At 46.8% G+C, this 144,179-nt stretch overlaps 2 protein-coding genes across 6 annotated transcripts in view; both read right to left on the bottom strand.

Annotated features, from left to right (window-relative positions):
- The window catches only part of LOC141117135 (prostaglandin reductase 2-like), a 33,274-nt gene extending 9,993 nt beyond the window's left edge, over window positions 1–23,281 (bottom strand). For 2 of the 4 annotated variants that reach the window (XR_012237109.1, XM_073609774.1), the window contains exons 1-6: window positions 23,058–23,279; window positions 20,614–20,690; window positions 16,619–16,737; window positions 15,249–15,440; window positions 12,776–12,946; window positions 925–1,134 (exon numbers count right to left, since the gene is read on the bottom strand). Coding sequence is in view for 3 of the 4 variants with exons in the window: in XM_073609774.1 (XP_073465875.1) it covers window positions 925–1,134; window positions 12,776–12,946; window positions 15,249–15,440; window positions 16,619–16,737; window positions 20,614–20,650 (729 nt within the window). In the remaining variant the exon portion in view is untranslated. Of the gene's footprint in view, window positions 1–924; window positions 1,135–12,775; window positions 12,947–15,248; window positions 15,441–16,618; window positions 16,738–20,613; window positions 20,691–23,057 lie in introns of those variants that run through there. The other 2 variants (XM_073609775.1, XM_073609776.1) reach the window with 2 other exon arrangements.
- Window positions 23,282–38,594: 15,313 nt separating this feature from the next.
- LOC141117664 (prostaglandin reductase 2-like) lies at window positions 38,595–96,439 on the bottom strand. Of its 2 annotated transcripts, none has more exons than XM_073610629.1 (10): window positions 96,346–96,439; window positions 88,125–88,197; window positions 70,339–70,457; window positions 68,785–68,976; window positions 66,591–66,761; window positions 66,130–66,339; window positions 60,047–60,162; window positions 48,600–48,687; window positions 46,918–46,957; window positions 38,595–38,986 (listed from the first exon to the last, which is right to left on the bottom strand). In XM_073610629.1, exons 2-10 carry the CDS (start codon window positions 88,159–88,161, stop codon window positions 38,919–38,921), a joined length of 1,041 nt encoding a protein of 346 aa, XP_073466730.1. In that variant the 5' UTR covers window positions 88,162–88,197; window positions 96,346–96,439; the 3' UTR covers window positions 38,595–38,918. The 2 variants fall into 2 exon arrangements, with proteins under 2 accessions (XP_073466730.1, XP_073466731.1); XM_073610630.1 differs by having other exon boundaries at window positions 96,244–96,388.
- Window positions 96,440–144,179: the final 47,740 nt, after the last annotated feature.

Genomic DNA, 144,179 nt, shown 5'->3' with positions numbered 1-144,179 from the left:
AATGGCAACAGTCCAGCCCCCCTAAAGGAAGCTCGGAGACCCCTGGTTTAGAAAATGCTAGTTGCCTGGATGTCATATATAATCAAGGGCTTCAAAAATATAAGTCTATTAACTTGACAAGTACACAGATGCATAATTCTGCATGCTTGTGCCAGGTCAATGGCACCATGTATTGTAGCTATAAGCAGCTACCATTTCCAGAAGGGGGTCATTCATTGTGTTATTATATAAGATAATTTGTCTGAAAAAAAATGTGGCCCACGTTTCACATTTTCTTGCAAAGCTGAGGTTTCAAAATGTTAATAAAAAATATACACATTTTCTACACATGCATGCACAGCTATAAGAGGACAATCCAATCTGTAGGTAAAACAGTGCTATCTAAAGGCAAGGAAGAGTTAAGACTTGTTGTCTATGACCCCAATGGGGAGATCTTTCATTACCTCCTGTCCCTGTGACACCTGTAAAAGCAATCAGGTGAGGGTTGGGTCTGTAAATGGTTAGCCAGACAGCAATAAAAAGATTGTCAGGAATTATATCCCTATTCTCACAAATCTGAACACCCTTTATAAACACTGATCAAATGGTCAATTTTTGGCACCAGTGTTGATGATGATGCAGTGTGCTTGGTATGCCCTGTGTACTTAGGTGATTTTTGTTGCCATATGTTGCATGCCACAATGGTTAAGCACTGGCCACTTGAACATGTATATGTATCCATTGACCTGGAAAGGTTTTACATAAAGACAGGATATAGTTTCTGATAACACAAAAGTGGGGAGGTCTGTCCACTGTCCTGTGTTTGAAATACAAGGCCAATATCATTATGAACTTTAAAAATGCAGTTGCCACGTGCATGGTCACAACCATGGCACTGTATAAAATTCACACACTCCTATACAGTACATAAGCAATCCTATTTACCTGACTGATAACAATGTCGCTGATCTCTCCTCCAACATTGTCAAAGTAGACATCCACACCATCAGGACAGCAGACTCTTAACTTTTCTTCAAGTCCTGGCTCCTTGTAGTTTAAAGCCTCATCAAAACCCAACTCTGAGGTCAAAATGGCACATTTTTCATTTGTTCCACAGATACCTACAATATGGGAGCAGCCGAGGAGGTGGCCGATCTAGGGTCAAGCATTGATATTAGAGATGGCATTGCTGTCACAGCAACAATTTTATTAAACACAGATGAAAACTATCCCATATATAGTGACAGAGCAGCAGACTTACAGTACTGGAAGCATGCACTGATTATATGCTTTTGGCCTCATGCACATGGGCATAAAAAAAAAAAAACTGCTTTACAGATATACAGCCCATTTTTATTTATGCCTTTAAATGCAATTCTATGTTAGCCTATGTGGCCTTGTACATTAAAGTGGTTGTAAAGGTTTTTTTTTTAACCTTTATGCATTCTTTGCATTCCCACCACAGCGCCCCTAAAACTTACCTGAGCTCCCTCTCAATCCAGCAATGTGCATGAGAGCCTTGACTGTCTCAGGACTCCCTCTCCTTATTGGCTGAAAGAGCAGTGGAAGCCATTGACTCCCAATGCTATCCATCACAGCTAGTGAGCCAATGAGGAGGGAGCGGGGGGCTGGGCCGAGCCGCGGCTCTATGAGTCTTATGGATGCATAGAGCAGGGCTCGGGAGCGAGCACGCATCAGTGACACCATAGCAAGCGGTTTACTATTGGAGGCACTGGTCATGGGGAAGGAGCCAGGAGCGCCAGTGGGGGACCCGAGAAGAAGAGGATCAGGGCTGCTCTGTGCAAAACCATTGCACAGAGCAGGTAAATAAAACATTTTTGTTTAAAAAAAAAAGCTAAACCTTTAATACCACCTTAAGCGTTTAGATCAGTATTTTAACCACTTGCCGACCAGCTACTGTATATATACAGTGGCAGGTCGGTTCAATTGCACCAGGGATCCGCGTTCGCAATACACAGAGGCAGAAGGCGGATCCCAGTTCTGAAAGGAGACATTATGGAGATCTGCTGTTCCCAGTGATCGGGACCAGCGATCTCTGTGGTGTTCCAGTGAGCCAATACAGTTAGAACACACTGGGTGAACGCAGTTAACCCCTCGATCGCCCTTTAGTGTTAACCCCTTCCCTGCCAGCTCATTTATACATTGATCAGTGCATTTCTTTTTAGCACTGATCAATGTAATAAATGTCATTGGTCCCCAAAAAGTGTCACTTAGGGTCAGATTTGTCCGCCGCAACGTCTCAGTCCCGCAAAAAAATAAATAAATAAAAAAAATAAAAATAAAAATCGCAGCCATTACCAGTAAAAACATAAAAATGTTTTTTTTAACGTCCATAAATCTTTCCCATAGTTTCTAATAATGTCACGGTCTGCCGCAATCCTGCTAAAAATCGCTGATCACCGCCAATCAATATACGCTTATTGCGTTTTTTGTTTTTTTTTAATTTGTAAAAGAATATATATTGACCTAAATTTGTTTTTTTTTACTTTTTTTTTCTGCATATAGCAGAAAGTAAAGTTAGGATTTTTCCGTCATACTTACCTGTAAAATCCTTTTCTTGGAGTACATCATGGAACACAGAGTAACCATAATAATTACTTTGGTGGTATTTGATCACCTCTGCGGTTTTTATTTTTTGTGCTATAAATAAAAAAAAATTTAAATTTTGAAAAAAAAAAAGGTAAGTATGAAGAAAAATCCTAATTTCTTTATCGTACATCACGGGTCACAGAGCAACCATAATAATGACTATATGGGATGTCCTAAAGCAATGCACTTGAGGGGAGCGAGACACAATCACAGAAACTGCCACCTGAGAAGGATTCCTTCTGCAGCTCAAAACATACTGTGGCCCAGCAGTATCCTCCATGGCTTTGATATCCATCTGGTAAAATTCTGTGAATGTATGAACAAAAGACCATGTAATTGCCTTATATCCTGAGCAACTGACACCTGATGGCGGATGGTCCAAGATGCCCCCACACATCTGGTAGCGAGTGCTTTTACCAAAAAAAGGGGTGGGGGTGGGGGAAGTCACTGTGAAAATAGTTAACTTGGATGCCTCCTGCCCATCCTGGGCTCTACTGGCAGCACAAACCAGGATTCCTGACCTGTACCGACAAATCAAGCAATTCTGACCACCAGAAGTACCTCCAGAGTATGCAGTGATCCAACTCCTGCCAACTGAAGATCAGAAAAGAAGGCAAGACATTGTCTTGATTCAAGTGAAAACCAGACACCATACTAGGCAAAAAATGGATGAGGGCGCAACATCACCCTAATATGATGCGAGACCAAAAACATCTCCTTGCATGAAAGAGCCGCCAACTCTAATGCCGCGTACACACGGTCGGACTTTTCGTCTACAAAAGTCCAACGGACGCCGACGGACTAAAGCTGGCTGGTAATCCGATCGTGTGTGGGCTTCTCCGGACTTTCAGCAGACTTTTTCAGCCTCAAATCCGACGGACTTTAGATTTGAAACATGCTTCAAATCTTTACGTCGTAACTACGACGGACCCCGAAATCCGCTCGTCTGTGTGCTAGTCCGACGGACAAAAACCCATGCTAGGGCAGCTATTGGCTACTGGCTATGAACTTCCTTATTTTAGTCCGGTGTACGTCATCACGTACGAATCCGTCGGACTTTTGTGTGGTCGTGTGTAGGCAAGTCCGTTCGTTAGAAAGTCTGCTGCAAGTCCGCCGAAAGTCCGCCGGAAGTCTGTCGGACAGGCTGTCGGACTTTTGTAGACGAAAAGTCCGACCGTGTGTACGCGGCATAACACTCCACTTAGTGAAGTGATAGCAACCAAAGAAACCACCTTCCGAGTTAAAAGACTAACAGAATCTCTCGATTGGTTCAAAAAGTGGCCTCTGCAAGGACAGTCAAGATCAAATTCAAGTCCCAAGGACACAAGAATTGCCTGACAGGCGAGACTGTCTACGTTACACGCTGTATAAAGTATGAATCAAGGCTTGAGAAACAACAGACCCTGGGAAAAAAAATGTATAGGGATGAACCCTGACCGTTAACGGTACTTAAGGCCAATCTCCTTTCCCCTACCGATTGGAGAAAGAAAGAGAAAATCTCCCACTCACATATTTCGGTGGGTGCCACTTCCTGGCACCCCAGGCAAAAAAATATTTCCAAGTCCTGTAAACGAAATTCTCCGAAGCTGGTTTCCAGGGGCTCAACAGTGCTGAGATACAGGATTCAAGACAATTAGGTTCCACTAGACTGGGAGTGTTCAAGAAGCGACCCCCGCAAGACTCACTATGTCGGTGTACCAAGTCCTCCTGGGCTAATACAGTTAACACTATTAACACTGTTTTCACCTGCCAGATTCTTCTCAAAAGATCTGGGAGAAGTTGAAACAGAGGGAAGCATCAAATAAGGGAGAACTGGTCCCTAAGGTGTTACCAGTGCATCTACCCCTATTGCCAGTGGGACCCTCGTCCCAGACAAAACCTGTCCCAAATTGTTGTAGAACTTGGAATCTAGTAGATTGACCTGCAGAGTTCCTTTTGCCACTATTCTATACCTGGAATATGCACGGATGATAGACACAGTCCTTGTGCCGTCTCAGACAGAAAGTGGTTCACCCTCCTGAGCCGTATGACTCCTGGTGCCGCCCTGATGGTTGATATATATGTCCCTGCAGAGGCTTTCCTGGATAGAACCTACAACTGGTTTGTACCATAATCCAGAGCAAGGCGTACTGGCCAAAAAGCTCCAAGATATTTATGGGCAGTATACTCTCCTGTGGAGACCAAGTCCACTGAACTGTAGCCACCCTCAAAGCAAAGGGAGAAACTGGCATCAGTGGTTATTATCTTCCAATACCCGAAAGGAAAAATTCAACCTTTCTAGATTCCGAATTATCGACCACCAATCTTTAGCTGTACAACACCCCGGGAACAGAGCCCCCCGGCAATCCAATGTCTGGATCTTCAAGTTCCAGACAGAGAGAATGATCCTCTCCAAGACCCGGAGTAGGACTGTACATAAGGAATGTGCTTCGACCTAGATACAGCTTCCTACGGCAAAAATGGACCAACTGCTTCCTGAGCAAAGGTTATTGAGGTATTCTGACTGAGATTGACACCCCCTGAGTCTTTAACAAGTCCAGCGCCAGAGCTAGGATCTTTGTGAACCTCAGAAGCTGTGGCCAGTCCGAAGGATGGTCACAAAAAAGAAAACAGACGACTTTCCACTGCAGTTACAGAAATCTTTGGTGAGGCTGGAAACAACCCGGCACATGAAGCTTTGTGTTTCCTGATGATTATGGGCCCCGCAATCTACCTCTTGCAGAGAGGTCATCACTGAACAGACCAAGCCTATCTGAAGCAGAAGGATGCCCAGCGGATTGAGATCTAAAGATAGACCTCATGTCCCTATTCAGTTTTGAATCTGCTACCATTTAATTGTTTTACAATAATGAGCCCATAACTTTTCCTCCAAGACCCAACACAAGGCAAAGACTGACCCGGCTAAGATAGGAGCACCCACCTCAGAGGCTGCTCTAAAATCTTATGGTCTGAGATACTCTCAAACACAGCAACCTCAGATGTCTTCTTCACTTAGGAGGGAAACCTGGGCAGTCTCCCATCCAAGTACTAACTAGGCTTGATCTGAGATCAAGCGCCACAGTGACTCAGATCACCCTGATGCCATTGGTCCATCAGGAGACGTGAACATTGCCAGACCAGTGAACCTGAGGGCAGTAGCACCCTTCTAAGTCATTTAGCTAGTCTAACAGATACATAATAAAGTGACTGTATAAGAAAACTAATATGCAGTTCCACAAGGATGCAGGGCTAGACAATGTTGGTCTACCGCTATACAACCCCATAAGTATGCAGGTACCCAGGTATGCAAACATGCAGGTATACAAGTATTCTTGCCATTCATGCATCTATGTATGCAGCTCAAGGCAATAAGCACATTTGTATGTAGTCCTAGGCAAAAAAAAAACTGATATGTATGTAGTCCTAAGCAAAAAAGCACATATGTATACAGTTTAACCACTTAAGCCCCGGACCATTTCGCTGGCCAAAGACCAGAGCACTTTTTGTGCGATTCGGCACTGCATCACTTTAACTGACAATTGCGCGGTTGTGTGACATGGCTCCCAAACAAAATTGACGTCCTTTTTTTCCCACAAATAGGAGTTTTCTTTTGGTGGTATTTGATCACCTCTGCGTTTTTTATTTTTTGCACTACAAACAAAAAAAATAGCGACAATTTTGAAAAAAAACGCATTATTTTTAAATTTTTGCTATAATAAATATCCCCCAAAAGTATATAAAAAAACATTTTTTTTCCTCAGTTTAGGCCGATACGTATTCTACATATTTTTGGTAAAAAAAAAAAAAAAAAAAAAAAAAAAAAAAAAAAAAAAAAAAAATCGCAATAAGCGGTTATTGATTGGTTTATGCAAGATATCGCATCTACAAAATAGGGCGGGGGGATAGTTTTATGGCATTTTTATTTTTTTACTAGATCTGCGATTTTTATCGTGACTGCGACATTATGACGGATATATCGGACAATTTTGACACATTTTTGAACCATTGTCATTTTTACAGCGTTCAGTGCTATAAAATTGCACTTATTACTGTAAAAATGACACTGGCAGTGAAGGGGTTAACCACTAGGGGGCTATTAAAGGGTTAAGTGTGTCGTAGGGAGTGTAGGGAGTGATTCTAACTGTTAGGGGGCGTGGCTACGAGTGACACGTCACTGATCACAGCTCCCGATCACAGGGAGCTGTGATCAGTGACAGTGTCACTAGGCAGAATGGGGAGATGCTTGTTTACATTAGCATCTCCCTGTTCTTCCTCTCTGTGAGACGATCGTGAGTATCAAGTCTGCGGGACCCACGATCCGACTCACGGAGCTCCCGGCAGGGCATGCACAAGCGTGTGCCCGCAAGCCGCCTCTTAAAGGGCCACGTACAGGTACGTGATTCTGCCTGTACGTGCCCTTCCGCTGCAGTATATCTGCGTGAGGCGATCGGGAAGCGGTATTGCAACTAAGCACATATGTATATAACTTAATGTAAATAAGCACATTTGTATACAGTTCTAAGCATATGCAGTATAAATGAAAACATGCCAGCTTGCATTTAAGCAACATGCATTTATGGAGGCATGCGTTTATGGAAGCATGTAGGTATGTGCTTAAGCAAATATGCGTTTAGGCAAAACATGAAAGCGTATCCATGCACTTACATAATACGTGTCCATGGAAGCACGCATTTACGGAATAAGCAAGCATGCGTTTATGAAACGTGTTTATGCAACATATATTACGCAACACGCATCTATGCAAACGTGTCTATGCACCAGGTGTTTATGCAAACATGCATCCACGCAAAACTCGTATATCTATGCAACATGCATACACACTTATGCCCACACGTCTATACAAACATATGCTTATAAAAACCTGCGTTTACGCAACATGTGTCCACACAGACGCGCTGTCAAGGCCAGCCTTGGGGGTCTCCATGTAGGGCCCCGCCCATTTGTCGGGCGCGGGGGCCATGGGGCGGGGCCCCTTTGCAGGTAAGCAATCATGTAGGACTCCACTGCCACCACGATTTTACACAAAGCGTTTTTTTTACTGCATAAATATAAGTGTTCTACTTTTTGTTAAAAATTTTTCTTGCTTACGGAATTATGCTATGTGGCCCCTTTTTTATCTCCTACGGGCCATCTCTCCTGGATGTGTAACCACCTATATGGAGAAGATCCTTCCATGAAGGCTCCGGAGACTTTAGACTCTAATCACTGATGACTCCCAAGGTTCCACCCCCATTGTTGGCTGACAATACAAGCTGGTTTGACTCATAGAACGTATGTTCTCTTGAGTTCAAACTCTTTGGTAAGCCTGCATTTATTCTGGTGGTGGCACTATCACACTGGTGTTCTTACCCTCCATCTACCTTACTGGTTTTTTACACGGGGATCAGGACCATCCCACTCCAATATGGACTGCGATTAATCACCGCACATTGTTGACACTTGGAGATTACTAGAGACTTTATTTTACATTATTTTCTATTTCATTTTTTTCATATAATTTTTCATCACATGTGTTATATGTATAATTCACCATGTTTTTTATGCTTATAACATTACCCACGGTTATTTAATTTGGCACTTTAGCACACCAATCATGTATACTATGCTGCACATGCTCAACCGCACCTGGGCCCATACTAGTTATAATCAGGATTAGCCAAGTACATAGGCATCCAATGCAGCCTCTATGCTGCTTTAACAGCCTAAGGCCTCTTCCACACCTGTGCGACCCGTCCTGCAACTTGGGACTGCAAGGTCGCCTGACAAGTCGCACCCCATTATTTCCAATGAGTACCCTTGACATCCGTTTGTCTTTATATCGCAGCAACCTCAAAGCAGCCCTTGTACCACTCCGGTCTGACCTTGGCACGACTTGAGGTCCATAGATTTCAAGATTACAGAGGCAGTACTTCACGCCGCTGCAAAATTAAAAGTTAAGACAAAAATGTGCGATTTTCAAATCGCACAAGTGTGAAAAGGGAGCCCAAAACCAAGCTACTGCAGACCCAATGCATGCTATTCTGGAGACACAACTCCTTCAAGTGCACCGATGCTCATGGTCTTCCAAACATGTGCTTTGCCACATGTATGTAAGTATGTATGCAGCATCTATGCAAAGCATGCATTTAGGCAACAAGCTTGCAAGCATGTATACTATGCTGCACTTGGCCCCATACTAGTTTTTACTAGTTTAGCACATATGCATGTCACGCAGCCTTTTCCTGCTTCAGCCTAAAAGTAAGCTCCTGCAGACCAAATGCACATTATTCTGAAGTATGCACCTGTTCAACTGCACCAGGACCCATACTATTTTTTGTGCCAAATTCACAGTATTCTGGAGATCCAACACTTTAAAGTGCACTGCTAGGGGTGTATCGACTTACAGTTGTACAGGCCCCCCAGAATAAGCAGTAGGTATGCAGTATATAATCATGATTTGTCTGGCCATGCATTTCTCCCATAGTAAGTACTCACACTTCACTAGTATCCATGGGCTGGTGTTATGTCTCAAGAGGCCCTGCTGAAGGTGTCGACCACATGGCTTTCTTAACATGGCCGCCCTTCCACTTCCTGCCTATAAAAAAAATAGGCCATACTGAGTGAGCTTGTGCCCTCTAGTGGCTGGAGGAGAAACAGCACCCCACACGACTAAGAAGTACACAGCATGATTAAACAGCACACTGCCCCCCAGTGGCCACTGGGAGAACAGACAGTCAGATCGCTCTCTCTTTTTTATTCTTTTTTTTTTTTTTTTTTTTTTTTTTTTTTTTTAGAGAAACTGCAAAAATGCAGACTTGCTATTCCTCCTGCAGGACTCTGAACATACAGTGGGGGCAGAAAGTATTCAGACCCCCTTAAATTTTTCACTTTTTGTTATATTGCAGCCATTTGCTAAAATCATATAAGTTCATTTTTTTCCTCATTAATGTACACACAGCACCCCATATTGACAGAAAAACACAGAATTGTTGACATTTTTGCAGATTTATTAAAAAAGAAAAACTGAAATATCACATGGTCCTAAGTATTCAGACCCTTTGCTGTGACACTCATATTTAACTCAGGTGCTGTCCATTTCTTCTGATCATCCTTGAGATGGTTCTACACCTTCATTTGAGTCCAGCTGTTTGATTATACTGACTGGACTTGATTAGGAAAGCCACACACCTTTCTATATAAGACCTTTCAGCTCACAGTGCATGTCAGAGCAAATGAGAATCATGAGGTCAAAGGAACTGCCTGAAGAGCTCAGATACAAAATTTTGGCAAGGCACAGATCTGGCCAAGGTTACAAAAAAATTTCTGCTGCACTTAAGGTTCCTAAGAGCACAGTGGCCTCCATAATCCTTAAATGGAAGACGTTTGGGATGACCAGAACCCTTCCTAGAGCTGGTTGTCCAGCCAAATTGAGCTATCGGGGGAGATAGCCTTGGTGAGAGAGGTAAAGAAGAACCCAAAGATCACTGTGGCTGAGCTCCAGAGATGCAGTTGGGAGAAAGTTGTAGAAAGTCAACCATCACTGCAGCCCTCCACCAGTCGGGGCTTTATGGCAGAGTGGCCCGACGGAAGCCTCTCCTCAGTGCAAAACACATGAAAGCCCGCATGGAGTTTGCTAAAAAAAAACACCTGAAGGACTCCAAGATGGTGAGAAATAAGATTCTCTGGTCTGATGAGACCAAGATAGAACTTTTTGGCCTTAATTCTAAGCGGTATGTGTGGAGAAAACCAGGCTCATCACCTGTCCAATACAGTCCCAACAGTGAAGCATGGTGGTGGCAGCATCATGCTGTGGGGGTGTTTTTCAGCTGCAGGGACAGGACGACTGGTTGCAATCGAGGGAAAGATGAATGTAGCCAAGTACAGGGATATCCTGGACGAAAACCTTCTCCAGAGTGCTCAGGACCTCAGAGTGGGACGAAGGTTTACCTTCCAACAAGACAATGACCCTAAGTACATAGCTAAAATAATGAAGGAGTGGCTTCAAAACAACTCCGTGACCGTTCTTGAATGGCCCAGCCACAGCCCTGACTTAAACCCAATTGAGCATCTCTGGAGAGACCTAAAAATGGCTGTCCACCGTTTACCATCCAACCTGACAGAACTGGAGAGGATCTGCAAGGAGGAATGGCAGAGGACCCCCAAATCCAGGTGTGAAAAACTTGTTGCATCTTTCCCAAAAACACTCATGGCTGTATTAGATCAAAAGGTTGCTTCTACTAAATACTGAGCAAAGGGTCTGTATACTTAGGGCCATTTGATATTTCAGTTTTTCTTTTTTAATAAATCTGCAAAAATGTCAACAATTCTGTGTTTTTCTGTCAATATGGGGTGCTGTGTGTACATTAATGGGGAAAAAAATGAACTTAAATAATTTTAGCAAATGGCTGCAATATAACAAAGAGTGAAAAATTTAAGGGGGTCTGAATACTTTCCGTCCCCACTGTAACAGGAGTCCAATCTTCACCCAACACAGTGATCTTTGTCATAGAAAACCTTCAGGGACTGGGTCCCCCTTAATGTGGGTTCCACTCCCCTGGACCTGTATAGCAGGAAAGCACCTTGGTCAGAACAAACATTGCACAGGGTTCTATTACGCAGGGTCCAGCGCCGTAAGACCGCATTACAGGCAAACCTAGAGGAATCTTTTCTCCTTCCAATGAGGCTCGGGTACTATCCATTTTGGCTGACAGCTTTTTCGAATGGATCCAAATGATGTCCATGATTCCAAATAGAACTGTCCAGACTTCCAAGTATGCTCCAAGAGCACATGTATCACATCAGTGACCATTCCACCTTACAGACACTGGCGAAAAAAACTGAGGTCCTTCCTGTGTAGGAGGGGTTATGTAGGGGGTGGACTTCCTGTTTGACTATCTGCCAATGTCCATCCACCAGTAGGTGGCATATAACCCATATAGTCATTATTATGGTTGCTCTGTGTTCCGTGATGTACGATACATTCACAGAATTTTACCAGATGGATATCAAAGCCACAGAGGATACTGCTGGGCCACAGTATGTTTTGGGCGGCAGAAGGAATCCTTCTCAAGTGGCAGTTTCTGTGATTGTGTCTCGCTCCCCTCAAGTGCATTGCTTTAGGACATCCCATATAGTCATTATTATGGTTGCTCTGTGACCAGTGATGTACGATAAAGAAATTAGGATTTTTCTTCATACTTACCTGTAAAATCCTTTTCTTGGAGTACATCACGGGACACAGAGGTCCCTCCCATCTTTTTTGGAATATTCATTGCTTTGCTACAAAACTGAGGTCCTTCCTGCGTAGATTGCGTTATATAGGGGTGGACTTCCTGTTTGACTATCTGCCAGTGTCCATCCACTAGTAGGTGGCGTATAATCCATATAGTCATTAATATGGTCACTCTGTGTCCCGTGATGTACGATAAAGAAAAACATAGTTTGTATTTTTTTTCAAAATTTAAATTTTTTTTTATTTATAGCACAAAAAATAAAAACCGCAGAGGTGATCAAATACCACCAAAAGAAAGCTCTGTTTGTGGGAAAAAAATAGGACATCAATTTTGTTTGGGGAAAACATCGCACAACCCCGCAATTGTCAGTTAAAGTGACGCAGTGCCGTATTGCACAAAATGGCCTTGTCATTAAGGGGGTAAAACCTTCCGGGCTGAAGTGGTTAAGAGGCAAAAAAAATTGGGCCAAAGCTGTGTGAGAAGAGCTTATGAAAATTACACACTAAGACCAGCATATTTTACGCTTAATTTTTCTGGCATGTCCAGGCAGAAAGATCCAGCAGAGATAGGAGTATTTTAAAATGCCCATGTGCAAGAGGCACATGCAAACATGATGAGCATGGATACACAATCAGTATTGAGTCCAGTGTGACAATGTTCCCGTGCTTGTTATCCATGCATATAAGAAATACAGTGCATAACTTATACATAATATAGGATATTAAACCTCCTAGCATCACCTGGCTACTAAGAATAGTCATATTATAAATTTCTTAGTCTCTACAGAATACGACACAACATGATCTATGAAATGCATAGGATTCTTTTTTTTTTTTTAATCACATTAAAGCTATGCAACAGTCTTTTCAAAGGGTCAAAATAAGGGAATTGTTGGAATTTAAAATGATTAATTGTACCTCAGAGGATGAAAGAATTTCACACTGCCTAATGAAGTTAAAGATACAGTGACTTACCTGACCAGCTAGGGAACCACAAGCTCCAGCAGCACCACTAACCACCATCGTCTGATTAGCTCCAGGGATCACATGACCCTTCTCCTTCACACCGAGGAAAGCTGTCAATCCGGTCATTCCAACTGCACCCAACAAAAGTGACAAGTGGCCGTCCACAAGATTAGGGTCTACCTATATTAAAAATAAAGAGGGTTAACACTTCTGTTGCACTGAGTGATCTGTAGTCATTGTCACTATAGTTTTGTTTCTTCTATTATTTGAATACGTCAAGGGTAATGGTTTTAGCTTCTGCTTTACTGGATCCTTAATTTAACAATACTAGCAAATGTGAATTCAATCCTTGATAGGGAAAATATAAAATTGTTACGTTCATTGCATACAGTCTAAAGGGAAAAGTTTCATTTTGTAAAGTGATAACAATATGTAAATTACACAGTAAGTCGAGATTTTCTAAATGATGCTGGTGCCTCTCTGCAGGGAGCCCTGAGGATTATGGATGACTTCTTGTCCTTTATGGGATTACGGGTGAACTGGCATAAATCATTACTGTTCCTGGTGGATGAGGGGGCTAGGTCCTCCTCGCCCACCACCTCCCCCTTGCAGTGGGTTACCAGCTTTACATACTTGGGGATTGTAATCTCTAGACACAGCAAAGACTTTGTGAGGAACAATCTAGACTCTGTCATGGCTGCGTTTAAGACCAAACTGAAAGTGTGGAGCAACCTCCCCCTATCGCTTGTTGGACACATTAACCTCCTCAAAATTAAGGTTCTTCCCAAATTTACGTATATTTTTAGGAATTCCCCCCAGTGGCTCCTGCGAGCCTTCTGTAACTCCATCAAAAGCCTTTTTTTTTAAATTTCTGTGGGGGTCTAAGCCACCTAGGTACAAATACACCACCCTAAATCCGACCAACGGATAGAGGGGGCCTAGCTATGCCTGACTGCTATAAATATTTCCTGGCACCGCAACTTGTGACAGCTCATTGGTGGTTGCAGCCTGACCTCACAAACTCGGCCGTAGTGTTGGAAACAGCAATAGTTAAATCCCTGGAGGCCCTACTGGTCCTGTTGTTCAGGGGCAGCAAGTTCCAAGTACCCCTCCCCTACTGTAGGTAGGAATGTAGCCACCCTCTCTTACTCTCTTCTGAGATGGACTAAAGTCTATGGCAGTGATGGCGAACCTTGGCACTCCAGATGTTTTGTTACTACATTTCCCATGATACTCAACTACACTGCAGAGTGCATGAGCATCATGGGAAATGTAGTTCCAAAACATCTGGGGTGCCAAGGTTTGCCATCACTGGTCTATAGAATAAAAATAATATATTTGTAGTGTGCATAGAGCAGCGCACATGACCGCAACTAATATGCACTGCTCACTCCAAACAAACAAAAGCGAGAGGGAATATTAGAGGCTCAGGAGCTCACAGAGGATGTTACATGGAGGCGCAGCCATGACCACTGGTTTCCCCAGGGCCGGGACAGGAGGCACAGGGGGAAGTTACCATGGACACAGCAGTTTCAAAGGGAGGAGGGGGCCAGCGGCCATAGTAGAATCTACAGCCGGGGCTCCCCAGCCATGCTCTGCTACAAGTAGGCTGTGTCGCCACCGTTTGTTTTGCCTTTGCCAAGGACGAATCCAGGAGTAGAAGAAGTGTCCTCCCTCTTCAGCCTCCTCCCATCGCATGTAGCAAACATCCAGCCTGTCGGATCGACTGGACCCAGCACCCTGATAGACATCCGACTTGCCCCATACTGTGCAATACCTGCTGGGGATTGGATGTGACATCGCCCAGGGGATTATTATCTGTGTGGAAGTGTGAAGTGGGGGGGCAGCTATCACTCAGCAGCCTGCTGGATCCCCTACCTGGAGATTATTTGTCCTGGAGCAGTTGACACCACTCATGTCCCATGCTTAATCATAGCCCCACACAGGTTTTCATATTTTAATATTTTCTACTTTTTTTTTTAATTTTGAAGTTTTTATTTTTTAATGGCAGGGGGGCAGTGGTGCAAGTAGCTGGTCTTGCCTAGGGAGCAAAACAGTCTAGCACCGGCCCTGGTAGTGGATATGTATGGATTCATTTTGGAGAGTAAGGGTTTAGTGTTACTTTAATGTTAAAGTGGAACCCCGTCCATATTTAATATTTTTGTATTGAGCTAGGGAAGGGTTTAGACTTTTGCAAGGTTTTTAATCACACAGACTAACTGTGTCCCAGAGAGAGAAACTCTCTCTCTCCCAGCCCAAGTGTTCATGAAATCTTTGCAACAGGGACCAGACTACAATGTAAACATGGCAATGATTATTACCCTTCCCAGCTACTACAAAAGTTTTTGTATTTCTGCCTGTGTCCTCAGAGGAATGGTATTTTCGTACCCCTTTCATTGACCACAAAGTAAAAACGATTTTAAAAAATGTACCATAATAAATGGCATAAAAAACTAAAGCAATTAATACCAAATTGTATTACTTTTTTCAAAGTGTTACCATCCAGAATGCACTTAGTCTGCCAAGGCCAGTTAAAACTTGTGACAATGTCCCCAACTTTGAGGCCGCTGTTTTTGCTTTGTTCAATCACTCCAATCCCACCGCTGTCAAGAACTTCAGAAACCTTCCAAGGCTGCATGTAATCTGTCCCTGTTTGCTCATTCATGCGACATCGCTGAAAATAAATAAATAAATAAAACCATCACAATAAATGATTTGAAGTGAACTTTCTGCCAAGCCACAGGTTAATCAATTTTATTTCCTTTCACTATGGGTGGAAGGAAAGAAAATAACTCAATTCCCCCATCAGTGCATTCAGTGTTAATGGGAGGAGTGCTACCCGCAGCGCTATTGTGTTCTGCCGTCAGGGGGGGCAAGGGGAGCCTTCTTGGCCGTCAGAATTCAATATTACTGCTAGCAACTATAGCAGCCGACAGTAATCGCATGAAGAAAAATCAGACAGGCTGGTTGTGCCCAAGTAGATCGACTTGGGTATTGTAACGTAATGTCCCTACACTCTGCTTGAGTGCTTTCATCATATACCACTTCCTCACAGTCTGAATATAGATATCAGATATTCCAACCGCTCACAAGCACAAAACAAGACGATACTTGTTTAGTTGCTAAACATGGAGTCTTTTATTAGAACCAAAATACAAATCTTTATATATAGTTAAAGCAGAGGTTCCCCCCTCCTGCTCATATTACTCCAACAATACAACTGAAACCAGAAATAGAATTAACATGAGCTAATTAACTAATCCCTTAAAGCAGCCGAAGTGACTCCATGCCCTCCTGGGCATTGTTATGATAAATCAGGATTTCACTACAGGTCAGACTTGTTGTCACCGAGCTTCACACAGTAGATTATAAGTATAAACACAGAACTCCTTCATACAATTGCAGGGTTAATTAGAACAAACAACAATGGGTGAAATACTCTTAGAAGCTGTGGCAAGCCAGACTAGACTCATTTACATTATAGAAGACAACAGACAGGTGGCTGGAGTTGATGACATTAGCATCTAACAGTACGTGTCCCAACAGTATGAATCAGTCACTATTTCTAATATGGCATATAAAGGGTTCCCAGAGTCTGTGTGTCTTGGGGGGATATGGACCTGAATCCAAAGTAACACCACCTCAAGGGTCCCCAGGCATACATCTCACAAAGAGCACCATTCCCCAAAATGCCAGGGCCCATAATCGGTAGGCAAGAGGCTAGCATTCAGTCCCCTCCAAAAGCATCTGTCCTAGCTAGGTCTGTCACAGGTACATTCAGCCTGCCCAAATATGGATTGAAATTCAGCCAGTTCCTGATGTTCTACAGAGAGAATAGTGTACTGTGCTCACCAGATAAGGATCCACAGAGATGTACAAGGTTTTGCCCAAGACTTGCCCATCTTTCAGCTCTTCAGAGAGTTCAGCTTCTTCCAAGCGGAAGTTCTCAGGCACCGGCTCCCCATCATTTCCTGGTTAAGAGAGCATCATACAATCGATCCTATGTATTGTGGAGAATTCTGCATTTATTTTATTTTGATTCTCAACTAGGTAAGAATAATGTATTTAGACCCCGCCCATCCATAGAAACAGCTCAGATTCCTGACAGTGATATGATGGAGACCCCCACATGCGCAAAATCTCACAAACTGCAACATGCGATCTGTGAAACTCCAGGGGGCATTTGGCAAAATCCTGTGCATGCGTAGACATGCCACAAGGTCTGTGGCATATTACTGACAGGGACCTGAGCCATTTCTGTGCAAGACCAGGAGATAATGACATTACCAAGGTCAAGGTCATAGTCATAGACCTGGCAGAGAGAACTGCAAGAATAGGGAAAGGAATAGGGAAAACTTTGCCTGCAAGCAGGACAACATTGGGCTCAATGGACTAATAAGTATGTGTTTTTTATTTTGTAAGCAAGGAAAAGTGTTAGGGATTTAAGTTTTCATTTGTGATAGGTAGTGTGGAGTTCCTCCTTAAGTCATGTGTGCACTACTTGTATGCCAGGTTCCTCTGTGCTAGAACAGCTTTCTTACCGAGTGCTGTTTTGAACATTGTGATCAAGAGTTCTGACCCTCCCCAACACCTTGTGCCGCTCTACTGGTCAGTGTGGGTGTCAATCATAGCAATGGGCCTATAGTAAAGTGAAGGAGGTGGGAGGAAGTGTACTAGACCCCTAACTATAGATTGACTGAGATTTGCATAATACAGTGCCCTGGGTTTCAGGGGGTGCCAAGGGGTTCAACAGAAAAGCTGTACCAGGTAATCATCATAGGTACTTAATATGGCATACAAGCAGCATTTTGGTAACTTTACTGTAGCTACAGATTTGCTTTGACATATGTAAACCTTCACTAAAACCTTATACAGGATTTAACATATTAATGTAATTTAAAAAAAATAATTTTCAATATTTTGAAATCTGCAGCATTCATTAAAATAATATCTTTTGATCCTTTTTTAGCCACTTCCTGTTATAGGCTGACACTGCTCTGTCCCTGCCTCCCAATTATGTTAATGTGTTGCCACCCTGTAACATTTCTGATGGAGATGACAAGTGGCTGTATTAAAGCACATTACACAGACATGGTCCAATGTTGTCACTATCATAAAACCCATCCTGAAAAATGCCATGCAGCCATCGCTAGAGTGCATCTAGACAGAAGTAGCTTCAAAAATGCAGCAGGGTATCAGCAGCACTGAGATGCAACAAAATATGTAAAGAAAAAAAAAGAAAATTGTATTTTATTCAAAAATAATGGTGATTATTTATGGTATACAATGCTTTGGCAAACTAATGTCATTACATTGGGGATTACATCCACTTCAAAGGGAACCTGTCATATATGCTGGTAGGTTGGTTGGCTCCTGTCTAAATTGGCCCTCTCCTTCTCTTACTTTTTCTGGGCTTGTTAAAAATATTTTTTTGGTTTGTTTTTTTGGTATAAGCGTCTTATAGTTTGGGGAGGCTCGGTTCACAATGCCGTGACCTGAAAGTGCAACTTTATCAGGTGACTTGGCACGACTTTAGCGCCGCTTTGAAGCAACTTCAGGGAATGCCTGTGTAATCTTCCTGTAATGTCAGATCCAAATTACATCAATTAGGATGAGGATCCGACTTAGCGTAGATTCACATTGGTCTGATTTGGCATGCAGCGGCTATTGCTGGCAATAGCACCATCCGAATCAGTGTTGTGCCGCACCGATTCCCAAAAGTAGTTCCACTTCCTGTACTTTTGGCCACTTCGGGGGGCGATTTGTATAGACATGTGTGCAGAAACCCACACAGACGTCTGTCAAATCGCCCCCTGAAGTGGCCAAAAGTAGTACAGGAAGTGGAACTACTTTTGGGAATCGGTGCAGCACCGCACCAATTCGGAACTGAACTGAGGCTCAAAGTCCATTAAAGTCTATAGGTACAAGTCAGATAGAAGTAGCCTTAAAGTAGTACAGGAACCTTTTCTAAAGTTGGAGCGACTTCAGTAGTCCTAATTAAGACAGCTCTCATTGAAGAACATGGGAATTCACATGTCACGTGTAACGGACCCCCGTACTCAAGATGTCCGCCGTAAATGCGTCCTCTGTCCGGTATCACACAATCCAAGACCCCTTAGCTTTCCCATTCACTAGTCGTAGCTCAGACCACACCAGTCTTGGAGTACATCAGGAATAGCCTTCTACTTGAGCTTTCACACAAATATATACAGCAGGATGACAAACTGTAACCAGAAACCTAATTAACATGAGCTAAATATCTAATCCTTTAGACAGCCTAAGTGACTAAGAGACATGACCTTTAGGACAGACTTGCTGTCTCTTAGCTCAGAAGACACAATCAACATTATCAACACAGAACTCCTTCATACTATTGCAGGGTTAATTAGCGCAAACAATGGGTGAAATACTCTTAGAAACTGTGGCAAGCCAGACTAGACTAATTTACATTATAGAAGACAACAGACAGGTGGCTGGAGTTGATGACATCAGCATCTCCTCACAGTATGTGTCCCAACAGTATGAATCAGTCACTATTTCTTATATGGCATAAACAGGGTCCCCAGAGTCTGTGTGTCTTGGGGGATCATGGACCTGAATCTAAAGTAACACCACCTTAAGGGTCCCCAGGCATACAGCTCACAAAGAGCACCATTCCCCCAAATGCCGGGGCCCATAATCGGTAGGCAAGAGGCTAGCATTCAGTCCCCTCAAAAAGCCTCTGTCCCGGGTGAGTCTGTCACATCACGCAACTTGGGGTCTCACAAGTTGGATTCCAAGTAGCGGCAGTGTAAACCGAGCATGAGGGCAGGGACTGATGTGAATGTACAATTTATAAATGTAAAGTGCTGCATAAATTGACAGTGCAATATACTGTAAATACCTGTAAAAATAATAATATAAAAACAAGCATGTCTTTATTTCTGAAGAAAGCATCTCCTGTATGCCTCCGAATCCAGACACACATCACATGCAAACTTCATCTTCAGATCTAAGTCAGAATACAAACTGCAACAAACCCACAAAATAGCTTGCAGGGCAATTATTATTTGCATTAGATCAGTTGCCAACAAAACCTTCAGAAATGTAAGATAGCTCTACCTTATTCTTTACTATAATAAAATGGATATCAAGACATATATATTGTCACCATTCTATGCTGAATCCACACTACAAACGCACCATGGTATTTTGCTTTTAATCCCATTACCTACTGTACACAAAAAATAAATAAATTTGGGCTCCCACAATGCCTGGCACTGAACATATTGTGTGAATGATATCTTGGAAAGGGAGGGTTTAAACATTCTGTGTCACTTACATATGTCATCAAAGCCAATTCCAAGGGCTACATATCTTATTAGGGCCCTATGCGTGGCAAAGAGGGTTCGCTTTAGTCATGAAACACAAAGATCTACAAGGGGAAAGAGAAGTGGCTAAAGATGCACAGGGTATGTGTAATTTTTTTGTTCGCAATCACTTATATTTACATTCATCTAAACGCAATACCAGCATTTACATGCATTCAGCTCTGTTCAGACATGGCTAAACTGACCCCAACACAGGAATCTCTTGTTTTGATAATTGTAGCTAGACACATCTAGACACATGCAGTCATAGCTCAGCCTTTCACACTCCAAACCCTTTTGGGTGCTTCTTTCCACTCCAGTGTATATGAGGCCTTGGAAGGATAGCAGGGAAAAGGAGGGTGCATTGCAAAGAGCACTGTCAGAATGCAGCCACCTATAACATTGAAAATGTGTATGTTCCTTTGTTTTCTTTATTTAGAAAATGGTATTTCATGCCTTGGATTCTAGAGTAATGAAGCACAAAACAAGAACACTTACCTGGCCTTGACGCCAAGACAAAGCTATTTATCTTCATACTTTACAGGTAATGGAGGTTTCTCTGTACCAGCAGGGTCCTAAAATAGGATATAAGCATGTTCAGTAACCAGAAACCGATTTAGTAAAACAAGCAAAAGTAATTAGTCCCCTGTGTGCGCCATCCCCTCCATGACCAATCCCCAAAGTGCGCCATCATGCCCTCCATAACCAATCCCCAGTATGCGCCATCCCCTTCGTGACCAATCCCCAGTGTCCGCCATCCCCTCCGTGACCGGTCCCCAGTGTCCGCCATCCCCACAGCGACCAATCCCCAGAGTTCGCAATCCCCTCCGTGACCGGTCCCTAGTGTTCACCATCCCCACAGTGACCAGTCCCCAGTGTGCGCCATCCCCTCCGTGACTGATCTCCAGTGTGCGCCATCCCCTCAGTGACCAATCCCCAGTGTACACCACCCCATCCGTGACCAGACCCCAGTAAATTACATCCCCTCCGTGACCAGTCCCCAGTGTGCGCCATCCCCTCCGTGACCGGTCCCCAGTGTATTCCATTCCCTCCTTGACCGGTCCCCAGTGTGCGCCATCCCCTCCGTGGCCAATCCCCAGTGTGCGCCATCCCCTCCGTTACCAGTCCCCAGTATGAGCCATCCCATCCGTGACAAGTCCCCAGTGTGAGCCATCCCAACCGTGACCAATCCTCAGTGTGCGCCATCCCTTCCGTGACCGGTCCCCAGTGTGCGCCATCCCCTCTGTGACCGGTCCCCAGTGTATTCCATCCTCTCCGTGACCGGTCCCCAATGTGCGCCATCCCCTCAGTGACCAATCCCCAGTGTGCGCCTTCCCCCCTATGACCAATCACCAGTGTGCGCCATCCCCTCCGTGACCAATCCCCAGTGTACGCCGCCATCCCTTCCGTGACTGGTCCCCAGTGTGCGCCATCCCCTCTGTGACCGGTCCCCAGTGTGCGCCATCCCCTCTGTGACCGGTCCCCAGTGTGCGCCATCTCCTCTGTGACCAGTCCCCAGTGTATTCCATCCCCCCCTGTGACCGGTCCCCAGTGTGCGCCATCCCCTCCGTGACCAGTCTCCAGTGTGCGCCATCCCCTCTGTGACCAGTCCCCAGTGTGAGCCATCCCATCCGTGACCGGTCCCCAGTGTGAGCCATCCCATCCGTGACCGGTCCCCAGTGTGAGCCATCCCATCCGTGACCGGTCCCCAGTGTGAGCCATCCCATCCGTGACCGGTCCCCAGTGTGAGCCATCCCATCCGTGACCAGTCCCCAGTGTGAGCCATCCCATCCGTGACCAGTCCCCAGTGTGCACCATCCCCTCAGTGACCAGTCCCCAGTGTGAGCCATCCCATCCGTGACCAGTCCCCAGTGTGCACCATCCCCTCAGTGACCAGTCCCCAGTGTGTACCATCCCCTCGGTGACCAGTCCCCTGTGCGCGCCATCCCCTCCGTGACCAAGCCCCAGTGTGCGCCATCCCTTCCGTGACCAATCCTCAGTGTGTGCCATCCCTTCCGTGACTGGGCCCCAGTGTGCACCAACCCCTCTGTGACCGGTCCCCAGTGTATTCCATCTTCTCCGTGACCGGTCCCCAGTGTGCACCATCCTCTCAGTGACCAGTCCCCAGTGTGTGCCATCGCCTCAGTGACCAGTCCCCAGTGTGCGCCATCCCCTCCGTGACCGGACCCCAGTGTACGCCATCCTCTCCGTGACCGGTCCCCAGTGTGCGCCATTCCCTCTGTGACCAGTCCCCAGTGTATTCCATCCCCTCCGTGACCGGTCCCCAGTGTACGCCATCCCCTCCGTGACCAGTCCCCAGTGTACGCCATCCCCTCCGTGACCAGTCCCCAGTGTGCGCCATCCCTTCCGTGACCAGTCCACAATGTGCACCATCCCCTCCATGACCAGTCCCCAGTGTGCACCATTCCCTCCATGACCAGTCCTTAGTGTGCGCCATCCCCTCCATGACCAGTCACCAGTGTGACCCATCCACTTCGTGACCGGTCCCCAGTGTATTCCATCCCCTCTTTAACCAGTCCCCAGTGTGCGCCATCTCCTCAGTGACCAATCCCCAGTGTGCACCATCCCCTCAGCAACCGGTCCCCAGTGTATTTGCATTAACCTTTGGTAATGTATATTGGTGTACTATGGCAGCCTCACTGTACATTATAATGCTTTTGCTGAGGGCTCTTTGATTTTGCTTTCTCTTCTGCTCTCCTCACACTGCCTGTATATATCATACTGTATATAGATGACTGTGCACATTATATATAATACTGACCCCGTCTGCTGAGGAGGACATAGGTCTCTATGTATGGACCAGTAAATGGGGGATGGCAGGGATTAATGAACATTGTGCTAGGTGACGAGGTACAGCACAAGCTGAGTGTTATCACAGAGTAGAGGACATGTACAGTGCTGTGTGCCCATTGCTGCCATACCTGTTTTATGTGAGTGACAGTAATAATGTCATCATAGTCCTCCTCCCCAGTGTTGGCGATGAAGGTCGCTGTGACTCCCCCCCCGGCTGCGGCTTGCAAACTCCAGAAGACCAACTTTCTGAAAGACACGCATGCGCAGGAACTACTCGAGAAAGACAACTACTATAAATGCACCTGCGGGTCCCCGAGAGTGTCTATTCACCTTGGTCTTCAATAATATGGCCGCTCTCGTTAGTGTCTCCAACCCCATGCTAAAGTGCGGCAGCCATTTTGGGTGAGGCATCATTGTAAGTGTGTGGGAAAAGTCCATTCTGAAGGCAGAGCTCTCTGGGTTGTTGTCTCCATTCCAGGAATTCAGCTCAGTCTGGCTGCTGATCAGTGGAAGTCTAATGACTTCTGCTGCAGCTGTTGGTTATGACTGTCTGTGTTAAAGTATAACTAAAGACAAAACTTTTGTTTTCATTATGGATAGAGTAAGGGAGGATTACGACCCCTGTCAGATTTTTTTTAAAGACATTTGTGCCGCATTGGGAATATTTCCCTTAAAGTCCTGTCCCATAGACACAACAGGAAGTGAGATGAAATCCCTCCATAGAGAGAAACTATCGATTGTCACCAGAACCAGTGTACCCATTAGAAGATTTCCCCTCTTTTCTTGTTCTGGTGTCACCCCAAAATTCGTAATTTTCTTTTACTTTCGAGGATAAATTTAAACATAACGAATAAGGTAAATCTACCTAACAGGAGCAATAAAAACTTTCAGGTATTCTATTCTATCTACACTGTATCCAAAATTTAATAAAAGCTCTGCCTTAGTTCTGTTACATAGCTTGGACCCCTGTACATTACAATGTACGTTATGTACTCCACTAGGTACACTCTGCTGTATTTTACATATTCCATGCTATACATCACATACACCAGACAAATACAGGATGTACACTGTGCTGTATCTTTCATATTCCATATCGTTTCATATTCTACATTATGCTATATGTCGCGTACACCAGACAGATACAGGATGTACACTGTGCTGTATGTTCAGACTGCTGAAGAAGCATGCTGTGCTATACATTACATACATTAAACTGCTGTACCATGTGTTATATGTTTCACACACAAGACTGCTGTACCCTGTGCTATATCCTACATACACCAGCCTGCTTTACCCTGTGCTATAGCCTACATATACTAAACTGTATTAGCCTGTGCTAAATCCTACATACACCAGACTGCTTTAACCTGTGCTATATCCTACATACACCAGACTGCTTTACCTTGTGCTATATCCTACATACATCAGACTGCTTTACCCTGTGCTATATCTAACATACACCAGACTGCTTTACCTTGTGCTATATCCTACATAATCCAGATTGCTTTACCCTGTGCTATATCCTACATACACCAGATTGCTTTACCCTGTGCTATATCCTACATACACCAGATTGCTTTACCCTGTGCTATAGCCTACATACACCAGACTGCTTTACCCTGTTGTGCTATATCCTACATACACCAGACTGCTTTACCCTGTGTTATAGCCTACATACACCAGACTGCTTTACCCTGTGCTATATACTACATACATCAGACTGCTTTATGCTACATACACCAGATTGCTTTACCCTGTGCTATATCCTACATACACCAGATTGCTTTACCCTGTGCTATAGCCTACATACACCAGACTGCTTTACCCTGTTGTGCTATATGCTACATGCACCAGACTGCTTTACCCTGTGCTATATCCTACATGCACCAGACTGCTTTACCCTGTGCTATATCCTACATACACCAGACTGCTTTACCCTGTGCTATAGCCTACATACACCAGACTACTTTACCCTGTGCTATATCCTATATACATCAGACTGTTTTACCCTGTGCTATATCCTACATATACCAGACTACTTTAAGTTAATTCTAAGGTAGCTGTGTTGATTATTCCAGCGCACAAGCGAATAAAAATAAAAAAAGAAGAAAAATAACACCTTGCACATTAAGTAGTCTGTGATTTTTTTTGAATTCCACACAATAATATTTTTGAAAAATTGCATGCATTTGAAGAATTAATATTATGGAAACAACCAAGCTGATGTGGCATTGGCCCATTTTCAGCATATGCTGGTGATTACAGCGTCGTAATCTTTAAGTAGGAGATACCACCATGTTTGGGATTTGAACCCATGGTCTGAGGCTTTCTAGGTAGGAGTGCAGAGCACTATCCTACGGAGCTGAGCACAATCATCCTTAGACTATACGTTTATTAGTGTTTGATTCTTTTAATTAAATGCAATAATGTTTTTGAAAAATTACATACCCTTGCGGCATTCATATTATGGAAACAACCATGCTGATGTGGCATTGGCTATTAGGCATATTCTGCTGATTACAATGTAAGTTTTAAATAGGTGATACCATCCTTGAGATTTTAACCCATAGGCCTGAGTCTTTCTAGGTAGGAATGCAGACCACTGTGCTGAGCACAATTATACCAAATATTATATTTTCAAATATTTTGTATGTTAAATTTGTATTAATACATAGCCAACAGCCAGCTCATAAGTTCAAATTCCACCCATGCCACCACAAAGTTTTAATGGCAAATGCATATGTGCTTTGGCTAACTTATAAGTGCCATTAGTGAAATAAATAAACCCTATTGTACAATATTTATACTGCAGGGTTTAAACATATCTTGCTGGTGGCAATTTAGCTTATATCCATGCACCATTTAAACTTTAGGGAAGTGGTGGGCAGCACAGCTGGGATTTGAACCCATGACCTGACTGTTGCTAGGAAGGCATGCAGAGCAGAAAGCCACTGTGCTGACTACAATTCTGTCTGGCATATACTGTACATTGGTACCATGATTAACATATGGTAGAAATCAAACTCAATATTCTCATAGAATACGAATTCAACATTCAAAAAAATTTGACATGTAGTAGAGATGTAAGTGTAAATGTTCAATAAATCTATCATTGAGTGTTAGCGTAATGTCTGCTATTTTTTAATGTTACATTTATTGAACATTTACAGTTACATCTCTATTATATGTCAAATATTTTTGAATGTTTAATTTGTATTTACATATAGCAACAGCCAGCTAATGGCTTCAAATTCCACCAATGCTACCGCCTTCCTAAAAATTTCAATGGTGAACGGATATGTGCTTTGGTGAATGCATAAGTGCCATCGGCGAGAGAAATATATTTACACTGTGCATTGTAGTTACACTGCGTGATTTAAATGTATTACACTGAGGGCCAGTTCACACCACAAAAACGCACTCCAGATCCTTTTCGGATGCATTTCTGCATGCACGTTTTTGATGCGTTCCGGTATGTTTTTGGTGCATTGGACAAGAGAGATCCCAGCATCGGCCACTTGTCACTTTTGTTGAGTGCAGTTGGAATGACCGGATTGACAGCTTTTCTCGGTGTGAAGGAGAAGGGTCATGTGATCCCTGGAGCTAATCAGACGATGGTGGTTAGTGGTGCTGCTGGAGCTTGTGGTTCCCTAGCTGGTCAGGTAAGTCACTGTATCTTTAATTTCATTAGGCAGTGTGAAATTCTTTCATCCTCTGAGGTACAATTGAGAATTTAAAATTTCAATAATTCCCTTATTTTGAGCCTTTGAAGGCTGTTAGTTACATAGCTATAATGTGATTAAAAAAAAAAAAAAAAAAAGAATCCTATGTGTTTCGTAGATCATGTTGTGTCATGTTCTGTACAGACTAAGAGATTTATAATATGATTATTCTTAGTAATGAGGTGATGCTAGGAGGTTTCTTATTTGCGTATTTCTTTTATGCATGGATAACAAGCAGCAGTGACATTGTCACACTGGACTCAATACTGATTGTGTATCCATGCTCATCATGTCTACATGTGCCTCTTGCACATGGGCATTTTAAAATACTTTTATCTCTGCTGGATCTTTTTGACTTGTCATGCCAGAAAACGTAATCATAAAATATGCTTGTCTTAGTGTGTAATGCTCATAAGCGCTTCTAACGCAGCTCTTAAAATACTGATCTAAACGCTTAAAGTGGTATTAACTGGGCACTTAAACCCCCCTCCTGCCCAGACCAATTTTCAGCTTTCATTGCTCTCACACTTTAAATGACAATTACTCAGTCATGTAATACTGTACCCAAATTAATTTTTTGTCATTTTTTTCATACAAATAGAGTTTTCTTTTGGTGGTATTTGATCACCTCTGGGTGTTCTATTTTTTTGCACTATAAATGAAAAAAGACCAAACATTTTGAAAAAAAAAACGCATTTTCTTTGTTTCTGTGATAAATATTTGCAAATTATTAATTTTTCTTCATAAATTTTGGCCATAATTTATACTGCTACATATCTTTGGTAAAAATAACCCAAATTAGTGGATATTATTTGGTCTGTGTGAAATTTAGAAAGTCATAAAAAATTGATCACACCTGATGTACTGATGGCCTCATGATGATCTAATTTCTTGCGACCCGAACAAGTCAGGAAAGTACAAATACCCCCCAAATGACCCCTTTTTTGAAAGTATTCCAAGATATTTAGTAAGATGCATGGTGAGGTTTTTGATGTTGTCATTTTTCCCACAATTCTTTGCATTCTTTTTTTCCACAAAATTGTTAATGCAATAGGTTATTTCTCACACATGGCATGTGTATACCACAAATGATGCCCCAAAATACATTCTGCTACTCCTCCAGAGTATGGCGATACCACATGTGTGGGACTTTTTCACAGCCTAGCCACATAGAGAGGCCCAACATGCAGGGAGCGCCATCAGGTGTTCTAGGAGCATAAATTACACATCTAACTTGTTGACTACCTATTACACTTTTGAAGGCCTTGGAGCACCATGACAATGACACTGATGTGGCACTGATCACAGATGGCACTGATACGTGGCACTGATGACACGTGACACTGATGGGGCACTGATGACAGATGGCACTAATACGTGGCACTGATGGCACGTGACACTGATGGCAGATGGCATTAATATGTGGCACTAATGACACGTGGCACTGATGAAACGTGACACTGATGTGGCACTGATGACAGATAGCACTAATACGTGGCACAGATGACAGATGGCACTAATACATGGCACTGATGACAGATGGCACTAATACATGGCACTGATGACACGTGACACTGATAACAGATGGTACGTGACACTGACAGGTGGCACTGATGACAGATGGCATTGACAGGTGGCACTGGGGACAGATGGCACTGACAGGTGGCACTGGGGACAGGTGACACTGGGGACAGAAGGCACTGATAGGTGGCACTGGGGACAGGTGGGACTGGGGACAGGTACTGTGGGCACTGTATTTACTGTTTTTTTACTGTTTTCATTCACACTGCAGCACAGGTCGCTCTCTCTCCTCACATGCGGTCTCTGTGTGAGGAGGGAGAGCCATCAATGAGAGATGATCTCATATGTTTACACTTGAGAGCATCTCTCATTGGACACGGCGATCGAGTGCTAAATGGCCGCTATGATTGGCCATTTAGCACGATCTGTGATTGGCTGTGTCCAAGGGACGCGGCCAACACAGAATTTCCCTGATGTGCGCCCGCGGCAGCGCCCAGGGAGGGAGTAAACAGGAGGACGTCCAGGGACGCCCTACCGACAATTGAGCGCCATGCTGTAGCCATCTTTCGGCTATAGCGTGGGTGCCTATTGGTTAAAGGTTCAGCTTTTTTTAAAACAAAAAACAAACATGTTATACTTACATGCTCTGTGCAATGGTTTTGCACAGAGCAGCCCCGATCCTCTTCTTCTCTGGTCCCCCACTGGCGCTCCTGGCTCCTCCCCCTTTACCAGTGCCTCCCATAGCAAGCCACTTGCTATGGGAGCACTGGTGCATGCTCGCTTCTGAGGCCTGCTCTATACATCCATAAGACAGCCCCGCCCCCCACTTTCTCCTCATTGGCTTACTGGCTGTGATTGATAGTTGGAGCCAATGGCTCTTGCTGCTGTCTCAGCCAATGAGGAGAGGGAGTCCCGGGACAGCCGAGGCTCTCGTGCACATCACTGGACTGAGAGGGGGTCAGGTGAGTAGCAAGTATTAGGAGGGGCTGTGCAGGGAGCAGCACACAGAAGGTTTTTTACCTTCATGCATAGAATGCATGAAGGTAAAAAACCTTCAGCCGTTACCACATAGGCTAACATAGAATTGCATTTAAAGGCAGAGGGAAAAAAAATAGGCTGCACATCTGTAAATATATACATTCTATGGTGCAGCACTGATGAATATCCTATACTGCAAACCGTTACTAATGAATCACAAAATAAAACACAACATTAGTGAGTAAATGAACATAATAAACATATAAATGTGTATAGATAAAATTCCTTTATATATCTATTCCACCGCCGTGCTCAAATCAAATCTTCTTAAACAGATGAAATAGTGCCACCACCACCAGGTGAATTGAATGCTCACCTCACTCCTGCTAATAACAGACTTTTTTTTACAACTCCCACCAGTCCCTCTGAAGTGGATGTTACATAGTTACATAGTAGGTGAGGTTTAAAAAAAAGACACAAGTCCATCAAGTCCAACCTATGTGTGTGATTATATGTCAGTATTACATTGTATATCCCTGTATGTTGTGGTCATTCAGGTGCTTATCTAATAGTTTTTTTAAACTATCGATGCCCCCCCACTGAGACCACCGCCTGTGGAAGGAAATTCCACATCCTTGCCGCTCATATGCCCTGTACACACGGTCGGACATTGATCGGACATTCCGACAATAAAATCCATGGATTTTTTCCGACGGATGTTGGCTCAAACTTGTCTTGCATACACACAGTCACACAAAGTTGTCAGAATTTCCAAACGCCAAGAACGCGGTGACGTACACCACGTACGACGAGACTATAAAAGGGCAGTTCAATACCAAGCGCGCCACCCTTTGGGCTCCTTTTGCTAATCTCGTGTTAGTAAAAGTTTGGTGAGAGACGATTTGCGCTTTTATAGACTTGTGGTTTTCAGATCGTATTTCTGCTGTTCAGTTTGTGCTTGTGGGTTTGTATCTGGTCTTCAGTGCGTGCAGCGAGTTTGTTATTGTGTTCTTGTCCGTTCGTTACTGATTTTCAGGTCGCTCTTCACAGGCCTTGCTGTTCTTCATTGCGTTCTGTTACTTCGTTCTGACCGTTTTCTAGCCATGTTGCGTGTACGTACTCATCATAGAGTTCATGCTGTGCGGGGGCTTGGTGTTGGGGTCCTTACTTTGACACAAGCCCAGTCCATGAACAGGGCGAGGAGGAGTTCATGGACCAAGAATTGGTTGCTCCAGCGTGACCAATTCTGTCACATGCTTTTGCTCCGTGAGATCCATGAGAATAATCCTGATGATTTCAGGAACTTTCTCCAGATGATGGACCCCGTTTTTCACCATTTGTTGGCTTTGCTGACCCCTTATATCAGCAGGCAGGATACCTGCATGAGGCAAGCCATCACTCCGGAGCAGAGGCTAGTCGCCACCCTGCGGTACTTGGCGACGGGGAGAAGCCTGCAGGACCTCAAGTTCTCGACAGGCATCTCCCCCCAGGCTCTGGGGATCATTATCCCAGAGACCTGTTCTGCCATCATCCAGGTCCTGCAGAAGGACTATATTAAAGTAAGATTTTTATCCTTTAACATCACATTTTATTGTATTTAATGTTTGTTAATATATTGTATTTCTTTCCTTATTCCCTAATTACCATGATTGTAATATGCTGTGAATGTCCCCTTTGTCCTCATGCATGCTGGATTTTTTTTTTTTTAATTTTTGTCCTTCATACATATTTGCCTTCACTAACCTCCCCGGCATGCTCTCTTGGGCCTATATCCACCTCGTCTACTCAATTAACAATGTATTTTGTCAGCCCAATGGAGTGCTTCACCCTAAATACCCCCTAAAATGTGTAAAATTGTTATTTGTGCTTTAAATTCAGGCAGAGTGCCAGAGGTTTTTTTGGGGGGGGTCCCAAAATCATTTGGAACCCTCCCTCCCCCCAACTGCTAACTCAGCTGATACCAATCCTCTATCTGCTGACTTTGCCAAACCCATACATACTATACCCACCTCTTTTGTGGTCAGATTTATGGATGAATTCCCCAAAGCATGTAGTGCAAGGGCCTGCCTGAATACTTTCAAATGATACTGTTTAAAGTTTTTGTATCCTATTATTATCCTGATAGGTAATAGCAGAATGTAAAAATGTGCTAAAATGTGTACAGTGTGTATTTATATCTTTGTATTATGACACTTCTTACCTGTCCAGTGGGCTGCCAATAGTGTAAATAAGGAGGGGCTGGCCAAAGTAATACACATTATTTAGGCATTCATCTCTCAATGAAGAAGAGAGGGTTACCTGGCCAAAACATCCCCCCCCCCAATTTTTTTTAAATGGCCCATGAGAGGGTGGGGGGAGGAATCTGATAGGAGGAACTTATACCTTTGTCTTTAAATACTCCCTAAAATAAATGTTATACTGATGTTGGCCAAGAATGTTTGTGTCTAATCTGCTTTCCATGTTTATGTGCAAAATGATTTTTTTTTTTTCTTGTTTGACTCCACAGTTTCCTTCCAACCCACAGGAATGGCAGACTGTGGCCTCCCACTTTGCCCAGAGGTGGGACTTTCCTAACTGCATCGGGGCAATTGATGGGAAGCACGTCCACATCGTCCCACCACCCAACTCGAGGTCATTCTATTACAACTACAAGGGGTTTAATAGTATTGTGATGTTGGCGGTGGTGTCGGCTACTTACGAGTTCCTGTATGTGGACGTGGGGAAGAATATGTCAGATGGTGGAGTCATCGCCTCCACACGGAGTTCTACAGGCATCTCCAGAATGGCAGCTTGGGCTTGCCACCTCCACAAGACAATGCGGAAGGACTCCCATTCGTCTTCATTGTGGATGAAGCGTTTACGCTGGGGGACCATCTTATGCGACCATTCCCTATGAGGACCCTCACCCCGGACCAGAGGGTTTTTAATTACCGGCTGGCCAGAGCCAGAAGAGTGGTGGAGAACACGTTTGGAATAATGGCCAGCCGGTTCCGCCTATTTCTTACACCGATACACATGGCGGAATATAAACTCAATCACATCATCCTGGCTTGCTGTGTTCTCCACAACTTTTTAAGGAGAAGTTCTTGGAACTATGCTGGCTCAGTTGGGCCTGAGGCCGGAATTAATATTAATGAACCAACCCTGACGGCGCTTGAAGCTGTCCGTCCTGGCTTGCCCCACCAGAGTGCCCGTGAGGTCCGTCTAAAATACATGGAATTCTTTGCGGGTAGGGGGGCCATAGATATGCCAGACAATGTCTGAGACATTTTTTAAATAAAAATATATTTTAAACTGAACAAACATTTGCTTTGATTTACTGCTTGGCTTTCTTTTAGCTGACCATGACTGAAATTTGGGGAGTCCTGAAAATGGCGTGATTGTGTAAAATTAGAAAGCACTGTGGGTGTTATTTACTAAAGGAAAATACACTTTGTACTACAAGTGCACTTGAGACTGCACTGAAACTGCACTTGTAGTGCAAAGTGGATTTGCCTTTAGTAAATAACCCCCATTGCCACTGAAAACAACAACTTAACTACAAATAATGCTTTTGACCATTGAAAGAAGAAGCCACACATTGTTGATTCTCAATCTTTTTAATGAAAGCACAATCACATGTGCATTTCTAATAAAAGGTTTTTATAACAAACCAACATGTTTGTTGTATAACATTTTTTTTAGGTCACATTAAAAGTAGAAATTGCCTTTTAAGGTAAAACCGGCATGTTTAAAACCATAAAAAAATACACAACTCTGGAACTTACAAAGTTCAACTTGTATAGAAAATGAAGGCAATATCAGACATGAGTATTTATAAACTGCGTTTGATATTGCGTTCAGCAGATGGGGTGAAGTCACCCCTGGAAAAGCCAAATTTTGAAGATGCACACAAATTGCCTAATGTCAACATGTGCTAGCTGCTATCATGGGGGATCAATGGACGTGTTTTGTGGGTGCAACCCCTTCCTCTCAGCTACTTTATTATTGAGGAAGGGGTTGCACCCACAAAACGCGTACATTGATCTCCCGTGATGGCAGATAGCACATGTTGACACACTGTGTGCATCTTCAAAATTTGGCGTTTCTATAATATGTCAAAAAATCGTCAGAAAAAAAACAATAATAAAGCACAAATAAGTTAGGGATTTCTAGGGGTTTTAAATTCTCCCTAAAACATCAATTATGTTCTTCATTTTGTTTTGAACATCATTGATGTTTTGCTTGATGTTTTCCAAATCCCTATTACACCCCATTATCTCCCCGATGAGGATCTGGGCACTTTCACTGGTGACGTGACATTCCATTTCCACAACATCACGATCACCTAAAATATAAAAAAAAAAACACGCCATGTATTATAAATATGCAGGCATCCATCTATTACCTGAGCCTGTGGTTGCAGACACTCACCTGTTGTGGTGACTATTTCCACAACGTCTCCCTCCTCCTCCTCTGCTTGGGTTTGGGGGATTTCCCCTTCATGAGGTGGGGGGTCCGTTGTCTACTCTGATGAGTGGTGTCCTCGAGTCTTTTCTCCCCATGTGAAAAAAAATAGGTATACTTAGCACACAGATATTTGATGGCAGAAATAGGAATATGAAACATTGCTTGGAAGTGGGGTACAATTGTCTTATTTGGCAGAGTTGCAAGATGAAGAAATATTCTTTTCCTTTGTCAAGCTTGAATACTTACCTGTTTTGTACAAGCTTCACAGATGGAGTCACCCCTATAGTAGACACTGGAGCACCTGTGTGGGCCCCCTAATAAAAAGGGTATTCTGGTGTCCCACACTAGTGCTCCAGCGTCCAGATGTGTAAACAGCTGCTGAGTGTCCTCTCCTTACACAGAATCTAGTTTGCATTTCATTCTAGTTACTAACCCATCTAAACAATAAAATTATTTTAAGAAAAGTAGGCCATAAAAAAGTATTGAACTGCATCTGGACAAAACATGGTGTTTTATTGGCCGAGCGAACAATGTTTCCTTCGAACGAATAATGTGTCCATGAACATGAAAGTTGCCATTTTAAACTGTACAACAGTAAAGAAAAGCACATGGAGCAGCACAAACCTAATAAAAATAAAGAATAGGAACAGAGCACAACTACTTACTTTTTTGCAGCACTCTCCTGATCCTTCTATATTGATTGTGCTCCCTTAATTTGAGGTCCGACCACCGCTTCCTCAGTTGATCCTTGGATCGGCGTACCCCAAAATTCCTGTGCAGACTCTTCACAACTTTCACAATGATCTTGGCCTTTCTGACATTGGGGTTGGGGTAAGGTCCATACTTCCCATCATAGTCGGCCCTTTTCAATATGTCGACCATCTCCACCATCTCCACAAAGGCCATATTTGAGGCCTTAAATCTTCTCCTCCGGGATCGTGACGTTTCAGGCTCTGGGCTTTCCTCCTCCTCCTCCTCGTTGCTGTAATTATCACGCACCTGCTCTGTCTCCGCCATGTGCTTTTCCCCACTGCGCCAAACGAGAAGGTGGGGGAATAGACTAGAAAGAACATCAGGGCGGGCGGAGTTTCATGCATGCGCAGTGCATATAAAGCGTAACACGCGTGCGTCGTACGTACGATCTGTGAGCAGAGGAAGGAGTATCGGAAGCGCCGATCGTGATAACGAAGGTAACATTTAAACTTGGGCCTATACTGCTTATAGATCGAGGCCTATATTGGGACAAGATTAGGAGACTTTAGCCTGACATTAGGGTTTGTCTTGTGTATTGCAGATAAAATTTATGGCTTCAATGACCACAACTTCCACTCCCTGTTCATAGACAAATACAGGGAGCTGCCCTGTCTATGGCAGGTAAAACACCCGCATTATAATCATAAACAAAAGAGGCAGGCAACGCTGGAGAAACTGCTGGAGTTGGTGAAGCTGGTGGTCCCCACAGCAACCATCCCCTATTTAAAAGCCAAAATTGGTGGCCTGAGGAGCACTTATCTTAGGGAGCGCAAGAAGGTCCAGGATTCCCAGAGATCCGGAGCTGCAGCAGATGACATTTATGTCCCCAGGCTGTGGTACTATGAGAGACTGCAATTTCTGACAGACCAGACTGAAGTCAGGGAATCCCTCTCAACCCTTCCTTCCACCCTATCTTCCACCCCAGCTGAGGCTTCCGATGTCCAACCTGGGACTTCCAGCCAGGAAGAAGTGGAGGAGCCCAGCTGGAGTCAGGTATAGCATTGTTCTACTGATTTCTTGGCAAAACATAAATGATGTTTACTAGATGGTATTATTGATCACTAATTGCTGATTTAAAAAAGGTGTTTACATATCAATAGACAGTAGTGGGCAAAAATAACAAGAATGAAAAATGCTGGGGTCAGAATGATAGTCTTTTATATTTGTTAACATTCAATTTGCAACAGTCATGAGGTGAAAATTGTGTGTGATTGATGAAGAAAAAACTAAAACTATGTCCCTTTTTCATACACAGGAAGACCTCAGCCAGGAGGAGGCTGTGGAATGTGGCACACAGGAGGAGGCTGTGGAATGTGGCAGCCAGGAAGAGGCAGGGGTTAGTGTCAGCGGGCCCATTAGGAGCCTCATAGAATCCCAGGTTCCTCCCCTCCGCCTTCCAAACAAAAGACCCAGGAAGGGGAGTAACGTGGAGGATTCAGCACTCAGGCTGATTCAGGAGGCTTCTGCTTCCCTCAGAGCCACCCCCACTCGTGAAGAGGCCTTTGCCTGCATGGCTGCCACCAAACTGCAGGACATGCAGGAGGGCCAATGCCTCACGTGTGAGAACATCCTTTTAAAATATTAACTAAGGGGGTGAGGGGCGAAATCACACCCATGACCCACCTGTGTCAAAAATACAATGTGAAATTAACAAGAGACACCAACACCAAGCAACCTCCTTGAGATTAAATAATACAAGATAATAATGGTGTTGTGGTAACTTGACACACAAAACACACCCTATTCTGGAGTTACAAAAAAAAAAAAAAAATACAAAAAATAACAGGAGATCAGGATTTCAAAAAATAAAAACAAAACAAAAAATTCTAAAAACATCCAAAAATGTAATTCTTATCGGGAGATGTGACAAATAAAAATATTATATTTATGAAATCACGATAAATAATAAAGAAAGAAGTTTGTGAAAACTCTGTGTGAATATAAGCAGCAAAACAACTTCATTCTTCTAGCATTATAAAGAAGAAGAGAGTGCGCTGCATTAAACAATTTAAAACATTGCAGCGTGACGAAAGTGCTATATCCATTACGAACGCTAATTTTACCAGACGGAGCAGTTCCGTCTCGGAATTTATTCTGAGCATGCGCTGCACTTTGTGCGTCGAAACTGTTCACACGCGGTCGGAATTGATGCGAACAGATTTTGTTGTTGGAAAATTTTATAGCCTGCTCTCAAACTTTGTGTGTCGGAAATTCCGATGGAAAAAGTCCGAGGGAGCCCACACACGGTCGGAATTTCCGACAACAAGCTCCGATCGCACATTTTCCATCGGAAAATACGACCGTGTGTACAGGACAATACAGTAAAGAACCCACTACGTAGTTTAAGGTTAAACCTCTTTTCTTCTAATTTTAATCAGTAGCCACGTGTCTTATTAAACTCCCTTCCGCAAAAAAGTTTTATCCCTATTGTGGGGTCACCAGTACGGTATTTATAAAAAAACTTCCTTCCTTAGATCTAGTACATCCGTCTGAGCCAATACTCCTCACACGGACCACATTTAACAAAGGCAACTTCATAGTTTTCTCCGTTTAGGTAATTTATTAAAATGCCCCAATTAAAATACACTTACAAGAAATCAACATAAAACAGCGTGTCTAAAGGCCCGTACAGACGATCATAAAATCAGAAGTAAAATTTCGTCCGATGAACGATCTGCTGATTTTCGGTTCGTTAGTATGATGGTTTCGACAGCCAATTCCGAATTTTCGGACAGCAAAAACTGTATGTGCAGGCTATAACATTTTTGTTGTATGTGAACACAACGCCTGATTTTTGTTTAATTCAACCAAAAAAAATCGTAAGAGCTCAGAAACTAAAGAACACATACAAAACAATTCAACACATTACATCACTTCTGAAGTTGAAATCGGTCAGATGAGAATTTTCGTATATGTTGAGTAACCTCTTCACTTTCGATATGAGACTATCATGCAACAAAAACTGACAAAAATGTGTCCGATAATCTGATCGTGTATACCCGGCATAAATCACCAAAAGATCGTCACACTGCTCACCACACCATTCGACTTTTGGCAGCTGTGTGACGTAACAGACTGAGCTCCTTCCTCCTATACATATATTTCCATATGATTGGCTTCTTCAGTAGGACCCGTCACACAACTGCCGAAAGGTGTGGTGAGCAGTCTGACGATCTTTTGATGATTAAAACACGCTGTTTTATGCTGATTTCTTGTAAGTGTATTTTAATTGGGGCATTTTAATAAAAGACTTAAACGGAGAAAACTATGGAGTTGCCTTTGTGTTACATGTGGTCCGTGTGAGGAGTATTGGCTGAGACGGGAGTACTAGGTCTAAGACCCCTTTCACACTGGGGCGGTGCGAGTGTTAGTGGTAAAGCACCACTAGTTTTAAAGGTGCTTTACAGCTGTTATAGCAGCGCTTTTTGACCGCTAGCGGGACTCTTTTAAGCTCCCGCTAGTGTCAAAAGAAAGGGTTAATAACGCCCCTGTTCGGCAGCGCTTCCCATTCATTTCAATGGGTAGGGCGTTTTTGGAGCGCTGTATACACTGCTTCTGCACCGCTCCAAAGATGCTACTAGCAGGACTTTTTTCCCGTCCTGCAAGCGTACCACCCCAGTGTGAAAGCACTCGGGCTTTCACACTGGGATGGCATGAGAGGCGCTTTTCAGGCGCTTTACAAGTGCTATTTTTAGCGCTAAAACACCTGAAAAGCGCCTCCAGTGTGAAAGGGGTCTAAGGAAGGAAGTTTAACATCCACTTCAGAGGGACTGGCGGGAGATGTAAAAAAAGTCTGTTATTAGCAGGAGTGAGGTGAGCGGTCAATTCACCTGGTGGTGGCATTATTTCATCTGTTTAAGAAGATTTGATTTGCGCACGGCGATAAATATATGTATAAAGGACTCTTATCTATACACATTTATATGTTTGTTATGTTCATTTACTCACTAATGTTTTTTTTTTTATGATTCATTAGTAATTGTTTGCAGTATAGGATATTCAGCAGCGCCGCATCATAAAATGTATATATTGATTGTTTCCTAGTGTGGTGAAATCACTAATAGGTGTTCAGCAGCTACTGAACATTATTTGTTACATAGTAATTTGAATTGTAACTTAGCAACAAAAGCCTCATACGAGTTAACCACTGCAGTAAGAATTTGATTTACAAACATTTGTGATTTTGTACAAACTCAGATTTATATGTTATATTTGTCATGAGTTTTTTTCTTGTAAATGTAATTTTTGAAAACTCTTTATTTTGATCAATTCATTAAGTACAGCAGATTAGCGATAGCAAGAGATATTATCGAATTTAAATTGTCATGGGTTTTATTTAACAGTGAGATTGAAAAGATGTAATTGTTCCCCAAAAAACGTTTCACATAGTGGCGGTGAACTAACTCCTCTCTTCACTTGTGTTTTACCATTAGCTGTCACAGCTGAACATAAATTCTCTTCATAATTATCTTTATCAAAAGACTTTATGATTGCTGGAAAAGCACTAAAATCAATAAACTGACTCATCCACAAGCTTTGATTTGTGTGTAGTGTGATTTACACTTATTGCTCAGCTACTTGTACAATCTGCTTTCCGATGTTTCCTCCTTTCATCATGGACAGGAAAGCACCTGAAAAGGTAAACATATCTCATGAATTATAAAAAAAAGTACATTGTATTCTTTCATCTCACTGTCACATTATAATGACGGTTGAACAAATTTTGCAAATAAAACCCACACACAGCATTTTGGGGTGCACTCACACTGGCAGTTTTAACTGTGCCCAGTCACGGTTCACCCCTTGGTCCAATTTATTTGTGTAGTGTGAGTGCGCCGAACCGCTCCCAGGAGTGGTTAAGCATACCGTGCCCAGGACTACTTGGAGAATGTGGTCCCAGGCATGATTCTGTGGTCCAGTATGGTTTGCTTCAGTGTGATCCCCTTGACAATATCTGTTTGGATGAAACGTACATCTGGGTGGGGCGGAGCCTGCGCTGACGTCACCCACGCTTTGTTGGAGCCGGCACCAGCAGGGTTCTTATTGCTCTGTATGCTTACAAGAAGATACTTTGTGAGTAGTTTTCTTTGGCTAATGATGAATAAATATTTACGGTACTACACCATTGGAGGCTTATCTTTTCTTGCCAAGTTATTCTGCGTAGCAGGAGAAGGATATTACAGTGGAGTCCCTATGATAGCTGCCATCCTGTGTTCCCTTATCGGATGATCCATGCAATTTCACACACTATACTAGACCTTCTATAATTTGTGGTCTAGCTATTTGGTAGGACTGGGCTGTGTGTGCTGAGGTGGGATCACTAATCACATTTTGCTAGTTCTTGTGAAGGAAATGGCGGACACTTTTTTGTGAACACTATTCACTTGGTCACTTCATATCATTTTGTGGACTTATTTATGATTTACAAAACACTTGTCATTTTTATTACTATACTGTGATTATTTATGAACATTATTTAATCACTTGGTTTCATGCAATACTTTCACAGCGAAACTGTTTTCAGATTTATGTAGCATTATGCATTTGTATTTTTATGTTTCTGTTACTGTTTCTGAGTGCTACTGTGAGGATTCATTTGGATTTTATTTATTTTTGGAAGCACCAAGCGCAGTTTTGTGTTGGTTAGATTGCTTCAGTGTAATGCAAATCATGCCCAAGCACAGACTGCGGTCTGGATGGCAGAGGTGATGATGTACTGTGCCTAGGAACACTTGCGTATAGCCCAGTGTGAGTGCAGACCAGTGAGGAAGGGCAGGCAATCAAACTCGAGCACAGTTCAGTTCAACCCTGTACCCTTAATGCAGAGTAATACAACGTCTCTGACAATGAAGCTATACAAGGATCATCCTACTCCATTGACATGGAGGGCCTATGTTCCAAAGCAATATAGCTGGGCCAGGGGTAAACACACACATGTGCGTAAGGTAACCTGCCAAACCAAACAACAAAGGATTAGGCGGATGAGGATTGGTTCATTCATCCACTAGCTTCTTAATCCTCTCTGTGCATCAAGCTCTGACCACCTCAATGGGTTGCACTGTCACTGGTGTCAGGTTCCATAGTTTTCATGCATAGCTTGTTTTTATGTATACTTTTTCTTTATGAAATGAGCAAACCCTCACAAATTTTTTTCTTACTGAAAACTGTTCATATGACACATAACAACTGTACAAGGGCTCTAAACTGAAATGCCAAACTCTATAATTGGAGAGAAGAGCAACTGAAGCAAATAATTTCTAAGCAAAACATTACTGGTGCCTACAAGTTGTAAAACTCAATACCAAACAATTGTGATCTAATATGTATTGTATTCTATAAATTAATTATATTACGCATTTCTTTTATTATTTATAAACAACATTAAGTGAAAATTTTGGATAAAATCTATCAACCCTACCCAAATCATTAGGTCTTATCAGTCAAATTTAGAATACAAAATGTTTTTTTTTTTTTAAGAGAAGACATTCACATGTCAGATACTTAAAAATCTGAAAACGTGCTTTACTCCTTATTTAAGCTGAACCCTAGGTATGAATTTTATTGCATAGTTAAATTGGTCCAGATAGGACCATTGTAGGTATACATATCTCATACCATACATCCCCTTTGGAAGCTGCAAATCATTGATGTAGTAGGTGCTACTACAATGATAGCAGTGATCTTCTGAGTCCTGTGCCGAGCAGCTTCCCTTCTACATAGTAGCCACAGGGGGTCACTCGGCAGTGCCAGCATCCACGGAACACCTTGAATGCACTTCAGTTAATACAAGATGTGCTCTGATTAAATGAGTCAGGCCAGTGATGTTGCAATCTCCACCTTGTCCATTGTATAACCCTCAGTTTTTGTAAAGCTGGGCTTGGGGAGCAAGGGCCGATGTAGTCAAACACACAATGGCCAAAAGAACCAAAAATATTGTACATGATTTCCTTCTTATACCAGATGGTATCCTTCACCTCCATCGCAAATTAAATCATATAACAGATGAAAGGTAAAGTAAAGTTAAGCCCCGGAGCCTAGGAACTAAGTGTGGGGGCCGCATGACTGGGGGGACGCTGTTGTGTAGGAAGGGGAGTTGTGGGCTGAAGGACTAAGGGGGGGTCTTAAGTTCATTTAACTCAAGGGGGGGGGGCTTGCACAGTCAGAGCAGAAGGACTAGAGGAACACACCGGACAGAACACACAGGACACAGGACAAGCGTCATGCCCCGGCCGCGGGGGGGTGGGAGGAATCCCCACCATAGACGCGACCCGGCCAGGAGAGAGGAGTCTCCATCCTCATCCAGGCACGCAGGGACAGTGCAGCAAGAACAGGCGGCGGCACGTGCGGAGCCTTCCGTCCTGCGCGGGGCAGCTCGGCGGGGGAGAAATGCCGGAGTGGGTACGGGCTACCACCTTAGGGCGGCCGCGGCCATCGCTGGGGGAAGCGGAGGTCCAGTGGCAGAGGACAGTAGGCACAGAGTGGCAGCTGCTGTCAATTTCACCGGCAGCGGCAGGGTGGTCAGGGGGATGGGCGTCCTGTTACCTCCCACCCGCCTGCTGCCCCGCCAACAGACGTGGGGGGTTATCAGTCCCCCCCCGGCAAGCCCTGGGGTGGTTGGGGCTCCCCCGGCAGTGTCGGCTCCTTTGCAGGTGAGTTTGGGGGTGGGTGCCACCCCCCGTACGGCAGTCTCGGATGCAAGTTCGGGGGCGGGTTCTGCTCCCTCAGAAGTGGGCGGTACTTCCAAGGTGAGTTTGGGGGGGGCGCCACGGTAGGGTCGGTGAATGCAGACGGGATTCGGTTGGCGGACACGGCCCGCTACGAGGTGTATGTTTGTTACGAGGGCCCTCTGGGCGCTCACTTAAAAGCGGAGGTAAGGGAAAGGATCTGGAAGGGTGACTACGGGGAGATCTTTTTGCTGCTGCCGCTGGAGAAGTTTAATTTGGATAAAGTAAAGCCGGACGAGAGCAAAAAGGAGGAAGAGGAAAAGAGATGGTATTGTCTTATTTCACGGACGTTTGCAAACTGGATGCGGGCGTTCAAGCTTGCGTTATTGGGGAGAAGCTCCTAGCTAGTGTTATTGGGGAGAAGGTGCCAGAACATTGTTCAGCCCTGTTTTGTTATCTTGATTCTATTAGTGAGGCCCAGAGGGTGTATGGGGGGGGTGGCGTGGCTGTGCTATGATGAGCAGTTGTGGCAGAGGAAGGCAGTGAGACCAACATTGTGTTGGGATCCCAAGAACATTGGTTTGTGGATGAAGCTCACGACGCAAGCCAGAGTCGCGCCGCAACCCTTTCATGGGGGGGGCCGGGGGTGCCCAAGCCTCGTCACCATCGGCCAGTAAGCGCAAGGGGTTCTGTTGGCAGTTCAACGAGGGCACCTGCAAGTTTGGAGGATCATGTTGTTTTAAACACGAATGTTCGGGATGTGGGGGTGCATATCCCCAGTCTAAATGCTTCAAAAAAGCGAAGAAACCAGGCGACGCTGGAAAAAGGGAAGATGCCGGTGAAAGTGGAAAAAATGGCCCCGTACCTAAGTAGGTATCCTAATAGGGAAGCGGCGAGGATGTTGTGGTTGGGCTTTGAGGAGGGTTTCCCGATACCCAGTGAATTGGCGGAAGTCCCCCCTGTTTCTTGTAAACTACAGAAGGAAGTAGCATTGGGCAGGATGGCGGGCCCATTCAGGATCATGTTGTTTTAAACACGAATGTTCGGGATGTGGGGGTGCATATCCCCAGTCTAAATGCTTCAAAAAAGCGAAGAAACCAGGCGACGCTGGAAAAAGGGAAGATGCCGGTGAAAGTGGAAAAAATGGCCCCGTACCTAAGTAGGTATCCTAATAGGGAAGCGGCGAGGATGTTGTGGTTGGGCTTTGAGGAGGGTTTCCCGATACCCAGTGAATTGGCGGAAGTCCCCCCTGTTTCTTGTAAACTACAGAAGGAAGTAGCATTGGGCAGGATGGCGGGCCCATTCAGGGTACCGCCATTGGGGGATTTAGTTGTATCACCATTTTGGGCTGTACCCAAGCGTGAACCGTATCAGTTCCGGCTCATTCATCACCTCTCTTACCCGAAAGGAGGGTCGGTGAATGATGCTATTGATCCAGCGCTGTGCTCAGTGTCTTATGCCTCCTTTGATGAGGCGGTACGGTGGGTACAGCGGTTTGGTAGGGGAGCGCTTATGGCGAAGACTGACATTGAGTCGGCCTTTCGTCTGTTGCCAGTTCATCCGGATAGCGTTCCTTTTGCTGGGTTGTTGTTCGGAGGGAGAATTTTTTTGTGGATAAATGCCTCCCTATGGGCTGCGCCATATCCTGTTCTTACTTTGAAGTGTTTAGTTCTTTTCTGGAATGGGAGGTCAGGGATCTATCAGGCCTTCATTCGATTTTACACTATTTGGATGATTTTCTAGTGATTGGCCCTCTGGACGATCGTTCCTGTTTGACATTGCTGGCCACCATCCGCCACGTTTTTCAGGTTTTTGGGGTACCGTTGGCGCAGGACAAGACAGAAGGTCCAGTGCCAGTGTTGAAGTTTCTGGGTATCGTGATCGATATCGAGCTTATGGAGTGCCGGCTTCCGGGAGATAAGCTGGATGATCTTAAGGCGTCAGTGGCAGCGGTAGCTCGCCACTCAAAGGTACAATTGCGTGCGGGAATTACAATCCCTACTGGGGAAACTTAATTTTTCGTGACACATTATGCCAATGGGTAGGGTGCTCTCCCGGCGGCTGGCAGCCGCCACGGCTGGGGTTAAAGCCCCGCATCATTTTGTTTGTTTGGGTCGGCACCACAGGGAGGATTTGGAGGTTTTTGTAGCAGTATAATGGGAGGTCGTTTTGGCTTGGACTGGCGGTACAAGCACAAGAACTGGAGCTGTTCACGGATGCTGCGGGGTCCGTGGGATTCGCAGCATTCTTTAAAGGGTGGTGGTGTGTGGAGCGGTGGCCAGAGCCATTGGCGGGGTCCCAGTTGATAAGGAATTTGATATTGTTGGAATTGTTCCCTATTGTGTTGGCAGTGGAGCTTTGGGGGGCGGAGTTCAGGGACCGGAGGGTTCGTTTTCATTGTGATAACCTGGGGGCAGTTCAGGCAATCAACTCACTGACATCGTCTTTGTTGCCAGTGGTGCGTTTGTTGTGACATTTGGCACTGCGGTGTCTTATTTTGAACATTGTTATCTGTGCTGTTCATATACCAGGTGTTGAGAATGAAGTGGATGATGCACTCTCTCATTTGCAGTGGGACAAATTCCGTCAGTTGACTCCGGAGGTGGAGCGGATTGGGGTTCCGTGTCCCGCTTGTTTATGGGACCTTGTAATGGTACCGTGATGGCGTTGGTAAGACGGTCGGTAGCGGAATCCACTTGGAGGTCATACGAGCGGGTTTGGCGTGAGTGGTACGAGTTGGTGAGTAGCATTGGGGGTTGTTAGGGCACTGAGGACAGGCTCCATGCATTGCTTTATTTTCTTGGTAGGAATTGCGAGGAGGGAGTGTCAGTGGCTTCTTTGAATAGCAAGATGGCTGGGTTGGCTTTTATGTTCAAATTGGGTGGTGTGGAAGACGTGACTAAGAATTTAATTGTACGAAAGGTGCTACGGGGTTACAGGAAGGGTAGGGCGAAACCTGATTCTAGGCGGCCGGTGTCATTGGGGATGTTAGAGGTTTTGACGGCAGTGTTACCACAGGTGTGTTTTTCTTCCTTTGAAGTTCAACTGTTTAAGACGGCGTTTGTGATGGCCTTTTTTGGGGCATTGAGGGTGGGCGAATTGGTAAGCCCAGCTAAGTCGGTGGCTGGAGGGTTAGGCGTCTCGGACGTGGCAATGGGGGTTGATTCAGTGACGTTGCTCATTTGCAAGTCAAAGACGCATCCGTTGGGCAAAGGGACCAGGGTAGTACTGGGAAGTGTTCCGGGCTTGGAGTTATGCCCGGTTAAGATCATCCGGGAGTGGTCGTTTTTACGGCCTTCTGGGGTGGGTGCTTTCTTGATTCACGAAAAGGGGTTGCCACTGTCCAGGTATTAATTCCTGGCGGTGTTCAAGAAATGTTTGGAAGTGGGGGGTTTCTCTGTGGCGGATTATTCGTCCCTATAATTTCGCATTGGGGCGGCGACAGAAGCATCGCGATGGGGTTTGAGCGATCAAATCCTGCAGCGGATGGGGCGTTGGGAGTCTAATCGGTTTAGGTTAAATGTTCGTCCTCACCTCCTGTGTGTGTGGGGGGGGGGGAGCTTGTCCCTTTGTTGTTGTGTTTTATGTTGTTTTATGGCGGATGTCTTTCCGGGGTATGTGCATGAAGGGTATGTGGTGCCTGTTCCCTGGGTATATGTCTCCTTTCTTTCTTTTACAGGCCCCGTGTGTCTGATGTGGATCATGGGCCATTCTTATGTGCACTGGGGGGCAAAAAGGGCATTGGTCAGGCCAGAGGGAAGGCAGTTGGGTTTTTCCCGGGCAGAGGCTATGATTCGGTGGATAGGGATCCCAGGGATGCTGTGGTCCAGGGTATCCAGCATTATGCTCGTCTGGATAGACCTCTGGATGTGCTCATGCTACATGTTGGGGGCAATGACCTGTGCCTTAGGGCCTCCAGGGAGCTCATCAGAGATGTAAAATGGGACTTCCTCTGTATCAGGGTGCTCTTCTCGGACACGGTAATTGTCTGGTCAGATATTGTTGGGCGGGTGGCTTGGCGGAGGGCACGGTCAGTGTAACGTGTGAACAAAGCCAGGATAGAAGTTAATAAAGCGGTGGCAAAGTTTGTAGTCCGCAATGGGGGGCTGGTGGTGCGCCATTGCGAGTTACAAAAAGACGTTGACCTTTACCTAAGGGCGGACAGAGTTCATCTTTCCGCAGTAGGAATAGATATGTGGTTCCTGGGGCTCCAGGATGGATTACAACGGGCCTTGCGGCTGAGGCGGGTCGCCTACGCGTGAGGAGTCACTGGTGGGCGGCTGTGGCAGGGGTCTCTGGTTCCTGAAGGTTGGAATGGTGGTGGTATAGATATATATGTGTAATATATGGTGTGGTAAGGGTTGGGTCCTATCTTGGTATGGGTACCTTCCCCATATGGTAAGTTGGACTATCGGTCATCGAGCTGAAGGTGCAAGAAGGTGGTAAGCAGTTGTCACTGAGCTGTATCCTTCGCGGCTAGTGGCCAGGATGCTGTAGTGGTGTTGGTGGTCAGCCGATGAGATAGTGGTACCTTCTTTCAGGAACCTCAGACATAGCAGTAACATGCTTTGGTTATAAATATTGTTTTATACATATATTTGTTTTATATATATATATATATATATGTATATGTATATATATATATATTTAAAGAAAAAGTTATTTTATATAATGTTGTTTTGGATTTAATAAAGGGGCCTTTAGTGGCCATTTAATCCAGACAGTGTGTCGTGTTTCATTGGTAAGGAAAGAATAATCATGGTGTTTGGTTAGTGGGGGGTTGTTGGGTTAAGGCAGCTAACAAATCAGCCTTACACCAGTCATGCCTATACCATAAAAATAAAATAGTCTTGGAATCTTAGGTCAACTTTAAAATAAGGTCTGCATTATATCCTTACCTGCTGTGTTCTCTAATCCATGAACAATAGTTTCCTTAGCCTGTCCAGGAGATAAAAAAGAGAAAACATTAAAGTGGAGCTGCACTCCAGATTTTAGGTCCATGCCCCCCTTAGCAAAAACAACAGCCATGTTTTTGAGGGGGCTATTTTTTTGGGGGGGGAGGGGTCATAATCCCAAATTAGCACAGTGGCAGACACACACACAAATAATTCCAAAATACTGTATATACACTTGCAGACACACACATAATTCCAAAAGAACACACTGGTAGACTCACACAAAGAGTCCCAAATTAACACTCTGGTAGACACACATATAATCCCATATTAACACACTTGCAGACACACACAGAATACCAAAATTAACACACTGGCAGACACACATAAAGAATCCCAAATTAACACACTGACAGACATACAAAAAGACACATAATCCCAAATTAATACACTGGGCTCTGATGAAGCTGCACTGATGGGCACTGTTGAGACTGCACTGATAGGCAGAACTGATGAAGCTGCACTGATGAGGTGGCACTGATGGGGCTGTACTGGTAATCAGGGTACTGATTTTCAGTGTAAATGTGCCCCTGTCACAGGAAAGCCACTTATTCACTTTCCTTTCCTCAGACACTGATAGTGCTGAGGAAAGGAAATGCAGATAACCAGCATTTGTTTACATGTAATCAGCGGTGATTGGACACAGCTGATCACATGTTAAAGAGCCTACATTGCCATTGGTCAGTGATGTATTAGTGACAGTTATTTAACCCATTTGTGCTGCAGCATAAAGGGGTTAAATAACACTGCCACTGGTGCCACTGCCACTAATGCAGCACAAAGGGGTTAATTAACTGCCACTGGTCACTAATGCATCAGTGACCAATGGCAACACATTAACCCCCCTCCATGCTGCCTATTACAGTACAAATAGCATTGTATTAAGATCAATTACCCCCCCCCCCCCCAAAAAAAAAGCTAACCACTAAGATCACACAGTTAATTAAAGCGGAGTTCCACCCAAAAATGGAACTTTCGCTTTTGGAAGTGCTACTTAGACACTTTTGAACAGCTGCATTTTCAGTCTGGGAAAAGGGTAGTAGTGTTAGATGCACTAGCATATTTATGCTAGGTTCACACCTATGCCTTTTTGCGGGCTGTGTTTGCTTGGGCAATGGCAGCCCGTGCCTGCATTTCTGTAAAAAAAAATTAAGGTGCATAATAAAGTTCTCCAACTCTGGCAAGAGTCCATCTTGTATTGGTGGTGGATCAAGTGGTGGAATTGGATCACTATGTGTCTATGACCGGAACCATTGTCACGATTGCACGCAATTTGTTTGGACTACTTTGAAATATACTCAACTCCCAATTATTATTATTAGCGCTGCATATTTTGTATTTGAGTTTGGGCAGAAAGCCTGTTATCTTTAATTTTCCTTTAGTAGACCAATCACCAGGTGAAAATAAAGGAAAAAAAAAAAAGAAAACCAATGCAGCCAGCAGGTCTAAGGATTGGTAAACTGTGATATAATAATTTTTGGGGGGGTTTAATACTGCTTTTAGGAAATTACGTTTTTACATATGGTATTTCCATTTTTGTCAATACAATCTGTATGTGAGGCTGGAACTAAAGAGGAACGTTAGCTCAAATTTGCTCCCTGTATCTCTTTCAGTTTTTTTCATACCTTCAGCTTTCCTGCTCTCACCCATTCACTGAGCTGTAGAGTGGCAGATTCAAATTGATTTGTATAGTTCAGGAGCAGAAACATTTCTCTGTACAAACATAAATAAAGAATATCAATAGTTAATACTTCTATCATGTCTGTCATGCATTAAAACCAACACATCATTACAATGAGCATGCTCCTTCTCTCAACTGTTGATATGCGCCACACTGCATCCCACCGCCATATCAAATTGGCACTGGGTTGGAAGCCGAGTTACTCTAAAAATTGTACTTATAAAAATCCTATGCTGAGAGAAATATGTAGGATGCCACTGCTGACCTCCTTCAAATGCTAGTTGTCTGACTCTCTCACCGCGTCACTATTTTCCGATTCACTGACCTGGAGCAAGCATGCAGCATCTTTGTATATTTGTTAAAAGAGAAGTATGGACTTTCAAAAAATAAAAATAAACATTTATACTAACCTAGGTGGATGCAGCATCAATCCGATGCTCATCTGTGCCTTGCCGGCTCTGCAGTGAGAATTGAGAGATCAAACACCGCTGATCGCTCAGTGCTCCCCTCCACTCTGAGCAGAGAGCCGTGACTGTCGGTCAGTGCTCTGCCCACCTGTGCTCACTGGAACGCCAGACTGTGGAGGGGGGCAGGGATGGCTAGCTCAGGCTGAGCCACATGCCAGTCCAGGCATCTGGGTGGATCCCGACCATTTCGTCTGAATCTTTTCAGAGCCTAGACCGGCAGAGTGATGTCAACCAACAACAGACTTTGGCCCGCTATCAGCAGAAAACAGATCACAGGAGTGCAGAACTAACTGCACTCTTGTGACCTACAAGAGACGTATAGCCAAAATATAAGTACCTGATATAAATAAATAAATAGCTTTAGCTATACTTTTCCTTTAAGGGTCAGTGGCTCAGAAAGCACTAAAGTCAGAAAGTAAGCATGGTAACCAGGCAACTAGCATTTTCAGATTGCTAGTGATGATGCGCAGTAAGGCCTCATTCACATGGGTGTCCTATAGCATATGCCAGAGCTGTGTTTGCCTGTACAGGGATGCACAAGTGTTCCACGCAGCCTTATGCAGGTAGTTCCATTTATGTCAATTGGGACACATCGGCTGCATGGACATGGCTGCTGCTCCCAATTTGACAGCACATCTCTCAATTTATCCCTTAATGCCTTAAAATTAATCCAGGACAGATTTCCTTTGAAAGATTTAACTAGTAACATAGAGAGACCATTTACCCTATGCTTTGCATTAACACATGTATGTTGACACAACACAATGTGCAATTAAGTAGAACCATGGCCTCCCATTAAAAAAATATGTGCTGCAGCACTTAATTATAATTGTATCTGCAAGTACAGTTATCATTTGCACCCCCTGCAAAGTCCCACAAATACCTCTCGAACATACCAGTGAAAGCCACCTAATGCAGCTTCCTGTGATGAAGTGGAAATTATGCTGTACTGCTTCTGAATTAAGAGCAGAGTTGTCACACTCATGTAGGCTGTGCCTGTATATACTACAGTGGGATGAAAAAATGACCCACTGCAAGGGATAAGTTTACATTTTCCTGGAGTTGGGCTTTAAGGTAAGCTATGTTTTGGCAGCCTATGAAAGGCATATTTTATTTCTCCTCATCTCCTTTTTCTCTCCTTCACTCTCTGCCTTCCCCTTCTCTACACCCCCCCCAATCCCCTTACCCAATCCCAGTGACTCTTTTTGAAAGCCAGGAAAAACTAAGAGAATAAAGTTCTCTTAAGAGGGCAAAAACACAACACTATGGTAAATACAGACTAGCTTTATTAGTACAAAAATACATAACACACCAATAAACCTAAACCAGGGGAAGGGGGCGCAGATTAATGGCTTATTCCCATCAACTTTGATCAGTACACTCAAGTCTTTCACCCACCCACCTGTTATACCACTTTCTATGGCTGATGATTGAAGTACTATTACCACTAGGAGTCCTTATCATAGAAACTCAGTGTTCCGATCAGGAATTTTCAAATATACTATTTATCTTCAACTAGCCATGCTACTCTACTACTAGTGTCTGCAAGTAGTGCCTGTGGTGTGTATGTGTTATGTGAAGCCACGGCTCCTTATGTTTTTAATCTATTTACAACATTGTCTTTATTTTAATCGGTCTGTGTTAGCCATTAATCTGCACCCCCTTCCCCTGGTTTAGGTTTATTGATGTGTTATGTATTTTTGTACTAATAAAGCTAGTTTGCATTCACCATAGTGTTCTGTTTTTGCCCTCTTAAGAGAACTGTATTCTCTTAGTTTTTCCTGTATGCTTATAGGGCAACCAGAACTGCATTCTGCGGGGTGCACATGGATGAAGGTCTATACTCTCTTGTTAAAAAAATGTTCTTTATATCTATAAGTATTTATTAAGCTTGATCCAGGCAACTGGGGTTCGCCCCAAAGACACCAGTTGCTGAAAAATGCCATGGATAGACTCTGTATTAAACAGGGACTCTACCTCTGCAGGTATGCCAGGGCCGCTCGTAGCCTAAGTTAGGGTTGGGGATGTAGGAAAGAATAAAGTTTGGACTTTGTACATCTTTTGCATTTTTCAAGTAAAGTGTTGAAACCTTGTTCCCGTCTGGTCTGAAGTTACTAAAAGGGGTGTTTTGCAAGTAGCCGGCGCCATCCCATGGTTCAGGTCACTAAGATACTTTGGGGTATGAAGACATCAATACAAGATCAGTACAGTACTGTGTGAAGACACAAGGGTTACCTAGGGTAACAGAAGCTACCAGCGGCCTGTCTATAAGCACGTGCCTGAGATAGGTGAGATAGCCTCTTGCAAGAGGGAGTTGTTGTCGACATTCTCTCCATGAGAGGTTTGTCTCTGTAATGATATCACCTACTAGACACCTGAAAAGCTGTAGCATTTTGTTCAGGAATCATTTGTCAGCCATGACAGTTTGGCAGAATAGTTACACATTGCAGTAGTAATCTTAACCCCTCCCTCCTTCCTTACTTCATTGAATTCATAGACTCACTTAAAGAAAAAACAGTATCTCAGCTTAGAGACATATCAGAAACCAAGGCTTTTGGTCCTTAGCCTACCAGACTTTGCCTGGAGAGGATGTAGTGTCAGAGGGTCCCTTGCCTCCCAGGCCTTCTGTCTGGGGAAAAGGTAACTATAGAATAGATTGTAGGCTCATTCCAATTCATCCTAAAGATGATCGGGGGCGTGGCCGGAAGCGGATGGAGGTGAGAGGAGTGGAGTGAGTGAGTGTGAGAACCCATCCCGCTCCATGAAGCCCAAGAAGCCTTGTGGTTAATTGATCCACCCTGTACCTGCAAGATACCTGCAAGATAGCACTGGACTTCTGTCCCCCCCTGCTGGGCTATCCCGATCCTGGGTATACTCTGTGGGATCCCGAATCCTGGTCTGCTGAGACTGCTGGAGCGGCTGCTGGAGCGGCGGACGGGACATTGTTCGGGACGGTGTGGGGTCGAGGAGTGACACGGAGCTTAGCGGTGGCAGCACAAGTACCGCGAGAGATGAGAAAGTGAGTGAGAGCTCGGTCTGGCTGCCAGTGTGAGTGAGGAGACGGAGCCTCAGAGAGACTGCTGCAAGCAAGTAACAGGTACACAGTAAACGTATCCTGATTTGAACTGTGCTGTGGAATGTTAGCTGAGCACTGATGAGCATTGACGGGGGAACCCTGAAGAAAGCCCCTGAAGTCTCCCCCTAGGCTTGATCTCTGTTTAAAAGTTGGGATTAAAGTTCCCCCCTGTAGTGTGGAAGGGAGGTACTGTGCTGACACCCCCTGTTGCTTCTTGGGCTGTCCTATCTTTTTACTGCTGGGTTAACAACAAGAACTGTGAAGGGGTACATTAAGGGACCCTAAGTGGACTGCAGTATAGGAGGGGGACTGTGAGTTCTGGGGGGAGACCTGATATGGTATACAAGAACACTGTATGACTTACTAATATCTGTTGCTGAGGGGGTGTGAGGCCAGATACCAGACCAGGACTGTTGATGTGCAACTTTGAGCAAGCTTGATATTTAGTAAACGGCCAGGCTGGTGGAAAGGAGCAATTAAAAAGATATCAACAGCGGCGGCGCAAGTGTACAAGTATACAAGTGGTTTAAAAAGAACAAGATAACCCGGTGAAAATCAATATGACAGGGAGAAGAAAGGGAGATGAGCACCCCAATCAGGAAAATATGGGAACTCAATCCTTGCGGTCAGCTAAGGACAAGGAGAAGGAAAAAGGCCCTCATCTCACTGTGGCGGGGGCAACAGCAGCAGTGGTGGCAGCTTCCGCCAAACTAGAGAAACTGGTCCTTGCAGCGGAACATACCCCAAACAAGGGAGGGCAGCAAGCTCAGACCAAGTCAGCAATAGACAGGAAAAGCCAGGGACATGCGGGTCAGCCTATAGGTATCTCCAGTACAAAGAACCCTACCACGAAAAGTTCAGGAGCCGTCAGCAAGGAATCGGAGGCCTTGGCAGCTCCAATCTCCACGGTGGAAGGAGAACCCTCCCTAAAAGATATCTTTTTGGCAATAAGTGCATGCAACCACTCTTTGGGGGCACTGGGAGAGCAAATGAAGGACATTAAAGAGGAGCTGACCCTAGTACGTCAGGATCTTAAGATGACAACTGAAAGGGTGACGGAAGCGGAAAAGAGAATAAGTCTAATAGAGGATGATCTGCTCCCTATGAAACAAGAAGCAAAGATCTGGAGGGAAAAAAATCGATAAGCTTGTAGGGAAAGTCGATGAAATGGAAAATAGACTTCGCAGGAACAATGTGAGAGTGGTGGGAGTCCCTGAGGGGAGTGAAGGCCCGGACTCTATTGTATTTTTGGAGAACTGGATGTTGGGGGTATTTGGAGGCGAGACATTTACGCAGCAGTTTTCTATAGAAAGGGCGCATAGAGTTCCGTTTAGGCCCCCCCACCGGGAAACCCCCAAGACCGTTTCTAGTAAAATTTTTAAACTATAAGGATAAAGTATAACTCTTACGTAAAGCTCGTGAAATGGGGAAGATCTTATATAAAGATGCTAGGATATCAATATTCCCCAATTTCTCCCCGGACCTTCAGAAACGCAGAGCTGAGTTTCTGGGGGTTAAGCGTAGCCTCCAGAAATTTAATGTTTCATATGCCCTCCTTTACCCGGCTAAGTTACGGATAAATGCTTTAGGGGGTAGCCAGTTTTTTGAGTCCCCTGCTAGTGCGTTAGCATGGCTGGAGGACAAGAAGGATCAATTACCTAAGAAATAGAGGGGATATACTGCTGAAAATTAACATTTATTAACTGGGCATAATTTGAATTAATTAAATTGTATTAACATTTATATAAATGGAGTGGGGATGGTTTGGGGACACGGTAAATGGAAGTAGGTTTGAGATGGAGTGTGTTTATAATAAGGTTTTTTTTTTTGAGTATAAGGGGGGAGGGAGGGAGAGGGGGTGGGGGAGGGATGGGTGGGGGGGGGGGGAGGTACGGAAGGGTAGGTGGATATGGGTCGGCCATTAAAAAAGCCCGGAGGGGTAACCTAGAGTGGTATGGGAAGGTTGGGAGGGAGGAAGGATGGGTAAATAAATTAGCATATGGGAGGGGTGGGGGGGTGGGGGAGGGGCAGGGAGGGGGGCAGGGGGTAAAGAGCATAGGAAAATTAAAATGCAATATAAGGTACCAAGTAACACATTAAGCATAAGGTATGACACTTTGTATAAAGACACAAAGGACACGGATAATGATATTTGTAATGAGATAACTGATATTACGATTAAGCACTGAGGTAGATTTGATAGGGAATTAGGTATTTTTTCTCTTTTTTTTTTTGGAGTAAAATATGGGCACAATTTATTGAATATGGAGAATACTCCCATACTTGGTCATTTTTTTTTTTTCGCAGTGATAATCTTACTCGCAAATAGCTAATGGGAATAAAGATTGGCTCATGGAATGTTAGGGGGTTGGGTACCCCCTCAAAAAGAGTGCAGGTATTTGATCTGTTAGACGCACTTAGAGTAGATATTGCTTGTCTGCAGGAAACGCAAATATGTTTTTTTGCACTGTATGATAGGGAATCAGGAATGTATATTAGCAAATATCTATAACCCTCCACCCTTTAAATTAGAAGTTTTGTATAGTTTGTTGGAGTTTGTTGTTGACAAACCAAGGATCCCTGTTATTGCAGTAGGGGATTTTAACGCTGTAATAAATAAAGAATTAGATAAATTTCCCCCAGGAAAAGCGGGACACAGTCCGTGTGGGATTCGAATGGGCCAGTTTCTTGAAGAGGCTGGGCTGATGGACCTGTGGAGAGTGAGAAACCCCGGGGTACAACAGTTTTCGTGCCATTCTAGTACCCACTCCTCACTTTCAAGAATAGATTTTATTTTAGGTAATGATATGGCCGCTTTATTGGTCAAAGGTATAACCTATCATCCAAGAGGAATCTCTGATCATTCACCGGTGACAGTTATGATGGATATCGGGATAAGAAAACAATGGGGTATTTGGAAACTGAACCCAGTATGGCTCGAGATTCTTGAGGACCCGAAGGAGATCATAACTAAGTTGAGAGAATTTATAGACCTAAATGAGGACTCAGTAGCAAGAGGGGTGATGTGGGATGCGCTGAAAGCGTATCTGAGGGGAATATTGATCCAGCAGATTTCAAGAGCAAAAAGAGCATCAAAGGTTGAGGAAGTGAATGCTAGGGAGGAGGTCCGAGTAGCAGAAAGGGAGCTTGTGGAAAATCCATCCCCGGAAAGCTATCAAAGGTGGGAAAATAAGCAGTCAATATATAAAGAGGTAATGTTTAGGAAATCTGAAAGTAAAAGAGTATTCCAAAAACAAATAATATTTGGAGAAGGGGAAAGAGTAGGGAAGATATTAGCTCATATTGCTAAAGTAGATGCGCCCCCCCCAATAATTCCCGCCATTAGTATCAGGGAAGGTGAGATTACATCCCAACCAGATAAAATTAATGAAACATTCAAGAAATATTATGAAGAATTATATAAATCCCAGGGGCCAGTGGTAGGAGAGGTAATGGAAAGATTCTTTAGGAAAATGGAGTTGCCCTCCCTTACGGAGCTGGATATCGAGGTCCTGGAGGTGCCAATTTCATTTGAAGAGGTTAAAACCACCGCAAAACAACTGGCCAATCAGAAATCTCTGGGTCCTGATGGTCTCCCGGCAGAGATTTATAAAAAATATGGGGAACTTCTACCTGAACTTCTCAGGGTGTTTGAGTGGGCATATCAGGAAGGGAGGCTACCCGAATCAATGACTGAGGCCACAATTATAATGATACCTAAAGAGGGGAAAAATCCCTTGGAACCCGGATCGTATAGACCTATCTCTTTATTATGTTCAGACGCAAAAATCGTGGCAAAAATTCTGGCCACTAGGCTTCAAAAAATAATCCATAGCCTAGTCCATTCGGATCAAACAGGTTTTATTCCCCAGAGGTCAACAAGTGAAAATATAAGGAGGCTCTTTCTGAATCTGCAGATTCCAATAGAAAACATGGGTACTAGAGCTGTCATGATGTTGGATGTGGGGAAGGCTTTTGATAGTCTTGAATGGGGATTCATCTGGCAGGTTTTGAAGGTATATGGCTTTGGCCCCTCATTTAGGAGATGGGTGAAAATTCTATACAGTAATCCCATAGCAAGGGTCAGAACTAACAATGTACTCTCTAGTAAGTTTCAGTTGGAAAGAGGCACAAGACAGGGGTGTCCTTTATCACCCCTGATCTTTGCCTTAGCTATGGAACCAGTGGCCGCTGCGCTAAGACAAAATAGGATGGTGGAGGGATTTCGGAGAAGGACCAGGGAGGAGAAGATCGCGTTATACGCGGATGATGTCCTTATTTTCCTGGGGAATACGGAGGGGTCATTAAGACAGGTGATGGGAGTCTTTTCAGACTTTGGGGAGGTCTCCGGCCTCACCATAAATTGGGAGAAATCTGTCCTGCTACCAATAGACCCCATCAAACAAGGTACTATTCTGGAAGAAACCCCATTAAAAATAGTGGAGAAAACCAAATATCTAGGAATCCAGGTAACAAGGGATTTACACCATTTCTTAAATAATAACATGGCTCCATTATTGGAGAAATGTAAAAAAAAGGTTGATATATGGAAAGGACTCCCATTGTCGGTAGCTGGAAGGTGCAACTTGGTTAAAATGCTGTGGATGCCCCAACTATTGTATATCTTACACAACTCACCAGTTTGGATATATGGTAAATGGTTCAAAAAAATAGATATGTTGTTTAGAGGGCTTGTGTGGAGGGGGGGCACCCTAGGATAAGTCTACAGACCCTACAGTTTGCAATGGGTGAGGGGGGCATGGCGGTCCCGCATCCACGTTGCTACTTTCTGGCGGCCCAATTGCAACATCTGAGAACAGGTAGTGGCCCTATGGGTAATAATAACCTAGGTATAATGACTACAGGTGCACCCCACAGATGGGCGCTGGAGGTGTTGGAGGCAAACTCGTTTGTATATAGGACTCCCACAGTTAAACTAATGCTAAAAATTTGGAATAGTATTAAAAGTCTGAAAGATATGGAGGGGGTAGCAGGAGGTATGCCTCTTTGGGATAACAAATATCTCCAAGAATTGACAAAGATAGGAAAAATCAAAACATGGGGGGTAAGGGGGATAACTAAATTAGAGCAATTATATAATGGTAATATGCTGAAATCCTTTGCCTCCCTAAAAGAAGAATTTGGTGTCCCGAAGCAGTCATATTTTAGTTATATCCAAATTAGGCATGCACTACAGGCCCAGTTTGGGGAACAAGGCGAGCCAATCACCCATCCCTCAGATGATAGAGAGTTTTGAGGGATCAAGAGGATTAATAGCTTAACTCTACCAACATATCTTTAAAAATAGCAGGGAAGGGCCAAATAAACTTAGGTGTAGAGGGAAGTGGGAAAGAGACCTGGGGATAATATCGGACGCCCAGTGGAGGGAGGTGTTGAAGGGGGGCCACCAGGTCTCGGTCTCGCCAGCTCAGAAATTTTCGCACCTAATGTTATTGCATAGGGCATACTATACCCCCCAAAAACTGTTTAAATGGGGGAGAAGAGTAGATCCCAAGTGTCCTAGATGTCAAATGAATGGAGATTTGTTACATATGGTATGGAAATGTCCTAAACTATCCCGCTACTGGACGGAAGTGATTGAGGATATAAATAGGTTTTTCAATCTGAGTCTTAAACTAGATCCAAAGCTATGTATTCTAGGGGTGGGGGGGAATCTGGGTAATGGGAGGGACAAAATAAAAGCAGTGCGGAGATGCCTATATCAGGCAAGAAAGGGAATAACCAAGAGATGGCAAGCTGAGAAACCCCCTTCGGTAGTTGATTGGCGTAGAGAAGTGTCGGAAACAATAGGGAAAGAAAGGACAGTGTTTGTAAGGGCAGGAAACTTAAGAGAATTAAAAAAAATCTGGAATCCCTGGCTAATGAAGGTGGCCCACTCTACGGAGTAAACAGAGTAAGAAGAAGATAGGGAGGATGTTGATCTTAAGATAGGTGTAGTAGTAATATGTAAGCACAATAATTTTTTCCCTTCTTTTTCTGGTGATTATATATAAGAAAAAGAGTTTGGTACAAGGTATATATAATGGTGCAATGGGGGGGGGGAGTAGAAATTTACTTTTTATAGTGTGGACTTATACACCACATCGGGTATTAAGAGGTTTTATTATTGTTTGGAAATTTGTATACTGAGTAATGTGATGTACTGTGTTTAACCATGAATAAAAATTATCAAATTTAAAAAAGAAACCAAGGCTTTAGCCTGTACCGTGCTGTAAACAGCTAATTGAGTCACAGCAGGATGTTTGGTTCTGCTGCCCAGGCCTATCGTAAAACTATAACCAAATCCATTAAGAATACACAGTTGCCATCAAAGGATACCCAGAACTAATGAGGGTTGTAAAAAGGCATTCAGAGCAGAAGTGACCTTTCAGAGACCTCTGCCCATTTAAAAACTGCTGAGAGTGGCATTGTTGCGTAAGTGACAGCATGGTGTGAGATTGGCCGGTCCTTGTCATGAGTTAGTGACAATGACAACAGGAGCAGACTCTCGCCACAGAGGTCCCCTATGCCCAGGCGAGATAGAGTGAATTGAAGTGCACGTATGGATTCTGCGCTATGTGCATGGCGGGACCCCATACTGTTACTGGTAGTGAGGTAGCGGTGATACACTGGACAGGTGGATGTGGATAAGGCTCAGTGTGTCCCTACTAAATGCAAGTTACAGAGAAGTTTACATTGAGGACCCCAGAGTTACCCGGAGAACAGTTATGGTGCAAGTGTATACGGTATACATCAAGCTCTAAAAGCAGAGGCCCGCCTTAGGGTCAAGTATTCTCCCATGGCAGCCTCAGCCTTGTCCAAGGCACTGATGAAAATGGCACAAGAGCAAAGGTAACCTCATGTGATCCTAGCATAGCCCAGAAGAACTCACCCCAGGGTAGGCCTCTCATGTGACACTTGGCACCCAACGAGAAGGGAAACATGCACCACAGCACCCTACCCCCTCCCAGCACATTGGGTGAACTATAATGCAGGTGTGCTGCAGTGCACTTTAGATGTGTGTTTGGGTGCAGCTAAAGTTGATTGCAGTGGTGGCTGGTGTTTTTTTTTAAGGGGGGGGGCGGCAAACAATGCACCCACAGCAACCCCACCCCCACCTTGGCTGGTCGGGTTACCCACATTCCCCCCCAGTCGGCCCGGCACTTACCCCATCTGTGGCGTTGCGCTTCCCTCTGAGCGACGGGCAGCGGCTTCTCCTGTGTCTCCTACTCGGCATCACGGCAGCCGTGCATCTCCTCCCTCCTCCTCCTAGGCCAATAGGATCGCTTCTCCTTTCGGCCAATCAGGAAACAGGTCTTGCTATTGTCACACCCTTTCTTGAAGCCCATTAGAGCCTCTGGCTCTAATCACATGCTTCAATAAAAAAAAAAAAAACCCCATTGGAATCCATGCGTCTGGCGCCCAGCATGTAAATTAAATTGCCGGACACATGGATAGGAGGGCAGTGCCCCTGCACCCCTAATGGAGTGGCCACCACTGTTTGATTGGCAAAGCACCACAATTCCCATCTAGAAGGCAATACCATGCATAATAAAGAAAAACACTTGTATGTTTTTCAACTGTAAAGTTAGCAGTTTTCCTTCACTTTCCCTTGAAAGCAAATCACTACATTTAGTTTTCCAGGAAAATATCAGATTTACCAAATGTGTGGCAGACTGCAAACTGTTTTTCTCTTTTCTTGTACTAAACACATGCTATTAACAGAAACTAGGAAGCAGCTACTGAAAAACTGAAGCAGATGATAATATAATATGGCCACTGCCTGCAATTGCAATGCTACACACAAAAAGTACATACCCTTACCTAAATAAAATCAGAAACACTTACCTTGTAATGTTACGTTCTTTCAAAGTGTTCTCAGTCTGGGGCTCGAGAGTAAAAGGAGGACTCTTGTTATACTGGGAGATCTGACCACATAATACCAAGTGACTGTTTTTCTTCATCTATGCAGAACAGATATAAATAAACTTAGTGTGTTTCTTTACCACTTGACAACTGGGCACTTAAACCCCCCTCCTGCCCAGACCAATTTTCAGCTTTCAGCGCTGTCACACTTTGAATGACAATTACTCAGTCATGCAATACTGTACCCAAATTAATTTTTTGTCCTTTTTTTCATACAAATAGAGCTTTCTTTTGGTGGTATTTGATCACCATTGGCATTTTTATTTTTTGCGCTATAAATGAAAAAAGATGGAAAATTTAGAAAAAAAAGCATTTTTCTTAGTTTCTGTGATAAAATTTTGCAAATTAGTAATTTTAATTTTTCTTCATAAATTTTGGCCACAGTTTATACTGCTACATATCTTTGGTAAAAATAACCCAAATTAGTGGATATTATTTGGTCTTTGTGAAAGTTAGAGAGTCTAAAAACTATGGTGCAAATCATAAAAAATTGATCACACCTGATGTACTGACAGCCTATCTCATTTCTTGAGACCCAAACAAGTTAGGAAAGTACAAATACCCCCCAAATGACCCCTTTTTTGAAAGTAGACATTCCAAGGTATTTAGTAAGATGCATGGTGAGGTTTTTGATGTTGTCACTTTTTCCCACAATTCTTTGCAAAATGAAGATTCTTTTTTTTTTTCCCCACAAAATTGTCATTGTAATAGGTTATTTCTCTCACATGGCATGTGTATACCACAAATAACACCCCAAAATACATTCTGCTACTCCTCCTGAGTATTACGATACCACATGTGTGGGACTTTTTCACAGCCTGGCCACATAGAGAGGCCCAACATGCAGGGAGCACCATCACGTGTTCTAGGAGCATAAATTACACATCTAACTTGTTGACTACCTATTACACTTTTGAAGGCCCTAGAGCACCAGGACAATGACATGTGACACTGATGTGGCACTGATGACAAATGGCACTGATATGTGGCACTGATGTGGCACTGATGACAGATGGCACTGATACGTGGCACTGACACTGATGTGGCACTGATGACAGATGGCACTAATACGTGGCACTGAAAACAGATGGCACTAATACGTGGCACTGATGACACGTGACACTGATGACAGATGGCACTAATTTGTGGCACAGATGACACGTGGCACTGATGACAGATGGCACTGATGACAGATGGCACTAACATGTGGCACTGATGACACGTGGCACTGATGACAGATGGCACTAATACGTGACACTGATGACAGATGCCACTAACACGTGGTACTGATTACAGATGGCACTAATACGTGGCACTGATTACAGATGGCACTAATACGTGGCACTGATGACAGATGGCACTGATATGTGTGCGGGAGCGCGCAACGCGGAAGTAAACAGGAGGACGTCCAGGGACGGCCTCCCAGCAATTAGCGTCCACGCTGCAGCCGTCTTTCGGCTATAGCGCGGGCCCGAAGAGGTTAACCACAGTGTTCAGAAAACTGTTTTATGGAAAGAAAAACAGGAAATCTACATTATTACTGAACATGGCAGGGTCTTCAAGAACCAATACAGCAAGTGCGTTTAAATGGGAACCATAGTACTCAGTTGTGTTGTAAATCTATAATGTTTTTTTTACATTATTATTTTTTAAGGTACTTATATAGCGCCGTCAATTTACGCAGCGCTTTACATATACATTGTACATTCACATCAGTCCCTACCCTCAAGGAGCTTACAATCTAAGGTCCCCAACGCACATTCATATACTAGGGCCAATTTAGACAGAAGCCAATTAACCTACCAGCATGTCTTTGGAGTGTGGGAGGAAACCGGAGTACCCGGAGGAAACCCACGCAGGCACAGGCAGAACATGCAAACTCCAGGCAGGTAGTGTTGGGATTCGAACCAGCAACCCTTTTTACTGCTAGGCGAGTGTGCTAGCCAGTACACCACTGTGCCACCTACATTCATTTTAGAATGTAAAGATCAACTGAAGTGTTGGTATTTATTACTAATGCTGCATCACTACTACCCTGTGCTGGCAGCACGTTGAAGGATCAGACTATTGATGTCACACACAGCACAACAGACCAGGTCTCCAGCAGTGCGATACTCCCTCCTTCACAGTGCTATCAACAATGCTGCCTGTTCCTTTCCTGGATTTACACAGACACACAGAGACACACCTCCAGCTCTGCAGCTCTCATTGGCCCTCTTATGACTCACCCCTCTCCCTTCCTGGCAAACTCTCACAAGAGTGAGAGACACGCTGAGCATGATTTCATAAGTCTAGGCTTTTTACCAGACAAGAAACAGGAAGTGGGCTGTATAAGGTATTTACTGGCACAAAAAAAAATGTTTTACTATCCAAAGTTAAAACAACAAGGGCAGAGGATTTAATAGATGGAAAGATGAAAAAATGACTGAAGTTCCACTTTAACTGGTTGTCACCCAGCCGCAGTACATTTACTGCCGCAGGGCAGCACAAGCAGGCTGGATTACATACATGTACATCATCAAACCTGTTCTGGGTTAGAAGCATGCTGTGTGCCACTCCTGCAACTGCTGTGTCCACCAGACACTGCAGATTGCAGCTCCTGGTACCTGGCTACTTTGAGTGGCCAGGGGATTATATGATTGCTAAGCGATCACAAAATCACAATGTCAACAAAGCTGTTATGAATAAATTTCATTCATAACAGCTATGATCCCTAAAGTAATGCTGTAATTGGCCCACAGCTATCACATGGTCAATCACAGCATCCTGTGCCATGTGATAGCTGTGGGACAATCACAGCACACAATAGTAAATTACAACAGCCGGCCGATTGAGAAAGCGCAGCGCGATTCGTGCATGTGCAGTAGGAAACTGGCAGTGAAGCCGCAAGCCAAGATGGCGGCGGTAGCACCCGAGAGCTGGTTCATGAATCGGCCCGGGTGAGGACACTGCTGGATGCCTGGCGGGTAAGTACCCTAATACTAAAAGTCAGCAGCTACAGTATCTGTAGCTGCTGACTTTTATTTTTTATTGGGGGGGGGCTTAACTTCTCTAAGTAAAACAATCTAAAACACCAAATATGTTGTGTTTTTTTGTGCGGCAAGTTCAGCTTCCATATTTAATTATCGTCGTTGGCAACACAGGATACCTATAAATACAATTTATAAATATAAGCAATGTTTATTACATTGTAACAGGTTCACCTAATTGCCCACCTCTTGCCGACACACAAGGGCCCCTGTGAAGAGGGGGCTCCTTTTTTGCAGCCCCCCCACTCCCATTCTTCCAATGCAACTACTGGCCAAGTAAAATACTTGTTCATTATACGATTTACACATAGAAGTATGGGAGAATTATATGGTAGAGAGGGCTAACCTGGCCCTATACTGATAGGTCATCAACCCAGTCTAGTCTGTAGCATCAAGAAAAAAAGGAAAGTAAAGGTTGTTCAAGGATGGCCCATTAGTATCAAAATTACAAAAAATCATCTAAAACATAAAAAGTCATATAAATCACAGATCTCAATTGATATCACCATCTATAGATATTTTTTTAGGTATAGAAGTAGCAAATACCCATTGTCACCTATCCAAAAAGTCAATGCGTTTTGCGGTTGTTGCCGTTTATTCAGGACTTCACATTTTTAAATGACAGATGCCTTGTTACATATCATTTCAATACCTAACAATAATATACAGTATAGCTGGGGAGATGGTCACAGACCCTAATGCCCTGTACACACGATCGGACATTGAAGGACATTCCGACAACAAAATTCATCGGATTTTTTCCGACGGATGTTGGCTCAAACTTGTCTTGCATACACACGGTTGCACAAAGTTGTCGGAAAATCTGATCGTTCTGAACGCGGTGACGTAAAACACGTACGTCGAGTCTATAAATGGGGCAATAGCCAATAGCTTTCGTCTCTTAATTTATTCTGAGCATGCGTGGCACTTTGTGCATCGGATTTGTCTACACACGATCAGAATTTAAAGGATCGGATTTTGTTGTCGGAAAATTTGATAGCCTGCTCTCAAACTTTGTGCGTCGGAAATTCCGATGGAAAAAGTCCGATGGAGCCCACACACGATCGGAATTTCCGACAACACAATTCGATCGCACTTTCTCCGTCGGAAAATCCGACCGTGTATACAGGGCATAAGGCTGTCGGGTGGCAGATAAGGACAGCAAACAGAGAGCACCCTCCAGGATATCCAACACTCAGTCACAAGAGTCCACAGAGGTAGCAGCATGTGTTGTATAATGCAAATGGGGAGAACTTTTATTCAGCATATGGAAAATTCCCAATCACAGGGTGTGGTGCATTTATCTCTACAACATTATACATCCTATATCCATATTGAGGAATGGTTTTGAAAATACATAGAATCAAACCATCAACCAGCAGATGTAAACGGTTTTTAAGGAGGAGCTCCACCCAAAAGGGGAAGCTCCGCTTTTTTGCTTCCCCCCCCTTCACTATCACATTTGGCACCTGTTTTTGACAGGAACACATCCCCACTTCCAGGATACCTCGCTGCCGCGAGGTCCCTCGGAAGTTCCTTCCCCCGCCACCGGGCCATTCACAAAGCACAGCATGCTTCGCGCATGCACAGTAGGGAACTGGCTGTGAAGCCGCAAGGCTTCACTGCCGGTTTCCCTTAGAAGGAATGGTGGTGGCAGCAACTGAGAGCCGATTGAAACATCGGCTGGGGTGCCGACATCATCGGATCCCTGGACAAGTAAGTGTCCTAATATTAAAAGTCAGCAGCTACAGTATTTATAGCCGCTGACTTTTAATTTTTTTGTGGGGAGGCTGGAGCTCCGCTTTAATAAGCGCATCGATCATCAATCCTCACATTCTGGATAAGTGCTTTAAGTCAGGAAAAAGGAACCTATTCAAATACACCACCACACTCTCCCCTTCATGTGTTCATGCATGATACAACACATGCTGCTACCTCTGTGGATGCAAAACGCGTTGACTTTTTGGATAGATGACAATTGTCATTTGCTACTCGTATAAAAGATGAGAAAGGGAGGCGCTAACTAAGTGTAGTATTCAAAGTTCAGCATTTAATGCACAAGGTAAAAACACTTACAAGATCTAAAGAAGATTCATGCCCATCAAGATCTGGTCCGTCCTGGTGGTTCTATTGCTGCTCTGCAGATTCCACAACCAGTCCAGTAGCTGGTGGAGATGTGCGTCTTGTGGGTAGCTCCTTTCTCTGCTCTTCCACATGTTTTACAGAGGTTCTGGACACACTCTGAGGATGGCTGCCTTCTTTTAATAGCTTGTCTTAGTCATCAGTATGGACTATTGGACTTTGCTATTACAGCCATTGTTCATTGTTTTATATAAAGGACATTTTTGTAATAAAATATACATGTTTTTATGAATTCAGTGTAATTTTGATACTGATGGGCAAAGCACATGGTTCTGTCCCACTTCTGAGTGTTGTCACATGGGGGCAAGAAAGGAGTCAGCCCTGTGCAAGCTGTAATGCCGCGTACATACGATCGGAAATGCCGCCAGCAAAACTCAGATAAGAGCTTTTTTGTCGGAAAATGCGACCGTGTGTATGCTCCATCGGTCTTTTGCTTGCAGAATTACAGCCAGCAAAAGATTGAGAGCATGTTCTCTATTTTTCGGTCAGGAAGTTCCTATCCGAAAATGCATTCGTCTGTATGAAATTCAGACGCGCAAAAAATCACGCATGCTTGGAAACAATTTGACTCATGCTCGGAAGCATTGAACTTCATTTTCTCGGCTCGTCATAGTGTTGTACATCACCGCGTTCGTGATGGTCAAAAGTTCAGAGAACTTTTGTGTGACCGTGTGTATGCAAGCCAAGCTTGAGCGGAATTCCGTCGGAAACACCATCCAATTTTTTTCTGACGGAAATTCCAATTGTGTGTACGCGGCATAAGTCAATCTTTTTGGCCCATATTAGCAAATTAGTTTATTTATTAGTAAATAAAACATGCATATGTCTAGGTACCTGACTGATAACAATGTCACTGATATCTCCACCAACATTGTCGAAGTAGATATCCACACCATTTGGACAGCAGGCCTTTAGCTTGTATGTAAGTCCTGGCATCTTGTAGTTCAAAGCCTCATCAAAACCCAACTCAGAGGTCAAAAATGCACACTTTTCGTTTGTTCCACAGATCCCTATAACACGGGAGCAGCCGAGAAGGTGACCAATCTAGAGAGGATTTGAGAGAATGAAATGAGAAAAAAAATAATACGAGTCATGGATCTTCTATTTGTGATATACAATACATACAATATATATGAAAAAGAAAACACTTGTACAAAACCATTAGATGATCAGATGCAATTTCCATCCAATTGTCAGTTTTGCAATTGCCCTAAGACCCCACAAAATGCACTACTGAGGACAAGACAGATAGGTGACAACACTTTATTTTCCTTCACAGTAACATACCACTTTACCTGCCCAGCCAATGAACCAACACCACCAGCAGCACCGCTAACCACCATCGTCTGATTAGCTCCAGGAGTCACATGTCCTTGTTCCCTTATACCAATTAGAGCTGTTAAGCCAGTACTTCCAAGAAGACCCAGGTAATGAGACACGTGTCCATCCACAAGACTGGGGTCCAGCTGTGTTTAAAAAAAGAATAACAGTTACAGTCATTCAGTAATTTATAGTACATTTACGAGAGCTATCTTTAAAGCTGTGGGATGTGTTTTTTGCACATGGGGCTGCCTAAGAGCAGTGCATCCTTCTTGACATTTTGGTGTATCTGGGAGGGAAAGGTGCACCTTCCAGCTGCTGCAGGTATAATGTCAAAGTCTATGGCAGGCTGCGGTTGGATGGGGCTGATGGAATGACATGGAATGACATGTGACCGCCTTTCAATGCAGTAACACTCTGACCTCAGGTTGCATGAAAATGCACCCCCCACCCCCAGGGGGTAGGTCCATTATAGCCAACACTGGATTGAATAACATTGGTCACCAAACTATCCTAGAAGACTTGGGCCATCTAGTAGTGGAAAGAAATAACTGAAAGACAAAGTTCTATTTTGAAGGTAACTATTGCAGCAAAAGCTGTTTTTTTATTTTAGTATTATGGGGTCATTCTTGTACAGTGTCTTTTAATTTTGTGTTGCTGTTGGGGGGTTATATTTTCCTCCCTTCCTTTCTTCACCAGGACAACCTCCCCAAGCAGCAAGCAAAAAAGCAGTTGTAGTAATTTTTAACTCTCTCCAAAGCTGTAAACAGCTGTAAAGCTGTCTTGAGTTGAACTTCAATTTGTGAATAACTAAGGATACTGGATAACCTTAAAAATACAGAGATTTTATACAGTATATGTAGCAAGGTCCCGGGGCCCCTGGGGCCTAATGGTGACCTCCAGAGTTAGGGACAGCTGACATCCTTCTCTGTAGATTTGGTTACGAGGCATGGTGGGTGTAATGCAAGGTAGATTCATGGGCGCCAGACACTTCTTGAATGCAAAAGAAATTTATTTTCTCTTGAACAGAACTGGGGGAGAGAGGGTTAGGGCCAGGACACCCTTTAGTAGTTGCAATGTTAATTTGGCAGACTTTGAGACTTCTATAGACAGCCATGCAGGGAAAGGAATCAGCAAGACACCACATCTGCATGAGTATGATCGTTGTTTCCTATGGCAACAGTCTTATAACATTTTCTAACACAAGTTTTAACAAACTCCTTTACTTCTTCTATAATCTCCTCTTGTAGATCTTCACTCCACTGAGCTCCCAGTCTCTCTCACTAGACTTGTTCATCCACTGCCACTGATTACCCTGAGCTCTTCCAACCTTCGCACACAGTATCTTCCTCAAGCGTCACCCCCGCGTCCCTGCTGGATCCCTAGCTTGGCACTCACATATTCTCCTCAAGCGTCACCCCACTGGCATTCTCGGTCCCTGGCTTGGCACACAAGACTGCTCTGCAAGCATCGCCTCCGCTGGCTGGGTCCCTGGCTTGAAACCTGCCGAAGTTTCCTAATTGTTCACTGTCCCCGGTTGGTGAGAATACTGCTCTGGTGCTTGCTTTGGCTACTCACTGTGGTCCCTGGTAACAAGGTGGATGGTCCCTTAGTGGTGACAGCTTCCCCTTTACCCCTGACCACGTCAGGTTCTCTGGCCGGCAGAAATGTCACTTTTGGTTGGACTGCAAGCCGCAGTCCCAACCCTGCACTTCTCTCTTGCTTCTGGATAGGCCCTCAGATGTCCCTGGGATAGGCCTCAGGCTCTGGCCTAGCAGCCCAGGGCAGTACAACACACGTCCACCCAGACAGCTGTCCAGGTGGCACAGAACCCAGATCACCTGACCTCACCCAAATAAATAGGTACTCTCAGCAGGCCAAGGGCCCAATAAAATCCCTGCCCATTGGCTGAGACACCCCATTCATTCCTAATCTGTCCTTGCAATGCCCTTGTTTTATCTAATGCCACCAGATACCCGGCCATCTAGTGACAGAAGAGAGAAGTGCAGCAATTCCAGAATTAGGGTGAAATCAATTGACCTCCTATCAATTGGCCAAGGCAACTATCACTCGGCAAATAAATTTACTAGCAACCCTGCCTAAACATCAGGGTGCTACATATAAAGAGTGATTAATACTTTCAGGTGGACTGGGTTGAACATGACTTACTTTTTTCAGTGAGCTGCCATCCAAGATGCATTTTGTCTGCCAGGGCCAGTTAAAATCTGAAACGATATCCCCAACTTTCAGCTGGTTGCTCTTGCTTTTCTCAACCACTCCAATGCCATTACTGAAAAGGACTTCAGAGATCTTCCATATCAGAAGGTAGCTTCCAGCTGATTCTTCATTCATGCAATAGCGCTAAAAAAAAACCAAAGGTGGTATCTACATTGGCAACTGGTAAAGCCTCAGGCGCAGATGTTATCCCTCTAGAGGTCTATATTAGATACATAGACATTTTTGTTAACTTGTTTTTTTTTTATCAATTTTACTGTTACCGTTGAGTGGTCTGCTCTGTCCAGGACAGCTTCTTTACGTCATCGTACTCTGGCTTAGCAGTGACATAGGCTGACATTTTGAAGCTGTGTTAAGACCTGTATGTGTTCCTAAGTCTTTTTTATGGTTGCCAAAAAGAGAATGGCCCTTAGACTTGACAAACTGGCCCCTGCAGTCTCTAAGAAGTCAGTGGATAAACACTAACTCTTAAATATGGCAGATTGGCTCATGGAGTGTACATAAAGTCAATAGCAGAAAATTGGCTCCTAGGTTTGATAGATGGGCTTATGATCTCTACATAAACTCAATAAAAGAACATTCAGTTTTTTTATATTGGCTTGTGAACTCTACAGGAAGTCAATGGAAGGAGTCTGGCTCTCAGATTTGATAGAATTCTACAGTAGTTGGTCTCAGTGTGTATACAGTAAATTAAAAAGTAACTGCATATTTTACACCCCGAAAATTATAATATTTTGCAGCTTGCCAGGCCTTAGATGAGGTGCCTGTGTTAATTTTTTTTCAGGCTTGTTTCCTTTCTACCCAGTAATCATGTATCTTTATCTATGAAAGGAGCCATGGTTGTCATCCAGGTTGGACTATAAACAGTAATAGGATAACATTGTTTTTGGCTCCAGTTTATCTCATGGGGAGTGACAAGAGCACTGCATTTACTAGTAAAACCAGCCATAGATGGAGCGCATTTCTTTTCTGCAACCACAGATTGCCTATTCGATTCCCCCATCAACACTGACAGTGTTAACAGGGGAATCCCTCCCACCAAACAATTGTGTTCTCCTGGCAGGGGGTGGGAGAAGCTGCCTCCATCGGCAGAAGACAGTAAATATTGTTAGCGGCTATAACAGCAACTAGCGATAATCACATGTAAAATCCGGCAGGCTGGTTGTACCCAAGTTGCTCTATCGATCAACTTGAGTACTTTCAGCCTGCAGATACATGGTTAGAATCTCGGCTGGTCCCTGCTGAACCGGCAAGATTCAAACTGTCTATGGCTGGCCTAAGATCAACAGGTATTTTCTGTACTTACTAAAATTGTTCTTTGCCTGAAAAAATAAAACTAATGGAGCCACCACATCTAAGGATTTGTAACCTGTAATGTACTGCATTTTTGTTCTGGGCTTAGTCATACTGTAAAATAAATGTAATAAATGTATCACTCTGAATGTGATATCTCGTGCCCTACAGAAAAAAAAAGTGTAACCTGCTTACCAGGTAAGGATCTACAGAGAGATACAAGGTTTTGGCCAAGACTTGCCCATCTGAGAGGTCTTCTTGAAAATCAGCTTCCTCTAGGCGAAAGTTTTCAGGCACCGGCTCCTTATCAATTCCTGGATAAGAGAATAAAGTTACTGCAAAATTTCACATACACGAGTCATAATAGAAACCTGGAGGCTTACATCACTAGCCTCTTAGTAATGGAAGCCTCCAGGTTTCTCTTATGATAGGATGAGTTTAAAGAACAGCTGTACCATCCCATTATACAAGCGAGCATATGCTTGCTGCTTGGTTGTCATCCTGATCCACCAGCTTCACAACTTTGAGTCACTGAATTGGAACAAGTTTGCAGAAAATAACATTGTAATTGTTTCGATTTTGCTCACCTGCAAACTTGCTTCAGGTTAGTTTTCCGGAGCACACTGAAATCAGATGGTCAGCACGACAGCCAGGCAACTAGCATTTTTAGAAGGTCAGCCAGCCTCTATATTTCTGTCATGACAGGTTTACCAAAAAAAATCCTATATTTGGCTACTATATAGAAAAAAATGTGTGAGAAGCCGCATAAGAGGATACATCAGAGTGATTTACATAAATATGTATCTAAATCCCAAGCATTTTTGTTTTTTTGATAAAGTGGTGAAGGCTTAGGTTTTTATTAGTTTCTTGTGTTGCCACTGGGGAGCTCACTATAGGTCCTGTTGATTATTGTAGTGGCTTTAGATGTCCTTTAAAGGAAACCAGTACAGAGGAAGTATGGAGACCACCATTGTAGACTTTTAGTCCACTAGCTGTCATGATGACCCACTGGTGGGTTAGAACCCTGACTTCACTCTGACATTTCTGATCTGAATGCTTGTTTTAGGTTAGTGTCTTAGAAAGAAAATTCAGTTGCCAGGTATCAGCCAGGCAATTAGCATTTCCAGAGAGAGGTCACCAGTGGCAGCTCTTATATTTCCCTAAGTACAGGTTTCCAATCATATTTTCTGTGGATTTCAAAAACACTGATAGCTGTTACTATGAACTACAAACTGAAATACCATGTAACTTCAGTTACCTTGTCTGTTGATACATCCTTGTGAGCCCAACAATGAGGAGAGGACTATACTGGAACTATTTTAGGCTACACGTAGACTAGCCTACCCTGATTGCGGCCAAGGGAAAATGCAAAATGCGGCAAAAAGGGAAACCGCGTGTTTACCATGGTTTTGCAATGATCTGCGTTTTCCTGTGACTGGCGTCAACACATTCCTATCCTAAACGTGATTTTTCCGCATTCAGAAGAGGGAGGTTTAAAGTATAAGGCACCAGTGTTTTTTAGCTTGACGCTCAAAGCTCCAAAACGCTGGAGGAGAAAAAATCAACTCATCTCCACTCCAACTCACGTGAAGCCAAATGCCCAAAGCTCATAAACGTTCTGGAGCTTTTTTGTAGCTCAAAAAAGATTTGCGCAATTTCTATTAATTTACTATTAATAATAATAATAATAATAATAATTTATAATACAAAAAGATGCAGCGCTAAAGAAAAAAAAATTTTGGTGAAAAGAAAGTGAAAGGAGAAAACTAAGGCATTGTACTTTTCCATTGTTTTTCCAATAATAATAATAATTTATTTCTTTATTTTCTGTTAGGGTGCTTATTTATTGTTATGTTATTATTATTTTTTTTAAGGAGAGATTTTATTGCTGCCTGTGCTCCCGTTAGTGAGATTCAACCTCTCTAATTATGCTGTTTACCATTATCATTGAAAGTAAAAGTAAATCCCAAGATTTTGGGTTGTCCCCAGAAAAGTAATAGAGGGGAAATGTTCCAATGGGGACACTAATTCTGGTGACCTTTAATTGCAGTAATTCCTTCTCATTTCCTGTTTGGCTATGGCACAGGAACTATAGGGAAAACTTCAAAATCTGACAGGTTAGTACCCTCCCTAGCTCTATCCAAACTGAAAAAAAAATTGCCTATAGTTCTACTTTAACATCACCTAAACGCAGCAGCTCCTAAACTCTGCAAAAAGCCTATGTTTACATGGACACAAAGACTTTTTGTGGAGTTAAGTTTAAGAGCTTTGGGGAAAAAATGCCAAAAGCTCCTAAACTCAAGTTAACTTCAGCCCCAGAAGGATTTACCCCCTTAATGACCAGGCCATTTTTTGCGACAGGACACTGCGTCGCTTTAACTGACAATTGCAACATTATATCCAAACAAAATTGATGTCCTTTTTTCCCACAAATATAGCTTTCTTTTGGTGGTATTTGATTACCTCTGCGGTTTTTATTTTTTGCGCTATAAACAAAAAAAGACCGACAATTTTGAAAAAAAAAAACAATATGTTTTACTTTCTGCTATAATACATATCCAAAAGAAAATATATATAAAAACTAATTCATTTATCAGTTTAGTCCAATCTGTATTCTTCTATATAATTTTGGTAAAATATATATATATATATTGATTGGTTTGCGCAAAAGTTATAGTGTCTACAAAATAGGGGATAGATTTATGGACTTTTTTTTTAATGTTTTTACTGGTAATGGCGGCAATCTGCGATTTTTAGCAGGACTGCGACATTGAGGCGGACAAATCTGACCCCAAGCGTCACTTTTGGGGGATTAGTGACATTATTACAGTGATTGGTGCTAAAAAAAATGCACTGATCAATGTATAAATGGCAGGGGTTAACACTAGGGGCAATCAAGGCGTTAACTGTGTTCCCTGGGTGTGTTCTAACTGTGTGGGGGATGGGCTCACTGGGACAATACAGAGATCGCTGTTCCTGATCACTAGGAACAGCAGATCTCCATGCTGTCCCTGGTCAGAACGGAGATCTGCCTTGTTTACATAGGCAGATCCCCATTCTGCCTCCCTGTACCAAGATCGCCGCTGGCTGGCAGAAATTGAGCATGCCGGACTCGCACACCCACAGTATGTATTGCATCAAGTGATGTACAGGTATGTCGTTTTGCGCAACAGAGCCGACCTGCAGCAGTATATGTACTGTGGCTGGTTGGCAAGTGATTAAAAGAAACCAAATAGACAAATTAATACTCACAAAAGACAGACGTACTTCTGTCTTTTGTGAGTATTCATTTGGCTATTTAATTTCTTTTAATAAACCTTGGGTAATGCACTAGGCATGTGTGTGTTCTTTTACATTGTATAGTTGGATTCCCCTGTCTGAGGAGGGCTGCACCGCTGAAGCATTGTCCCAGAGAAAATTTAGACCCTACATTATATCCCAGTCTAGTGACTGTCCTTTTTGAGTGCTGGAGAAATTGTTTATTCTCCATGAAGTTTTAAATAGAGGTATGGCGCTTCCTTATAAAGTATGTACTTGATAATAATGTGACCGATATGAACTATACCATACACAAACAGTGATAAATAATCATATAAGTGCCCCCATAACTGGTAAAATATATGTGATACGAAACGTGAAGAAGACCCTAATTAGGTACCATATACCTATATGCCCAGGTAATTTCCAAAAAGTACCACTAAGTGTGGCTGCTGATACACTATGCAGCTAATATGATGATTCCAACATATATATATGCAAAAAATATAAAAATTAATATAATATAACAGTGCAATCAAATCCAAAAAATTGTTATGTATCCAATGTGTAATAGCTTATATGGATAGAAAAAATGTTCTGTCACAAGTAATGCATCCCAAACTGCAAATAGCAGAAAATTATATGTATATAAATATGCAAAAAAGTTGTATACCAGTGCAATCAAATCCAAAAAATATGTATCCAAACGATCTACACAATGTGTCTCAACATAATTGAATAAAGAAAAAATAATAAAAAACACAAAAAACTGTCACACGTGATACGTCCCAGATTGCAATTAGCAGATAAAAAAAAAAAAAAAAAAAAAAGTTCCAAGAGCTTGGTGACTGTGGTGCCCTTATAGATGAAAAATCCGTGACTTCTGTGCTCCCCCGTTTCCAAATAGCCTCTTTGTACCACCTCCTTATACCACGTCCAAGTAATCAGCTCCATACTTCCTGGTTTTCCTGAATGTACAGCTATTCAGCACAAGATCACACCAGAACCTTTCCCAGCTACCCAGATCTTGCGAGGAACCTGTGGGACACAGTAGAACTGCCAGGACTACATACTTATGACGAGCATGACTCCCACTTATATCTTGATTTCTTTGGGGAGCCCTGTCTTGGACGTGGTATAAGGAGGTGGTACAAAGAGGCTATTTGGAAACACCTGGGAGAGAGGACATCCTATCTCAGTGACCACGGGATATCGGCCAAAAGGACGGGATTGGGATCCTGAAGTGTCTGTTACCCCTGCAGGGGTAGTGGGAGTCGGTGAGTGGGGAGCCAAAAGGGGGAGCACAGAAGTCACGGATTTTTCATCTATAAGGGCACCACAGTCACCAAGCTCTTGGAACTTTTTTTTTTTTTTTTTTTTTTTTTTTATCTGCTAATTGCAATCTGGGACGTATCACGTGTGACAGTTTTTTGTGTTTTTTATTTTTTATTATTTTTTCTTTATTCAATTATGTTGAGACACATTGTGTAGATCGTTTGGATACATATTTTTTGGATTTGATTGCACTGGTATACAACTTTTTTGCATATTTATATACATATAATTTTCTGCTATTTGCAGTTTGGGATGCATTACTTGTGACAGAACATTTTTTCTATCCATATAAGCTATTACACATTGGGTACATAACAATTTTTTGGATTTGATTGCACTGTTATATTATATTAATTTTTATATTTTTTGCATATATATATGTTGGAATCATCATATTAGCTGCATAGTGTATCAGCAGCCACACTTAGTGGTACTTTTTGGAAATTACCTGGGCATATAGGTATATGGTACCTAATTAGGGTCTTCTTCACGTTTCGTATCACATATATTTTACCAGTTATGGGGGCACTTATATGATTATTTATCACTGTTTGTGTATGGTGTAGTTCATATCGGTCACATTATTATCAAGTACATACTTTATAAGGAAGCGCCATACCTCTATTTAAAACTTCATATATATGTTAGTCCTCTTTGAGGGCTTAACTAAAGGTGGCAGCATACCTTTCTTTCTTTTTTCTTTTTCCTCTTCCCCCTTTTTTCTCTCTTTGGGGTTCTTTACCCCTTACACCTTCTATTACTAACCCCCTTCCCCTCCCCCCTCCCCACCCCCTTGGTCTTTTTCCTCCTCCCTCTTGTTTCCCTATCTTGTCCCCCTCTTTCTGTCCTAAGCGCAGAGGTTCTGTGTTTTTTGTTTATTCTCCATGTCTTCAGTCTATCCCAGTGGTCTGTATTCTGTGGCCTATGGGCCGGATGTGGCCATTTGTTTCCTTTAATCTGGCCCTTGGGGCACCATGCCATCCACAGATACCAATGATGGGGCACCATTCCTCCCACAGACACCAATGATGGAGCACCATTCCTCCCACAGATACCAATAATGGGGCACCATTCCTCCTACAGACACTAATGATGGGGCACCATTCCTCCCATAGCCACAAATGAAGGGACACCATTCCTACCTTGAATACCAACAACGGGGCACCATTCTTTCCACTAATACCAACAATAGGGCACTAGTCTATCCACTAAAACCAATGATGGGACACTATTTGCTCTCTACGATATCACGCTGTTTTCTTATCCCACCGGCCACAGTCTTGCCCCTCTAAAACCCTTTGTTCAGAAAGTAGGACTACGCATTACTTGCATACTTATTGTAATTACACTTTTCTGTGTACTCTTTCATTCCTTACTCACCTATGGTGACAGAGGCAGTTGGCTTCCCCCCCACCAAGAAATTTGATCACAAGACCCAACTGTCTATGCACAACTGACTTTGTGTCACTTAATAATCATAACTGGTACCTTACTCTGTATTAGCCTGCAAGGGAATTCTGTTGCAACCCCTTTAGAGCCCTTTCACACTGGGGCGGTTTGCAGGCGCTATTGCGCTAATAATAGCGCCTGCAAACCGACCTGAAAGTGCCGCTGCTTTGTATCCAGTGTGAAAGCCCCAAGGGCTTTCACACTGGAGCGGTGCGCTGGCAGGACGGGAAAAAGTCCTGCCAGCAGCATCTTCGGAGCAGTGAAGGAGTGTATACCGCTCCTTCACCGCTCCTGCCCAGTGAAATCAATGGGACGGCGCTTTGCGGTGGTTTTTAACCCTTTCTCGGCTGCTAGCGGGGGTAAAACTGCCCCGCTAGCGGGCGAATACCGACAGTAAAACGCCGCTAATAATAGCGGCGTTTTACCGCCGATGCCGCCCCCGCCCCAGTGTGAAAGGGCCCTTAAGGATCAGATCTGTCTTTTTCTCTTCATGTACCCTGTTTGTCTCTTTTCTTGTGTGTGTATTCACATTTAAACACTCGGTAAACTTTCTTTAAAAAAATTTTTGACTATACATACATACATATCAAATTGCGAGACTTGAGTGATCATGACTTAACAAGAACCTCTAACGCAATTAAAATGTAAGAAGATACTGAGAATTACATTTTTCATAGTATTGTATAGACGCTAGGGGTGCTGAAATTAATCGTTGCATCGATGCATTGCAAATCAGGTGTCCCCGATGCGGGATCGATGCATAAGGACTGGAAAATCGATGTTCGGTGACGTCATTACTACTAGCCCCGCCCCTCCCAGAAAAGCGTTCTGAGCGTATTTTTAAAATGACTTTATTTTAATTAATGTTGTGTTACAATGGATGCTGTGCCCCCGCTGTATGTGCTTCTTAAAAAACGATGTCACTTCATACTGAATTTCGCCGTAGTACAATACGATTCCGCTCATGTGACTCCCGGGCCGTCCCGCCCCTCTCCACTCTCCTCTTCCGTCTCCTGAGTCCTGACGCCAGCGGGGAATTCAGTCCCGCCCGCCTCTCTTCTGATACGATAACTATATTCAGCGGGCGGGACTGAGAATTCCCCGCTGACATCAGGACTCAGGAGACACATGAGAGGAGAGCGGAGAGGAGAGCGGCGGGACGAGACGAGACGGGAGTCACATGAGCGGGATCGTACTAGGGCGAAATTCGGTATGAAGTGACATAGTTTTTTAAAAAGCACATACAGCGGGGGCACAGCATCCATATTAATACAACATTTATTAAAAGAAAGTAATTGTGGGGGGGTTAGTGATGGCTGCATTTAATGGGCACAGGTGGCTGCATTTGGGCACAGGTGGCTGCGTTTGAGGGGCACAGTGGCTGCGTTTGACGGGCACAGTGGCTGCGTTTGACGGGCACAGTGGCTGCGTTTGACGGGCACAGGTGGCTGCGTTTGGGCACAAGTGGCTGCGTTTGATGGGCACAAGTGGCTGCATTTGGGCACAGGTGGCTGCGTTTGATGGACACAGGTGGCTGCGTTTGATGGACACAGGTGGCTGCATTTGATGGGCACAGGTGGCTGCATTTGATGGGCACAGGTGGCTGCGTTTTACGGGCACAAGTGGCTGCATTTGACGGACACAAGTGGCTGCGTTTGACGGGCACAGGTGGCTGCGTTTCACGGGCACAGGTGGCTGCGTTTGGGCACAGGTGGCTGCGTTTGACGGGCACAAGTGGCTGCGTTTGACGGGCACAAGTGGCTGCGTTTGACGAGCACAAGTGGCTGCATTTGATGGGCACAGTGGCTGCATTTGATGGGCACAGCGAGGCTGCATTTGATGGGGGAGGTTCAGTATTTTTCAGTTTGCGCCCCCCCAAAAAATTTTGAGCACCAGCTGCCGCTGGTCAGCACAGAGACAGTACAGGGAACTTCACAGGGCTGTTTGTCATCTGTGGATTCTATCCCTTCTGACCTCCAAGCAGCCGTGTGTGTGTGAATCTCTGTACCTTGTAGTGCACCGAATTAGTGCACTTTTTAAGGGAGTGAGGTTATTTTTAATTCAAAGCAGAGTTCCAGTCATTTTTTTGTTTATTAGAAGTCAGCAGCTACAAAAAAAGTGCATCTTCTGACTTTTAATAAATAGACACTCACCTGTCAAACTGCCAAACCCTCCCTTCTCTCCCCTGCCTGTCCACAGCGCTGGCAATACTACTGTGCGCATGTCTCACTGTGCTTTCCTGCATAGCCGGACAATCTTTTGGGAACTGTGATGTCTCCCACAAGATTGCAGGGTGGAAGGGCCACCTAGGCGGCCCAAGTGGAAGTGGGAGCTCCTCGGTAATCGTGATGCATCGTGATGCATCGCGATGCATCGCGGAATCGAATCGAATCGTTGACCAGATAATCGTAATCGAATCGAATCGTGAGACCAGAGAAGATGCGCACCCCTAATAGACGCCATGCAGTTTGTGAGAGGAGGGGAAAGTACTTATGATCTACAAACTGTAATGTGATGCCATGATACAGTAAAAGAAAAAGAAAGTTGTACAGTGGAACCTCGGTTTGCGAGTAACGCGGTTAATGAGCGTTTCGAAAACCGAGCACTGTATTTCTAAAATTCCTAACTCGGTTTCCGAGTGTTGTCTCGCAAACCGAGCAGGATTCAGGCCAAAAGCGGTGTGCAGTACCGCTTTTGGCCTGAGGTGGGGGGCACCAGAGCCGAGCAGACCTGAAAGTCGCCGTTCGGTGCCGTTCGTAAATGCACGGAAATGCCCGAGGACAGTTCGGCTGACCTTGGCAAACCTCGGAAAGGCTTGTGAACGTCCCTCGGGCCTTTTCGGACGTTTCCGAGGCTCTCCGGCGCCCCCCCGCCTCTGGCCGCATGCGGTATTGCATCCCATTGAAGTCAATGCAGAACGAATTATTTTCGTTTCCATTGACTTCAATGGGAAAACTCGCTTTGATATGCGAGTACATTGGATTACGAGCATGCTCCTGGAACAGAATATGCTCATAATCCGAGGTTCCACTGTATTTTTCCCAATGTAGTTCTATGAAATTGTGCTTGGCTCCTCAAGGGGGACAAAGTGAATGTACCGGTAATACTTTTTCCCATCTTCCTAATGCTGTCTAAGGCTAGCTGTGAGGTCGTGCAGGATGTCCCTCTTACCTTCATGGGCATCTGAAAACACAGCTAGCTAGGAGACAGCTGCTTTGACAAACAGCACATTTCTCCATCTCCGAGCACTTGCCTGGACCAGTTTAGCTGACAAGTCCCTTCCCTCTTCATTGCTTGTGTGAGGTAAGTGCTTCAAGAAGGAAAAAATGCCATTTGTCAAAGCAGCCGTCTCCTTGCTAGCGGCGTTGTCAGGTGACCATGGAGGGAAACTGAATTGAGACTTCTTTAAAGTGGAGGATAAGGCTAATAACAATTATTCTTAAAAATGCTGCCTCCCCCTCCTTCTACTTATACAGCAAAGCCTATATAAAACATTTGGTGTAAATACCTTTTTTTAATCTGGTCTTGACTGATTCAGCAGCACCAGCTGTCGAGTGTTATGCCCCGTACACACGGTCGGACTTTGTTCGGACATTCCGACAACAAAATCCTCGGATTTTTTCCGACGGATGTTGGCTCAAACTTGTTTTGCCTACACACGGTCGCACAAAGTTGTCGGAATTTCCGATCGCCAAGAACGCGGTGACGTCAAGCACGTACGACGAGACTAGAAAAGGCCAGTTCAGAACCAAGCGCGGCACCCTTTGGACTCCTTTTCTAATCTCGTGTTAGTAAAAGTTTGGTGAGAGACGATTCGTGCTTTTTCAGACTTGTGGCTTTCAGATCGTTTTCTGCCGTTCAGTTTGTGCTTGTGGGTTTGTATCTGCTCTTCAATGCGTGCAGTCAGTTCGTATTGGAGTTTTCTGTGCGATCTTGTCCGCTCGTTGCTGTTTTTCAGGTCGCTCTTCACAGGCCTTGCTGTTCTTCAGTGCGTTCTGTTACTTCGTTCTGAGCAGCCGACTGTTTTCTAGCCATGTTGCGTATGCGTACTCCTCGTAGAGTTCGTGCTGTGCGGGGGCTTGGTGTTGGGGTCCTGACCTTGACACAAGTCCAGTCCATGAACAGGGTGGGTAGGAGTTCATGGACCAAGAACTGGTTGCTTCAGCGTGACCAGTTCTGTCATATGCCTTTGCTCCGTGAGATCCGTGAGAATAATCCTGATGATTTCAGGAACTTTCTCAGGATGACGGACCCCGTATTTCACCGTTTGTTGGCTTCGCTGACCCCCTATATCAGCAGGCAGGATACCTGCATGAGGCAAGCCATCACTCCGGAGCAGAGGTTGGTCGCTACCTTGCGGTATTTGGCCACAGGGAGAAGCCTGCAGGACTTGAAGTTCTCGACAGGCATCTCCCCCCAGGCTCTGGGGATCATTATCCCAGAGACCTGTTCTGCCATCATCCAGGTCCTACAAAAGGAGTATATTAAGGTAAGATTTTTATCCTTTTATATCACATTTTATTGTATTGAATGTTTGATAATATATTGTATTTCTTTCCTCATTCCCTAATTACCATGATTGTAATATGCTGTGAATGTCCCCTTTGTCCTCATGCATGCTGGATTTTTATGTAATTATTATTTTAGGTCCTTCATACATATTTGCCCTTCAATAACCTCCCCAGCATGGTGTCTCCTGGCCTATATTCACCTCATGTAGTCACTTAACAATGTATTTTATCAGCTCCATAGTAGTGCTTTACCCCAAACACCCCCTAAAATGTTTGGAAATGTTATTTTTGATTTAAATTCAGGCAGAGTGCCAGAGGCTTTTTTTTGTGGTGTCCCCAAATTTTTGGTAACCCTCCCTCCCCCAACTGCTAAGTCAGCTGATCCCAATTCTCTATCCTCAATCATCTATCTGCTGACTTTGCCAAACCCATACACACTATACCCATCTCTTTAGTGCTCAGATTTATGGATGAATTCCCCAAAGCATGTAGTGCAAGGGCCTGCCTGTATACTTTCCAATGGTACTGTTTAAAGTTCTTGTATCCTATTATGATCTTGATAGGTAATAGCAGAATGTCCAAATGTGCTCAAATGTGTACAGTGTGTATTTATATCTTTGTATTATGACACTTCTTACCTGTCCAGTGGGCTGCCAATAGTGTAACTAAGGAGGGGCTGTTCCAAGTAATACCCTGTATTTAGGCATTCATCTCTCAATGAAGTGAAGAGGGTTACCTGTCCAAGAGTTCCCCCCCCTATAATGTTAGAAATGGCCCATTAGAGGGGGGAGGGGGAATATGATAGGTGTACCTTATACTTTGTTGTTGTTAAATTCCCCTTAATAAATGCTATCTGGAGGTTGACCCATAATGTTTGTGTCTAATCTGCTTGCCAGGTTTCTGTGAAAAAATAGTAATGTTTATTGTTTTTTCCTCAACAGTTTCCTTCCACGCCACAGGAATGGCAAACTGTGGCCTCCCACTTTGCCCAGCGGTGGGACTTTCCTAACTGCGGAGGGGCAATTGATGGGAAACACGTCCACATCGTCCCACCACCCAACTCGGGGTCGTACTATTATAATTACAAGGGGTTTAATAGTATAGTGATGTTGGCGGTGGTGTCGGCTAATTACGACTTCTTGTATGTGGACGTGGGGAAGAATGGCCGGATGTCCGATGGTGGAGTGATCGCCCAGACGGAGTTCTACGGGCGTCTCCAGAATGGCAGCTTGGACTTGCCACCTCCAGAGGACAATGTTGAAGGTCTCCCATTTGTGTTTGTTGCTGATGAAGCATTTGCGCTGGGGGACCACCTGATGCGGCCATTCCCGATGAGGACCCTCACCCCGGAACAGAGGGTTTTTAATTACCGGCTGGCCAGAGCCCGAAGAGTGGTGGAGAACACATTTGGAATCCTGGCCAGCCGGTTCCGATTATTTATGACACCCATCCATATGGCGGAGTATAAACTGAACCATATAATACTTGCCTGCTGTGTTCTCCATAATTTTCTACGAAAACATTCAGCCAACTATGCTGGCTCAGTTGGGCCTGAGGCCGGAATCCCAAATACATCAACAATGACGGCACTTGAAAGCGGCCGTCCTGGCTTGCCCTCCCTGAATGCCCGTGATGTCCGGTTACGATACCTGGAGTTCTTTGCGGGTAGGGGGGCTATCAATATGCCAGACAATATGTGACACCTTTTTCAAATAAAAAACAACCAAAAGAAATTCTTGGTGGCCATTTACTGCTTGTGTTTGTTTTAGCTGACCCTGACAGAAATGTGTTGAGTGCAGAAAATGTCGTGATTGGGTAACCTTATAAAAAACAGTGTTGGCTGGTACTTCCTAAATGCAAAAACACATTTCACTACAAGTGCACTTGCAACTGCACTGAACCTGCACTTGTAGTGCAAAGTGTATTTGCCCTTAGGAAATAACCCCCATTTGTGCATAAAACAACAATTATATCACCCCAAAAGTGTTGTAGTGTTGAGACAATAATCCACACATTCTTGAGTAAGGCACTTTTTTATACCTGCACAATCACATGCGCATTTACCAAAGGTTTTTAAAACAAACCAACATGTTTGTTGTATAACAATGTTTGCAGTAGCATTATGAAAAATCAAAATATCCATTTCAGATAAAACAGGCATGGGTAAAACCAACAAGAAAGCCAAAAAACTTGAACTTACAAAGTTCACATTAGGTAAAACCTGGCTATATCAGACATCAGTATTTAGGAACTGGGTTTGATATAGCGTTCAGATGGGGGGAAATCACCCCTGGAAAAGCCAAATTTGGAAGATGCACACCAATTTACAAATGTCCACATGTGCTATCTGCCATCATGGGGGATCAAGGGACGTGTTTGGGGGGAGCAAGCCCTTCCTCAACGCTACTTTATAATTGAGGAAGGGGTTGCCCCCCCAAAATGCGTCCATTGATCTCCCGTGATGGCAGATAGCACATGTTGGCACACTGTGTGCATCCTCCAAATTTGGCTTTTCTAAACATTGAAAAAAGTTTGGTACGATAAAACAGGTGATTTTGTGGGGTTTAAATTCGCTCCAAAACATCAATGATGTTATTATTTTTTTTAATAACATCATTGATTCTTTGCTGTATGTTTTGCAGTTCAACATTACACCCCATGATCTCCCCGATCAGTATCTGGGCACTTTCAGATGTAAAGCGTTCTGGATCCCTCACATCACGATCACCTAAAAAGAGATAAAGAACAAAAAAAAAGGTCTGAAAAATCTGCCAACATCCATCTATTTTACCTGAGCCTGTGGTTGCAGACACTCACCTGTTGTGGTGCCAATCTCCACCACGTCTTCTTCTTCCTCCTGCTCTTCTTCTTGGTTTGGTATTTCACCTTCTTCCAGAGGTGGGGGGGTCTCTGGTCTCCTGGGATGAGGGGTGTCCGAGTCTTTTCTCCCCTATGTAAAACAAAAATGGTATACTTAGCACACAGATATTTGATGGCAGAACTATAGAAATAGGAAACATTGCTTGGAAGTGGGGTACAATTGTCTATTTTAGCCGAGTTCCAAGATGTATATTTTTTATTGCCCTTTGTCAAGCTGCAATACTTTACCTGTTTGGTACAAGCTTCACAGATGGAGACCCCCCTATAGTATACACTGGAGCACCTGTGTGGCCCCCTAATAAAAATGGTGTTCTTGTGTCCCACACTAGTGCTCCAGTGTCCAGATGTGAAAACAGCTGCTCAGTGTCCTCTCCTTACACACAATCTAGTTTGCATTTCATTCTAGTAACAAACCCATCTACACAAACAAATATTTGGCATCCAAGTAGGCCCCCAAAAATGTGTGAAAATGCATATGGCCTAAACAATGGTGTTCTAGAGGCCGAAAGAAAAATGTTTGATACGAACGAATAATGTGCCCATGAACATTAAAGTTGACCTTTGGAAACGTTACAACTAATCAAAGCATATGGAGCAGAACGAACGTAATAAAGACAGAAAGAATAGGAACACAGCACAACTACTTACTTTTTTGCAGCACTCTCCGGATCTTTCGGTACTGCTCTGGGGAAGTCTCAGCCAGGAGGTGGCCGGGCCGAGCCGGCTGGCTGATCTGCAGGTCCCTCCATCCCCCCTGGAAAGAGAAAGTGGCAGTAGGAGGAGTGCCCTAGAGGAGGCGGCTATCAGATTTTTTTGTAGGGCTACAGAGGTCCTGGGAGCACCACACACCAGGCAGGAGAACTTTGCTGCATTCATAGCATATAAAATGCAGAGGATGGAGGAGGGCCAAAAAGCCATGTGTGAGGCCCTCATATCAGAGGCTCTGGCGAAAGGTATGAGGGGCCAAATTACACCTCAAACACACCTTCGCGATGGTCCTCCTCCTGCAGGTCCTACTCCTCCTCCAGGTCCTACTCCTCCTCCTGCCACATCTCCAACTGCACAGCCACAGCCCGGAAGGAAGTGTGAAAGGAAGACCAGACAGTGAGGACCCTGGATCCAGTCTGGTCGGCCAAAAGATGCAGCCTCTTGTGGTACCACAGCCTGGGGACACAGATGTCATCTGCTGCTATCCGGATCTCTGTGAATCCCGGACCAGACTGCCCTCCCTTACATATGGACTCCTCAGGCCACCAATTTTGAGGTTTAAGAATTGATGTCTGCCGTGGGGGTCCCAGGCTTCACTAATTTCTCCTGTTGATCCAGTGTTGCCTTCCTCTTTGTTTGTTTCTGATCCCTTAATAAAGGATTTTTGTTTTGAATTATACTCTCCTATGTGTTTTACTTCAAAAATGATGGTTTGTTTGTGAGGATTCAGGTACATTTCTAATATACAATGTGAAATGAACAAGGGACACCAACAACAAAAAATCTCATGGAGATTAAATAATAAAAGATATCAATGGTGTTGGGGTAACTTGCCACACAAAACACACACAAAAATATTCTGGAGTAAAAATAAAAATAACAATGAACAAAGATCAGCCTTGGAAAAAATCCAAACATTAAAGAAAAAAAAAGGCTTAAAAACAAAAAAAAAAAAAACATAAAAAATCTAAAACTGTCAGATGTGACAACTAATAACAATATATTGAGGGAATCCCACTAAAAAAACACAAATAAAACTTTGTGAGAAGTGTGTGTGAATATGAGCAGCAAAACTACTTAATTCTTGTCACATTATAAAGAAGAAGAGAGTGCGCTGTATTAAACCATTTTTTACATTGCAGCGTGACGAAAGTGCTGTATCCATTGCGAACGCTAAGTTTACCAGAACGAGCTGTCCCGTGTCGGAATTTCTTCTGAGCATGCGTGGCACTTTGTGCGTCGGAACAGGCCACACACGGTCGGAATTGACGCGATCGGATTTTGTTGTCGGAAAATTTTATCTCCTGCTGTCCAACTTTGTGTGTCAGAAAATCCGATGGAAAATGTCCGATGGCGCCCACACACGGTCGGAATTTCCGACAACACGCTCCGATCGGACAATGTCCATCGGAAAATCCGACCGTGTGTACGGGGCATTAGAGATCAGCTACTTCAGGGGAAAGCAAGGAGAGCTAAAAATGGATGGGCAAAGAGAGCCTATGGGTGTGAGAATTCAAAGATGTTGTCAAGCACTCCTTTAGGCTCTATTCACACCAATGCATTTTTTTGGTGCATTTTGCAGAATTGCAGGGAATGTTTTTAACATGGGTTTCTATGGAACATGTTCACATCAATGCATTTTTGTGCCTCTGCGTTTTTGGAAATAGCTATTGCCTCTACCTCTGCATAGCATGGACTAACTGTTTTAGATTTTAAATCACACAATAAAGGTGTTGTATCCGTGTGTGGCCGTCCAGGATTTTTTCTTGCTCTTTGATCCATTGCAGAGCCTGCACCTGTTTGCCTCATAGGCCGTGTGTTTCACTGAAATTCTTGTCCAGAGCGGCATTCCTCTTCTTTCGTATAAACCACCGGCCAGGGTTGTCGGGAAGAGGCCCTTGTCCCCATAAACATAGGGGCCATGTGCTTTGGGGTGGGGGGGCGCAGAGCCCCCCTGCCCCAAAGCTCCCACCCCCCCATGTTGAGGGCATGTGGTCTGGTATGGGTGGGGGGGGCGCTCGCTCGCCCCCCCCTTTCCTGACCTGCCGGGCTGCATGCTCAGATAAGGGTCTGGTAAAGATTTTGGGGGGAACCCCACGCCATTTTTTTTTGGCGTGGGGGGGTCCCCTCTGAATCCATACTAGACCCAAGGGCCTGGTATGGACCTGGGGGGGACCCCATGCTGTTTTGTTTCACATTTTTTTTAGCCAGCAATCCTTTCTTTTTACATTCAGGGGAATCCCATTGACAGCTGATGATTCATTGGTTGTTAAGGACACGGCGGCCGGCTTCCCGACCCTCTCCTTAGCAACCAGCTATATACAATAAAAAAAAAACACAGATCGTGGGGAAACGTCTATCTATCTATCTATCTATCTATCTATCTATCTATCTATCTATCTATCTATCTATCTATCTATCTATCTATCTATCTATATATCTATCTAGTAGGGTTATACTCGATACCAAGTATTCTCACGAGTACACGACTTCACCGATACTGAATTGCGGTGCGATTTGCATCTATACAAAATGAATAGGCGCAAATCACACTGCAAAGAATTGCATACGATTTGAACTGGATTGCAGTGCAATTCCTGTCTGATTCACATGCAATTTTCGCCATCGCTCCTGTGTGTGTGAACCCAGTAAAGAAAGCGAAGCGCCATGTAGCGCAGCAATAGTCAGTTTATTATAATGTTCTAAAAACTCACGAAGTAAATATCTAGTCAAACCGATATTTGCAGTGTCCCCGTCCTGCCGATGATAGCAAACCACGGCCGCTGGAAGTGCTCACAGGGCTGGAGGAGATATCTGGCGGTCTGCCCCCAAGCTGACATCACTTCCGCCTGATACCCACAGGAGCCCCGGAATGTCTCCAATGCTTGAGGTATCTTGGATGGCTATAGTGCTAGAGGTGTCAGGGATGTAGAGAGGCCACAGTGTAGGGGGTATCAGGGATGTAGTGGGGTCACAATACAAGGGTTATCTTATGGTATATGGTAACAGTGCTGGGGGGAATATCTAGGGTGCAGAGGGGTCAGAGTGCTGGGGGGATATCTGGGATGTAAAGGGGTCAGAGTGCTGGGGGGATATCTGGGATGTAGAGGGGTCAGAATGTTGGGGGGATATCTGGGGTGTAGAGGGGTCAGAGTGCTGGGGGGATATCTGGGGTGTAGAGGGGTCAGAGTACTGGGGGGATATCTAGGGTGTAGAGGGGTCAGAGTGCCGGGGGGATATCTGGGGTGTAGAGGGGTCAGAGTACTGGGGGGATATCTGGGGTGTAGAGGGGTCAGAGTGCTGGGGAGGCATCAATCTAGCAGATATAGTATATGCACAGGAAAGCTTTGTTACTTTATGTATGTAGTATGTTCCCACTGATTCTTTGCTGTACAGAATGATTGTTCATGTAGTTAATGCGGAGATCCACCCAAAAGGGGAAGCTCCGCTTGTCTGCCTCCTACCTACTTGATGTCTGTTTAACTCCGCTGCCTCCATTGTAGGGGCCCCAGAGCATTACTTTGCCCAGGGACCCATAATGCTATTAAGACGGCCCTGACTGGGTCACACAAATCACACCACAAAGTATCGGTTTCGATATTGGGAGCATTTTTACGAGTACGTGTGAAAATACTTGTATATCTATGCATCCTTACTGGATAGATGGATAGATCAGCAAAGTATCGGTACTCGGTATCGGTATGTACTTGACGAAAGTATTGGTACTCGCTGATAATAAAAACGGTAACTGTGCATCGCTACTATCCAGTATACCTGTAATCTTAAACTGAAGGCTAAAAACCTATTCTTTTCTATACTAGCAAAGCATAAAACACTTACCTGGTCTTGATGCCAATACTATTCTCTTAACCTTCATATTTTACGGCAAAAGTTGAAATCCTGTAGGAGCTATCTGAAGTAATAAAGTACAAACATGTTCAAGCAGTTATTACATTTGTAATAATAGAGGAAGAATCAGATTCTTAATAATTCTATGGTGACTACAGAATGGAGGATTCTCAGCCCAATGAGCTAAGAAATATACCCAGTAATACTTGGCATCAGAAATATGCCAGCAACATCATTCTCAGATGTCACTTTCTCTAGATCCCTTGTGCTAACTTGTGGCCCTTTGGTATATGAAGTGCAGGGTAAAAGCATTGATCTCTATGAGCCTCATGTAACATGTTCCCATGTTGTAAAAAATAATAAATAATAATATTGTGAAGAATAATTAAAAAATAAAATTTAAAAAAAATAAAAGTAAAAAACTACTGACACCATACACTTTCCTACTGACACCACCCTTTGCCCTACTGAGTACTGACAAAGTTCACTGCCTTACTGACACAGTCCACTGCTCTACTTACTGACACCGTCCACCATCCCACGGACACCAACCTCTGCCCTACTGACACCGTCCACTGCCCTTCTGAAACCTTCAATGTACATGTTTGTTTACAGTTATTTATAAGAGTGTTTGTGTGTGTGTAAATATATATATATATATATACATGGCACTCGGAAAGTATTCACAGCGCTTCACTTTTTTCACATTATGTTATGTACAGCCTTATTCCAAAATGGATTAAATTAATTTTTTCCGCAAAATTGTACAAGCAATACACATAATGACAACGTCAAAGAATTTTGTTTGAAATCTTTGCAAATTTATTAAAAATAAAAAATGAACAAAATCACATGTACATAAGTATTCACAGCCTTTGCTCAATACTTTGTTGAAGCACCTTTGGCACCAATTACAGCCTCGAGTCTTTTTGAGTATGATGCTACAAGCCTGGCACACCTATATTTGGGCAGTTTCTCCCATTCTTCTTTGCAGGACCTCTCAAGCTCCATCAGGTTGGTGCGCAGCCATTTTCAGATCTCTTCAGAGATGTTTAATCGGGTTCAAGTCTGGGCTCTGGCTGGGCCACTCATGGACATTCACAGAGTTTTCCTGTAGCCACTCCTTTGTTATCTTGGCTGTGTGCTTAGGGTCGTTGCCCTGTTGGAAGATGAACCTTTGCCCCAGCCTGAGGTCTAGAGCGCTCTGGAACAGGTTTTCATCAAGGATGTCTCTGTACATTGCTGCATTAAGCTTTCCCTCTATCCTGACTAGTCTCCCATTGTCAGAAACCATGAATCAGACCGAGAAAGAAGTACAGTTAATCACACTTGTTTAATAATAATAAAAAGGTAAACAGAGTAAGCATAGTCAATACATAGCCAGAGTTCAGTAACCAGATCGGGTAGTCAGCCAATGCCAATGTCAGAGAGCCAGAGATCAACGTAGTAGTACAGCAAGCAGGATCAGGAGCCAGAAGGGACATCAGCCGAGCAAGTCTTCAACAGGAACGCAGGAGAAAGTCTTTGAGACGTGACCAAAGGCGAAGGCAGAGATGAAGTGAGCAGGATGGCTTTAAGTAGCCAGGACTGACGAGCAGATTCACTGTGGAGAGAAAGGAGCTGGCAATTAGCCGACAGCTGAGCGGCCAGCTCAGAGAAGGAAGGGCTGAGCCCGGCCCTGACAGTACTCCCTCCTCAATGACCCCTCCCCCTCAGAGGACCACCGGGCTTGAGGGGAAAACGTCTATGGAAATTACGGAGGAGGACAGGGGCATGTACGTCCGAGGATGAAACCCAAGAGCGTTCCTCCGAACCGTACCCCTTCTAATGCACCAGGTACTGTATGCGCCCACGGAACCTACGGGAGTCAACAATGGATTGTACTTCATACTCCTCATGGTTCTCAACCTGTATAGGGTGAGGACCTGGCACTGAGGTGGTAAAGTGGTTGCAGACCAAAGGTTTCATTAAGGAGACATTAAACACATTAGAGATGTGCATACTAGGAGGAAGGTCCAATGCATAAGCCACTGGGTTAATCCTGCGAACTTCAAAGAAAGAACACGAAGTTGGAGGTTGCGAGACGACAGCCAGACTCTGTCCCCGACCTGGTAGGAAGGCGCAGGCAGGCATCTGCGGTCAGCATGGAGTCTGTACCTATCGTTAGCATGTCGCAAAGCTGGACTTGTGCCCAAGTGGGACGAAGGCCACAGAGATGCTCCTCTAACGCAGGAATACTCTGCGGAACAAAACGAGGCAGGCAACACGGAAGGTTGGAAACCATAGTTCGCCATAAACAGGGACAAACAGGAAGCTGAATTCAATGCAGTATTGTGAGCAAACTCCGCCCACGGTAAGAGGTCGGACCAGTTGTTATGATGGTCAGAATTATAGCAACATAGCAATTGCTCCAAGGACTGATTGGCTCATTCTGTGGCCCCATTAGACTGCGGGTGATACGCAGAGGAGAATGCAAGCTGAATACCCAACTGTGCACAAAAGGCTCGCCAGAACCGGGACACAAACTGACTACCCCTGTCTGAGACAATCACATTGGGTAGCCCATGTAAGCGGAAGATCTCCCGAGCAAAAATAGAAGCCAGTTCCTTAGAAGTAGGCAACTTCTTGAGTGGAATACAATGCGACATTTTCAAGAACCGGTCAACCACCATAAGGATAACTGTGTTGCCCTGGGAGTTGGGTAACTCCACAATGACATCCATAGACAGGTGGGTCCAGGACTTCTCTTCATTGGGTATGGGTTGTAGGAGGCCCACTGGAATGTGTCTTGGAGTCTTTGTCAGAGGAGTTCTCTGAATAGACTGGCTATTGGGCGCTCCAGTGTGCGCCGCTTCGCGCCGGTCCACGCCGCTGTGCGGGCGCGCATGGCGCTTGGTGCCAGCCGCCCTATTTAGTCTGCTGGAATCTTCTGCTCAGTGCTGTCCGATCTGCAGCTCCCAGTTCCTGACTTCCTGTTTCCTGTTTGCTTCCTGTTTGCTTCCTGTTTGCCTGTTTGATTGCTTAAGTGACCCCGGCTTGCCTTTGGACTTCTCTTGTTATCCGCCTGCACCTGACCACGGCTTTTCTTGACTACGACTCTGCCTACTCCTTTGTACCACGCTGCCCGCCTGCTGCTAACCCTGCCTGTGACCTGGACTTTGAGCCTGCCTGTTCCTCTGTACCTCGCTTACCGTTTGTTGCCAACTCTTCCTGTGACCGGACCAGCCCACTTTGCTCCTGCTCTGCACCAGCTGCCTAGACCCTTACTTTCTAGGACTTCCAGACCATACGCATCAGGATCCTGGGCCTTACCTCCGCAAGTCACCTGCCAGGCTCTCTTACCACTCTGCGCTCCTGTGCCTTCTGTTTACACTACCAGGGGCCCGGAACCAGATACGTACGGGAGGCCTCCCCTGCTATACCGGGTTCGTCAGTCAGGTACGTGTAAGTCTGACAGTCTTACTCTGAGCACACACGGAACAGGCATCTACGAAGGCAGTTACATCAGCACGTAGACTAGGACACCAGAATTGTTGGGAAATGGCCCAAAAGAGTTGATTCTTCCCAGTGTGGCCAGCAGCCTTGGGAGAATGGTAAGTCTGGAGCACAGCAGTACGGAGACTCTCGGGAACAAAGCAGCAGTCACAAGGTTTCTCAGGAGGAGCATCGACCTGAGCAGCAAGAATTTTGTCACTCAAAGGAGAAGTAAGACTGGTGCAAACCGTAGCCAGAATACAATCAGGAGGAATCACAGGGACTGGATCCGACGCCATCTTGGAAGTGGAGGAAAATTGTCGTGACAAGGCGTCAGCCCTTACATTCTTAGTACCGGGTAAGAATGAGACAATGTAATTAAATCTCGACAAGAAAAGAGCCCATTGCGCCCTTCTGGGAGAGAGGTGCTTAGCCTCAGACAAGAATGTGAGATTCCTATGGTCAGTAAGAATGAGAACTGGTACAGTGGTACCTTCAAGGAGATGTCTCCATTCTTTCAGGGCTAAAATGATCGCCAAGAGCTCTCTGTCACCAATCTCGTAATTGCACTCTGCCGGTGACAATTTCTTGGAAAAGTAGCCACGCGGATGCATAGCGCACTCAAGAGTTAGGACGTTGAGACAGAAGGGCACCAACTCCAGTCTCAGAAGCATCCACTTCTAGAATAAAAGGGTGTGCCAGCACAGGAGCGGAAAGCCTTGAGACTCTCAAAGGCCTTAATGGACTCCGGAGACCAACTCTGTGGGTTGCTGTCTTTCCTGGTCATATCAGTCAGGGGCTTAACCAGAGACGAGAAGTTACGAATAAACTTCCGATAATAGTTGGCAAAGCCAAGAAAACGCTGCAGAGGACGTAAACCCATGGGTCAGGGCCACTGTAGGACCACTGAAAGTTTCTCTGGGTCCATCGAAAAACCAGCAGTGGAAATGACATAGCCCAGGAATTTAACCTGTTCACAATGGAATTTGCACTTTTCCAATTTACAGTAGAGATTGTTCTCTTAGTTCTCTGAAGCACACGACAGACATCTGTGTGGTGGCTCTACAGGGACTTGGAAAATATGAGTATATCGTCGAGATAAACCACCACACATAACTGCAACAAATCTCTGAGGACATCGTTAATGAATTCCTGGAAAACTGCCGGAGCGTTACAAAGGCCAAAAGGCATTATGAGATACTTATAATGACCTGATCTGGTATAAAACGCAGTTTTCCACTCGTCGCCCTCCTTAAACCTGACGAGATTGTATGCCCTTCTCAAATCAAGCTTCGTGAAAACCGTTGCTCCCTTGAGGCAGTCAAATAACTCTGTAATCAACGGAATGGGATAGGCATTCTTAATCGTGAAACGATTGAGACCCCTATAATCGATACAAGGTCTCAGCTCACCACTCTTCTTCTTCACAAAAAAGAAACCAGCACCAGCAGGAGACGAGGATTTGCAGATGAAACCTCGAGAAAGTGCGTCTGCAACATACTCCTCCATGGCCTTATCCTCCAAGACCGACAAAGGGTAAACCCGGCCATGAGGGGGTATGGCACAAGGTTGAAGGTCGATTGCGCAATCATACGACCGGTGTGGAGGCAAAGTACCGGCTTGACCTTTGTCAAAGACATCGCTAAAATCGCGGTACTCCTCTGGCAGGGAGGAGAGTGAAGAGGTGCACAGGACCTTGGCTACCTTCTGGAAGCATTTCTTACTACACTGTGGCGACCAGGACAGAACTTCAGCAAAAGAAGGGTTGTGCCTCTGTAACCAAGGATAACCAATAACCAGCAGAAACTTAGGTGAGGAAATAACTTGGAATTGGATTATCCCATGGTGAAGGGCCCCTACGGCCATGGACAACGGAACAGTCTCATGAGTCACATGGGCAGGCTGTAGAGGTCTCCCGCCAAGAGCCTCAATGGCAAGTGGAGTGTCACACAGCTGCAGCGGAACCGAGTGCTTCGATACAAAGGCAGCATCAATGAACAGGCCTGCAGCCCCAGAGTCGATTAGAGCCTGTATCTCGACGGATGACTCAGCCCAAGACAGGGTAACCGAAACCAGGGGCTTATCTTTCTGGGAAACTGGAGACAAAACAACGCTACCTAAGGTCTGTCCGTGACAGAACCTCAAGGTTCGGGCGTTCCCTAGACGGGTAGGACAAGACTTCAAAAAGTGACCAGCCTGGCCACAATAAAGTCACAATCTCTCCCTCCTCTTAAGGGCTCTCTCATCCGCAGAGAGACGCGTGAAGCCCAAGTGCATGGGTTCATCTTCACAGACCGACTCGGTACCAGGAGGCATGGGAGGTGAGGGAGGCAAGGGTGGGATTGCAAAGCTCGGAGACAAATGTACAAGAGGCTTGCGCCAGCGCTCCTTAAAAGAGAGTCTTTCTCTGAGTCTGGAGTTAATGAGGATGGCAAATGTGATCAACCTCTCAAGCTCAGTGGGTAAATCTTGGGCTGCTATCTCATCCTTGATGTTATCCGAGAGACCATGAGAGAAGGCAGCCACGAGGGCCTCATTGTTCCAAGCAACCTCTGCTGCCAGAGTACGGAATTTAATGGCGTAATCGGCAACAGTTCTCATACTCTGTTTGATGGACATGAGGCTCTTGGCAGCAGAAGCGGAGCGTGCGGGAACGTCAAATACCCTTTTGAAGAAAGCCACAAATTCTGGGTAACTCAGGACCACAGGTTTTTGCATCTCCCATAGAGGGTTAGCCCAGGCCAAGGCTCTCTCAGAAAGCAAAGATATCACAAAACCTACTTTGCTTCTGTCCGTGGGAAACACCTGGGGCAGCATCTCAAAGTATATCTCAACCTGGTTGAGAAACCCTCTGCATTGAACTGGATCACCCCCAAATTGCTGGGGAAGCGGAGTGGAACCAAAGATGCCTCTTATAGAGGTAATACTCGAGGCGGGTGCCTGCACAGAGACTGGAGAAGCAGCAGGGATAGCCTGCAACACAGGTTGTACCGGAGCAGCCATAGTGGAAGATTCCAGGTGAGCCGTGTGACTCAGGAGCATTTGTAATGCCAAGGCAAACTGATCCATGCATTGATCCTGGTCATCCAATCTGGAAAAAATATTACCAACAAGTAGACGGACTGCATCTTCTGAATTCATGGCCTTCGCCTACTGACAGAAACCATGAATCAGACCGAGACAGAAGTACAGTTAATCACACTTGTTTAATAATAATAAAAAGGTAAACAGAGTAAGCGTAGTCAATACATAGCCAGAGTTCAGTAACCAGATCGGGTAGTCAGCCAATGCCAATGTCAGAGAGCCAGAGATCAATGTAGTAGTACAGCAAGCAGGATCAGGAGCCAGGAGGGACGTCAGCCGAGCAAGTCTTCAAAGGGGACGCAGGAGAAAGTTTTTGAGATGTGACCAAAGGCGATGGCAGAGATGAAGTGAGCTGGACGGCTTTAAGTAGCCAGGACTGACGAGCAGATCATGAACAGCTGAGTCACTGTGGAGAGAAAGGAGCTGAGTGGCCAGCTCAGAGAAGGAAGGGCTGAGCCCAGCCCTGACACCCATATCCTACCACTGAAAAACATCCCCACAACATGATGCTGCCACCACCATGCTTTACTGTAGGGATGGTATTGGCCAGGTGATGAGCGGTGCCTGGTTTCCTCCAGACATGACACTTGCCTTTCAGGCCAAAGAGTTCAATCTTTGTTTCATCAGACCAGAGAATTTTGTTTCGTATTGTCTGAGAGTCCTTCAGGTGCCTTTTGGCAAACTCCAGGTGGGCTGTCATGTGCATTTTACTGAGGAGTGGCTTCCATCTGCCCACTCTACCATACAGGCCTGAATGGGGGAGTGCTGCAGAGATGGTTGTTCTTCTGGAGGGTTCTCCTCTCTCCACAGAGAAACGCTGGAGCTCTGTCAGAGTGATCATCGGATTCTTGGTCACCTCCCTGACTAAGGCCTTGCTCCCCTGATCGCACAGTTTGGCCGGGCAGCCCGTTTTAGGAAGAGTCCAGGTGGTTCCAAACTTCATCCATCTTCAATGCTGCAGAAATGTTTCAGTATCCTTCCCCAGTATCCTTGCCTCAATAAAATCCTGTCTTGGAGGTCTGTCTTGACGCGCTTTGAATACTTTCAGGGTGCACTGTATGTATGTATATATATATATATATATATATATATATATATATATATATATATATATATGTATATACACACACACATACAGTAATGTGTTTGAGTGTTTGAGTTTTGGGATGCACACCCTAATGCAATAGTCTGTGCACACCTATGTACAATAAGTTGACAACCACTGCTTTAGGTGCATTGGTGTCTCCTTTGCCCCGTGGAACCTGGCATAGAATACCTATAATGGTGGCATTTCTTGATCTGAGAGCAGTACGTAGGTAGGAATGTGTTAGGTTTCTTATGATTTTTCCTGACAACTAGTTATTCAATTGCAATATATTTGCTGCTTTATTTCTTAATGCCTTATGGAATAACATTGAAAATTGTTTGTTCCCTTATTTCCCAGTGTTTAGTGGGTTCATTGATCATGTATTTTTTTACAATTAGTTTACAATCTTACAATCGATGTCAGTATAATTTATAATACAAACCGCTTGTATTCATAAAGCTTTACCTGCAGCCGGTCTCTTATGTAGACGCTCTCCACCCCCCTCTACTAATCAAACTTCTAAAGCAACACAGAAGGCGAGGAATGAGAGGTCATGTGACAACTCACCTAGGAAGACCCCGCACTGTAAAGTCACAGACACTTCCGAGCTACACCAAGAATGCCACTGAGCATGTGCAACTCTTCTTAAAGTGGCAACACCTGTGAGCTGTAATGTGCTAAATTTATGAGGGAAAGGTAGCCACAGGAATTGATGGAGGAAAGGATTAATAATGTGCTGCTTGGTGTATGATTTACTTTTAAGACATGGGAGTGGTCAATATATCTAAGATTACCTTATTAAGCAATGCTAAGAGAAATGATGCCAAGTAGAATGCAGCAATCAAAAGAGCACTGTTGATTGGATACTGTCAGTTATTACACTATGAACATTGATCCTTTCTTAGCAATAATTATAGTATGTTAAAGGGTATCTAAACACAAGTACACATTTTTTTTTTAACAGTAAAAATCAAGAACAAATATTTCATATTTTGTAGCTTACCAGTTCTTAGAAGTTGTGGCTGCATTAGTTTTTGTTTAGGAGTTTTTCTTTATTTTCACCCGATCATCCTGCCAGTAAAACACTTCCTCTCACGATGATAACACTCTCCATACTATATCTATAGAAAATCAGCGTTGTCATCCTCGGACAACGCTACAGAGGCTTTTCCCTCTTTTCTTTATGGGAGGAGGGTTCAGTAGTCCTAAGAGATAACTGGGAACAATGGAGATTATAAGACTGTAGCACAGGAAATTATCAGCTGCCAAGATTTCTGGAAGGATCAATAGGTTTTTAATTTTTGCATTTACATGAACAGATATTATAATAGTATATTTAATAAACCAAAAGGAACCAAATAGGAGAATTTCACAGCGCACATCTTCTGTCTCTGGTGGTAGATGGATCCTTCATACTCCAGACAGCGGGCCATGTAATCATGTGGTGCTACTCCCTGCAGCATTCCTCCTGTGAATCCAAGCAAATGGCTCACAGTTAGGGCTGTTGTGGAAAATTTTATATTAATGTGTTGTCATAAGTCTCCCAGTGTGTGTGTTCAATCACAGTCCGCTCTAATAGCTGACTGGGGCAGGCCAACCCTGGTTGAGATCCGTTTGGTAGTGAAAAGCTCTTTGGGGACGTAGAGAAATGTTTGTGGAGTGGGGACATGTCCGCCAGCTAAGGGCCCCTGTGCGATGCACAGAACGATCGTCTGGTGGGGATGTGTTCGCTCTGCAAAGACATTGTCGGTTTAACGAGTGTGCTCTCATGTTGCCCCTGTGTGCCTGATCAACACATTTGTGGCCCAATGAGTGTACGCCTGCCGATAATCTCTCGTCCACAAAGACAGTAGCATAATCCCAGGTATACATTGTTCTCTGGAACAATGTATAATAGGGATTTCTATCAACGGAAATACGGGAGTCTTTTGGGTTCTGGTTGGAGACAGGGTTAATGTTTGAAAGCCATGTGGCTTCTAAAAACATACATGCACCCTGTCTCTGCTCAGACACACCCATAAGACTCCTGTAGTCATTGTTCATTGGTTGTTGCATTTTCCTGTGTTGTTAAATCCTTATATGGTCATTGATATCCTGTGAGGTCACAAGCTTTGTAAGAGGTGTTTGGCTGTTGGAAGCGGAACCCTCGAGCTTTTGGGACCTCCTATTGATATGCTAATAAAGTGGCTCACGCAGACAGCTGGGACAGGCTGGCGGCAGTGGGTTTTTGGAACCGAAAGCAGGAGGATGTGATTATTTGTCTTGTTGGATGGCTGGGGCACACACCAGAGGATGGATACGATCAAAAGGTGAGATGCATTGGTATTATATCATTAGACGAAATTGCTATTATGATTAGAAACAGGAGATTTGGCTGTGTGCTTTGCGTACAACCAAATTTCGCTAACAGGGCTCATTTACAGTACATTGATCTGGGTGCTCTGCGTTGCCAGCTTGTGCAGTGTGGTGTGTGATTCAGCCGACTGCACCGTTCATTTTTTTGGGTTGTTTTGTACCAGCTTTGTTTGAAGTTTACAAAAAGGTACACTTCATTCAGTGCAATGTCGGGTGGCACAATACGCTGCCTGACATTGCAGTGTGATTCGGGCCGGTGTGCTGTGATAAAATGCAGCATGTCTGCATTTTATCACAGCATTCACTGGTATGGGACACATAAGAAACAATTGTTTCTGGTGTGTCCCTGCGGTGACAGATGTTTTACCATGCGGTAAAATGTCTGTCACCGTATATAGTGTGAATTGGCCCTTAATGAAGTTTGGCTAATGCCCTGAGTGTTTTGATTTTCAATTTGTTTTAAAGGGGCCCAGTAGAACCTCAGCTCAGTAGTACCCCCACTTAGCAGATCCCCAGCTCATTTTTACCCCTGTTCAGCAGATTCCCAGCTCTTTGGAACCTTTGTTCAGCAGATCCCCAGCTTATTAGTACCCTCATTCAGCAGACCCCCCCCTCAGTAGTACCCCAGCTCTGCTGATGCCCCACTCATTAGTACCCCCTGCTTTACTGATCCCCTGCTCAGTAGTAACGCCCAGCTCTGCTGATCTCCAACTCAGTAGTAACCCCTAGCACTGCTAATCCTATGATCTGTAGTAACCCCCAGCTTTGGAGCAGGATCCAGACTGGAGAGGAGCAACTAGCGGACAGCACACATGGTGTGCAACATGGGAATGCTAAAGCGGAAGGTGAGCAGGGACCATAGTGATAGGGTTGAGTGGCAGAGGATCAACAGAGCGGGGGGACCGGAGCAGGAGAAACTAGCAATGTTACATGTTGTGCATAGCAGGAGGTGAGCGGGGAACAGAGAAAGAGGAGGATCAGCAAACCAGAGGATGGAGTTGGGTGTTACTACTGAGTGGAGGATCAGCAGAACTGGATGTTACTACTGAGTGGCGGATCAGCAAAGCTGGGGGTACTACTGAGTGGGGCATCAGCGGAGCTGGGGGTACTACTAAGCAGGGGATCTGCTAAACAAGGGTACTAATAAGCTGGGGATCTGCTGAACGGGGGTACCAATGAGCTAAGGATCTGCTGAACAGGGCTACTAATGTGCTCGGGATCTGCTGAGGGGGTACTACTGAGCTGGGGTCTACTAGGCCCCTGTAAAACAAATTGAAACTCAACACACACAGGGCATTTGCCAGGCTTCATTAAAGCTTCAAAAAAGTATCACCGAAGCGTCATAGCAGCACCATCAAAGAACAGAAGCCTTTACATCAAGGAAGCAACTAAAGAACAAACAAGGAAAACGTAAAAAGTGCTCAAAACTCCATCTACTGGCACAAAGGACAAATGCTAAATATTAATATTCAGCATTTTATATTTTCCAGAAGACAAGAAAATAAGGAGTATAATAAATTTTTATTTTAACATGTATAAAAAAAAATATGTACAAAAACATAACACATTGCCTAACGTTAGCACAGAATCACTTATGAAAGAAGGCCTAACTAGGGCAGAAACCAGCAGGTGATGCCATTTGCCAGTACCAAGAAAAACAAAAAATATGAGCTTAGAGCATTGGCCTTTAATGTTGGAGATCCAGGAGCTCCAATATGATGATCATATCATGTTATGTCTTTTGTTTACACTTGCAATTATTTTACGTTAAAAAGATGCGTAGAATAGCTGCTACTGTGATAGGAAATTAGACAGAGGTTCAAACTGATTAGACGTCATCCTAATCAAATTACTAAAAGGAACCACACTTTCTTATGACACTAGGAAAATTCACCATAGAAACAGAACTTGTGTCATGACCATTGAGTAACACTCTCCTGCAGACTTTTCTAATACTTCATAATGAAAGGAAAATGACAGGCTTATGTAATCTTCATGTTTTTTTTTTTTTTCAATTACAAGTCTTTTTTGTATGAAGCGAGGCTGGTTAGCTCTGCTTTGTTTGTATTTGTCATATTAGCAATTTACAAAGAGACGATCAAAAAAAAAACAACACAATAGCACTGCTTTTTTTATGGGGGGTTTTTTGTTGCATAGTTCTTCACTGAATATATTTTTAAATAGGAATTTTGAGATATAAGGGAATTCCTCTTCATGACTGGAACAATTTTGTGCATTGGTTCCCAATACCCCCAGGCTTACAAGAACCCCCATCCCGCTGACAGAGAACCATTGTGCTTAAAGCCAACCTCCGGGCTCAGATTGCCAAACCCCCCCCCCACCTCCCCCGCCCATTTCTCAAAACAGTTACATTGAATGCATGCATCTTTCTGCTTCTGATACTTATGTTCCAGCCTAAAGCCTGACAGCTGCACTTCCATCAAGAACTCTACTTCAACCAGCCACATGCCTGCAGAGCTCTGCAGCCTCACGGTGATCCTATGGAGGTCTATATGGGTTTTTATCCAACAAAACTAATTAAATCATACATATATGAATATAAATATACATAAAAAATTGGCGAGAAAATACCAAAGTGAAAAAAAGTGAAATATATGTATGATTTAATTAGCGCTGCATCTTTTGTTGGAAATTTGCACTTTATTTGGAGTTTCTGTACTGGACTTTTTGATGCCAGCAGCTTATTTGATATTTCACAAGTTTTTAGTTATAGCGCAGCGTTAGCCCTAGGGCTTCACACTTCTATTATAAGGGTTTTTGACAAGCCTTGATCCACTTTTATCTAGTGAGTTCATTTTTGTCTTTTATACTTTCTAAAATAAATCGCTATACCTAGATAGAGGCGTCCTCTTGTGTTTGTTTTTTATATGTGCATTAGGATCTCAAGACCTAATCTGAAAGTTGCTGCATCCACTTCACCTGGTGCTCCCTACCACTCTCCTGGCCCTCTTATCATACCTCCCAACTTTTTGAGATGGGAACGAGAGACACCTGTTAGCAAAAGTATGTAGGCATAGGACACACCCCCTGCCACGCCCCTTAAAAGGAAATGAAACAGAAAAAAAAACTTTAGTTATACCCACACAAGTGTTTTTTTTTACCACTACTATTCCTTTATACTGGCTTTTGAAATTTACAAATGCAGCTATTTAGAAATTGGATGAAAGGTTTAGCACTGGGAAACACTTTTTGAAAGATAAATAGTGCATTTTATTTACAACTATATAGATCAGACCAAAATGAGGGACAAATGAGGAGGAAAGAGGGACAGAAGGACTTTGTTCCGAATCAGGGACAGTCCCTCGAAATCAGGGACAGTTGGGAGCTATGCATGCTTACCTTCTTACTTTAGTGCTTTCTGAGCCATGGACCCTTGGCCCGATCGGATTGTTGGCCAACAAAACCGTGGACTTTTGTCCAAAAGGTGTTGGCCCAAACTTGTCTTGCATACACACGGTCACACAAATGTTGGCCAACAATTACGAACGTAGTGACGTACTAGACGTACTACATGGTTTTTCAGCTCTTTTGCGCCACCCTTTGGACTCCTTCTGCTAATTTTGTGTTAGTAGAAGTTTGGTGAGTGTTGATTCGTGCTTTTCTTTTCGCGTTTTTCATTTAGCGCTTTTCAGTTCGTTTTTGAATGGCCGTTCGTCAACCAGACATGTTGCGGAATCGGAGGAGATAACGTGTTATTTATTATAGGCTTTGGAGTTATTGCTTTGACATTCTTTTTTTTTGGGTTGAATAATAATGATTTGATTTGGTATATTTTCTATATTTTTGGATGCATAGAATGCACTTTTTGGTTAAGTTATATTGCAGATAGCATGTCTAATTTTTTTTTTTAATGCACAATAAAAAAATTGTGGAGAATAATACTTGGCTATGTGTTTTACTTCAAATGACAGTTTGGGAGTAGGCAGTTACATTTTATAAAATACAATGTAAAATTAGACAAAAAACAGAAAAGAGAGGGCGCACCGGCCTAGTGCATTATCTTTTAAAAAGGTTTATTAAAACAGAAAACGTAAAAGTACTACTCACAAGGGTAGATAAAAATCACGCATAATAGTCAAATGATGGTAGCAGTCTCCAGACCTATGGACAAGACGTGCAGACTGCTGCTGGCTTCGCCCTAACGGTTTCTCAGGTCAGATTCTCTGGAATCCGGGACAACAATGGTTATATCTATAGAAGAACGACAACTGAGAAGATCCTCATTGGCTAAAGGTTTCACTACTAGCTTGAATATCTTTGAATCAGAGACTATTGCTAATGAGGGGACTACTACGACAAGTAATGATAAGCAGGCTCCAGATAGAGAAGACACTATGGTATTATTATTACTAAGATTAAAAGATTTACTAGAAAGAAAAATGCTGCAGTGGTGGGATATCCTACTACTGCAAAAATACCTTGAATTCAAGAGGATACCAAGAGGTTTAAGAATTACTAAAGTATGTTCATTTCTAGATGTAGACCTCAGAGAAAACTGGATCAAAAGCCTGCATGATTGTAATCGTATGTGGCTACAATACATCATCACACAAAGAGAGCGCAATCTCTCTGCGATTCCTGCCGACTTATGTATCCTACAAGAAGAACTATCCACTTTCTCTGATGTTTCTACCTTTGATAGCTGGGATCAGAAAGTAAATGAACAGATAATGGAATATGAGACCAATCTCATCAGCAAAAAATCAGGGAAATTTGAGAGGGATAGGTTGGATTACCTTAACAAATCGGGAATTTAATTGGAAAAAACAGAGGAATTATAGGAGGAAGGTGAATAGTGAACAGCCAACCGAGAAGTGCGAACAGAACACACTATCTCAAGGACACCATTCACTCCCACCCCAGATTGATAGACAAAGAAGCAATAATACCAATGTTCAAAACAACAACAATAACAATAAGAATAAAAATAAGACCAATTCAAAATACAAACATAAAAAGAGAACTAACACTAGTCAGAATAATAGAGTGGGAAGTTCATGTAATACCAAAAAACCCTTTCATCAAAATAGGGATGGATCTGGATGTATTGGTAACATCCAGAAACAACATCTTGTGAGTACTAACACCCCCACGAAGCGCTTGCCATCATTGCTTCCCAAGACTGATTGTATCAGCAGAGGTAAAGATAACCATTCTAAAGACATCAATAGAGAAAATACTCCATCAACTAAACATTCCACTAACATTATTAAGAAAGGTCACAATATGCAACCCAGAGGTGAGGGATCTATTTTATCACTGACTAATGACAACTGTAGTATACTTCCAATCACGGCTAATACCTCTACAGTGTCATTTGGAAGTACTACTGCAGCACTTGATATAGACCTCAAGACGTTTAGTGACATACAAACTTACAATCCCTTTATAGTTCTTAGTAACGGAGAGTCAGATGACAATAGTTTCAATATATCAGATATTACACCACCCTTGTTTTTTTTAGAGAAGGAAGTTGCATTGATGGAGGACCCTGTAACGAACAACAGGATTCTGGACCCTTTAGAGGTAACTCCATCAATGCCGAAAAAAACAAGGAAAAGAGAGGAAGAACTAGAAGAGGTACAAGAGGAGGAAAGGGACGTAAAAAGAGGCAGACTATAGACACTTCTTATTCCACCATCAAAATCTATAACCTATCCAGTTCTGTTTTTTAGGAAACAGAACTGGACCTCCTCAGAAAAGGCCTCAACTATGCCCCACCCAGTGTACCCAATTTGTTCAAGCTTTTCATTGATTTAAATAAGTATATACGCAAACTTACTATCCAGAGATATTATATCCTTAAAAAAGCGAGTAGTGACACTGATGGTGATGACACTGGTATTGGAGCTGAGTTGGGAGCATCCTTACCCTCTGAAACAAGTGTAGATGAGGACTCTATATTAAACATATTAGAAGAGCTATATCTTGAGGCACAGCCTGATGGACAGACCACTTCTATACCAGTGGCTTGTCCCCTAGGGGAAAGTGCAATAGTCCATACCCCTTTTAGACCCAGATCGTCTTTCTTTCCCCATTGGGCAAAAGGAAAATTTATCTCCACATTTTATGATGTAGTTTTTAATACTTTTAAAAATAAGTTTGATCATTCTAATAATAAGACAAGTTATGCCAAAAATACTGACCCTCTTTCTAAAACTATAGACAGTCTGAAACAGAATCAGGATATAGTCATACGAAAGGCGGACAAAGGAGGTAGTTTGGTTATTCAAAATAAAGATGAGTACATCATTGAGGCAAAAAGACTTCTGGGTGACACGGATACCTACACTAAACTCAGCAAAGATCCTACAGTGGAATATACGAAAGAGCTTAAAATACTTTTAGATGAGGCACTATTGGAGAAAGTGATTACAAAGAATGAGTACTACTTTTTGTATAATAGGCATGCGGTGACCCCGCATTTTTACCATATACCTAAGATACACAAAAGCCTAACTAACCCCCCGGGCAGGCCAATAATAGCTGGGATGGATAGTCTCTCTAGCAATCTGGGCTCTTACATTGACTATTTTTTACAAGACACTGTAACCAATTTACCATCCTTCGTAAGAGACTCTAGTCACATGCTTGAGATTCTGTCCAATTACAAATGGCAACCTAGCTATAGATGGCTTTCCCTAGATGTGGCTTCCTTGTACACATCCATTGACCATACACATGGCCTTAGAGCCATGAATCACTTTCTACTAGAGGATGATAAATTCAATCCCTCACAAGCCACATTTTTGTTGGACTGTGTCAGGTTTTCCCTTACACATAATTATTTTTCTTTTCTGGGCAAATACTATCTGCAAACTAGGGGCACAGCTATGGGGGCAAGGTTTGCCCTTAGTTATGCCAATATCTTCATGGGCCTTTGGGAGAACACTTATATATGGAAAAACAATCCTTTTGGGGCCAATTTAGTGCTGTACACCAGGTATATTGATGATATCTTAATAATATGGGACGGGACAGATGATGATCTTAATAACTTTTTAGAGTATTGTAAGAACAACTCCTTTGGCATAGAATTTACACATGTTATAGATAGCAAGTGTTTGGTCTTTTTAGATCTAGAACTCCAGGGAGATCCCGACGGTGACATCTGTTCCAGAACCCACTTTAAACCTAGTGGAGGCAATTCGTACCTATATGCCAAAAGTAATCACCATCCAAGGTGGATACAAAACGTCCCCTATGTTCAATTTTGTCACTTGAGGCGTACATGTACACAAAAAGAAGACTACTTAGAACAGAGTAAGCTTCTTATACAGAAGTTCAGAGAAAAGGATTATGATGCAAGCCATATTGAAATGGCTTTTAATAAATATCTGGTTCTCTATGATAACCCATCAGATGACACCACTGGTCCCCGATGCCATATTACACCTGATACCCAACAGGTTAGATTCTCCACCCAGTATACGAACAAAGCCTTCGAGATCCAGAACATCCTGAAGAGAAATTGGAATATCCTCAAACATGACCCTGTACTAGGTGACACACTCCCAGACCATCCACATATTGTGTTCCGGAAACCACGTGACCTTAGGAGCTTGGTTGCACCTAGTAGGGTAAATAACACCACCATTAGACCGACTAGCCTTTGGACCACAATATTTGATCAGAAAGGGAGCTACAAGTGCGGCGTAAAAAACTGTGGCACATGTATGTACATGTGGCACAGAAAGAAAACCGTTGTAGGGAGAGATGGAAGGGTCCACAAACTCAAACAGTTTATGAACTGCGGGACTCAGTATATAGTCTATGGCATTGTTTGTCCCTGTGGCCGTCTCTATGTCGGCCGCACTCAGCGCCCTATGAGGGTCAGAATAGGAGAGCACAAGTGTGGCATCATTAATTTAAGGGATAAATATCCAGTTCCTCGCCATTTTGTAGAAGCCCATCAAGGAAACCCCGCAGGTATGAGGGTATTGGTATCGAGTCGATTGGGGGTGATTTAGACTCAGGGAGAAAACATCAGAGAGTATGTAAGCGCGAGGCTTACTGGATTTTCTCCCTCGGAAGTCTCGCTCCCAGTGGCCTCAATGAAGACCCTGAGATACATAAAATAGTGTGACGGTGGTTTTAGGTATCCCCCCAACCCATCCCATGTTTCAATTTTTTCATTCATTGATTTATTTTCATATCCATCTTCTTCCTGTGCAATTTGTTATCCCTCTTCCCTTCATCCTTTCCCCATCCCCCCCCCCCCCCGATTCCATTTCCTTCTCTCTACACATGCGCATACATATATGCATGTGACCTTCAGTATTCATTCTACACATATGGCCTTTATGACCTATATGAGGCCTATAGGTGTGTATATATATGATTATGTGTATGTATATTCTAGTTACGACAATATGCACAGGCTGTGCGGGTATATGTATGGTTTTCATACTTCTGTTCTAATAATTATTTTGGTCCGGTACACTGCGCATGTGGGCATCTGTGCACTCGCACGTGTACGTGGGGTGTGTGCGTATGTATATATGGGAGTGTATGCGCATGGTTGTATGTGTATATGGACATATGTTTGGCTAATTTTCCATAGACATTTATTGTGATTCCCCCCCCCCCCCCCCTCTGTTTTCTCCTTTTTGCTGTTAAAAGGTCTCTTTAAGGATAATAATAGAGTGTTTCAAAATGTATTCATTGGCAAATATTCATTCGATCTGGGAACCTTTTTATTTATCTATTTATTTATTTGTTTTTAATCTGTTTCATTTACTTACTGGAATGCTATTGTATACCATTTTTAATGACAACCTGCGCTCATTTATATGTATCATATATATGTAATATTTATATGCCTTTGTAATTGGAGTGCAGGTTTTCATCTCTTACTCACATGTGTCGCGCGGCGTGCATGGGTTTATACGCACGCGCACATGGGCGTACGCGTGTATGTCTATGGGTGCTTGCGTGTGAGTGTGCATGCCCTGTTGACTATTTGGCCATATTCTTTTATCTAACTACAATACTGACCAACACGCTCCCTCTGTATACATGTAGACAAGCATTAGTTGTGTGGGGTTGCGGGTTATACAAGTGCACGGATGGTATTGGAAATTAGACATTTGTTTTTGTCCCATGTTTTTCTATCCCCTTGATATGGTATTTCATTTAGCCACCCAATATGTGTCTGCCTTCAGCCTCTATAGTTGGTCTTCCCTTATATGGCTGCTGGTATCTTTACTGCTGACACAGCCCATGTTTTTCTATCCCCTTGATATGGTATTTCGTTTAGCCACCCAATATGTGTCTGCCTTCAGCTTCTATAGTTGGTCTTCCCTTATATGGCTGCTGGTATCTTTACTGCTGACACAGTCTAGAGCGACAGCGGGCGCACAGGAAGCTATACGGAGCTTCTATTTCCGCCCCCTGGACCGCACTACATGTAATGAATATGGCGTGCGTTCCTACCGCTGCCTGCAGCTACACAGCATCTTTGAGGTAAGATCTGTGATATATTTTTACACGCTATGGAGAATAAATCATTCATTTCCTTGGAGGACAAGTGTGGATGGGTCCTGGTGATTCATTTATTTATATATCATAGTCTCATGTGAAGTCTATTGTGCGCTGCTCATGGTGCAGATTATTGTATTTGATCTTGTATTTAATTTGATAGCTGGGTTTCTTTGTTTGCGCAGGTAACCGCATTTGTAAGATTTAGGATTGGAGATTGCCTGGTTGTCTGGTGTACTGTATCGCACACTATGCGCACATTACAAACACCCCTCCCCCCCCTATTTATGATACTCATCACACTATAGATCCGTGCACTTGCAAATTTTTGTTTTTTTGTGTGCGTTTTTTTTTTTTTTTTTATGTATATGTGTATACAAATGGTTACTATGGTGCTGTGTCAGGGCCCGCCTCTTGACTGTCCACTTTATGGGAGTGGCTCCTAGGTCAGTTTGGTCTGTGCTCCCTTGATGAGCACATTATTTAAGGTACCATAAGAGATGGATACTGTTAGGCTCTGAAGAAGAAGGTGCTACCTTCGAAACGCGAAAAAGAGCCAGCAGCGGTCTGCACGTCTTGTACATAGGTCTGGAGACTGCTACCATCATTTGACTATTATGCGTGATTTTTATCTACCCTTGTGAGTAGTATTTTTACGTTTTCTGTTTTAATAAACCTTTTTAAAGATAATGCACTAGGCCGGTGCGCCCTCTCTTTTTTGTTTTTTGTCTGTATGTTAGGATTTCCCTATCCTTTAGGGCAGCAAGGCTGAAAGCTACCATCCATCAAGAACTTTGAACTGTCGGGCTTATACATTTATGCGCAAGAATTTTTGTTTTGTTGTATTGACAATGTAAAATTAACAAGGGACACCAACATAGTTGTATCTTTGATCCTAAAAACTAGGGGATAATGGTGTTGCGGTAACTTGCCCAAAAAAAATTAAAAAAAGCATAATAATATTATTCTTGATATCACTAGAAAAAAAAAGCCTTTGAAACTTTGTTTGCAATAACTCCATGAGTATCATCAGCAAAGCAGCTTCATTATTATCCCATTAAAGAAGAAGAGAATGCGCGCTGCATTTGGAGATTTCATAATTTGCCACGTCACGAATGTTAATTCTCCATTATGAACGCTAGTTTACAAGACGGGGCACTTCTGTTTCTGAGCATGCGTTTTTTGCATTTTGATCTTTTCCTCTAGCAAAACATTGAGAGCTTGTTCTCAATTTTTCGGTCGGCAAAAGTGCTTATTTGAAAATGCTTTCGTTTGTATGCAATTCCGACGCGCCAAAAAATCACGCATGCTCAGAATCAAGTATGAGACGTAAGTGTAGGTATGGTAAAACTAACGTTCGTAATGGAGATGGCACATTTGTCATGCTGAAATGTTTTAAATAGTTTCATGCAGCGCATTCTCTTCTTCTTTAGAATGCTAGAAGAATGAAGTTGTTTTGCTGCTCATATTCTCACAAACTGATTTCTTTATTATTTCTCGTGATCTCATGAATAATCTTTATTGTTTTTAAAGCCAGATCTCCATAATAATGTTTGGATTTTTTTTATAGTCATTTTTATTTTATTTTTTAAATCAAGATCTCCTGTTTTTTTTTTTTTTGTTCATTTTAAATTTTTTTTATAGTGATCTCCATATATATATTTTTTTTTTGTATGTCACGTTTCCCCAACAACATTATTATCTTGTATTTGTAAACCTCAAGGAGGTTGGTGTCCCTTGTTAATTTGACATTGTATTTTGGAAATGTACCTGCCTACTCACAAACGAACTGTCCTATTTGAAGAAAAACACATAGGCAAGTATTTTCATAACAACTAATCTACATTTATTCTGGCTCATAATAATAAAATAAAGAGGGAAGGCAATGCTGGAGAAACAGCTGGAATTTGCGAAACCTTTAGCCCCCAGGGCAGACATGAAATCTGTGGCTAAAAAAATTGGTGCGACATATATACACTTGCGACACCGAGGCAGATACGACACCGAGACAGCTGCGACACCGAGGCAGCTGCAACACCGAGACAGCTGCGACACCGAGACAGCTGCGACACCGAGGCGGCACCTGCGACACTGAGACGGCACCTGCGACACCGAGGCAGATGCGAAACCGAGACAGCTGCAACACCGAGACAGCTGCGACACCGAGGCAGCTGTGACACCGAGACAGCTGCGAGACCGAGGACGAACCTGCGACACCGAGGCAGCTGTGACACCGAGACAGCTGCGACACCGAGGCAGCTGTAACACCGAGACAACTGCGACACCGAGGCAACTGTGACACTAAGACAGCTGCGACACCGAGGAAGCTGTGACACCGAGACAGCTGCGACACCGAGGCAGCTGTGACACCGAGACAGCTGCGACACCGAAGCAACTGTGACACCGAGACAGCTGCGACACCGAGGCAGCTGCGACACCGAGGCAACTGTGACACCGAGACAGCTGCGACACCGAGACAGCTGCGACACCGAGGCAGCTGTGACACCGAGACAGCTGCGAGACCGAGGACGAACCTGCGACACCGAGGCACCTGTAACACCAAGACAACTGCGACACCGAGGCAACTGTGACACCGAGACAGCTGCGACACCGAGGCAGCTGTGACACCGAGACAGCTGCGACACAGAGACAGCTGTAACACCGAGACAACTGCGACACCGAGGCAACTGTGACACCGAGACAGCTGCGACACCGAGGCAGCTGTGACACCGAGACAGCTGCGACACCGAGGCAGCTGTGACACCGAGACAGCTGCGACACCGAAGCAACTGTGACACTGAGACAGCTGCGACACCGAGGCAGCTGCGACACCGAGGCAGCTGTGACACCGAGACAGCTACGACACCGAGGCAGCTGCGACACCGAGACAGCTGCGACACCGAGGCAGATGTGGCATCGGGACAGCTGCGACACCGAGGCAACTGTGACACCGAGACAGCTGCGACACCAAAGCAACTGTGACACCGAGACAGCTGCGACACCGAGACAACTGAGACACCGAGGCGGCACCTGCGACACCGAGGCAGATGCGAAACCAAGACAGCTGCAACACCGAGGCAGCTGCGACACCGAGGCAGCTGTGACACCGAGACAGCTGCGAGACCAAAGACGAACCTGCGACACCGAGACAGCTGCGACACCGAGGCAGCTGTGACACCGAGACAGCTGCGACACCGAAGCAACTGTGACACCGAGACAGCTGCGACACCGAGGCAGCTGCGACACCGAGGCAGCTGTGACACCGAGACAGCTACGACACCGAGGCAGCTGCGACACCGAGGCAGCTGCGACACCGAGGCAGATGTGGCACCGAGACAGCTGCGACACCGAGGCAACTGTGACACCGAGACAGCTGCGACACCGAGACAGCTGCGACACCGAAGCAACTGTGATACCGAGACAGCTGCGACACCGAGACAACTGAGACACCGAGGCGGCAGCTGCGACACCGAGGCAGCTGCGAAACCGAGACAGCTGCAACACCGAGGCAGCTGCGACACCGAGGCAGCTGCGACACCGAGGCAGCTGTAACACCGAAACAGCTGCGACACCGAGGCAACTGTGACACTGAGACAGCTGCGACACCGAAGCAACTGTGACACCGAGACAGCTGCGACACCGAGACAACTGAGACACTGAGGCGGCACCTGCGACACCGAGGCAGATGCGAAACCGAGACAGCTGCAACCCCAAGGCAGCTGCGACACCGTGGCAGATGTAACACCGAGACAGCTGCGAGACCGAGGACGAACCTGCGACACCGAGACAGCTGCGACACCGAGGCAGCTGTAACACCGAGACAACTGCGACACCAAGGCAACTGTGACACCGAGACAGCTGCGACACCGAGACAGCTGCGACACCGAGGCAGCTGTGACACCGAGACAGCTGCGACACCGAGACAACTGAGACACCGAGGCGGCACCTGCGACACCGAGGCAGATGCGAAACCGAGACAGCTACAACACCGAGACAGCTGCAACACCGAGGCAGCTGCGACACCGAGGCAGCTGTGACACCAAGACAGCTGCGAGACCGAGGACGAAACTGCGACACCGAGGCAGCTGTGACACCGAGGCAGCTGTGACACCGAGACAGCTGCGACACCGAGGCAGCTGCGACACCGAGACAGCTGCGACACCGAGACAGCTGCGACACCGAGACAGCTGCGACACCGAGGCAGCTGTGACATCGAGACAGCTGCGACACCGAGACAGCTGCGACACCGAGGCAGCTGCGACACCGAGACAGCTGCGACACCGAGGCAGCTGCGACACCGAGGCAGCTGTGCCACCGAGACAGCTGCGACACCGAGGCAGCTGTGATACCGAGACAGCTGCGACACCGAGGCAGATGTGGCACCGAGACAGCTGCGACACCGAGGCAACTGTGACACCGAGACAGCTGCGACACCGAAGCAACTGTGACACCGAGACAGCTGCGACACCGAGACAACTGAGACACCGAGGCGGCACCTGCGACACCGAGGCAGATGCGAAACCGAGACAGCTGCAACACCGAGGCAGCTGCGACACCGAGGCAGCTGTGACACCGAGACAGCTGCGAGACCGAGGACGAACCTGCGACACCGAGGCAGCTGTGACACCGAGACAGCTGCGAGACCGAGGCAGCTGTGGCACCGAGGCAGCTGCGACACCGAGGCAGCTGCGACACCGAGACAGCTGCGACACCGAGACAGCTGCGACACCGAGACAGCTGCGACACCGAGGCAGCTGTGACATCGAGACAGCTGCGACACCGAGACAGCTGTGACACCGAGACAGCTGCGACACCGAGGCAGCTGTAACACCGAGACAGCTGCGACACCGAGGCAACTGTGACACCGAGACAGCTGCGACACCGAAGCAACTGTGACACCGAGACAGCTGCGACACCGAGACAACTGAGACACCGAGGCGGCACCTGCGACACCGAGGCAGATGCGAAACCGAGACAGCTGCAACCCCAAGGCAGCTGCGACACCAAGGCAGATGTAACACCGAGACAGCTGCGAGACCGAGGACGAACCTGCGACACCGAGACAGCTGCGACACCGAGGCAGCTGTAACACCGAGACAACTGCGACACCGAGGCAACTGTGACACCGAGACAGCTGCGACACCGAGGCAGCTGGGACACCGAGGCAGCTGTAACACCGAGACAACTGCGACACCGAGGCAACTGTGACACCGAGATAGCTGCGACACCGAGGCAGCTGTGACACCGAGGCAGCTGTGACACCGAGACAGCTGCGACACCGAGGCAGCTGTGACACCGAGACAGCTGCGACACCGAGGCAGCTGCGACACCGAAGCAACTGTGACACCGAGACAGCTGCGACACCGAGACAACTGAGACACAGAGGCGGCACCTGCGACACCGAGGCAGATGCGAAACCGAGACAGCTGCAACACCGAGGCAGCTGCGACACCGAGGCAGCTGTGACACCGAGACAGCTGCGAGACCGAGGACGAACCTGCGACACCGAGGCAGCTTTGACACCGAGACAGCTGCGACACCGAGGCAGCTGTAACACCGAGACAACTGCGACACCGAGGCAACTGTGACACCGAGACAGCTGCGACACCGAGGCAGCTGTGACACCGAGACAGCTGCGACACCGAGGCAGCTGTGACACCGAGACAGCTGCGACACCGAAGCAACTGTGACACCGAGACAGCTGCGACACCGAGACAACTGAGACACCGAGGCGGCACCTGCGACACCGAGGCAGATGCGAAACCGAGACAGCTGCAACACCGAGGCAGCTGCGACACCGAGGCAGCTGTGACACCGAGACAGCTGCGAGACCGAGGACGAACCTGCGACACCGAGGCAGCTTTGACACGAGACAGCTGCGACACCGAGGCAGCTGCAACACCGAGACAGCTGCGACACCGAGGCAGCTGCGAGACCGAGGACGAACCTGCGACACCGAGACAGCTGTGACACCGAGACAGCTGCGAGACCGAGGACGAACCTGCGACACCGAGACAGCTGCGAGACCGAGGCAGCTGTGGCACCGAGGCAGCTGCGACACCGAGGCAGCTGCGACACCGAGACAGCTGCGACACCGAGACAGCTGCGACACCGAGGCAGCTGTGACATCGAGACAGCTGCGACACGGAGACAGCTGCGACACCGAGACAGCTGCGACACCGAGACAGCTGCGACACCGAGGCAGCTGTAACACCGAGACAGCTGCGACACCGAGGCAACTGTGACACCGAGACAGCTGCGACACCGAAGCAACTGTGACACCGAGACAGCTGCGACACCGAGACAACTGAGACACCGAGGAGGCACCTGCGACACCGAGACAGCTGCAACCCCAAGGCAGCTGCGACACCAAGGCAGATGTAACACCGAGACAGCTGCGAGACCGAGGACGAACCTGCGACACCGAGACAGCTGCGACACCGAGGCAGCTGTAACACCGAGACAACTGCGACACCGAGGCAGCTGTGACACCGAGACAGCTGCGACACCGAGACAACTGAGACACCGAGGCGGCACCTGCGACACCGAGGCAGATGCGAAACCGAGACAGCTACAACACCGAGACAGCTGCAACACCGAGGCAGCTGCGACACCAAAGCAGCTGTGACACCGAGACAGCTGCGAGACCGAGGACGAAACTGCGACACCGAGGCAGCTGTGACACCGAGACAGCTGCGACACCGAGGCAGCTGTGACACCGAGGCAGCTGCGACACCGAGGCAGCTGCGACACCGAGACAGCTGCGACACCGAGACAGCTGCGACACCGAGACAGCTGCGACACCAAGGCAGCTGTGACATCGAGACAGCTGCGACACCGAGGCAGCTGCGACACCGAGACAGCTGCCTCGGTGTCGCAGCTGTCTCGGTGTCACAGCTGCCTCGGTGTCGCAGGTTCGTCCTCGGTCTCGCAGCTGTCTCGGTGTCACAGCTGCCTCGGTGTCGCAGCTGCCTCGGTGTTGCAGCTGTCTCGGTTTCGCATCTGCCTCGGTGTCGCAGGTGCCGCCTCGGTGTCTCAGTTGTCTCGGTGTCGCAGCTGTCTCGGTGTCACAGTTGCTTCGGTGTCGCAGCTGTCTCGGTGTCACAGTTGCCTCGGTGTCGCAGCTGTCTCGGTGCCACATCTGCCTTGGTGTCGCAGCTGTCTCGGTGTCGCAGCTGCCTCGGTGTCGTAGCTGTCTCGGTGTCACAGCTGCCTCGGTGTCGCAGCTGCCTCGGTGTCGCAGCTGTCTCGGTGTCACAGTTGCTTCGGTGTCGCAGCTGTCTCGGTGTCACAGCTGCCTCGGTGTCGCAGCTGTCTCGGTGTCGCAGGTTCGTCTTTGGTCTCGCAGCTGTCTCGGTGTCACAGCTGCCTCGGTGTCGCAGCTGCCTCGGTGTTGCAGCTGTCTCGGTTTCGCATCTGCCTCGGTGTCGCAGGTGCCGCCTCGGTGTCTCAGTTGTCTCGGTGTCGCAGCTGTCTCGGTGTCACAGTTGCTTCGGTGTCGCAGCTGTCTCGGTGTCACAGTTGCCTCGGTGTCGCAGTTGTCTCGGTGTTACAGCTGCCTCGGTGTCGCAGCTGTCTCGGTGTCACAGCTGCCTCGGTGTCGCAGGTTCGTCCTCGGTCTCGCAGCTGTCTTGGTGTCACAGCTGCCTCGGTGTCGCAGCTGCCTCGGTGTTGCAGCTGTCTCGGTTTCGCATCTGCCTCGGTGTCGCAGGTGCCGCCTCGGTGTCTCAGTTGTCTCGGTGTCGCAGCTGTCTCGGTGTCACAGTTGCTTCGGTGTCGCAGCTGTCTCGGTGTCACAGTTGCCTCGGTGTCGCAGCTGTCTCGGTGCCACATCTGCCTCGGTGTCGCAGCTGTCTCGGTATCACAGCTGCCTCGGTGACGAAACTGCGACACCGAGGCAGCTGTGACACCGAGACAGCTGCGACACCGAGGCAGCTGTGACACCGAGGCAGCTGCGACACAGAGGCAGCTGCGACACCGAGACAGCTGCGACACCGAGACAGCTGCGACACCGAGGCAGCTGCGACATCGAGACAGCTGCGACACCGAGGCAGCTGCGACACCGAGGCAGCTGCGACACCGAGACAGCTGCGACACCGAGGCAGCTGTGATACCGAGACAGCTGCGACACCGAGGCAGCTGCGACACCGAGGCAGATGTGGCACCGAGACAGCTGCGACACCGAGGCAACTGTGACACCGAGACAGCTGCGACACCGAGACAGCTGCGACACCGAAGCAACTGTGACACCGAGACAGCTGCGACACCGAGACAACTGAGACACCGAGGCGGCAGCTGCGACACCGAGGCAGCTGCGAAACCGAGACAGCTGCAACACCGAGGCAGCTGCGACACCGAGGCAGCTGCGACACCGAGGCAGCTGTAACACCGAAACAGCTGCGACACCGAGGCAACTGTGACACCGAGACAGCTGCGACACCGAAGCAACTGTGACACCGAGACAGCTGCGACACCGAGACAACTGAGACACCGAGGCGACACCTGCGACACCGAGGCAGATGCGAAACCGAGACAGCTGCAACCCCAAGGCAGCTGCGACACCGAGGCAGATGTAACACCGAGACAGCTGCGAGACCGAGGACGAACCTGCGACACCGAGACAGCTGCGACACCGAGGCAGCTGTAACACCGAGACAACTGCGACACCAAGGCAACTGTGACACCGAGACAGCTGCGACACCGAGACAGCTGCGACACCGAGGCAGCTGTGACACCGAGACAGCTGCGACACCGAGACAACTGAGACACCGAGGCGGCACCTGCGACACCGAGGCAGATGCGAAACCGAGACAGCTACAACACCGAGACAGCTGCAACACCGAGGCAGCTGCGACACCGAGGCAGCTGTGACACCAAGACAGCTGCGAGACCGAGGACGAAACTGCGACACCGAGGCAGCTGTGACACCGAGGCAGCTGTGACACCGAGACAGCTGCGACACCGAGGCAGCTGCGACACCGAGACAGCTGCGACACCGAGACAGCTGCGACACCGAGACAGCTGCGACACCGAGGCAGCTGTGACATCGAGACAGCTGCGACACCGAGGCAGCTGCGACACCGAGACAGCTGCGACACCGAGGCAGCTGCGACACCGAGGCAGCTGTGCCACCGAGACAGCTGCGACACCGAGGCAGCTGTGATACCGAGACAGCTGCGACACCGAGGCAGATGTGGCACCGAGACAGCTGCAACACCGAGGCAACTGTGACACCGAGACAGCTGCGACACCGAGGCAGCTGCGACACCGAGGCAGCTGTGCCACCGAGACAGCTGCGACACCGAGGCAGCTGTGATACCGAGACAGCTGCGACACCGAGGCAGATGTGGCACCGAGACAGCTGCGACACCGAGGCAACTGTGACACCGAGACAGCTGCGACACCGAAGCAACTGTGACACCGAGACAGCTGCGACACCGAGACAACTGAGACACCGAGGCGGCACCTGCGACACCGAGGCAGATGCGAAACCGAGACAGCTGCAACACCGAGCCAGCTGCGACACCGAGGCAGCTGTGACACCAAGACAGCTGCGAGACCGAGGATGAACCTGCGACACCGAGGCAGCTGTGACACCGAGACAGCTGCGACACCGAGGCAGCTGTAACACCGAGACAACTGCGACACCGAGGCAACTGTGACACCGAGACAGCTGCGACACCGAAGCAACTGTGACACCGAGACAGCTGCGACACCGAGACAACTGAGACACCGAGGCGGCACCTGCGACACCGAGGCAGATGCGAAACCGAGACAGCTGCAACACCGAGGCAGCTGCGACACCGAGGCAGCTGTGACACCGAGACAGCTGCGAGACCGAGGACGAACCTGCGACACCGAGACAGCTGCGACACGAGGCAGCTGTGACACCGAGACAGCTGCGACACCGAAGCAACTGTGACACCGAGACAGCTGCGACACCGAGGCAGCTGCGACACCGAGGCAGCTGTGACACCGAGACAGCTACGACACCGAGGCAGCTGCGACACCGAGACAGCTGCGACACCGAGGCAGATGTGGCACCGAGACAGCTGCGACACCGAGGCAACTGTGACACCGAGACAGCTGCGACACCGAAGCAACTGTGACACCGAGACAGCTGCGACACCGAGACAACTGAGACACCGAGGCGGCACCTGCGACACCGAGGCAGATGCGAAACCGAGACAGCTGCAACACCGAGGCAGCTGCGACACCGAGGCAGCTGTGACACCGAGACAGCTGCGAGACCGAGGACGAACCTGCGACACCGAGGCAGCTGTGACACCGAGACAGCTGCGAGACCGAGGCAGCTGTGGCACCGAGGCAGCTGCGACACCGAGGCAGCTGCGACACCGAGACAGCTGCGACACCGAGACAGCTGCGACACCGAGACAGCTGCGACACCGAGGCAGCTGTGACATCGAGACAGCTGCGACACCGAGACAGCTGTGACACCGAGACAGCTGCGACACCGAGGCAGCTGTAACACCGAGACAGCTGCGACACCGAGGCAACTGTGACACCGAGACAGCTGCGACACCGAAGCAACTGTGACACCGAGACAGCTGCGACACCGAGACAACTGAGACACCGAGGCGGCACCTGCGACACCGAGGCAGATGCGAAACCGAGACAGCTGCAACCCCAAGGCAGCTGCGACACCAAGGCAGATGTAACACCGAGACAGCTGCGAGACCGAGGACGAACCTGCGACACCGAGACAGCTGCGACACCGAGGCAGCTGTAACACCGAGACAACTGCGACACCGAGGCAACTGTGACACCGAGACAGCTGCGACACCGAGGCAGCTGGGACACCGAGGCAGCTGTAACACCGAGACAACTGCGACACCGAGGCAACTGTGACACCGAGACAGCTGCGACACCGAGGCAGCTGTGACACCGAGGCAGCTGTGACACCGAGACAGCTGCGACACCGAGGCAGCTGTGACACCGAGACAGCTGCGACACCGAGGCAGCTGCGACACCGAAGCAACTGTGACACCGAGACAGCTGCGACACCGAGACAACTGAGACACAGAGGCGGCACCTGCGACACCGAGGCAGATGCGAAACCGAGACAGCTGCAACACCGAGGCAGCTGCGACACCGAGGCAGCTGTGACACCGAGACAGCTGCGAGACCGAGGACGAACCTGCGACACCGAGGCAGCTTTGACACCGAGACAGCTGCGACACCGAGGCAGCTGTAACACCGAGACAACTGCGACACCGAGGCAACTGTGACACCGAGACAGCTGCGACACCGAGGCAGCTGTGACACCGAGACAGCTGCGACACCGAGGCAGCTGTGACACCGAGACAGCTGCGACACCGAAGCAACTGTGACACCGAGACAGCTGCGACACCGAGACAACTGAGACACCGAGGCGGCACCTGCGACACCGAGGCAGATGCGAAACCGAGACAGCTGCAACACCGAGGCAGCTGCGACACCGAGGCAGCTGTGACACCGAGACAGCTGCGAGACCGAGGACGAACCTGCGACACCGAGGCAGCTTTGACACGAGACAGCTGCGACACCGAGGCAGCTGCAACACCGAGACAGCTGCGACACCGAGGCAGCTGCGACACCGAGGCAGCTGCGACACCGAGACAGCTGCGACACCGAGGCAGCTGCGACACCGAGACAGCTGCGACACCGAGGCGGCACCTGCGACACCGAGGCAGATGCAACACCGAGGCAGTTGCGACACCGAGGCAGCTGCGACACCGAGACAGCTGCGACAACGAGGCAGCTGCGACACCGAGACAGCTGCGACACCGAGGCAGATGTGACACTGAGACAGCTGCAACACCGAGGCAACTGTGACACCGAGACAGCTGCGACACCGAAGCAACTGTGACACCGAGACAGCTGCGACACCGAGACAACTGAGACACCGAGGCGGCATCTGCGACACCGAGGCAGATGCGAAACCGAGACAGCTGCAACACCGAGGCAGCTGCGACACCGAGGCAGCTGTGACACCGAGACAGCTGCGAGACCGAGGACGAACCTGCGACACCGAGGCAGCTGTGACACCGAGACAGCTGCGACACCGAGGCAGCTGTAACACAGAGACAACTGCGACACCGAGGCAACTGTGACACCGAGACAGCTGCGACACCGAGGCAGCTGTGACACTGAGACAGCTGCGACACCGAAGCAACTGTGACACAGAGACAGCTGCGACACCGAAGCAACTGTGACACCGAGACAGCTGCGACACCGAGACGACTGAGACACCGAGGCGGCACCTGCGACACCGAGGCAGATGCGACACCGAGACAGCTGCAACACCGAGGCAACTGCCACACCAAGGCAGCTGTGACACCGAGACAGCTGCGACACCGAGGCAGCTGTGACACCGAGACAGCTGCGACACCGAGGTAGCTGCGACACCGAGACAGCTGTGACACAGAGACAGCTGCGACACCGAAGCAACTGTGACACCGAGACAGCTGCGACACCGAGACGACTGAGACACCGAGGCGGCACCTGCGACACCGAGGCAGATGCGACACCGAGACAGCTGCAACACCGAGGCAACTGCCACACCGAGGCAGCTGTGACACCGAGACAGCTGCGACACCGAGGCAGCTGTGACACCGAGACAGCTGTGACACCGAGGCAGCTGTGACACCGAGACAGCTGCGACTCCGAGACAGCTGTGACACCGAGGCAGCTGTGACACCGAGACAGCTGCGACACCGAAGCAACTGTGACACCGAGACAGCTGCAACACCGAGACAACTGAGACACCGAGGCGGCACCTGCGACACCGAGGCAGATGCGACACCGAGGCAACTGCGTCACCGAGGCAGCTGCTTCACCGAGGCAGCTGTGACACCGGGACAGCTGCCTGCGAGACCGAGGAAGCACCTGCGACACAGAGGCAGCTGAGACACTGAGGCAGCTGCAACACCAAGGCAGCTGTGACACCAAGGCAGCTGTGATACCGAGACAGCTGCGACACCGAGGCAACTGTGACACCGAGATTGCTGCGACACCGAGGCAGCTGTGACACCGAGGCAGCTGCGACACCGAGACAGCTGCGACACTGAGGCAACTGTGACACCGAGATAGCTGCGACACCGAGACAGCTGCGACACCAAGGCGGCACCTGCGACACCGAGGCAGATGCGACACCGAGACAACTGCGTCACCGAGGCAGCTGCGACACCGAGGCAGCTGTGACACCGGGACAGCTGCCTGCGAGACCGAGGAAGCACCTGCGACACAGAGGCAGCTGAGACACCGAGGCAGCAGCAACACCAAGGCAGCTGTGACACCGAGGCAGCTGTGACACCGAGACAGCTGCGACACCGAGGCAGCTGTGACACCGAGATTGCTGCGACACCGAGACAGCTGCGACACCAAGGCAGCTGTAACACCGAGACAGCTGCGACACCGAGGCAACTGTGACACCGAGACAGCTGCGACACCGAAGCAACTGTGACACCGAGACAGCTGCGACACCGAGACAACTGAGACACCGAGGCGGCACCTGCGACACCGAGGCAGATGCGAAACCAAGACAGCTGCAACCCCAAGGCAGCTGCGACACCAAGGCAGATGTAACACCGAGACAGCTGCGAGACAGAGGACGAACCTGCGACACCGAGACAGCTGCGACACCGAGGCAGCTGTAACACCGAGACAACTGCGACACCGAGGCAACTGTGACACCGAGACAGCTGCGACACCGAGGCAGCTGTGACACCGAGGCAGCTGTAACACCGAGACAACTGCGACACCAAGGCAACTGTGACACCGAGACAGCTGCGACACCGAGGCAGCTGTGACACCGAGGCAGCTGTGACACCGAGACAGCTGCGACACCGAGGCAGCTGTGACACCGAGACAGCTGCGACACCGAGGCAGCTGCGACACCGAAGCAACTGCGACACCGAGACAACTGAGACACCGAAGTGGCACCTGCGACACCGAGGCAGATGCGAAACCGAGACAGCTGCAACACCGAGGCAGCTGTGACACCGAGACAGCTGCAAGACCGAGGACGAACCTGCGACACCGAGGCAGCTGTGACACCGAGGCAGCTGCGACACCGAGGCAGCTGCGACACCGAGACAGCTGCGACACCGAGGCAGCTGCGACACCGAGACAGCTGCGACACCGAGACAGCTGCGACACCGAGACAGCTGGGACACCGAGGCAGATGCGACACCGAGGCAGTTGCGACACCGAGGCAGCTGCGACACCGAGACAGCTGCGACACCGAGGCAGCTGCGACACAGAGACAGCTGCGACACCGAGGCAGATGTGACACCGAGACAGCTGCGACACCGAGGCAACTGTGACACCGAGACAGCTGCGACACCGAAGCAACTGTGACACCGAGACAGCTGCGACACCGAGACAACTGAGACACCGAGGCGGCACCTGCGACACCGAGGCAGATGCGAAACCGAGACAGCTGCAACACCGAGGCAGCTGCGACACCGAGGCAGCTGTGACACCGAGACAGCTGCGAGACCGAGGACGAACCTGCGACACCGAGGCAGCTTTGACACCGAGACAGCTGCGACACCGAGGCAGCTGTAACACCGAGACAACTGCGACACCGAGGCAACTGTGACACCGAGACAGCTGCGACACCGAGGCAGCTGTGACACCGAGACAGCTGCGACACCGAGGCAGCTGTGACACCGAGACAGCTGCGACACCGAAGCAACTGTGACACCGAGACAGCTGCGACACCGAGACAACTGAGACACCGAGGCGGCACCTGCGACACCGAGGCAGATGCGAAACCGAGACAGCTGCAACACCGAGGCAGCTGCGACACCGAGGCAGCTGTGACACCGAGACAGCTGCGAGACCGAGGACGAACCTGCGACAACAAGGCAGCTGCAACACCGAGAGAGCTGCGACACCGAGGCAGCTGCGACACCGAGGCAGCTGCGACACCGAGACAGCTGCGACACCGAGGCAGCTGCGACACCGAGACAGCTGCGACACCGAGGCGGCACCTGCGACACCGAGGCAGATGCAACACCGAGGCAGTTGCGACACCGAGGCAGCTGCGACACCGAGACAGCTGCGACACCGAGGCAGCTGCGACACCGAGGCAGCTGCGACACCGAGGCAGATGTGACACTGAGACAGCTGCGACACAGAGGCAACTGTGACACCGAGACAGCTGCGACACCGAAGCAACTGTGACACCGAGACAGCTGCGACACCGAGACAACTGAGACACCGAGGCGGCATCTGCGACACCGAGGCAGATGCGAAACCGAGACAGCTGCAACACCGAGGCAGCTGCGACACCGAGGCAGCTGTGACACCGAGACAGCTGCGAGACCGAGGACAAACCTGCGACACCGAGGCAGCTGTAACACCGAGACAGCTGCGACACCGAGGCAGCTGTAACACAGAGACAACTGCGACACCGAGGCAACTGTGACACCGAGACAGCTGCGACACCGAGGCAGCTGTGACACCGAGACAGCTGCGACACCGAGGCAGCTGTGACACCGAGAAAGCTGCGACACCGAAGCAACTGTGACACCGAGACAGCTGCGACACCGAGACAACTGAGACACCGAGGTGGCACCTGCGACACCGAAGCAGATGCGAAACCGAGACAGCTGCAACACCGAGGCAGCTGCGACACCGAGGCAGCTGTGACACCGAGACAGCTGCGAGACCGAGGATGAACCTGCGACACCGAGGCAGCTGTGACACCGAGACAGCTGCGACACCGAGGCAGCTGTGACACCGAGGCAGCTGCGACACCGAGGCAGCTGCGACACCGAGACAGCTGCGACACCGAGGCAGCTGCGACACCGAGACAGCTGGGACACCGAGGCAGCTGCGACACCGAGACAGCTGCGACACCGAGGCAGCTGTGACACCGAGACAGCTGCGACACCGAGGCAGCTGTGACACCGAGACAGCTACGACACCGAGGCAGCTGCGACACCGAGACAGCTGCAACACCGAGGCAGATGTGACACCGAGACAGCTGCGACACCGAGGCAACTGTGACACCGAGACAGCTGCGACACCGAAGCAACTGTGACACCGAGACAGCTGCGACACCGAGGCAGCTGTGACACAGAGACAGCTGCGACACCGAAGCAACTGTGACACCGAGACAGCTGCGACACCGAGACAACTGAGACACCGAGGCGGCACCTGCGACACCGAGGCAGATGCGACACCGAGACAGCTGCAACACCGAGGCAACTGCCACACCAAAGCAGCTGTGACACCGAGACAGCTGCGACACCGAGGCGACTGAGACACCGAGGCGGCACCTGCGACACCGAGGCAGATGCGACACCGAGACAGCTGCAACACCGAGGCAACTGCCACACCAAGGCAGCTGTGACACCGAGACAGCTGCGACACCGAGGCAGCTGTGACACCGAGACAGCTGCGACACCGAGGTAGCTGCGACACCGAGGCAGCTGCGACACCGAGACAGCTGCGACACCGAGGCAGATGCGACACCGAGACAGCAGCGACACCGAGACAGCTGCGACACCGAGACAGCTGCGACACTGAGGCAGCTGTGACTCCGAGACAGCTGCGACACCGAGGCAGCTGTGACACCGAGACAGCTGCGACACCGAAGCAACTGTGACACCGAGACAGCTGCAATAACGAGACAACTGAGACACCGAAGCGGCACCTGCGACACCGAGGCAGATGCGACACCGAGACAGCTGCGACACCGAGGCAGATGTGACACCAAGACAGCTGCGACACCGAGGCAACTGCAACACTGAGACAACTGCGACACCGAGGCAACTGTGACACCGCGACAGCTGCGACACCGAGGCAGCTGTGACACCGAGACAGCTGCGACACCGAGGCAGCTGTGACACAGAGACAGCTGCGACACCGAAGCAACTGTGACACCGAGACAGCTGCGACACCGAGACGACTGAGACACCGAGGCGGCACCTGCGACACCGAGGCAGATGCGACACCGAGACAGCTGCAACACCGAGGCAACTGCCACACCGAGGCAGCTGTGACACCGAGACAGCTGCGACACCGAGGCAGCTGTGACACCGAGACAGCTGTGACACCGAGGCAGCTGTGACACCGAGACAGCTGCGACACTGAGGCAGCTGTGACTCCGAGACAGCTGTGACACCGAGGCAGCTGTGACACCGAGACAGCTGCGACACCGAAGCAACTGTGACACCGAGACAGCTGCAACACCGAGACAACTGAGACACCGAGGCGGCACCTGCAACACCGAGGCAGATGCGACACCGAGACAACTGCGTCACCGAGGCAGCTGCTTCACCGAGGCAGCTGTGACACCGGGACAGCTGCCTGCGAGACCGAGGAAGCACCTGCGACACAGAGGCAGCTGAGACACCGAGGCAGCTGCAACACCAAGGCAGCTGTGACACCAAGGCAGCTGTGATACCGAGACAGCTGCGACACCGAGGCAGCTGTGACACCGAGATTGCTGCGACACCGAGGCAGCTGTGACACCGAGGCAGCTGCGACACCGAGACAGCTGCGACACTGAGGCAACTGTGACACCGAGATAGCTGCGACACCGAGACAGCTGCGACACCAAGGCGGCACCTGCGACACCGAGGCAGATGTGACACCGAGACAACTGCGTCACCGAGGCAGCTGCGACACCGAGGCAGCTGTGACACCGGGACAGCTGCCTGCGAGACCGAGGAAGCACCTGCGACACAGAGGCAGCTGAGACACCGAGGCAGCTGCAACACCAAGGCAGCTGTGACACCGAGGCAGCTGTGACACCGAGACAGCTGCGACACCGAGGCAGCTGTGACACCGAGATTGCTGCGACACCGAGGCAGCTGTGACACCGAGACAGCTGCGACACAGAGGCAGCTGAGACACCGAGGCAGCTGCGACACAGAGGCAGCTGAGACACCGAGGCAGCTGCGACACCGAGGCGGCACCTGCGACACCGAGGCAGATGCAACTCCGAGGCAGCTGCGACACCGTGTTAGAGAAATTCGGCTGTACACAGAGCACACAGCCAAATCTCCTGTTTCCAATCATATTGTGTTCCCCAGCCATCCAACTAGACAAATAATCACATCCTCATCGTTCCAGTTCCAAAAACACACTGCCACCCAGCCTTCCTCAGCTGTCTGAGTGAGCCACTTTATTAGTATATCAATAGGAGGTCCCGGAGCTCGAGGGTTCGGCCTCCAACAGCCAATAATACCTTTTACAAAGCTTGTGACCTCACAGGATATCAATGACCATATAAGGATTTAACACAGGAAAATGCAACAACCAATGAACAATGACTACAGGAGTTTTATGGGTGTGTCTGAGCAGAGACAGGGTGCCTGTATGTTTTTAGAAGCCACATGGCTTTCAAACATTAACCCTGTCTCCAACCTGAACCCAAAAGACTCCCGTATTTCCGTTGATAGAAATCCCTATTATACATTGTTCCAGAGAACAATGTATACCTGGATTATTCTACTGTCTTTGTGGACGAGAGATTATCGGCAGGCGTACACTCATTGGGCCACAAATGCGTTGATCAGGCACACAGGGGCAACATGATAGCACACTCGTTAAACCGATAATGTCTTTGCAGAGCGAACACATCCCCACCAGACGATCGTTCTGTGCATCGCACAGGGGCCCTTAGCTGGCGGACACATCCCCACTCCACAAACATTTCTCTACATCCCCAAATAGCATTTCAATACCAAACGGATCTCAACCAGAGTTGATCTGCCCCAGTCAGCTATTAGAGCGGGCTGTGATTGAACACACACTGGGAGACTAATGACAATACATTAATATAAAATTTTCCACAACAACCGAGACAGCTGCGAGACCGAGGAGGCACCTGCGATACCGAGGCAAGGTGTCAGAGCAGTGCAGGGTGTCAGTAGTGTAGGGGTTGGTGTAAGTAGAACAGTGGAAGGTGTCAGTAGAGCAGTGGAGGGTGTCAGTAGAGCAGTGCAGGGTGTCAGTAGTGTAGAGGTGGTTGTAAGGAGAACAGTGGAGGGTGTCAGAGCAGTGGAGGGTATCAGTAGGGTAGAGGTTGGTGTCAGTAGAGCAGTGGACGGTGCAAGTAGTGTAGAGGACGGTGTCAGTAATGTAGAGGACAGTGTCAGTAGAGCAGTGCAGGGTGTCAGTAGAGCAGTGGAGGGTGTCAGTAGAGCAGTGGAGGGTGTCAGTAGGGTAGAGGTTGGTGTCAGTAGAGCAGTGGAGGGTGTCAGTAGAGCAGAGGTTGGTGTCAGTAGAGCAGAGGTTGGTGTCAGTAGAGCAGTGGAGGGTGTCAGTAGAGCAGTGGAGGGTGTCAGCAGAGCAGGGTGTCAGAGCAGTGCAGGGTGTCAGTAGTGTAGAGGTTGGTGTAAGTAGAGCAGTGGAGGGTGTCAGTAGGGTAGAGGTTGGTGTCAGTAGAGCAGTGGACGGTGTCAGTAGTGTAGAGGACGGTGTCAGTAATGTAGAGGACGGTGTCAGTAATGTAGAGGACGGTGTCAGTAGAGAAGTGGAGGGTGTCAGTAAAGTGGATGGTGTCAGTAGGGTAGAGGTTGGTGTCAGTAGAGCAGTGGAGGGTGTCAATAGTGTAGAGGTTGGTGTCAGTAGAGCTGTGGAGGGTGTCAGTAGAGCAGAGGTTGGTGTCAGTAGAGCAGTGGAGGGTGTCAGTAGAGCAGTGGACTGTGTCAGTAGTGTAGAGGTTGGTGTCAGTAGAGCAGTGGAGGGTGTCAGTAGAGCAGTGGAGGGTATCAGTAGTGTAGAGGTTGGTGTCAGCAGAGCAGGGTGTCAGAGCAGTGCAGGGTGTCAGAGCAGTGCAGGGTGTCAGTAGTGTAGAGGTTGGTGTAAGTAGAGCAGTGGAGGGTGTCAGTAGAGCAGTGGAGGTTGTCAGCAGTGCAGGGTGTCAGAGCAGTGCAGGGTGTAAGTAGTGTAGAGGTTGGTGTCGGTAGAGAAGTGGAGGGTGTCAGTAGAGCAGTGGAGGGTGTCAGTAGAGCAGAGGTTGGTGTCAGTAGAGCAGAGGTTGGTGTCAGTAGAGCAGTGGAGGGTGTCAGTAGAGCAGTGGAGGGTGTCAGTAGTGTAGAGGTTGGTGTCAGTAGAGCAGTGGAGGGTGTCAGTAGAGCAGTGCAGGGTGTCAGTAGTGTAGAGGTGGGTATAAGTAGAACAGTGGAGGGTGTCAGTAGAGCAGAGGTTGGTGTCAGTAGAGCAGTGGAGGGTGTCAGTAGAGCAGTGGAGGGTGTCAGTAGTGTAGAGGTTGGTGTCAGTAGAGCAGTGGAGGGTGTCAGTAGAGCAGTGCAGGGTGTCAGTAGTGTAGAGGTGGGTATAAGTAGAACAGTGGAGGGTGTCAGTAGAGCAGAGGTTGGTGTCAGTAGAGCAGAGGTTGGTGTCAGTAGAGCAGAGGTTGGTGTCAGTAGAGCAGTGGAGGGTGTCAGTAGAGCAGTGGAGGGTGTCAGTAGTGTAGAGGTTGGTGTCAGTAGAGCAGTGGAGAGTGTCAGTAGAGCAGTGGAGGATGTCAGTAGAGCAGTGGAGGGTGTCAGCAGTAATGGGTGTCAGAGCAGTGCAGGGTGTCAGTAGTGTAGGGGTTGGTGTAAGTAGAGCAGTGGAAGGTGTCAGTAGAGCAGTGGAGGGTGTCAGTAGAGCAGTGCAGGGTGTCAGTAGTGTAGAGGTGGGTATAAGTAGAACAGTGGAGGGTGTCAGTAGAGCAGAGGTTGGTGTCAGTAGAGCAGTGGAGGGTGTCAGTAGAGCAGTGGAGGGTGTCAGCAGATCAAGGTGTCAGAGCAGTGCAGGGTGTCAGTAGTGTAGAGGTTGGTGTAAGTAGAGCAGTGGAGGGTGTCAGTAGAGCAGTGGAGGGTGTCAGTAGGGTAGAGGTTGGTGTCAGTAGAGCAGTGGAGGGTGTCAGTAGAGAAGTGGAGGGTGTCAGTAGAGCAGTGGAGGGTGTCAGTAGAGCAGTGGAGGGTGTCAGTACAGCAGAGGTTGGTGTCAGTAGAGCAGAGGTTGGTGTCAGTAGAGCAGAGGTTGGTGTCAGTAGAGCAGTGGAGGGTGTCAGTAGAGCAGTGGAGGGTGTCAGTAGTGTAGAGGTTGGTGTCAGTAGAGCAGTGGAGGGTGTCAGTAGAGCAGTGGAGGGTGTCAGTAGGGTAGAGGTTGGTGTCAGTAGAGCAGTGGAGGGTGTCAGTAGAGAAGTGGAGGGTGTCAGTAGAGCAGTGGAGGGTGTCAGCAGATCAAGGTGTCAGAGCAGTGCAGGGTGTCAGTAGTGTAGAGGTTGGTGTAAGTAGAGCAGTGGAGGGTGTCAGTAGAGCAGTGGAGGGTGTCAGTAGGGTAGAGGTTGGTGTCAGTAGAGCAGTGGAGGGTGTCAGTAGAGAAGTGGAGGGTGTCAGTAGAGCAGTGGAGGGTGTCAGTAGAGCAGTGGAGGGTGTCAGTAGAGCAGAGGTTGGTGTCAGTAGAGCAGAGGTTGGTGTCAGTAGAGCAGAGGTTGGTGTCAGTAGAGCAGTGGAGGGTGTCAGTAGAGCAGTGGAGGGTGTCAGTAGTGTAGAGGTTGGTGTCAGTAGAGCAGTGGAGGGTGTCAGTAGAGCAGTGGAGGGTGTCAGTAGGGTAGAGGTTGGTGTCAGTAGAGCAGTGGAGGGTGTCAGTAGAGAAGTGGAGGGTGTCAGTAGAGCAGTGGAGGGTGTCAGTAGAGCAGTGGAGGGTGTCAGTAGAGCAGAGGTTGGTGTCAGTAGAGCAGAGGTTGGTGTCAGTAGAGCAGTGGAGGGTGTCAGTAGGGTAGAGGTTGGTGTCAGTAGAGCAGTGGAGGGTGTCAGTAGAGCAGTGGAGGGTGTCAGTAGAGAAGTGGAGGGTGTCAGTAGAGCAGTGGAGGGTGTCAGTAGAGCAGTGGAGGGTGTCAGTAGAGCAGAGGTTGGTGTCAGTACAGCAGAGGTTGGTGTCAGTAGAGCAGAGGTTGGTGTCAGTAGTGTAGAGGTTGGTGTCAGTAGAGCAGTGGAGGGTGTCAGTAGAGCAGTGGAGGGTGTCAGTAGGGTAGAGGTTGGTGTCAGTAGAGCAGTGGAGGGTGTCAGTAGAGAAGTGGAGGGTGTCAGTAGAGCAGTGGAGGGTGTCAGTAGAGCAGTGGAGGGTGTCAGTAGAGCAGTGGAGGGTGTCAGTACAGCAGAGGTTGGTGTCAGTAGAGCAGAGGTTGGTGTCAGTAGTGTAGAGGTTGGTGTCAGTAGAGCAGTGGAGGGTGTCAGTAGAGCAGTGGAGGGTGTCAGTAGGGTAGAGGTTGGTGTCAGTAGAGCAGTGGAGGGTGTCAGTAGAGAAGTGGAGGGTGTCAGTAGAGCAGTGGAGGGTGTCAGTAGAGCAGTGGAGGGTGTCAGTAGAGCAGAGGTTGGTGTCAGTAGCTCAGAGGTTGGTGTCAGTAGAGCAGTGGAGGGTGTCAGTAGGGTAGAGGTTGGTGTCAGTAGAGCAGTGGAGGGTGTCAGTAGAGAAGTGGAGGGTGTCAGTAGAGCAGTGGAGGGTGTCAGTAGAGCAGTGGAGGGTGTCAGTAGAGCAGAGGTTGGTGTCAGTAGAGCAGAGGTTGGTGTCAGTAGAGCAGTGGAGGGTGTCAGTAGAGCAGTGGAGGGTGTCAGTAGTGTAGAGGTTGGTGTCAGTAGAGCAGTGGAGAGTGTCATTAGAGCAGTGGAGGATGTCAGTAGAGCAGTGGAGGGTGTCAGCAGTGATGGGTGTTAGAGCAGTGCAGGGTGTCAGTAGTGTAGGGGTTGGTGTTGTTGTGGAAAATTTTATATTAATGTGTTGTCATAAGAGTCTCCCAGTGTCTGATCAACCACAGCCCGCTCTAATAGCTGACTGGGGCAGACCAACCCTGGTTGAGATCCGTTTGGTAGTGAAAAGCTCTTTGGGGATGTAGACAAATGTTTGTGTGGTGGGGACATTTCCGCCAGCTAAGGGCCCCTGTGCGATGCACAGAACGATCGTCTGGTGGGGATGTGTTCACTCTGCAAAGACATTGTCGGTTTAACGAGTGTGCTCTCATGTTGCCCCTGTGTGCCTGATCAACACATTTGTGGCCCAATGAGTGTACACCTGCCGATAATCTCTCGTCCACAAAGACAGTAGAATAATCCAGGTATACATTGTTCTCTGGAACAATGTATAATAAGGATTTCTATCAACGGAAATACGGGAGTCTTTTGGGTTCTGGTTGGAGACAGGGTTAATGTTTGAAAGCCATGTGGCTTCTAAAAACATACAGGCACCCTGTCTCTGCTCAGACACACCCATAAGACTCCTGTAGTCATTGTTCATTGGTTGTTGCATTTTCCTGTGTTAAATCCTTATATGGTCATTGATATCCTGTGAGGTCACAAGCTTTGTAAGAGGTGTTTGGCTGTTGGAGGCGGAACCCTCGAGCTTTTGGGACCTCCTATTGATATGCTAATAAAGGGGCTCACGCAGACAGCTGGGACAGGCTGGCTAGCAGTGGGTTTTTGGAACCTGAAGGAGGAGGATGTGATTATTTGTGAGCATGAGACACACACACACACACACACACACACACCCCAGAGGATGGATACGATCAAAAGGTGAGATGCACTGGTATTATATCATTAGACGAAATTGCTATTATGATTAGAAACAGGAGATTTGGCTGTGTGCTTTGCGTACAACCAAATTTCGATAACAGCATGGCGAGCCAGAACGTAGGAGTGAACAGAACCTCCTTCAGAATCGGATCATTAAGATGTGCTGGGGAGGGTCTGCTTCGCAAAAAGAACAAATTTTTCGTCTTTTGAAATAATGCTGTAAGTTTGGTCGTATGTCTGGTGTGTGCCTGTGTGTGTGTGTGTGTGTGTGTGTGTGTGATTTGTATTTCGAATCTTTGTGTAAGGAGACTGTGCCTGTGTGTGTGTGTGTGTGTGTGATGCTGTGTAATAATGCAGATGTTTGAAATATAAATGTATGAATTGATATTATTTGCAGCCTGCAATGTGTGTGTGTGTGGCTGAGTAGTTTTGTAAGTAGCTGAACCTGTTTGTAAAGATGAGTTTAGTGAAGGGGCAGGCATTGTTGTTTTTGTATTGAAAGGGTCTACGCCCTGGGGGAAGGGAACTCTAATGTTGTGAACAGACATACAAGCATTCACTGTCTGTATCTTTCAATGTTTTGGTTCCTGTGAAAACTGATGTGAACTGAGTTTGAGGGTATGTTTCAGCTGTGTAATTGTGGGTTATGTGCCTTGGTTGTTTCGTTGGATAGCATGTGTTCTGAAGTTGTGCTTTTTGTAACTTTAACACTTTTAAATGTTTGTCTAAGTGTTCATTTAGTATCTCAAATGTGTAAGTTTTTGGGGAGACATTTTTGGTTTTGGCAGGAAAATGGTTTTTGTCTGCTACTTCCTTTTGTTCTCTTGTTGTTGTCTACCATGTGACTACGGTTGGCCATTTTCTTTTCCTTTGTGTGTGAACTTTGAAATGTTTATCCATCTTGGTCAGTTTTGGCGGGAAAATGCGCCATTTTGTTGGGGTCTGGCCTTTGTTGCGGTCACCATGTGCATCGGCGGCCATTTTGAAGACCTGTGAGCTCCCCCTGGAGCTGCTCCATTCTGTATTCATTTGTGTGTGCAAAGCCATGTGCTTTAAGCTACAATCTGGCTTTTAGGCACCATTTTGTGAATTATTGGTTTTAAGTTGAAATGCCTGTCACATATCCAAGTGCCCATGCATTGTTGGGACATCACAATAGGAGCTGTTTACACACTGTGGGGGTCTCAGGTTTCTAGGTAATAACATGGGGGGGAGTTATAACTCTCAGAGTCAAATAGTGTATTGTTTAAGAAATCCTGGTTTGTCTTGTCATTTGTTAATGTCGGACATTTTTCTGTAGTCCTGGTTTCATCCACCATTTTGCCGTGGACCGATTTTCAATTGCTGCAACTGCCTTTTTGTTTATGCTGATTTTAGTCTCCAGCGAAATATCTCTGGTTTTGTACTGAATTCCATTTCCAGTAGAATCATTTAGGTTTTTATTCCAGTTGTTTTAAAGAAGTTTATGTTTCTAGTGAAGATTTGTAATGTCTTGATAGAAAAAAAATATGAAGCTATTTGAGGTTTCCCCTCCCCCTCCCTCTTCCTACTCAGGTGTGCAACAGGAAGTTGGTGGGAGGGGCTTGGGGTCTTTTGACTTGTGTTTGGAAGGACGAAATCATTTTTATTTTTAAATTAAATGAAGGTTTATACTGTAATACAGTTTTGGGTAGAGAGCAAACAGGAGGCATCCATGTTATTGTTGTAATATCTGGGTACAGATAGAAGCCATAAGTTTGTTTTTGTTTTGAATAGCGGAGGATTTCATGGTGTTTTTGTAGTTGTCGGACAAATACGTTTAGAGGGCTGTATATTGTGAGACTGGTCGGGCCGTGTATAATAGTCGGAATTCCAGTTCGCGATTGTATTAGCATAAACATGAGGAGTAGTACGCTAACAGCCCCGCTCAGGCCGTGTATAATAATCGGAATGTGGGGGTCGATTATGGTGATAAAGGCGCAAACCATAATCGCTCCGAAAATAAAGCGCAGGGTTCTCTGGACGCAGAGTTCGCCAAAAAAAGCGATTTGAATCGTCATGGGCAATAGGTCGTCTATGCACCCCAGTCAGACAGCTACATAATACATGAAATCTGAGTTCTGAGGAAAAGGCCATTAAACCCCAGAAAGATTGACATAGGTGGTCCAAGGATACTATTTTGGGTATCCCTCTGGAGTTGATGTAGCGCGACTGTGGCTTCAGAAATCTGTAATGTTGAGTGAGTTGAGGGATGCGTAGTACACATTTGTGTGATTAAAAATACACAGGCCTGTTTCTGAACTTTGTGTGGCTGGTCCATGCAAAGATTTTGAAATGCTCTCGTGCCTTTCAAATTGTATTCTTTTTCTATCGCTAAAAGAGTGAAGGCAGCATTCCATTTGGTCGTTTTTATTTTTCATTTTTTGTTTTTGGGAACTATGAAATATCTCCCCCACATTTGTATCTAAATGTTTGTCTTTGTCTCATTGTTTGTATGTGGTAACAAGATGTTTGAACCTCCCGTGACAGCCCTCTTGCGTGTCGCGGCTGTTTTGTATTTTAGGGAAAAAAAAAACAAAAAACGTGAAAGTAAGATTTACAGAGGGTTTAGTTATTATCGGTTTTGTGGAATGTCAGTGACAATTTACCAATGTAAATGAATATTGTATTGTTTACCATTCTTTGAAGGATAGAGTAATAACTTTTGTTTATAAGTATCTTTTCAGGTCCAGTTTCTGGAAGTGTGTGTACAGGTGTATAAGAAGGTAAAAGTATCATAGGCTATTTCACTGTTTTATTCTGCACCATTCTAAACCCTGCATGTCTTCCTCCAGTTTGTAATGAGGAGGGAAGAAAAGGGGGGATGAGAGTGGTGAGAATAACACATTTTCAAACCAACAATACTAACCGCTCTAATTCTAACCAAGTTTGTGCCAAGACTGTCTTTCTTTGATAGAATTTGAATCAGCAAGCAGCAGTCTGGTGAAAGAGGCTCCCATCCCAGATGCTAAGAACCTTTTTGTCACTGGTTCCAGGTATTACACCCCGGATGGTAAGCCACGCACAGGTTATGCAGTGACCACAGTCCCGATGTCTGGGTTATTGTCATATGAGGTTTGTTTGAAGGTCAACCAAAAACAGAATTGTACTTTCCTCATTAGCTGTCACCTACATTCTCAGCTGATGGGGTGGGTGCAATCACTGTAACATGAACTTCATAAGGTCCACCACAGGGTTCACGAGTCCATCCTGGACCCTGACACAATAACCAGTTTACATTCTTTCCAACCAGGTGACTGGGTCATTGTAAAGAAGCTTGAGGGATGAGACCACGCCAGCCACTGCAAGAAGCGGATCAACTACAAAGAGTAGAGGAGTATCTTTGTTCATTTATATTTTTTTGTTTAATACATTTTGGCAAGGGTAACGATGGAAAGCATCCCAACTAGCTAAGAAAGAGAACAGGACACATGGTCGGGTATTAGTGCCCCAGCGATGACGGCGGTACATGCTATATGTGACGTTCATATTGGTGTGAGGAGTTTTGACAGACTAGTAAAATCCAAACAGACACCTGTCAAAAGAACTTAACAACAAAACATTTCTAGAGGGTAAAATTAGTTATAATTTTAACAATAGCTCTGGTTCTTGCCAGCTTTGGTATCGGGATAACGAGGTAGCCCACAAGTGTGCTACAACTGAAGTTTGGTATTAATGCGGATCTACAGCTTTATAAGGTAATTTCCCGTAAGGCAAGAGGTTCATGTGTGCTGATGAAACTCGTCCCAGCATCTTATGTCGTGGCCGATCGTGAGGATCTGATGGCACGAGAGAAGGTAAGAATGGCAGGGACAGCTGGAAGGGAATTGCTTATACATGGTGGGGGCTTGAGCTTATGAAACGCTTGAACAATTTCTCATCCATTGAGGATGGGATGTTTCATGTAACGGTTGAAGCTACAAGGAAGTTCCTACATTCCAAGGGGGTTTCTGGGAATTCATAAGTAAAGATTGTTATATCTGGATCGGGGATAGTAGTGACAAAGTTCAGGCCCATATGGATAAGGTTTAGATCCCTGCAAGGCAAAGCCAGAGCTATAGATAGTGAAGGTTGGAATCCTTTTTAAGGGTTTGGGAATCGTTGGAGATTTAATTTTGATCTTGCAGCGGATCATAGTGAAGGAAGTAGGGGTATATATACTCATGTTGTTTTTGTTTCTATTCCTTCTATATGCCATGATGAGGTGCTCCTGTTGCCTGATTGGACGCGTGACCAGAGCCTGAGCAGATGACCACATCTTCTCTGATGAGACGCCCCGAAGCCCGACCCACGTACAAGACAGAGGATCCCATACCGACCGGCGACTACTACAGCTCACCACATCATCTCCAACAGAGTCTACATGTCAAGCCGTGTTTTACTTTTTATGGACTAAGAAGAAGATCAGGATTCATCGAGGGACACATGGGATCATATGACAAGAGGAGGGACTGTTGTGGAAAATTTTATATTAATGTGTTGTCATAAGAGTCTCCCAGTGTCTGATCAACCACAGCCCGCTCTAATAGCTGACTGGGGCAGACCAACCCTGGTTGAGATCCGTTTGGTAGTGAAAAGCTCTTTGGGGATGTAGAGAAATGTTTGTGTGGTGGGGACATTTCCGCCAGCTAAGGGCCCCTGTGCGATGCACAGAACGATCGTCTGGTGGGGATGTGTTCACTCTGCAAAGACATTGTCGGTTTAACGAGTGTGCTCTCATGTTGCCCCTGTGTGCCTGATCAACACATTTGTGGCCCAATAAGTGTACACCTGCCGATAATCTCTCGTCCACAAAGACAGTAGAATAATCCAGGTATACATTGTTCCAGAGAACAATGTATAATAAGGATTTCTATAAACGGAAATACGGGAGTCTTTTGGGTTCTGGTTGGAGACAGGGTTAATGTTTGAAAGCCATGTGGCTTCTAAAAACATACAGGCACCCTGTCTCTGCTCAGACACACCCATAAGACTCCTGTAGTCATTGTTCATTGGTTGTTGCATTTTCCTGTGTTAAATCCTTATATGGTCATTGATATCCTGTGAGGTCACAAGCTTTGTAAGAGGTGTTTGGCTGTTGGAGGCGGAACCCTCGAGCTTTTGGGACCTCCTATTGATATGCTAATAAAGGGGCTCACGCAGACAGCTGGGACAGGCTGGCTAGCAGTGGGTTTTTGGAACCTGAAGGAGGAGGATGTGATTATTTGTGAGCATGAGACATACACACACACCAGAGGATGGATACGATCAAAAGGTGAGATGCACTGGTATTATATCATTAGACAAAATTGCTATTATGATTAGAAACAGGAGATTTGGCTGTGTGCTTTGCGTACAACCAAATTTCGATAACAGTGTCAGTAGAGCAGTGGAAGGTGTCAGTAGAGCAGTGGAGGGTGTCAGGAGAGCAGTGCAGGGTGTCAGTAGTGTAGAGGTGGGTGCAAGTAGAACAGTGGAGGGTGTCAATAGAGCAGAGTTTGGTGTCAGTAGAGCAGTGGAGGGTGTCAGTAGAGCAGTGGAGGGTGTCAGTAGAGCAGAGGTTGGTGTCAGTAGAGCAGTGGAGGGTGTCAGTAGAGCAGTGGAGGGTGTCAGTAGAGCAGTGGAGGGTGTCAGTAGAGCAGTGGAGGGTGTCAGAGCAGTGGAGGGTGTCAGTAGAGCAGTGGAGGGTGTCAGTAGTGTAGAGGTTGTTGTCAGTAGAGCAGTGGAGAGTGTCAGTAGAGCAGTGGAGGATGTCAGTAAAGCAGTGGAGGGTGTCAGCAGTGATGGGTGTCAGAGCAGTGCAGGGTGTCAGTAGTGTAGGGGTTGGTGTAAGTAGAGCAGTGGAAGGTGTCAGTAGAGCAGTGTCGGGTGTCAGTAGAGCAGTGCAGGATGTCAGTAGTGTAGAGGTGGGTGTAAGTAGAACAGTGGCGGGTGTCTGTAGAGCAGAGGTTGGTGTCAGTAGAGCCGTGGAGGGTGTCAGTAGTGTAGAGGTTGGTGTCAGTAGAGCAGTGGAGGGTGTCAGTAGAGCAGTGGAGGGTGTCAGCAGATCAGGGTGTCAGAGCAGTGCAGGGTGTCAGTAGTGTAGAGGTTGGTGTCAGTAGAGCAGTGGAGGGTGTCAGTAGAGCAGTGCAGGGTGTCAGCAGTGTAGAGGTGGGTGCAAGTAGAACAGTGGAGGGTATCAATAGAGCAGAGGTTGGTGTCAGTAGAGCAGTGGAGGGTGTCAGTAGAGCAGTGGAGGGTTTCAGTAGTGTAGAGGTTGGTGTCAGTAGAGCAGTGGAGGGTGTCAGTAGAGCAGTGGAGGGTGTCAGCAGATCAGGGTGTCAGAGCAGTGCAGGGTGTCAGCAGTGTAGAGGTTGGTCTAAGTAGAGCAGTGGAGGGTGTCAGTAGAGCAGTGGAGGGTGTCAGTAGAGCAGAGGAGGGTGTCAGCAGAGCAGAGGAGGGTGTCAGCAGAGCAGAGGAGGGTGTCAGTAGAGAAGTGGAGCATGTCAGTAGAGCAGTGGAGGGTGTCAGTAGAGCAGTGGAGGGTGTCAGTAGAGCAGTGGAGGGTGTCAGTAGAGCAGAGGTTGGTGTCAGTAGAGCAGAGGTTGGTGTCAGTAGAGCAGAGGTTGGTGTCAGTAGAGCAGTGGAGGGTGTCAGTAGAGCAGTGGAGGGTGTCAGTAGTGTAGAGGTTGGTGTCAGTAGAGCAGTGGAGGATGTCAGTAAAGCAGTGGAGGGTGTCAGCAGTGATGGGTGTCAGAGCAGTGCAGGGTGTCAGTAGTGTAGGGGTTGGTGTAAGTAGAGCAGTGGAAGGTGTCAGTAGAGCAGTGTCGGGTGTCAGTAGAGCAGTGCAGGATGTCAGTAGTGTAGAGGTGGGTGTAAGTAGAACAGTGGAGGGTGTCTGTAGAGCAGAGGTTGGTGTCAGTAGAGCAGTGGAGGGTGTCAGTAGTGTAGAGGTTGGTGTCAGTAGAGCAGTGGAGGGTGTCAGTAGAGCAGTGGAGGGTGTCAGCAGATCAGGGTGTCAGAGCAGTGCAGGGTGTCAGTAGTGTAGAGGTTGGTGTAAGTAGAGCAGTGGAGGGTGTCAGCAGAGCAGTGAAGGGTGTCAGTAGAGCAGTGCAGGGTGTCAGTAGGGTAGCCACCTAGGAGGCAGCTGCTGAAACATCGAGGAGGCAGCTGCTGCGACAACGAGGGGGCAGCTGCTGCGACACCGAGGGGGCAGCTGCTGCGACACCGAGGGGGCAGCTGCTGCGACACCGAGGGGGCAGCTGCTGCGACACCGAGGGGGCAGCTGCTGCGACACCGAGGGGGCAGCTGCTGCGACACCGAGGGGGCAGCTGCTGCATCACCGAGGAGGCAGCTGCTGCAACACCGGTGAGGCAGCTGCTGCAACACCGGTGAGGCAGCTGCTACAACACCGAGGAGCCAGATGCTGCAACACCGAGGAGGCAGCTACAGTCAGTAGGGTAGAGGTTGGTGTCAGTAGAGCAGTGGAGGGTGTCAGTAGAGCAATGGAGGGTGTCTGTAGTGTAGAGGTTGGTGTCAGTATAGCAGTGGAGGGTGTCAGTAGGGTAGTGGATGGTGTCAGTAGGGTAGAGGTTGGTGTCAGAGCAGTGGACGGTGTCAGTAATGTAGAGGACGGTGTCAGTAGAGCAGTGGATGGTGTCAGTAGAGCAGTGGACGGTGTCAGTAGAGCAGTGGACGGTGCCAGTAGGGTAGAGGTTGGTGTCAGTAGAGCAGTGGACGGTGTCAGAAGAGCAGTGGAGGGTGTCAGTAGAGCGGTGGAGAGTGTCATTAGAGCAGTGCAGGGTGTCAGTAGGGTAGCCACCGAGGAGGCAGCTGCTGCAACACAGAGGGGGCAGCTGCTGCAACACCGAGGAGGCAGCTGCTGCAACACCGAGGAGGCAGCTGCTGCAACACCGAGGGGGCAGCTGTTGCAACATCGAGGGGGCAGTTGCTGCAACACCGAGAAGGCAGCTGCAGTCAGTAGAGTAGAGGTTGGTGTTAGTAGAGCAGTGGACAGATGTCAGAGCAGTGGAGGGTGTCAGTAGGGTAGAGGTTGGTGTCAGTAGAGCAGTGGACGGTGTCAGTAGAGCAGTGGAGGGTGTCAGTAGAGCAGTGGAGGATGTCAGTAGGGTAGAGGTTGGTGTCAGTGGAGCAGTGGAGGGTGTTCAGTAGGGTAGAGGTTGGTATCAGTAGAGCAGTGGACGGTGTCAGTAGTGTAGAGGACGGTGTCAGTAATGTAGAGGACGGTGTCAGTAGAGCAGTGGAGGGTGTCAGTAGAGTGGATGGTGTCAGTAGGGTAGAGGTTGGTGTCAATAGAGCAGTGGAGGGTGTCAGTAGTGTAGAGGTTGGTGTCAATAGAGCAGTGGAGAGTGTCAGTAGAGCAGTGGAGGGTGTCAGTAGTGTAGAGGTTGGTGTCAGTAGAGCAGTGGAGGGTGACAGTAGAGCAGTGGAGGGTGTCAGTAGTGTAGAGGTTGGTGTCAGTAGAGCAGTGGAGGGTGTCTGTAGTGTAGAGGTTGGTGTCAGTAGAGCAGTGGAGGGTGTCAGTAGGGTAGAAGTTGCTGTCAGAGCAGTGGATGGTGTCAGTAGGGTAGAGGTTGGTGTCAGAGCAGTGGACGGTGTCAGTAATGTAGAGGACGGTGTCAGTAGAGCAGTGGATGGTGTCAGTAGAGAAGTGGACGGTGTCAGTAGAGCAGTGGACGGTGCCAGTAGGGTAGAGGTTGGTGTCAGTAGAGCAGTGGACGGTGTCAGAAGAGCAGTGGAGGGTGTCAGTAGGGTAGCCACCGAGGAGGCCGCTGCTGCAACACCGAGGAGGCAGCTGCTGCAACACGGAGGGGGCAGCTGCTGCAAGACGGAGGGGGCAGCTGCTGCAACACGGAGGGGGCAGCTGCTGCAACACGGAGGGGGCAGCTGCTGCAACACGGAGGGGGCAGATGCTGCAACACGGAGGGGGCAGCTGCTGCAACACGGAGGGGGCAGCTGCTGCAGCACCGAGGGGGCAGCTGCTGCAGCACCGAGGGGGCAGCTGCTGCAGCACCGAGGAGGCAGCTGCTGCAGCACTGAGGAGGCAGCTGCTGCAGCACCGAGGAGGCAGCTGCTGCAGCACCGAGGGGGCAGCTGCTGCAGCACCGAGGGGGCAGCTGCTGCAACACCGGTGAGGCAGCTGCTGCAACACCGGTGAGGCAGCTGCTGCAACACCGAGGAGGCAGCTACAGTCAGTAGGGTAGAGGTTGGTGTCAGTAGAGCAGTGGACAGTGTCAGTAGAGCAGTGGAGGGTGTCAGTAGTATAGAGGTTGGTGTCAGTAGAGCAGTGGAGGGTGTCTGTAGTGAATAGAGGTTGGTGTCAGTAGAGCAGTGGAGGGTGTCAGTAGGGTAGAGGTTGCTGTCAGAGCAGTGGATGGTGTCAGTAGGGTAGAGTTTGGTATCAGTAGAGCAGTGGACGGTGTCAGTAGAGCAGTGGACGGTGTCAGTAGAGCAGTGGAGGATGTCAGTAGGGTAGAGGTTGGTGTCAGTGGAGCAGTGGAGGGTGTCAGTAGGGTAGAGGTTGGTATCAGTAGAGTAGTGGACGATGTCAGTAGTGTAGAGGACGGTGTCAGTAATGTAGAGGACGGTGTCAGTAGAGCAGTGGAGGGTCTCAGTAGAGTGGATGGTGTCAGTAGGGTAGAGGTTGGTGTCAATAGAGCAGTGGAGGGTTTCAGTAGTGTACAGGTTGGTGTCAGTAGAGCAGTGGAGGGTGTCAGTAGAGTAGTGAAGGGTGTTAGTAGAGTAGAGGTTGGTGTCAGTAGAGCAGTGGAGAGTGTCAGTAGAGCAGTGGAGGGTGTCAGTAGTGTAGAGGTTGGTGTCAGTAGAGCAGTGGAGGGTGACAGTAGAGCAGTGCAGGGTGTCAGTAGTGTAGAGGTTGGTGTCAGCAGAGCAGGGTGTCAGAGCAGTGCAGGGTGTCAGAGCAGTGCAGGGTGTCAGTAGTGTAGAGGTTGGTATAAGTAGAGCAGTGGAGGGTGTCAGTAGAGCAGAGGTTGGTGTCAGTAGAGCAGTGGAGGGTGTCAGCAGTGCAGGGTGTCAGAGCAGTGCAGGGTGTAAGTAGTGTAGAGGTAGGTGTCAGTAGAGAAGTGGAGGGTGTCAGTAGAGCAGTGGAGGGTGTCAGTAGAGCAGAGGTTGGTATCAGTAGAGCAGAGGATGGTGTCAGTAGAGCAGTGGAGGGTGTCAGTAGAGCAGTGGAGGGTGTCAGTAGTGTAGAGGTTGGTGTCAGTAGAGCAGTGGAGAGTGTCAGTAGAGCAGTGGAGGATGTCAGTAGAGCAGTGGAGGGTGTCAGCAGTGATGGGTGTCAGAGCAGTGCAGGGTGTCAGTAGTGTACGGGTTGGTGTAAGTAGAGCAGTGGAAGGTGTCAGTAGAGCAGTGGAGGGTGTCAGTAGAGCAGTGCAGGGTGTCAGTAGTGTAGAGGTTGGTCTAAGTAGAGCAGTGGAGGGTGTCAGTAGAGCAGTGGAGGGTGTCAGTAGAGCAGAGGAGGGTGTCAGCAGAGCAGAGGAGGGTGTCAGCAGAGCAGAGGAGGGTGTCAGCAGAGAAGTGGAGCATGTCAGTAGAGCAGTGGAGGGTGTCAGTAGAGCAGTGGAGGGTGTCAGTAGAGCAGTGGAGGGTGTCAGTAGAGCAGTGGTTGGTGTCAGTAGAGCAGAGGTTGGTGTCAGTAGAGCAGTGGAGGGTGTCAGTAGAGCAGTGGAGGGTGTCAGTAGTGTAGAGGTTGGTGTCAGTAGAGCAGTGGAGGATGTCAGTAAAGCAGTGGAGGGTGTCAGCAGTGATAGGTGTCAGAGCAGTGCAGGGTGTCAGTAGTGTAGGGGTTGGTGTAAGTAGAGCAGTGGAAGGTGTCAGTAGAGCAGTGTCGGGTGTCAGTAGAGCAGTGCAGGATGTCAGTAGTGTAGAGGTGGGTGTAAGTAGAACAGTGGAGGGTGTCTGTAGAGCAGAGGTTGGTGTCAGTAGAGCAGTGGAGGGTGTCAGTAGTGTAGAGGTTGGTGTCAGTAGAGCAGTGGAGGGTGTCAGTAGAGCAGTGGAGGGTGTCAGCAGATCAGGGTGTCAGAGCAGTGCAGGGTGTCAGTAGTGTAGAGGTTGGTGTAAGTAGAGCAGTGGAGGGTGTCAGCAGAGCAGTGAAGGGTGTCAGTAGAGCAGTGCAGGGTGTCAGTAGGGTAGCCACCTAGGAGGCAGCTGCTGAAACATCGAGGAGGCAGCTGCTGCGACAACGAGGGGGCAGCTGCTGCGACACAGAGGGGGCAGCTGCTGCGACACCGAGGGGGCAGCTGCTGCGACACCGAGGGGGCAGCTGCTGCGACACCGAGGGGGCAGCTGCTGCGACACCGAGGGGGCAGCTGCTGCGACACCGAGGGGGCAGCTGCTGCATCACCGAGGAGGCAGCTGCTGCAGCACCGAGGGGGCAGCTGCTGCAACACCGGTGAGGCAGCTGCTGCAACACCGGTGAGGCAGCTGCTACAACACCGAGGAGCCAGATGCTGCAACACTGAGGAGGCAGCTACAGTCAGTAGGGTAGAGGTTGGTGTCAGTAGAGCAGTGGAGGGTGTCAGTAGAGCAATGGAGGGTGTCAGTAGTGTAGAGGTTGGTGTCAGTAGAGCAGTGGAGGGTGTCTGTAGTGTAGAGGTTGGTGTCAGTATAGCAGTGGAGGGTGTCAGTAGGGTAGTGGATGGTGTCAGTAGGGTAGAGGTTGGTGTCAGAGCAGTGGACGGTGTCAGTAATGTAGAGGACGGTGTCAGTAGAGCAGTGGATGGTGTCAGTAGAGCAGTGGACGGTGTCAGTAGAGCAGTGGACGGTGCCAGTAGGGTAGAGGTTGGTGTCAGTAGAGCAGTGGACGGTGTCAGAAGAGCAGTGGAGGGTGTCAGTAGAGCGGTGGAGAGTGTCATTAGAGCAGTGCAGGGTGTCAGTAGGGTAGCCACCGAGGAGGCAGCTGCTGCAACACCGAGGAGGCAGCTGCTGCAACACCGAGGAGGCAGCTGCTGCAACACAGAGGGGGCAGCTGCTGCAACACAGAGGAGGCAGCTGCTGCAACACAGAGGAGGCAGCTGCTGCAACACAGAGGGGGCAGCTGCTGCAACACCGAGGAGGCAGCTGCTGCAACACCGAGGAGGCAGCTGCTGCAACACCGAGGGGGCAGCTGTTGCAACATCGAGGGGGCAGTTGCTGCAACACCGAGAAGGCAGCTGCAGTCAGTAGAGTAGAGGTTGGTGTTAGTAGAGCAGTGGACAGATGTCAGAGCAGTGGAGGGTGTCAGTAGGGTAGAGGTTGGTGTCAGTAGAGCAGTGGACGGTGTCAGTAGAGCAGTGGAGGGTGTCAGTAGAGCAGTGGAGGATGTCAGTAGGGTAGAGGTTGGTGTCAGTGGAGCAGTGGAGGGTGTTCAGTAGGGTAGAGGTTGGTATCAGTAGAGCAGTGGACGGTGTCAGTAGTGTAGAGGACGGTGTCAGTAATGTAGAGGACGGTGTCAGTAGAGCAGTGGAGGGTGTCAGTAGAGTGGATGGTGTCAGTAGGGTAGAGGTTGGTGTCAATAGAGCAGTGGAGGGTGTCAGTAGTGTAGAGGTTGGTGTCAATAGAGCAGTGGAGAGTGTCAGTAGAGCAGTGGAGGGTGTCAGTAGTGTAGAGGTTGGTGTCAGTAGAGCAGTGGAGGGTGACAGTAGAGCAGTGGAGGGTGTCAGTAGTGTAGAGGTTGGTGTCAGTAGAGCAGTGGAGGGTGTCTGTAGTGTAGAGGTTGGTGTCAGTAGAGCAGTGGAGGGTGTCAGTAGGGTAGAGGTTGCTGTCAGAGCAGTGGATGGTGTCAGTAGGGTAGAGGTTGGTGTCAGAGCAGTGGACGGTGTCAGTAATGTAGAGGACGGTGTCAGTAGAGCAGTGGATGGTGTCAGTAGAGAAGTGGACGGTGTCAGTAGAGCAGTGGACGGTGCCAGTAGGGTAGAGGTTGGTGTCAGTAGAGCAGTGGACGGTGTCAGAAGAGCAGTGGAGGGTGTCAGTAGGGTAGCCACCGAGGAGGCCGCTGCTGCAACACCGAGGAGGCAGCTGCTG

The sequence above is a fragment of the Aquarana catesbeiana genome, linkage group LG13 (assembly GCF_042186555.1).
Source record: "Aquarana catesbeiana isolate 2022-GZ linkage group LG13, ASM4218655v1, whole genome shotgun sequence".
In the NCBI taxonomy this organism is placed as follows: domain Eukaryota; kingdom Metazoa; phylum Chordata; class Amphibia; order Anura; family Ranidae; genus Aquarana; species Aquarana catesbeiana.
Note: the sequence above shows the minus strand (reverse complement) of the source record. Positions and strands in the feature narration are given on the sequence as shown.

Coding starts and splice junctions, on each gene's coding strand:
- LOC141117664 (XM_073610629.1), bottom strand. CDS start 88,161: ATGAAGGTTAAGAGAATAGTATTGGCATCAAGACCAG. Junction 66,762..68,784: donor ATGGCAGCTCACTGAAAAAA/GTAAGTCATGTT, acceptor TTTTAAACACAG/CTGGACCCCAGTCTTGTGGA. Junction 66,340..66,590: donor TTGGTTCATTGGCTGGGCAG/GTAAAGTGGTAT, acceptor AATCCTCTCTAG/ATTGGTCACCTTCTCGGCTG.